Source organism: Microtus oregoni, unplaced genomic scaffold (genome assembly GCF_018167655.1).
Source record: "Microtus oregoni isolate MIOR12 unplaced genomic scaffold, Mior012 000004F_ref0000308, whole genome shotgun sequence".
Lineage (NCBI taxonomy): Eukaryota > Metazoa > Chordata > Mammalia > Rodentia > Cricetidae > Microtus > Microtus oregoni.
The window spans coordinates 14,214,728-14,340,836 of NW_024543063.1; the positions used below are offsets into that span (position 1 = coordinate 14,214,728).

A 126,109-nucleotide genomic window follows, 5' to 3' on the forward strand; every position below is an offset into this window, starting at 1 on the left:
GACTAATCAGAATTTTTTTTAATACATGACTTTCGATATGGGATGAAAGTTTGCACTGGGGCTTGGGAGATGGCTCAGGAGGTCAAGTGCTTGTTCTGTTTTAGTTTTGTTTCATGGTAAGACCATGACCAAACCAACTGGGGAGAAGGGGGCTTACTTCCCCTTACACATTATAGTCTATCATCAAGGAAAGGAACCTTGAGTCAGGAACTGAAGCAAAAGTCGTGGAAGAACACTAATTGGCTTGCCTGGTGTGTGTGTGTGTGTGTGTGTGTGTGTGTGTGTGTGTGTGTGTAATACACATACCCAGCCAACACTACACAAACCTAGGTGCACATAAAAACTTTTGACAGTGTGTATGTGTAACTCTAGCACTGAGTGTGAGACAGGTGGATTCTGGGGACTTCCTGGTCAGCTAGTTTAGCCGAAATACTGAACTCCAGGTTCAGTGGTAGAACCTCAAAAAGTAAGCTGGAGCTAGTGAGATGGCTCAAGTTTGATCCCCAGAATCCATGTAGAAGAAAACACAGATTTGTCCTGTAGGCTTCACAAACAGATCATGGTATATGTACCCACACACATACAGTATTTTTAAAAGGAGAGAGAAAAAGTTCCCCAATGTCAGCCTACACATGACCGGTTCATATCTTAGAATTGCCAATGGGGTAAATCTTACAAAGGGATAGATGGATCTCAATTCATTTTGAAGCAGCAGCACCCATCCACCAAAGTCTGTCAAGGACATTCCAGGAAGTGCTAGGGACCAACTGCCATGAATAGAGACGTAAAATTCAAAGGATCACATGGAGCTCAGTCTAGTCCTCAATTTGTGATTCTCCTGCCCCAGCTTCCCAAAGTCTGGGATGATAGGCATGTGCTAACTCAATGGTGAGGACCAGTGTCTTAAAATGAAAATAAGAAGCCAGGCGGTGGTGGCGCACGCCTTTAATCCCAGCACTCGGGAGGCAGAGGCAGGCGGATCTCTGTGAGTTCGAGGCCAGCCTGGTCTACAAGAGCTAGTGCCAGGACAGGCTCCAAAGCTACAGAGAAACCCTGTCTCGAAAAACTAAAAAAAAGGGAGCTGGAGAGATGGCTCAGAGGTTAAGAGCATTGCCTGCTCTTCCAAAGGTCCTGAGTTCAATTCCCAGCAACCACATGGTGGCTCACAACCATCTGGAATGAGATCTGGTGCCCTCTTCTGGCCTGCAGTCATACACACAGACAGAATATTGTATACAAAATAAATAAATACTTTAAAAAAAAAAAGAAAAAAGAAAAACTAAAAAAAAAAAACTTAAAAAAAATGAAAATAAGAAACTGGGTGAGGTGTCTCATACCTGTAATGCCAGCTGGGAGCTGAGACGACTGTTGGGAGGTCAAGCAGCCATGTCTTGATAGGCTCTACATTGTATTGGCTACAGACAGAGCAGGAGCTCCAAGAGTTCAAGGTCCTCCTCTATTACATGAGACCCTGTCTAAAAAGAAAGTCATTTTCCCTGAGGTGAAGAAAGCCAGGATGTCCAGTCTCATACCTCCATTATTCCTAACCAGTGTGGTTTAAAGGGGTGGGGGGGCGTGTAGGAGAACCTCCATATACGCTGACGAAACAGTGGATAGAAATAAACTAAAAGGAACTCCACAAATGCTTACAATCATGCGAATTTAGCAGATCATAGAAGGCAAGGTCAATAAAAAATTGTGTTTTTTCATAATACAGACAAAATGAAACTTTAAAAATATATGTTTAATCCCAGCTCTTGGGAGACAGAGGCAGGTGGATCTCTGTGAGTTCGAGGTCAGCCTGGTCTACAAAGCACGTTCCAAGACAGCCCAGAGCTGTTACACAGAGAAACCCTGTCTGGAAAAAAAAACAAAATATTATATTTTTGGTTTGGAGAGATGACTCAGTAGTTAAGATCCCTGACTACTCTTCCAGAGGACATGGGTTCAGTTCCTAGCACCTACATGGTGGCTCACAAGTGCTCATAACTCCATTCCAGGATATAGAATGCCCTCTTCTGACCTCCTAGGGCACAGGCATGCACATGGTAGACATACGTGCAGACAGAACATTCATGTGCTTAAAATAAGTGTGGCTACAAGAATTATACGTACAATAAGCGGGATGTGGTGGCACATACCTGTAAACTTAGCTTACAAGGAATAGGCAGGATAATCAGTTCCAAGTCACCCTCAAATATGAGCAACTGTATCTCAAAAGTTAGTAAATGGCATTAGAAAGTTGGCTCAGCAGTTAAGTGTAGGTGCTGCAGGCTGGAGAGAAGACTTGGTTGACAAGATCAGATTGTCCTTCCAAAGGACCTGGCTTTGACCCCTAGCACCCATGCATGTGGTGTCCCACAACCATCTATAACTACAGTTCCAGGAAAACTGACATCCTGAGGCACCAATAAAATTAAAATTTGTGTGTAGTGTGTGTGTGTGTGTGTGTGTGTGTGTGTGTGTGTGTGTGTGTGTGGTTTTCCGAGACAAAGTTTCTCTGTGTAGCCCTGGATATCCTGGAACTTGATTTGTAGACCACACTGGCCTCAAATTCAGAAATCCGCTTGCCTTTGTCTCTGGAGTGCTAGGATTAAAGGCATGAGCTACCATGCCCAGCTAAAATAATATATTTTTTTAAGAAAAAAGAGGGGTCTGGAGAGATGGCTCTGAGGTTAAGAGCACTGATTGTTCTTCCAAATGGACCCAGGTTCAATTCCCAGCACCCACATGGCAGCTCACAACTGTCTGCAACTCCAGTTCCATGAGACCCGACACCCTCAGACAAACAAATGCAAGTGAAGAACTATATTCGGAAAATAAAAATATAATTTTCAAAAAAATATGACAAAGAAAGAGAATAGTCATTACTCTTGCAGAGGACCTGAGTTTGACTGTCACACGCACAGGGCAGCTCACAACCCTGCAAGCTCTAGGGGTTCAAATGCTCCACATAATTAAACTTCTATTCATAATTTAATCTTTAAAATTTTTAAAAAATAATTAGGAAAGGGCTGGAGAGATGGCTCAGAGGTTAAGAGCATTGCTTGCTCTTCCAAAGGTCCTGAGTTCAATTCCCAGCAACCACATGGTGTCTCACAACCATCTGTAATGAGATCTGATGCCCTCTTCTGGCTTGCAGGCATACACACAGGACACTGTATACATAATAAGTAAATAAATAAATATTTTTAAAAAATAATAATTAGGAAAGAAATAAGACTTACAAGGACACCAAATGATGCAGAGAGCTTTTACACTAATAGTGAACATTCTTTGAGATGACTGACTGGGGTGCTGGAGAGATGGATCAGCAGACTAAGACTCCTCTTCTAGAGGACCAGGGTTCAATTCCCAGCACCCACATGGCAGCTCTCAATGGTCTGTAACTCCAGTTCCAGGGGATCTGACATCCTCATACAGACATACACATACAAGCAAAACACCGATGCACATAAAATAAAAATAAATTATTTTAAAATAAGAAAGACAAATGGGAGAAAACACATCACCCCCGGGTTGGAGAACAACAGAGTAAGGATGTCAATTATCTCAAGTGGACCTGCTTGCTGCTTCCACTCAGATCTGAGGGAAATCACACCAGGCTTATTATTGTGAAAACTGACAAGCTGGTTCTGAAAATTTACCCAAACAGCCAAGGTAATCTTGAATAAAAATGAAATTAGCCTTTTTACTTGTAGGTCTCTTTAACCTTTTGGAAACGGGACTCTCATAAAAATAGCACCTACATATCTTATTTTAATGGTCTTCTGTGAAGTTTTGGATCAGTTTGGAATCTTATACCACATACTGTTTATTTTACTAGCTACCATCTGGGGCCCTGGGATTTTTATCTTTCATACCTCCTGCAGCTTCCCACCCTCCACGTAATAAAATGATAGTGCCGAGACAGTTTTGCTAGAGTAGAGGAGCAGTTGTAAACTCTTTGGTCTTCTGAATTATGTATACTGGTTTTTACAGGTAGGTAGTCTTCACAGCGATTTCTCAGATGGAATCTCAGTCTCCCCCCCCCCCCCCAATGTGTGGCACTCAGGTACACACACCCATTTGTACATCAGGTTTGCAGATGGGAGTCAGAGGTCAATATTGCATGCCTTCCTCAAGCTCTCTCCACCACAGTTTTTAAAAAATGACGCATGTGTGTCTGTGAGGATGTATATGGACACATGCGGCAATGGTGGACATTGATTCTCTCCTTCTGCTGTGTAGGTTTCTAGGTGACTCCAGAGCCATTTGGCCAGTCCCACCTTGTCCTTTGAGACAGCCTCTCACTAAACCAAGAATCTGCTGTCTTCTGCTTCCACGGCTGTAGGCTTACAAGGTGGGCTAGCATGTCTGCTTTCCCATGGGCTCTAGGGGATGTGGATGCAGGTCCTCATTAACAGCACTTTACCGATGGTACCGATGGTACCGCTTCCCAACCCTCCCCCTGTGTGTGTGTGTATTTGTGTGTGTGTGTGTGTGCACGCATGCGCACGTGCAGAGTCATGTATGTGAGTGTAAGCACAGGTGTGAAGGGGAGAGAACGATCTCTGGTGTCCATTCTCACCAGCCAGCTTTTTAAGACACATCTTTGTTGTTGTTTGCTTCTGTGTACACCAGGCTAGCTGGGCCCATGAGCGTCTGCGGATTCTCCCTCCACCCCCATCTCACCAATGAAGCACTGGATTAAATACTCACTACTTTACCAAATTATACATGAGTTCTGGGGATTCAAACTCAGGTCGCCAGCTTTTAAGGCAAGTGCTTTATCCTAGAGCCCTTGCCCAGACTCCACCTGTTTTTTTTTTTCTTTTCTTTTTCTTTTTTTAAATTGGCTGGAGAGACAGCCGTGGGTGCTGGGAACCGAACTCTTTATATTTATGGTTGTGAGCCTAGCCTTTAACGGCTGAGCCATCTCTCCAGCCCTCCACCTGTTTTTTGTTTTGTTTTAAGATAGGTTTCTCACGGATCCTAGAGCCCACTGATTTGGATGGACTGACTAGCTGACCAGCAAGCCACAGAGATCACCGGGTCTCCCTGGCACTGAAGTTGCAGACCTGTTCCTCAGTCTGGCTTTTTTTGTGGATTCTGGCATTCTGAATTCCTCATGCTTTCCCAGTGAGCACGCTACTGACTGAGCCATCTCCCCAACCCTGCGATCTAATATCTCGAGTTATCTTTTGAGTACAAACAGATGCTTTATCTTAGAAATTGGAGTTCAGTTGAGGAGATTGGGGAAGGAGACTCAGATTCCCCAACCTGAATGTCTCAAGCAGTAGACATGTTTAGGTATGGTAGTCTTGGCCCCGAGTGCCAAGAGGGGAATTCAGGCAGACATAGATGGAAGACTAAGGGTATGATGTTTGGGTCTCCCTCTGCCACCTGCTACTTCATTTCAATTTAGGGCTTCTAGGCCTTTCCTGGGCATGGTTCCCAGAAAGTCCCTCTACAGCTGCCCCGATCAGGTTTCTGGATCTGTTAATAATAGACAAGTGTGGGGGAAGGGCCAGGATCTTTGCAGACATGGGAATTACCAAAGCAGCTGGACAGTTCCTGTGCCAAAGCCCCGTCTGCTTCCTTCTGGATCTATACAAAGTCCCATGCTCTCTCCAAGAGCTACCATCCAAGAACTCTTTCTATTTATTTTGCATTTATCCATTTAGGTGTGTGTGTGTGTGTGTGTGTGTGTGTGTGTGTGTGTGTAGGTCTGAAATCAACTTTAGAAATTAGTTCCCACCTACCACCATATGGGTCTTGGATAGCAAATACAAGTGGTTAAAGTAGGCGGTGGTGGCGCACACCTTTAAACCCAGGGCTCGGGAGGCAAAAGTAGGCAGATCTCTGTGAGTTCGAGACCAGCCTGGTCTACAAAGAGAGTTCCAGAACAGCCAGAGCTTTTACATAGAGAGACCCTGTCTTGAAAAACAACAACAGAAGAAAAGAAAAAAGTAGTCGGGCTTGGCAGAAAGTGCCTTTCTCCACTGAGCCATCTCTCACCAAGCTCCTTCCCAGCATTTTCAGGAGCTAACTGAAATCACTTACATACTCAACCCCCAAATCAAAACCCAGAGGCTGAGAAGGCTAAGAAGTAGGGCTGTGTTGACGAGAACACAGGAGGAGAATATTTGGAACCTGCTGTCTCCCAGGAAATCTAGTCGTGGTAACACCCTTTTTCCTACATCACCCAGGAGCTGGGGTAACATTGAGCTGATGAGAAAGAGGCAAAAGGTATATGGACCTGGGGTAACAGGAGGAATTATGTGGAAGAGGGGGATTGTGAAAGGAGAAGATTATAATGGCAGGCAAGTGGGACTGGGAGAGCAGGACAAGTGTGTCACACTGTGATGGAACCTCTGCTAAGTCAAATGTCAAATCTAAAATTGGTGGTTTAATTTTGATGTCCTTACTTTTCCTACTCCCCAAGAACAACTTCCCTTTTAATGTCTACCTTCCCTTTGGACTATGCTTCCGGCTACCAAAGCCTATTCTCAAACAAGGAGAGCGGTACGTGCCTACAGTCGGAGCACTTGGGGGTGGAAGCAGGAGGTTCTGGAGTTCAAAGTCATCCCCAGCTACATATTAAGTTCGAGGACAGCCTTGACTACACTACAATCAGTCCTATCTATAAAAAGATTGGGGTGGCGGTGGCGCACGCCTTTAATCCTAGCACTTTGGGAGGCAGAGGCAGGTGGCTGTCTGAGTTCAAGGCTAGCTTGGTCTACAAAGTAAGTTCCTTTCTCAAAAACAAAACAAAACAAATGGCCACAAACAAACCTGCCTGCTGTCAGTAAAATAAATAAATAAATAAATAAATAAACCAATAGTCAATCCATTATCTGGATAAATCAAGTAAAACTACTAAGGCTTCAGAGATTGCAAGGAGGCACCGATGTTCCTACGTGCCTTGTCCTAGCTTTTTTAAAGGCTGAGATGAGGGTGGGGGGGCCCACCAGAGACCACAAGTTCATTCAAGACCAGCCGGAGCAACATAAAGAGATTCCCATTTCACAAAAAAAAGAAATTAATCGCCGAAGTTTAAATTTCTTTCATGGTAAAATATAATAGAAGCAATATAGAACTACAAAAAGAAAAGAAAGGGCTGAGTGAATTATTATAATGAAGACTCCTGTTCGTACTCAGGACTAAGAATAGACCTTGCCCAGCTATGCATCCATTCTGCCACAGCTCTTTCCTAAAGTAATCGACATCCTGGCTTTCATAGTCATCACTTAGAAGGGAACATTTTGATGGAACTTAAAATTTAGCTATAAATAACCACTAATGGCAGGCTCTTAGGCAGTTGAGAGGTATTTGAGGGAACTAGGAGAGGCAGTCAGAACTCCGTACACTAAAAATCATGCCATTTCACGAAGCCAGCTCCCTCTGTGCCCGTGACTAAAATACACCACTGAAAAGGAACCTCATAGGAGTTCCATATATGTGTCCTGTGCACATAGCTGCCTTACCTGCCAACAGCTGGTCCAGAAAACCACATGTCACAGTCTTCCCAAGGCAAGGCGAAAGCGGAGCCTAGCTGCAGTGCTTGGGGATGTGCGAGGGCCAGCTTGTCTTCAGTGCGCCAACACGTCATCTAGAAACTTCCAGGACCTTAGTTTTCATCCATGAAGTATAACATCCCCACCTAATCTGGTTCCCTTTCCCCCATCTTGATTTATGTGCCAGCTAGCTATTATCTGTCTTCGGAAGGAGCTTGCTCCTTTATGAGTATCCTCCCAGCTCCACTTTACTGTTCTTTGTCTTGTTTTTAGCAAAGTTGGACTTCATAATTAAGAAATGTTTTCAACAGTGATTTTTAAGTACAAAATAGAAAGGTGCTCAGTAAGAAAGATACCTGGGCCAGGCGGTGGTGGTGCACACCTTTAATCCCAGGCAGAGTCAGGCGGATCTCTGTGAATTCGAGGCCAGCCTGATCTACAAAGTGTCTTCCAGGGCAGCCAGGGCTGTTACACAGAGCAACCCTATCTTGAAAAGCAAAAAAAAAATATATATATATAGGCACATGGGTGTGGGCTTCCTTAATACCTTGCTTCATTTTTATACCTTTGTTATGTGTGGCCAGGCATGGTGGCTCTTGCCCATAATCCTAACAGTAAGGCAGGGGGGTTGTGAGTTCAAGGCCAGCTTGGCTAAATAGCAAGACTCCCATCTCAAAAATAAATAAATACCCTGGCATTGAATAAATGATTACAAAAGGAAAGAGGGGCCTGAGGATGTCGTTCAGTCAGCACAGTGCTTGCACAGTATCTGAGAAGACCTGAGTTTCATCTTCTTTACCCCTTAAACTGGACATAGTGGTCCATGCATGAATCTCGGCACTCAAGAGGTGGGAGCAGGACGATCTAGAGTCCAAGGTCATCCCCGGCTACCCGTAGTCAAGTTCAAGTACAGATCAAGTTCAAGATTAGTCTAAGAAAAAAAAAAGCCTTCCCCAACAAAACAAAATAACCCATCATATAAATGATCTGATCCGTGTAACAAGTGCGTAGAAACTGTCTTTCAAATTGATCTCTTCCCTTCTCCCTGCCTTGCCCTGTTCCTGTATCTTTACACACTTAGACTGATTGCCCTGCAAGACAGGATGCAGAAACAGAGGAGCAAGCTGGCAGAAAGAGGCGCTGTGGAAAGCAGCCAGAGGAAATGAGGGCAAAGACAGTGGTGTTCCACACAGACGCTGGCCAAAATGAAAAGCCGTGATTCTCAAAGCTGCAATAGACGGCCTTGGGTTTCACTTGCGGGATTGGGGTCAGTCAGTAAGGGGTACCGGTAGGGAGGCAACAAGATAAAAGACAGCCAGGCTCCTTCTCCCTGGAGACGTGTTGCCTGTCAACCTCAATCCATTCCCTTAATCCTTTTCTGCCTCCCCACCCCCACAACTCCTCACTTGACCAGTGTCCTGGGCCTTTAAGAGTTAGATCGGCTGGACTGAGGAAAGCGCTCCGCTCCCACCTCTCCCCAGCCTACTCCTTCTCCTTGACTGTAACTCTGCCAGTCAGGGCAGCAAACTGCAGTTGAAGACTGCAGTCAAGTGCAAAGGAGAAGAGGAGCCGGGCTGAGCCTTCCCGTTCTCCGCGGAGAGCACTGCAGAGCTCCGGAGGCGTTGCTCGCAGACAGGATCGCTGCTATCTTACCCGCGGTAAGGGCCCTGGAGCTCTAACCAACCAACCTCTCTCCACGCCTGCCTGAGTCCTAACGCAGCGCTACAGGTGCATACCTATCTTGATTAGGTTAAACTAGGCTCCTTCTTTTACCCTGCAGCTCCACCGGGCTCTCTCCCTCCTCCTGGTTCTCTTCTATTTATCCTCTGACTCAGTTTTGTTTGTTTGCTCTGGTTTCTCGAGACAGGGTTTCTCTGGGTAGCCCTGGCTAGAACTGGCTGTCCTAGAACTCATTCTGTAGACCAGGCTGGCCTCGAACTCAGAGATCCGCCTGCCTCTACCTCCCAAGTGCTGGGATTAAAGGCGTGTGCTGCTACCACCGCCAGGCTTAAACAGTTTTGTTTCTGGCTGTATCAGTCACATTTATTATTATTTGCTTTTGTATTTGTTTTTCGAGACAAGGTTTCTCTGTAGTTTTGGAGCCTGTAGACCTGGCTGATCTTGAACTCACAGCTATCCTCCTGCCTCTGCCTCCCAAGTGCTAGGATTAAAGGCATGTACCACCACTGCCCGGCTTCAATCACCCTTTTATAGAGAAAACTCTTATCTGTCCAGGGCCATGAGTGCTGACGCTAGCCACTTCTCGGAGGTAAAACCACCGCAATAGGAGAAGAGGCAGAATAAGAGTAGCTACTCATCAATAAAGATATATTAATAGACTGTTGAGGGTTAACGAATGAGGACTGTCCAAAACCCACGAGATATCAGAACTCCTGGCAGTAGGGAGATAATTTAAGACATCTTTGGAAAGAGTCAGCATTGGAGTTCTGTGCTTTGTTCCTTGCCTGCTTAATGAGCCAGGGTGAGTTCTTGGTACGCCAGTCTGCTGTGTGCTACAGGACTTGAGACCGCAGACAGCTTCAGGATCTGTAATGGGGGAACTTAGGGCTTCCCAGACTTGCCTTTGTACCAGGAGTGCTTGTTAAGATGCCCACTAAATATCCTCACACCTCATCCTTGGAAATTTTGATCTGGCAAATTCTAAGAGACTCTTCAGGAGATAGTGATCTCAGCTCAAGTCTATGTGCTGTGAGAGCCTGTAAGTTCTAACATTCTAAGGGCTGTGACCTGTGACCAGCGCCATCCCACCTGCTTTATCTGAGCCAGGTTAGCCATAACCCCTAGGAACTAGATAAAATAGTTCTCTTCCTTCCTGCCCCTCAGAAAGACATTTGAGATACCCTGAATCTTACTGTAATGTTATTGGCATATATGTTTTCACTTCCGAACTCCATCTGTAGGTGATACAACATGGCCTGGAGGCAGAGGATCAAATCTTGCTTGCTCTGTAATACTGGGCCACTAGTACTAGGAAAGTTTATGTCTTTATTACAGAGGTTATTATCTGAATCTTCAAAGATTCCAAATAGATGTATATGTGTTACTCTCCCTCTTCTCTCTCTCTCTCTCTCTCTCTCTCTCTCTCTCTCTCTCTCTCTCCCTGAATGCAGGCTGCCCTCAAACTTCCTATGTAGCCAAGGATAACCTTGAACACCTGATTCTTCCACTTCTAACTTCCCAAGTGTTAAGATTCCCATCGTGTCTAGCTGGCCCGATCTCTCTTACTTTGAGATTTTATCCTCTGTGTCCTTACTGGTGCCCCCTCTCCCAAACCCCTTGTTTCTTCTTACCCCACTGCACCTGCATCCATTGTAACCATCCTCCCTTTCAGACACCAGCAGAAACACCAAGCCCTAGAACATTTAGGTTCTAACACATTCTTAGGGCACTTTGTTTAGTCAGTCTCCTAGGATACAGGGAAAAGTGAGACTGAGAGGAGGGGCATGTTTCTGAGTGTCCAAACCAATGTGTTCTCTCTCCTGGACTATAGATTCAAAATCTGTAAAGGAGTTGAGAATCGGAGCTATTGAGAATTAGTGGAGATAAAGGAGGGGAATGGCAGGAAAAGATGATGGGGAAAAGGATGAGGAGAAGGACAAGAAGAGAACACAAAAAGCATGACTTGAGTGCACAGAGAGGATTGTGAGAGAGAAAAGAGTGAGCTAGGAAGAAAGGAAAAGAAAGAGGTCAGGCATGAAATGGGAAAGTCAAGAAAACGGGAAGAAAAGGAACTTGTTTGGTGGGATGTAGGGGACCCAGACGATGATGGAGAGGAGAGAGAGATCACCAGTGTCCCCCACTGATTCCTGGCCTTCCTTCAACCTGCCTTCTGGAGGAGGCTCTTTCTAAGGGAGGCGTTGGTGAGCTCTGCACTGGTCGTAGGTAGATCTGCTTTCTACTGCAGTTTTACTGACTCTGGCAGGACAGCCAGTCTTCCTGGCCTCCAGTCTCCTCCATGAAGCTCAGGTCTCACGTGCTGTGGCTGAGGTGCTACTGGCATTCTCTTGACCATACATCCCATAGCTACAAGTTAAAACCATCGCTCTGGAATGGTTGGATGGGGGAAAAGGCAAAGTGGTTTTCCAAGGCTGGTTTGGGAAACTGTTCTGGCTCCTGGGCTCTGTTCTCAGGCTTCCCATGTTCCAGGACATGTAAGGCTCCTGGACACAGGAACAGAGAAGGTAATTCTGTCTTCTTCAAAGCCCAAGGCCCACAAGGTGGAAGCTGACATTTAGAGGAAGGACTGACTGTCTTTTAGGTGATGCTGGGCATGGTGATTCCCATCTGTGACCCCAGCACTCCATGGGTGGGAACAAAATGATTAGGAGTTCAAGACCTGTCTTTGGCTACATGAGACTCTGCTCAAAGAAAGAACAAATAAAAGATTTGCCCTAGATTTTTAGAAATTTGACACAATATAGATGAGAATGTAGACAGGGCTCCAGGAAGGAAAAAACTGGGATAATCCTACCTGAAGGAGAGACAGCTAGGGTGTGGACAGATTCAAGGTTCTCATAACTGTTGGTTACAAGATGGTGGACCCTAATAATGAGAACACGGGGAATGAGCTAGGTGTGGAGTAACGTTACCTATTGAGTGTAGGTAGCTAGAAAGTGGTTTGGAACAGGTCCTGCTTTAGCCCTCCCTGGAGATAGCCATGGGAACTAGCTAACAAAGATAGCTCTGTGTATCTTAAATTCTAATCTGTGCATGAATTGAGACAGGCTTCTCTTCACCTAGCTAAACCTCAGAGTTAGCAAATGCAGAAGTACAGATAGCTGCAGATTAGATGAAGTACCTAATACGTGCCATTAAGGAAACCCTGAGTTCCTTCTTTTGTTCTTTTAATCTCTAGGACTCACCCAAAGCCCTTGGCTCCTCCTTGTTCCTTTAAGTGACTCTGGCACCAGCTGGTGGAGCAGTGGGTGATGGCATCTCAGATTCAAGACCGTGAGTACCCCTGCAGGAGGATAGGTCTTGAGGGCAAGCCTGGGGAATGAAGGAGGTTAGATGCTGCTTACAGAGCTCCTGAGCCCTCCAGCCTCTCGGCTGGCTAAGTGAGCTTTTCCTGGCTCAGGACTGACCACTGATCAGGACCTGCTGCTGATGCAAGAAGGCATGATGATGCGCAAGGTGAGGACCAGATTCTGGAAGAAGCTAAGATTCTTCAGACTTCAGAATGACGGCATGACAGTCTGGCACGCACAGCAAGCCGATGACATAGCCAAGCTCACTTGTGAGTGACCTTAATAGCTGTGTGTGGGTATATGGGTGGAAAAGTCTCTGAGGAATCCAGAAGTTTGAGGGCAGGGGGAGGACCAGGATCCTGTGATGGTGGTCTCTTGTGCAGGCCCTCTTGTGTGGCTCTATACAAGACAACAAACCAGCCTGTAATGAGGATTAAATTAGTTATTACACATAGGAGGCTTAGAAGAGCCTTGGCGTGTGATAAGTCTCTATAAATAATAGGTTATTTATTATGGTCATGACTGTGATCACACTGTCTAGATTAAGACCCTGGCTCTGCCACTCTCTTGGTGAGTAGCTCTGGACAAATTGAACTCAGGTTTCTCATCTACAAAATGAGAGTTAACCTGCACCTACCTGTAAATTATAGAGACTCGATGAGCTAACGTATGAAACACCCAGCATGAGATCTGAAACCTGGGCAAAGTTCATAAATGTTAGCCATTGCATTATTTCAGGGTGAAGTTCATAAATGTTAGCCATTGCAGTATTTCAGAGCATAAAACACATCCCAATAGGCCAGCTCTTATACCCGAAAACACTTGATCGCAGAATAAACAGTCTGCTTAGAGACATATTAATAGTCACAAACCACATCACCCCGAGCTGAGGTAAGGAATGGAGGAATTTCTCCTGCTCCCTTCTATGCACCTTGAAAGAAGAAACCTTCAAACCTGAAACATAGGCATCCGCTATACTCTACAGATATATTTGTCCTCCTCACTAGTTCTCCTGTGGGAACCACTGTGACCTGCAGTGAATGGGGACCATCCACTGTTTAAGATGTGGACACTGAGAGGTTAAGTTTGGCTCTTCACACTTCTCACTGACTGGGAGTCAGATCTTGCCAGGTCTAGCTGAACCTCTTTGCTGTGCTGATTAAAAAAAACGCTGACTCATGCCAACTCCTGAATCACTGGGTCCCCGTCACCCTGTCCACATGTCCCTGGGATTCAGCCCTCAGAAGCTCAGGTTTCTCCTCTCTATGTCTCATAGAGAAAGGAGTCCTGGTCACCATCCCTCATCCCCTCTCCTCAGGGCTCCCACCTGTTTCTTCTCTGACAGTTTCAATCTCTGATGTGGAGACAATACGTAAGGGCCATGATTCTGAGTTGTTGCGCGATCTAGTGGAAGAGTTCCCCCTGGAGCAAGGCTTCACCATTGTCTTTCATGGTCGCCGCCCCAACCTGGACCTAGTAGCCAGCAGCGTTGAAGAGGCTCAGATTTGGATGCGAGGACTCCAGCTGTTGGTGGATCTTGTTGCCAGCATGGACCACCAGGAGCAACTAGACCAGTATCAACCAGATGATGTTAGGGTGTGGGCAGGGGTTCCTGAAGGGGCCAGATGCTACAGACCCAGGGAAGATGGGGAGGGGTGCAGAGACAGGAAAGCCAGAGGATCCAGGTGGAGTAGAGCTGATGATTCTGAAAGAGAAATGAGCGGCTGCCAGTCAGAGCCTGAGAATAAGAGTTCGAGTCCAGTCTAGGAGGGAGGGCCAGCAAAAGGAGGAGAAGGAGCAAGCAAGGTGCTGCTCCTATGAGCTGAACAGACACACCCCATTGGCGTTCACTACCCAGGCACAGGAAGCAACTCCTAGAGAGTGCCATGGTGCAGGCTCCCTAAGATTCCTAGACTGAAGCCAGTGAGGTGACTCAGCCAGTGAAGGTGCTTGTCCCCAACCCTGACAGCTTGAATCCAATCCCTGGAGCCCATGGAGTGGAAGGACTGAGTTCCAGTCCTCTGATACCCCTGACCTCAACACACAGTGGCTTATGGACCTACCCTTCAATAAATGGAAAAGCAGTTCCTAGATTGTCCATTACTTCATGTAAACATTCACTCGGTACCAATTAGCCAGACTAGCCACCATTATGCTTAGTTTTAGGAACATCAAGATTAATGAGACCACATTTATTACTTTACTTAGTTGAGAGAATCAATTCGTGTAAATAATTTAAGTACCAAATTAGAGGACTACTTGACTCTACATAAGAGCGTTCTGAGAAAGTGCCAGGGGAGCAGTAGCATGGGAGTTGAGTCCTTACAATTTTGGACTGGACATGCAGCTCTGTTGGCAGAGTGCTTGCAGAGCATGCAAGAAGTTCTGGGATTCTCTCAGAATTGTGTGAGTGATTCATGAATAAAAATTGGTTTCTATATCCTTTCTTTAAAAAAAAAAAAAGAAGAAGAAGAAGTGCTGGGATCAATCCCAACCCCGAATACCCTGGGCATGGGAACTGGTGCAGGTAATTCCAATACCCAGGAGGTAGAAGCAGAAGAATCAGAAGGTCAAAGTCATCCTTGACTATATGTGACCCTGTCAGAGAAAGAAAGAAAAGTGGCATAATTCAAACCTGAAGAAAGAGGAAGGGAAAGGCACTCCTGTCTGAGAGGAGGGCGTAGATGAAGGTTCGGAGAGAGCAGACTGAAGGAAGCAGGTAGGGGATGGTGTTGCTGAGACTGGCAGAAGTACAAAGGCAGACACACAGAGAAGGCTGGGCTGGACTGGGCTGGGCCAGATCAGGTCACAAGGGTCAGGGCATCTTCGCTTCTATGTCAGAATTTAGGTTTCTTTCTGTAGACCACGGGGAGGTGAGTCCCTGCAGGCGCCTGAGCCATACAATGACAAGACAGATTTATGCTGGGAGGGGTTATTCTAGCAGCCACGTAGAAAATGGATTGGCTTGGGAGGGAGACTGGCAGCAAAGACAGGAGAGGTGTCAGTGGATGAACACCCGGACTTTTGCCTTGACTCGGAGCTGGATGGGTGAGTGAGTGGTTCCAGCGAGGGGACAGGAACCAGGACGGCAGGATGAGTTTCGGAGAAGCCCAGCGGCTGCTGCTTCTGATGAACGTGGAAATGGATCAAGACTATGCCCTCCATCTTTTTCAGGTACATTGCTGGGGGGGATTTGCAGGAGACAGCCAGACCATGTTTTCATTGGTCAGAAAGCCCCTGACCCTGCTCAGCCGCCAGCACTCATTTGTTGAATCCTTGCTGTGTCTCTATTACCATAATCAGCTCAGTGGGACTGGTGTGGGAAATGATGCTGGCCCCCCTGTCTTGTTGGGAGGATGAATCATAATCGTGTTGGGCACTGGTGGCACATGCCTTTAATCCCAGAACTCTCGGGCAGCCTGATCTACAGAGCAAGTTCCAGGGCAAACAGAACTATTATACAGAGAAACCCTGTCTTAAAAAACCAAAAACCAAAACAACAAAAAACAAACAACCAAAAACCACAAAATAAAACAACAAAACCAGTATGTTAATGTATTGGAGCCGAGTGGTGGCGCACGCCTTTAAACCTACCACTTGGGAGACAGAGGTAGGTAGAGCTCTAAATTCAAAACCAGCCTGGTCTACTGAGAGTTCCAGGACAGCCAGGGCTACATAGAGAGACCCTGTCTCAACAAAACAAAACAAAAACCCCAATATATTACTATTGGACTTCCTATTCATAAGCAGAGTGTCACAGGTGCCCACTACAAAATTCCATCTGCAAACCAGGAAGTGGTGGCTCACCCCTTTAATCCCAGCACTTGGGAAGCAGAGGCAGACAGATTTCTGTGAGTTCAAGGCCAGCCTGGTCTAGGAGAGCTTCCTGGAACTTTGACTCCTTAGCTACTGGGAAACCGTGTCTTGAAAAACAAACAAAGCAAAACAAAAAATTCCATCTGCAATGTGACTAAAGAGGAGGTGACAGATTCTGACTAGTTGTTGCTGTTTGCTTGTTTTGAGTCAGGGTCAAATATAGCCCAACTGACCTCAAACTCACTGTCAAACTCCTGATCCTAAACTGGGATTAAAGGCATGTATCATTGCTCCCAGTTCTTGTCTAACCATTAGAGGACCTTTGAGAGATATAACCTTTCAGTTAAAAATTTTCCCTCCAGCAAATTAAAGGGCTAAAACTTTGTCTTTTATTTCCTGGAGTGACTTGTATGAAATGTCAGGAGTTTGTGAGATTTTTATAAACACATGCTAAGATGCCCCTTTTACAGGCCTGGTAGTAAAGTGCTTGCCATGTAAGAATAGGAGAATAGGACTCACGTTCTACCCTGGCATCTGTGTAAAAGGTCAGGCATGGTGTGTGTGTCAGGGAGTACCCCCGAGAGAGAGAGAGAGAGAGAGAGAGAGAGAGAGAGAGAGAGAGATTGAGATTGAGTCCTGAAGCTTGCTGGCCATAACCAGGACAAAGGAGCGTACCATTTCCCAGTGTTTATCCATTCCCTGTTAAATCTTCTCTTGCAGACAGCAGATGTGTCCCAGTCTGATACTCTAGAAGGGGAAGAATTTGTACATTTCTATAAGGCACTGACTAAGCGTACTGAGGTTGAGCAACTATTCGAGCACTTTTCATCAGATGGACAGAAGTTGACCCTGCTGGAGTTTGCGGATTTCCTTAGAGAGGATCAGAAAGAAAAAGAAAACGCCCACGACCTTGCTCTGGAATTCATTGACCTCTATGAACCTTCAGAGAATGGTAAGGATACCTGGGTGCATACATGCTGAATACAGAGAATGGGGCGGGGGGGGGGAGTTAAAAAAGAAAGACCCAGAGACACAGTCTTCTAATATAGGGAAGGCTGAGTCTACCCTTCTCCTGACCTCCTTTCTAATCATCTCACTGGACCACTCTCCTGAAGTAGAGCAGCCATTCCCTGTCAGGTAAGACACAAACAGTTTTTCATCTCCAAAGAGGAAGTGAGTCTGAGTCTCCTTTCCTTCCCCGTGCTCCCATTCCACGTCCCCTTGCATTTGGAGAATTCCTCACCACACTAACTTTGCCCTCAGTGGAGGAAGGAAACAGGGCTCTCACTCTCACCTCCTCTCCCGCAGTGATTCTTTTGCCCCATGCCCCACGGCTGCTGGGCTTTTAAGTGTTAGTTTCCTGATTATTCCAGGAAGTTCTCTACTTAAATCCTTAAGCTCCTGAATCAGGAATCTAGTCAGCCTAGGCCTGGGGCAGGGATGAGGCCAAGAATCTGGCTTGTGGCAGGTACAGCTAAAACGTGCCTTCTCTATCATTAAGCTTTCCCCTCCTTTGCCCTTAGAGAACTCACTTCTCCGCCCCGCTCTCACGGGCCTGTGAGAAGTTGATATCAATAGTAAAGCATCCACAAAGCACATTGACACTCTACCTAGTTCATTCCTCACCGCAGCTTTGTAAAATGGAAAATGACCCATCCATTGGGATTTCACTGAGCCGCCCGCAATATGCCAGCATCTCTGCACTCTGGGCTTGTCCTAGCCTTCTGATAAAATAGGCTCTATTATTATTATTATTATTATTATTATTATTTTGGTTTTTCGAGACAGGGTTTCTCTGTAGCTTTGGAGCCTGTCCTGGAACTAGCTCTTGTAGACCAGGCTGGTCTCGAACTCACAGAGATCCACCTGCCTCTGCCTCCCAAGTGCTGGGATTAAAGGCGTGCGCCACCACCGCCCGGCAATAGGCTCTATTATTAAGTCAGTTTTAGAAATAGTAAAACAGAGATTTTTTAAAGAATCAAACGGGGAGCTGGAGAGGTGGCTCCACGGGTGAGAGAGCAGGCTGTGCAGGCCTGAGGACCTGCGTTCAGACCCAGCACCGGGTGAAAGGCCAGCATGGTGATGGGTGTATCTGTAACCTCGGAGCAGCGGGCGGAGGGCAGAGATGCAGTCACCAGGGTTTGCTAGCTCTCAGCCTAGTTTCAGGTTCAGTGAGAAAGCCTATCTCAATGGTAAAGGGACACTGGACCTCCTCTCTGGACACCACACACACACTTGTACACATACACACTTATACCACACTCATACACAAACACAATAAAACACAAATAAAAGAGATTAAACAACTTTCTGGAAGCTAGCAGCTAATGAGAATGGAACTGGAATCCAGACCAGATCATCCTCCAAGCAGTGTCTCTCATGAAAATACAGAGTAGGATGATTGGGGTGGCCAAGTGACCCAGGATTTATGGGCCTCAACTTTTACTCCCACTGGTTCATTCATTCACCATTTTAGCGAATTCTTTTATTTATTTATTTTGAGACAGGGTTTCTCTGTGTAGCCCTGGCTGTCTTGGGACTGTAGACCAGGCTAGCCTTGAACTCAGAGATCCACCTGCCTCTGCCTCTCTGAGTGCTGGGATTAAAGCCATGCGCCACCACCACCCAGTGAGAAATTCTTATTGAGTATAATGTGCCAGGCCTAGGCCAAGCACCATAGAGACAATGATGCCTAGACCAGACAGGAACACTGCCCTCCTGGAACTCAGAGTCCAACAATGTGTTAGAGTATTGGTGATTTATGGGTGTACTCAGAGAAGAATAGGAACTCTAAGGCAAAATCTTTTGATCTAAACAAAAATAATTTTGTCTCCCCCCCAAAAAAAACTCTAAACAAAATCTTTTCGTAAGTTTGAAATAGGATTTCAAGCTGGGTGTGATGGCGCACGCCTTTAATCTCAGCACTTTGGAGGCAGAGGCTGGTGGATCTCTGAGTTCAAGGCCAGCCTGTTCTACCGAGTAAATTGGAGGACAGCCAGGGCTACACAGTGAAACCCTGTCTTCTTTAAAAACAAAATAAACAAAAGCAAGTGTGTACAACCGTGCTAGCCAGGAAATAAGACTGAAGACGTCTGAAGAAAAGCCTGGTCTACAAGAGCTAGTTCCAGGACTACAAAGAAACCCTGTCTCGAAAAAATAAAAAAAAAATAGTGCTTCTATTTCAGAGCAGGATCAACGGCACCAATTACATCTGTCATGGCTTGAGTGTGCCCCTAACACACACATGCTAAGAACTGAATTCTCACCAGTGCATCATGTTGAGAAGTGGGGCCTTCAGCTGAAACTTCCTACCCAAATTCCTGCGATTCTTTTTCTTTTTTTTTTTTTTTTTTATTTTCGAGACAGGGTTTCTCCATAGCTTTTTGGTTCCTGTCCTGGAACTAACTCTTGTAGACCAGGCTGACCTCGAACTCACAGAGATCCGCCTGCCTCTGCCTCCCAAATGCTGGGATTAAAGGTGTGCGCCACCACTGCCCGGCCTCCTGCCATTCTTCGACTCTATAATTTGTCAAACCTAGATCTAGGAAGCTGGTCATGAACACTAGGGCTCCTGCCAACCAAGCCTCTCTGAAGCTAAGATATACTCAGTGAGCTTCACAGCCCAGCAGTGCAAGGCATCTGGTTCAGATTTCAGATCCTTCACTTAAAATAGCCGTGTGACGTAGGGCAAGCTATCTAACTTGCCGTAGTAGCTGTACTGCAATACTGACCTCACTGTGTTAGTTAGCTGCCATACAAAATGTCCTTGTGTAGATCAAGTGCCCGTTAACTGCTGGTCACTGTTGGTACTGTTTGAAGTCCATACTAAGAAAAGTGAGGTGCACTGAAAGAATCAAAGGGCCATTTCCTCAGCAAGAGTATAGCCTAAGGAGAAGTTGACATGCCCCGCTAAATACTACAGGTCATAGCACTGGGCATATAGCTGCATAGCTCAAGGAAGAAAGCATATAGACACTTTGGCCAGGTTGCTAATAACTTTTCTAGGTATATCCTTAGGCTTTAGAATGGGATTCTGTGCTACCTTTTATGAAAACTGTGAACTCCGAAGACTATGTACATTTAAATGGGTCAAAATCAACTAAAATTATAAAATTACTGCCTCAGGCACAAAAGCCATATTTCAAATGTTCATAGATACATGTATCTAGGGCCACTGTGTCCAACAACACAGAGTAGAACATTCTCATGGTTGTGGACCCTGTGTCTAGGGCCGCTGTGTCCAACAATGCAGAGTAGAACATTCTCATGGTTGTGGACCGTGTATCTAGGGCCGCTGTGTCCAACAATGCAGAGTAGAGCTTTCTCATGTGGACCATTCTGTTGGATAACACTGAACTAGAATGTTTGGTCTGTTAGGTTTTTTATTTTTAATTTTTTTAGTTTTTCGAGACAGGGTTTCTCTGTAGCTTTGGAGCCTGTCCTGGAACTAGCTCTTGTAGACCAGGCTGGCCTTGAACTCAAAGATCTGCCTGCCTCTGTCTTCCAAGTGCTGAGATTAAAGGTATGCACCACCACCACCTGGCGGTCTGTTAGTTTTTTAAGACATGACTTCATGATGTGGCAAAGGCTTCAAACTCAAAGTCAATAGCCCATGGCCTCTTCCTCATAAGTGATGTGATTATAGGTGTACAACACCAGGTCCTGACAAAATATTTTTTATTTATATAAATAGAGACAATTTATTTAGAAAAGAAAATCGGGGGCTGGAGAGATGGCTCAGAGGTTAAGAGCATTGCCTGCTCTTCCAGAGGTCCTAAGTTCAATTCCCAGCAACCACATGGTGGCTCACAACCATCTGTAATGAGGTCTGGTGCCCTCTTCTGGCCTGCAGACATACACACAGACAGAATATTGTATACATAATAAAAAAAAAAAAAGAAAATCACTCAGAAAAATTAAGGTGGAGACTGACAAGATGACTCAGTGGGCAAGATGCTTGCTGCTTAGCTTGATGACCTGAGTTAGAGCCCAGGGACCCATATGGTGGAAGAAGAGAATCGATGCTTGCTGGTTGTCCTCTGACTTTCACAACTGTGCCATAGCAATGCACCCTTATACACATCATAGCAGTGCACCCTTACACACACACATCATAGAAATGCACCCTTACACACACATCATACCAGTGCACCCTTACACACACATCATAGCAATGCACCCTTACACACACATCATAGCAATGCACCCTTACACACACATCATAGCAGTGCACCCTTACACACACATCATAGCAGTGCACCCTTACACACACATCATAGCAATGCACCCTTACACACACACATCATAGCAGTGCACCCTTACACACACACATCATAGCAGTGCACCCTTACACACACACATCATAGCAGTGCACCCTTACACACACATCATAGCAATGCACCCTTACACACACATCATACCAGTGCACCCTTACACACACATCATAGCAATGCACCCTTACACACACATCATAGCAGTGCACCCTTACACACACATCATACCAGTGCACCCTTACACACACATCATAGCAATGCACCCTTACACACACATCATAGCAGTGCACCCTTAACACACACATCATAGCAGTGCACCCTTACACACACATCATAGCAGTGCACCCTTACACACACATCATAGCAATGCACCCTTACACACACACATCATAGCAATGCACCCTTACACACACACATCATAGCAATGCACCCTTACACACACACATCATAGCAGTGCACCCTTACACACACATCATACCAGTGCACCCTTACACACACATCATAGCAGTGCACCCTTACACACACATCATAGCAGTGCACCCTTACACACACACATCATAGCAGTGCACCCTTACACACACATCATAGCAATGCACCCTTACACACACATCATAGCAATGCACCCTTACACACACACATCATAGCAGTGCACCCTTACACACACATCATAGCAATGCACCCTTACACATACACATCATAGCAATGCACCCTTACACATACACATCATAGCAATGCACCCTTACACACACACATCATAGCAATGCACCCTTACACACACATCATAGCAGTGTACCCCTTACACACACATCATAGCAATGCATCCCTTACACACACATCATAGTAATGCATCCTTACACACACGTCATAGCAATGCACCCTTACACACACACATCATAGCAATGCACCCTTACACACACACATCATAGCAATGCACCCTTACACACACACATCATAGCAATGCACCCTTACACACACACATCATAGAAATGCATCCCTTACACACACATCATAGCAGTGTACCCCTTACACACACATCATAGCAATGCATCCCTTACACACACATCATAGCAATGCATCCTTACACACACATCATAGCAATGCACCCTTACACACACATCATAGCAATGCACCCTTACACACACATCATAGCAATGCACCCTTACACACACACATCATAGAAATGCATCCCTTACACACACATCATAGCAGTGTACCCCTTACACACATCATAGCAATGCATCCCTTACACACACATCATAGCAATGCATCCTTACACACACGTCATAGCAATGCATCCTTACACACACGTCATAGCAATGCACCCTTACACACACATCATAGCAATGCACCCTTACACACACATCATAGCAATGCACCCTTACACACACACATCATAGCAATGCACCCTTACACACACGTCATAGCAATGCATCCTTACACACACGTCATAGCAATGCACCCTTACACACACACATCATAGCAGTGCATCCCTTACACACACACATCGTAGCAGTGCATCCCTTCCACACACACATCATAGCAATGCACCCTTACACACACATCATAGCAGTGCACCCTTACACACACATTGTCACACACATACACAAAGTAATAAATGTAAAGAGAGAAAGAGAGAACATGCATGCAAATGGGGGCAGGAGAGCATGTTCCAGGCATTGTGGCACACGCCTTTAAGCCAAAGCACGTAAGAGAGGCAGAAGGATCTCTATGTGGTCGTTTTTAGTTTTCTTCATTTCCAAGACTGGATCTCACTATGTAACTCTGACTGTCCTGAAACTCATTATGTAGACCAGGCTGGTCTAAAACTCAGAGATCCCCTGCCTCTGCCTCCCCAGTGCCAAAATGAAAAGTGTGTGCCATCACAACTGGATCTATGTGTGTTTGAAGCTAGCCTAGTCTACATAGAGAGTTCTAAGCCAGCTAGGGCTACATAGTGAGAACCTGTTTTTAGAAAAGAAAGAAAGAAGAAAGAAAGAAAGAAAGAAAGAAAGGCTAGATAGCTGGGAAATGTCTGTTTAAGGTACAACATGTGGCAAATTTGGGATCTGCAGACTGGGAATCAGCATCTGAGGGGTAGGACCCCACGGAGGGGGACCAGGGAAGAGGCTTATGGGTGTCTCCCTGGTGTGGCTTGCACTCCACACTCTAGGCAGATTGCGGCACGTACTGAGCAAGGACGGCTTCCTCAGATATCTCTGCTCGAAGGACGGGAACATCTTCAACCCAGACTGCCTCCCTGTCTACCAGGATATGACTCAGCCTCTGAACCACTACTACATCAACTCCTCTCACAACACCTACCTACTGAGGGACCAGCTTTGTGGCCAGAGCAGCGTGGAAGGATACATTCGGTACAGTGGCAGTATCATGAGGTGGACTATCTATGGGGAACTAAGGGGATAACAGGGACTGAGATAGAGAGAGCTTAGGGACCTCAGTTCCCTGGGTACCTGAGAGACTTGGAGAACATCTTGGCTATTAGCATAAAGGTAATGAAATCCTACAGATAAACAGAATTCTTCTCTGTTGCAAGCTAGGATATTCTGAGAATTCAGGGGTCCTAGTGTTTTTTTTTGTTTTTGTTTTTTTTTGGGGGGGCTAGTAAATAGAATAAAGCAGTGGTTCTCAACCTCCCTAACGCTGCAATCCTTTAATACAGCTCCTCATGCCGTGCTGACTCCAACCATAAAATTATTTTCATTGCCAGGTGGTAGCAGCGTACGCTTTTAATCCCAGCACTTGGGAAGCAGAGGCAGGCGGATCTCTGTGAGTTTGAGGCTAGTCTGGCCTACAAAGCAAGTTCCAGAACATGCCCCAAAGCTACAAAGAAACCCTGTCTTGAAAAAGCCCAAAAAAAAATTATTTTCATTGTTACTTCATAACTGTAATTTTGCTACTGTTATGAATCATAGTATAAATATTTTTGGAGACAGAGGTTTGCCAAAGGGGCCAAGGCCCACAAGTTGAGAACCACTGCTTTAAAGGAAAGGCAGTGGGATGTAGAGTTAAAAAACATAAGCTCGGGGCTGGAGAGATGGCTCAGAGGTTTAGAGCACTGGCTGCTCTTCCAGAGGTCCAGAGTTCAATTCCCAGCAACCACATGGTGGCTCACAACCATCCGTAATGAGATCTGGAGCCCTCTTCTGGAGTGCAAGCATACTATACATAATAAATAAAACTTTTTTTTTAAAAAAAAAAAACTCATATAAAAAAACCAAACCAAAAAACCCATAAGCTCCAGAATTAGTTCACTTTAGGTCAAATTCTAGCTCGCTTGGTGTTCTGGGAGCTAACAAACCTTTCTCTGTTTCTCTACGAAATAGAGATGATAACTGCCCATCTGTCAGGGTTCCTCAGTCTGTGAGCCAGTAGTTTGTAAGTGGTTGTTGCCGTTGTTGTGACTAATCAAGACAAGACTGAAGTCAAGGCAACTGAGTGACCGGGTGGCTTGAAGGATACAAGGACTTGTAGCTCAGCAAAGCATCTATGAGGCCCTGTGTTTAATCCTATTGGAGAGAGAGGTGCCTACAATCCCAGCAGAAGTGAAGGTTGTAAATTCCAGGCTGATTGCTAAAAGACCCCATTTCAAACATCAGTGGGGGGTGGATTTCCTAGGTGTTTGAATGATCCAGGTGCTATATTGGGACACATCCAGAACAGTGGAAATATTGGGAGGTAATGTGTAATGACTTGCTAGGGAGGATTATGAACTGGGACTAGGTGGAGCTGCAGCCATGGCGGCCTGAGGTCTCCGTGGAGATGTTACATAAAGTGGTCTGGATGGGCAAATCTAGTAAGCGCCCCTCTTTCCAGAGCAGCGAGAGGTGGCTCCCTAGCTAGACCGCACCTTGACCTTTTCCTGCCTCTGGGGGTTTGGGGTTCTTGCAGGGCCTTGAAGCGGGGGTGCCGCTGTGTGGAGGTGGATGTATGGGATGGACCTGGAGGGGAGCCCATTGTTTACCATGGACATACCTTGACCTCTCGCATCCTGTTCAAAGATGTCGTGGCGACACTGGCACAGTATGCCTTCCAGGTAGTAGCCCCAGGCTGGGAACAACACAACAAAACAAAACAAAACAAAACAAAAAACAAAAACAAACCCGCAAGAAGGTCTGAGGGAAATGTGACTGACTCGATCTGGTGAGGGTGGAGGGGCAGGGAGACACTGCAGTAGCAGTGTGATAGAGACAAAAGAAGGTTCTTTGTTTGTTTCTTTTTTTATTATTTTATTTTTTCAAGACACAGTTTTACTGTGTAGACTTGGCTGTCCTTGAACTCACTCTGTGGACTAGGCTGGCCTCGAATTCATAGAGATCTGCCTGCCTCTGCCTCCAGACTGCTGAGATTAAAGGTATGCGCCACCACTACCCAGCTAATAAAAGAAGTTTAAAAAAAAAACGCGGCTGGAGAGATGGCTCAGAGGTTAAGAGCATTGCCTGATCTTCCAAAGGTCCTGAGTTCAATTCCCAGCAACCACATGGTGGCTCACAACCATCTGTAATGAGGTCTGGTGCCCTCTTCTGGCCTGCAGGCATACAAGCAGACAGAATACTGTATACATACATACATACATAAATAAATAAATATTTTTTAAAAATGCTAAAGCATGAGACAAATATTAAAGGATTACTATGACTCAGTGTTGGATATGTTACTAGTAATTAGTATTCATACAGGTAATCACTAGTTCCTAGTAACTACTTTAAAATTTTTCTGTTATCTATATAGGGGAGGATGGGTAGGGGAACAAAGAGTGGTGAGTTGGGTTGGGGAACAATAGGAATCTAAGGATGAGAGGGTAATGTGAGCTCATAACTAGGGGAATAGCCTGTCATTCACACTGAGACTGAAAACTCAAAAGGCCTCAGAAGGACTTGGATCAGATTGGTATGGTTACAAGATTTGAGGTCTCATGAGTGACCCTTAGGTGTGGGTATGTCCCAAGCAGTGGACCTGAGATCTATCAAGTTCTCACAGAGCCCTGTAATGGGGTTGGAGTAGTTTAGCAATCAGTATACTCATAAATGGGGGCCTAGAAACACAAGATTTGGAGTGTGGGGGCTTATAGGATCTTATAATTCTGAAGGCACCATGCCCTTCTCTCTGCCAGTTCTCAGACTACCCCCTCATCCTGTCTCTGGAGAACCACTGTACCTGGGATCAGCAGCATACCTTGGCACAACATCTGACTGAGATACTGGGAGAGCAGCTGCTGAGTACCACCATAGATGGAGTGCTGATGGATAAGCTGCCCTCTCCAGAGGTAGGGACCCTGTGGCCAGCCAGGCGCTACTGTGGCTTTCACAGTCCCTCACTATGGCTCCTACATTCCTCTTGTGCCCTTCTATCTTCACAAGGTCTATCTTGCTTTTTAAGATACCTATAGATAAGTTTTGTTTTGAAACAAGAATTCATGTAGCCAAGGCTGACTTTCAACTCCTGATCCTCCTTTCTTCACCTCCCAAGTACTGGGATTATAGGCATGCACTGCCATGCCTAGTTTCTGTGGTTCTGGGGATCAAGCCCAGGGCACTGTGCATGCTAGGCAATCACTGTGCTAAGCTCCATCCCTAGTTATTTGATAGTTTTTGATAATTTATAATTTGTACAGACTATAAGCAATATTGAGAATGGAAATTCTCCCCCATTATGATCCCAAACACATTCTTTTTTTAAAAAAAATGTTATTTATTTATTTATTTACTTATTTTTATTTATTTACTATGTTTACAATGTTCTGTCTGTCTGTATGCCTGCAGGCCAGAAGAGGGCACCAGACCTCATTACAGATGGTTGTGAGCAAACATGTGGTTGCTGGGAATTGAACTCAGGACCTTTGGAAGATCAGGCGATGCTCTTAACCGCTGAGCCATCTCTCCAGCCCTAAGTTATTTATTTTTATATACATTGGCATGCTTCCTGCAAGTATGTCTGTATGAGGAAATCAGGTGCCCTGGAACAGGAGTTCCAGACAGCAGTGAGCTGCCATGTGGATGTAGGAATTGAACCCAGGTCCTCTGGAAGAGCAGCCATTGCTCTTAACCACTGAGCCACCTCTCCAGCCCCCAAACACTTTCATGGCAGTATATATCAATAGATTTTTTTCAAGTATTACATTTATTTATTTGTTTGTTTGTTTGTTTTGAGGCAGGAGGTAGTGATGGTGCATGTGCTATGGCAAAACACAAGTGTGGAGGCCAATAGGAGTCAGTTCTCTCCGTCTACCACACAGGCCTCGGAGATCAAACTCGCATCACCAGGCTTTTGGCAAGTGCTCTACTCGCTGAGCTGTCTTGCTGGCCCCAGTGGAATTATTCTTACTATTCCCTAAACTTCCCTCATGCTAAACACAAGTCATACTACTGAGCTTCTTCCAGCCACAGCCACTTCCTCCTCTTCCTTATCTTTCTCTTCCTCCTTTCCCTCCTTGAGATGGGTTTTCAGAAGCCCTGGCTGATCTCAGACTTGTTCTGTGTAGCTGAGGATGCCCTTTCCTGCCTCCACCTCCCGAGTACTACTATTGTAGGCACGTGCCACACACCCCATTTATGATATGCTGGAGCTCAAACCCAGAGCTTTGTCTATGACAAGGAAGCACTCTGCCAACCAAATCACATTTTCAGCACCATCAAGAGTTTTTTTAAGCTTAATAAACATATATATGTACATTAGAGAAACTATGAATGAGATTACTGCCCATATTTTCTTTCTTTTCTTTAACTTTATTTCATGCGCATTGGTATAATGATGTCAGATTCTCTTGAATTGGAGCTACAGACAGCTGTGAGCTGCCATGTGGATGCTGGGAATTGAACCCCGGTCCTCTGGAGAAGCAGTCAGTGCTCTTAACCACTGAGCCATTTCACCAGCCCCCTGCCCATATTTTCTTATTTCATATCATAAGTATATTTTCATGAATATCTTTTCCTCTTTTTTTTTTTTGAAACAGGGTTTCTTAGTATAACCTGGCTATCTTGGAGCTCACTCTACAGATCAGGATGGCCTCAAACTCAGAGATCTGCCTACTTCTTCCTCCCAAGTTCTGGGATTAAAAGTACGAGTGACCACTTCCCAGCTTTTTTTTTTTTTTTAGTTTTTCGAGACAGGGTTTCTCTGTGGTTTTGGAGCCTGTCCTGGAACTAGCTCTTGTAGACCAGGCTGGTCTCGAACTCACAAAGATCCACCTGCCTCTGCCTCCCAAGTGCTGGGATTAAAGGCGTGCGCCACCACCGCCCGGCCCAGCTTTTTCTTTTTTATTTTCTTTTTTCTTTTTTAGAGACAGGGTCTTATGTAGCTGAGGCTGCTTTTGAACCCTTGATCCTCCTGCCTCTACCTCCTGAGTGCTGGGATGATGATGGATGTGTACCAGCTCACCAGATTTAGACACTATTTGAACCCAGAGCCTTGTGCATACTAGGAAAGCACTCTACGCACTAAATTACATCCCCAGCCCCTTATCTTTTCCTCTTTTTCCTTTTCCTTTTTTAAATTTTAATTTAAGTTTTTATGTTTTTTCAAGGCAGGGTTTCTCTGTGTATCTTTGACTGTCCTCAAACTCACAGAGATCTGTCCTCCTTTGCCTCAATTGTGCACTACCTTCCTTTGCCCTGGAACAAGCTCTGTAGACCAGGCTAGCCTTGATAGAGACCTGCCAGCCTCAACTTCCCGTCTGCTCTTCCAGAGAGGTCCTGAGTTCAATTCCCAGTAACCACATGGCGGCTCACAACCATCTGTAGTGGATCTGGTGCCCTCTTGTGGTGGGCATGTGTACATGCAGGCAGAACGCTGCTGTATATATACTTAATAATTATACACCACTACTGCCCAAGTGGTATAAGAACTTTTTTCTTTTCTTTTTAATAGTTCTTCATTGTGCTGTTCTATGCCAGTGCCATGTAGGACTGTAATTTATTCAGTTACACATTTAGGAGACACTTAGATTGTTAATTTTCATCCTGTCCATACATTTTGTCTATTTCTTCTTCTTCTTCTTCTTCTTCTTCTTCTTCTTCTTCTTCTTTTTTTCGTTTTTCGAGACAGGGTTTCTCTGTGGTTTTGGAGCCTGTCCTAGAACTAGCTCTTGTAGACCAGGCTGGCCTCGAACTCGCAGAGATCCACCTGCCTCTGCCTCCCAAGTGCTGGGATTAAAGACATGCACCACCACTGCCTGGCTCTTCTTTTGAATTTCTGGGTTAAAGCATTTGTATTTTAGGTACATTGGTGGTGGTATTGTGATGTGCACAACTGCCAACTGCCAACTGCCAGCCAAAGAGTTTACATTCTAGCCAGAGGTGGTAATTCCAGCACTCAGGAGATGGAAGCAGGGGTATCAGGAGTTCAAAGCCAGTCTCTAGTCAGCCTGTGCTACATGAGACCCTTTCTCAACACACACACACACACACACACACACACACACACACACACACACACGACAGATTGCATTTTGACAATTTTGATAATTATTGTTGAGTTTTTCTCCAGAAAAAATACCCAATTATACTCTGACCAACAGGACAGACAAACCACAAACTACTCCATAGTGAGATGGTTCATAATGGAAAATGGTGAAAAGAAGGGCTTCTTGTTGTTGCTCTGAGTTTTTTGAGTGCTGGGATTACAGCATACACTAGCATGCTTGACATGTTTTAGCATAGAGTCCTGGGTGCCTCCTTCAGAGTGCTGGAACTGCAGGCTTGAGGGACTACCTCCTGATTCTATGCTTTCTAAAGGCTCTTCCGTGATAAGACTATTCAGAAAACATTCTCTCTTTCCACACTCCTCTATGCTTTGTATAGGTATTAACCTCAGGGAATTTTCAGTGTGTGAAATGTGAGGACCTAGTGATTGTTTTTATAAGTTTGTTTGAGAATAATTGTCTTTCTACCATATGTATGGAGGAATCAAACTCTCTGGGAAACTTCTGACAGCTCACTCCCTTCGGCGTTTGAGATGGTAAGACCTCCACAATCTTCAGGAGGGGCTTGAGCAGACAAGTAGACAGGTCTCTTTATTTTTGTTTCCTAGCAGCTTCGAGGGAAGGTCTTGCTGAAAGGAAGGAAGTTAAGCACAATTGAGGCGGATATTGAGGATATTGATGAAGAGGAAGAACTGGAGGACGATCAGGAGTCAGAGCTGGATGCAGACCCCTACCCTGAGTTGGATGCTCTGCTTCAGCCTGAGTCCCAGGAGTTGACCTCTGGGAAAAAGCACATTAAGAAGGTGAATCAGGACTAGTTCTTTGTAATGGCATTTAGTCTGCATGCATCCCAAACCAAGGGCCAGTTTCTGAAGAGTCTGGAGCCAGGCAGGGTGGAAACCCAAAGAGAACAATGGTCTTTCCTCTCAATGAAAGCGTCCTAAAAGTACATCTGCAGCATCATTGTGTATCATATCATCGACAGCATCATTGTGTATTATATCATCTACACATCACTATGCATTATACATCACCATCATCTGCTATTACTATGGCTCTCCAACTTCTTGGATCATGAAATCTTAGACAAAACAGATAAATGTAGAACCATTCTAGTTGAAGCCCTCACTTGGCTCTCTCTGGGGTCCAAGTGTCATGAGGTGGTTCAAGCCTGACGGGTAGGTAGGTGAGTTCAAGAAAGAAGACAAGGAAGGCAGGGAGAGATGAAGGACCTAAGTGACTCTGGACACAACTCTGTTCTTCACAAAATCTTAAAATCTGAAGGCCACTGGTCAGTCTCTCCCGCTCTGTCTCTGTCTCTTTCTCTGTGTGTATGTAGCTATTTTATTGGCTGAATAAGAAGTTACTGGACCATTGATAGCTGGGACCTCAGTCTCAGCTATAATGGGATAAGTTAGAGAACATGTTTTGAAAAGGATACAGTTTGAGGAGGAGCTGGAAGTATCCAGATATAGGGAGGCCAAGTGAGGAAAGGTTCCCATTGGTGGGACCTCCGAGACCCAGGTGTGAAGGCCACATTTCTTTCTCTTGTGCAATTGCATGGCTTTCTCAGCTGACTTACCCTGTGCTGAGGCTGTGCTGTTTAAACCTGTTGTCAAGTGTAGGGATGATAATGGGAATTAGGAGATAAATCCAAAGATAATGCTCTGGGGTCCTCACCTTACAGGTGTGGATTGTGGGACCACCTGCATACTTTCATATAATCTGACTGGATTCATGTACTTTTTTTTTTTGAGGCAGTCTTGATGTGTATCTCTGGGTGACCTGAAACTCATTATCTAGACCAAGCTAGGCTCAAACTCATAGAGACCCACCTGCCTCTGTTTCTTGAGTGCTGGGATTAAAGGCGTGCACCATCATGCAAGGATCATGCATACATTTTGACCAAAGGTTATTGTTCATTTATTTTTTTTTTTAAAGATTTATTTATTAAGTATACAGTGTTCTGTCTGTATGCATTCCTGCAGGCCAGAAGAGGGCACCAGATCTCATTACAGATGGCTGTGAGCCACCATGTGGTTGCTGGGAATTGAACTCAGGACCTTTGGAAGAGCAGGCAGTGCTCTTAACCACTGAGCCATCTCTCCAGCCCTGTTCATTTATTTTTAAGAGAGGTAGGGTGACTGATGCCTCTCTGTTTAAAAATAATAAAGACTGGTTACCCAAGTAGCACAGAGAAGACCTTCCAAACCCAGAGCTGAAACTGATCCGAGCAGTATATGCAGACTGCCTTTATTCCCATCCTCATCCCCAGGTTATGGCGTGTCCGGTGTCTTGTCTGCTTATCTGTGGTAACGTTTTGGCCCAGACTCCTAGTTATGTTCCTGGGTCCTCTTTCTTGCCCAACCAGGTGAGGCAGGAGGGAGAATACAGTGGGAGGCGCTGGGCAGAGGCTTAGGTTGGATGGCCACCAGCTTCGTCTCTCCAGATCACTCCAGGCTCAATACCATCTTCCTGCCCACTTTCTTTTCCAGGATTCCGCGACCATCTTGTGCCCAGACCTGTCTGCCCTGGTTGTCTACTTAAGGACTGTCCCCTTCTGCAGCTTCACTCATTCCAAAGAAAATTATTATATCTGTGATATTTCATCCTTCTCTGAGAGCAAGGCCAGGCACCTTGTCAAGGAGGCAGGTCAGGAGAAGTGGGATAGGTAGCTAGCTTCAGGTCTGGCAGGCAGGTAGGTAAGTCCCAAGAAACAGAAAAAGGAACCAATAGAGAGCTAAAGGAACTTTTCAGATTAGGTAATGAGAAAAGTGGTTTTGTTTTTGAGATAGTCTCCCGTAACCTAGTCTGACCTCAAACTTGTTCTTTCATTGGACTTCTGATCCTCTTGTCTCTACTGCTCAAATATTTTAGGATTACCCTGTATACCATCATTTCCAGTTTGTGCAGTGCTGGGATACAAACCCAGGGCTTTATGCCTGCTAGGCAAGCGCTTGACTAAGTTACATCCCTAACTCATGAAGGAAAAGATTTGTGAATAGTAGACACAAAGCTCTCGGGAGGGGAAAATCTGGGGGAGGTTGTCAGCTTCCTAGAGCCAGACTCAGATTTCAACAAGAGCAAAGTAAGCTGAAAGGGTTCTTGGGGCCAGGGAAGGGGAAGACCTACCTCAGAGGCAGAACTTCCATCCTCTTCCCTGTACCTTTTTACAGGCAACGAGTTTGTACAGCACAATGCCAGGCAGTTATGCCGTGTGTACCCCAGTGCTTTGAGGACGGATTCATCAAATTTTCACCCCCAGGAACTCTGGAATGCAGGCTGCCATATGGGTGAGGAGGTAGCAGGGACTGGGAGGAAGGGAGTGGAGGATCAGCTGATGGGAAGTAAATTCTCTAGTGGAAACAGGGCTGGGGGATGTTTTAAAGGAGCGCTGGGGTAAGAAAGGTTGAGAAAAATGGTGCTATCTATCGGAGTGTTTCCAGCAGGCACTGACTGAGAATCATACTCTGCTCTATAGCCTAAGCTGGTTTCAAACCTTGTCCTCCTTCCTCAGCTCCAGCCGGCATCCTTACCTACTGTCCTCTTATTTCCCTGAAAGAGGGGCTAGAAGGCCAAGGAGGATATATATGCACACATGCACACATGTAATACACATGCACCTTGGTGTGTGCATGTGTATGGGGTGGGGAGGGAGTGGGGAAGGGGAGAAACTGGGTCTGTAGCCCTGGCTGGCCTAGACCTTGCTGTGTAAATTAGGATGGTGTTATGGGAGTCCTCTTGCCCCTGCCTCCCGAGTTTACCTGTATCATCACACCCAGGCCCCAGAGTGACTTTTTCTTTTTTTTTCTTGGGATTCTCAGTGGCAATGAATATGCAGACTCCAGGGAGTGCCATGGATATCTGTGATGGGTTCTTCCGCCAGAATGGTGGCTCTGGCTACGTGCTGAAGCCAGAATTCCTGTGTGATATCCAGAGTTCCTTTGATCCTGAGAGGCCCATTAGTCTTTATAAGGCCAAGCTCCTCTTAGTCCAGGTATGACAGAAACTGTTGGGAAGAACCTGTAATAGTTGGAATAGGAGCATGTGTGCCTATGACAGGGAGTTGTGCTGGCTCAAGTTGACAGGCATGTAATTGGTTAAAAATTCTTTGCTAGGAGTGATAGCACACACCTTTAATCCTAGGCCTGAGCTACACAGTGAGACAGACTCAAATAGATGAATAAATAGCCATATAAAATAATTTTTTTTCAGAAGAGGGAGGCTAGCCTGATTCAGTTGCAGACGTCAGAGTCAACTGCCTAGTTTCAAATCACTTTTTAGTCATGCAACTTTAGGCAAGTTCTTTGTCACCTAAGTAAACTCACCTGCATCACAGGGTTGTGAGGACTACCTGTTGAAAGTGTTACAACCCCTGGTGCACACTCATGCTATAGAAGAGGCTGTTGTCATCAGTGTGCCTACTTTCAAGCCTCTTGACTCACTTAAAATCTCAGGGCAGAAACTAGAATATGCCATCTCTGCGGGATTAGTTTTGCAAACTATGAAGCTATAGTGCCGTTCCTGTTTTCCCAAGGGTGAGGCTGGGAGAGGGAAGGCTGGGCTGAGCAGGGTCTCATGAAGTTCCAGTGCCCTGGTTGCAGGTCATCAGCGGCCAACAGCTCCCCAAAGTGGACAGCACCAAAGAGAAGTCCGTGGTGGATCCACTGGTGAAGGTTGAGCTCTTTGGTGTCCCTGAAGACAATAGGCAGCAAGAAACCAGCTATGTGGAGAACAACGGTGAGACTGGGCATGGGAAGTGTGGGACCAGAATGCCAATTCCTCTCCAGCCTGTCCTTCATTTGGTGCAGTCTGTGTGAGCCTGCACTCTCGTTGAAGACAGTCTGGGAAATCCTGGCTCTCCCTTATAGGTTTGTGAATTGGGAAAAGTCCTTATGCTTTTAAAAAGATTTTTATTTATGTGTGTGCGTGTGCCACCTGTGTGTGTCCACAGAGGCCAAGAGGGTATCAGATTCCCTGTACTGGGTTATAGGCAGCTGTGATCCATCAGATGTAGGTTCTGGGAACTGAACTCAGGTCCACTGGAAAAGGATCAAGTGCTATTAACTACTGAGCCATTTTGTCTAGCCCCTGCTTCTGCGTGTTACACCTGAGTCACTTGCAAAATACTGACTAGCAATCTAGATTAAATGAGAATTCTGGGAAAGCAACTAAGTATGGTCTAATTCCTATCTCCACTTCAGGTTTTAATCCATACTGGGGGCAGACATTCTGTTTCCGGGTCCAGGTGCCTGAACTTGCTATACTGCGTTTTGTGGTAAAGGATTATAACTGGACATCCCGGAATAAGTTTATTGGTCAATACACCCTGCCCTGGACCTGCATGAAACAAGGTGAGGCAGTCCTTGGACTCTTGGCCAATATCCCAACTCTGGCTCCTAACACAGTCCTTCTGCCCATTTCCAGGTTACCGACACATATCCTTGCTCTCCAGGGATGGCACTAGCCTCCACCCAGCTTCCATCTTTGTGTATATCTGCATGCGGGAAGCCTTGGAGGAGGATGAATCCTGAGGTGGGTATTCCACAGCAAGAGTAGACAGACATCAAGGCACGAAATTGCCTCACCCCCTTCCCCACTTTTCCCCTAAGACAGGGTCTCACTATGTAGCTCTGGCTGGCCTCAAACTCAAGAGATCCATCTACCTCTGCCTCCAGAATGCTGAGATTAAAGGCATGAGCTACTATCCCCAGTATACTTTGCCCTTCTTAAGCAAATCTAGGACTTTTTTATGTGCACTGGTGTTTCTGATAGGTGTCTGGTCCCCTGAGTTACAGACAGTTGTAAGCTGCCGTTTGGGTTCTGGGATTTGAACCTAGGTCCTCTGAAAGAGCAGTCAGTGCTTTTAACCATTGAGCCATCTCCCCAGCCGCCTAGGACCTGATCTTTCATCTAGTCTTTCCTGCCATTTACTGTTGTGCACTCTGTACTGGAATTCCCTCCTTATTCTTGCCCTAGGCAAGACCCATCCTCAGATCTTCTGTTAATTTTTCCCATTATCTCTGACTAGAAACACGAGGAGGGACTCAAAGCAGAAAAATCTATAGAAGCATTATCCCCTCCAACCTACAAGTCTCTCAAAATCCAGAGCCAACAAAAGGATCAATCAAGGATCAAGGCTCCCAAAGGTTGGGGAAGGATGCCTGACCCCAGAACTATGAGAACAATACACAGCCCTGAGACCCCACTGGACTGCTGCTCCTTAGCTGGTCTAAATAGAGCTGTTCTGCCTAATCTGGCTCCTGTATGGTCTGTCATTGTTAGGCAAGAATGGGATGTATGGGTGGGGGTGGGGCAGCATTTGGGTAATCAGGTGGATGTATGGGCTGTCACTGTGTGTGTGTGTGTGTGTGTGGCGGGGGCGGGGGAGCATGCGGAGAAACAAGGTTCCCAAGGGCTCTCCTCCATGTGCTGCATAGGAAGGGCACAGGAGAGGCCTGGGAGAAGACAGGGCAAACCCTGATGACAACCTAGGAATGACAGAACAGGGATCCAGACACGTCTGTTAACTGATAATCATCTGTTTCACATGCTTACAGAGCAGCAGACACAGGGACACATGCAATTAGGTACAAATGTTCAGAAATGCTGGAAGAAAATCAGACTTGAAACTGTAAGAAGGAAGAGATGATGGAGTGAATAAAACAGAGCCCTTATAGCCAGGGGCTCTGGTGCAACAATGGTAGACTGGAGATCTAGGCACAGGCTAAAACCATAGTGCTACTTAAGAAATCGTTTTAGTCCAAGCCTATCTTTTTTATAGTTGTTAATTTTAAAGGCCAGAGTCCCAAGCGGGGGGAGTGTGTTCCAGCCACACTAACATCCCAAAGCCAGCCCTCCCTCAGGCCCTAAACTCAGGTTAGCTACAGTCCCAGTTTGCATATCTTGGACTATATGTTCTTCCTAAGCCAGAGGTGGGGTAGGGGTTCAGCCTTCAGGTCCAGTTGGAAGAGCAGGAGGAGCAGGAGGGCTAGGATCTTCCAGCTTCACATCATGTAGGTGCACTGTGGGAGTAGTGGGGTCCTTGCCCACGCCCTGGCTGGGGTCGGCCTGGTCAGGGTGGTGCCTGCGCACGTGCTTGACCACCTGGAACTTTTGCTTGGCTTTGTAGCTGCAGAGGCGGCAGAAGAATGGGTGGCGGTCGGTATGGGTAAGGGCATGATGTCGCAGGCCAGCAGCCCAGCGGAAAGCACGATGGCAAACATTGCAAACATAGGGTTTGGCCTCACTGTGCTTGCGTAGATGGGTGCGCAGCAGGAAGCGCGTCTTGAATGCCTTGCCACACTGCTCACACATGAAAGCCCGTGCCTCTCGGTGTCGTGTCTCCCGGTGTACACGTAGCGCATCAGCCCGGTTGGTGCAATACTCACACTCGGGACACTGGTATGGCTTCAGTCCTATAGGACAAACACACACAACCACAAAGAGGGAAGAACAAGGATCAGAGGCTCATAAAGTCAGTATGACACCTGGAAATAAAGAACACAGCACAAGCTAATGACCGTCCTTTTCTGACATTTCAGTGCCCTTCTCCACTGAGTCCACTGGGATACACAGGTCCCAGTGGATGCTGATGACCAACTGAACTTCTAGCCAACTAGTCTTCCTTATAGTAAAGAATACTCAATTATGACAGGGTTATTAAATGGGAAATTCCAACACTTCTTGGTCATGTGACACTATAGAACTTAGAGACTCCGTTGGGACACTTTTTTTTTAAATTTAAAACTTTTTTTTTTTTAATTTTTTAACTTTCTTTTATTTGCATTAGTGTGAGATGTCAGATGCCCTGGAACTGGAGTGACAGGAAGCTGTGAGAGGCCCTGTGGGTGCTGGGTATTGAACTCGGGTCCTCTGGAGTACCAGCCAGTGCTCTTAATAATGCTTGACCCATCTCTCCAGTCCCCTAGATACACTTTTTTTTCTTTTTCTCTTTTTCTTTTTTCTTTCTTTTTTTTTTTTTTTTAGTTCTTTTTGGTTTTTTCAAGACAAGGTTTCTCTATAATAGCTTTGGTGCCTGTCCTGGAACTAGACCAGGCTGCCCTTGAACTCACAGAGATCTGCCTGCTGAGTGCTGGGATTAAAGGCGTGCGCTACCACTGCCTGGCTCAGTAATTACACTTTCTTATCAAACTAAAAAAATATAAGAGAAACTAACCAGTGGTGGTGGCACATGATTTTAATCCTAGCACTTGTGAGGCAGAGGCAGGCTGATTATGTAAGTTTGAGGACAGCCAGGGTCATACACAGAACGCCTGTCTCAAAAAACAAAACAAAACAAAAACAAAAAAACAAAGAAAAAATGTTCAAAAAAAAAAAAGATAAAGATACTCCATATATAGTGGAAGCATATGCCACAATCAAAGGTACCCCATCATTAATCTTCTACAGAGAACCCATGATTTGTGAATTCCACACACTAGAGAGGAAAGACAAATTAAAAATACAGAACTTAGGGCTGGAAAGATGGCCCAGTAGTTAAGAGCATTGACTGATCTTCCATAGGTTCAGGGTTTCATTCCCAGCACCCACATGGCAGCTCACAAGCATCCGTAACTCCAGTTCCAGAGTATCTGGCATCCTCACAGACAGACATGTAGACAATGCACATTTTAAAAAAAAGTGTGTGGGGGGAGGGAGCTCTCACCTTTCTCCTCACTTATAATCATTCTACCACATTCACACAGAAACCAAGTATCTCTCAGTAGTCAAACTGAGTTGGAGAGTCTCTGTGTGGGTGAACTTGTATCATAATCACCAGGAAAGCTTTTGCAAATACACTTGCCCAGGCCTTCAGGTTTACCCTTTCTTTGGTGTCTAACACATTTCATTGGGCTGGCGAACCAGAAGTATGTCTTCTTCCTGTGTGGTCCCTATTCCCAGGGTGAAAACTGATGTAGGCTCTGAGTGAGGACACCCAACATCTCATGGAGGTTAAGTTTGTCAGAGAAGAGGGAAACCATTTAAGCAAGACAGTGAATCGACACACACACTTACCTGTGTGCTTGGTCATGTGGTATTTGAGTTGGTTGACCCACTTGCACTTGTACCCACACTCAGGGCACAGGTACTTCCGTTCCTCCTTATGGATCCGCATGTGGTACTGGAAGGAAGAGCAAATGCAAATGTTTCCTCCCCATGACAGGAAGCTTCCCCCAGGGCTCAGTTGTTTCTTACTAGCTATGCTGTGGGGTAAGCTAACCCCTAATTCTGTTTAATAATCTGTAACACAGGTACAAGTATCTATCTCTTTGTGTGTATGTATGTGATTGGGAGACTATTAATACTTAATATATGCATATTAAGTATTCTTATTACTGAGTTCCCTAGCCAGTGACCCATGTTGTATTTTCAAATGATTAAAATTGGAGTACTAGGCATAAAAATAAGTGGTCAATAAATGTTAACTGTTAATACCCAGATTATTCTCAAAGTATTAAATACTCTTATCACATTGCAAACAGTTATGGAATTTATCTTTACGAAAGTGCATAGAGCCGGGCAGTGGTGGTACATGCCTTTAATCCCAGTACTCGGGAGGCAGAGGCAGGCGGATCTCTGGGAGTTCGAGGCCAGCCTGGTCTACAAGAGCTAGTTCCAGGACAGGAACCAAAAGCTACGGAGAAACCCTGTCTCGAAAAATCAAAAAAAAAAAACAAAACAAAACAAAAAAACGAAAGTGCATAGAGTTGTATTATTTCCCCCCTCTTTTTTAAAGATTTATTTATCTATTATGTATACAGTGTTCATGCCTGCAGGTAAGAAGAGGGTGTCAGATCTCATTACAGATGGTTGTGAGCCACCATGTGGCTGCTGGGAACTGATCTCAAAACCTCTGGAAGAAGTCAGTGTTCTTAACCACTGAGCCATTTCTTCAGCCCCTGTGTTATCCCTTTTACAGATAAGGAATCTCTTAAGTTTTGAGAAGTTAAGGGACCTATCCAGAGTCACAAGTGAGTATGTGTAATTGTTAAGGTTACAGAATCCAGGATACTTGATAACTGACTTAGCAATTAAGGGCACTGGTTGTTCTTCCAGAGAACCAGGGTTTAGTTTCCAGCACCCACATAGCAGCTCACAAATGTCCTTAATTCTAGTTCTAGAGGATCCAACACCTCTTCTGGCTCTACAGGCACCAGGCTCACATGTGATACACATACATACACATATACACACACACACCAAAAAAAAAAAAAAGTTACAGAACCCAGAGCCTACCTTGAGGCGAGAAGGGTCAGCACAGGCATAGGAGCAGAGGTGACAGCGGTAAGGCTTTTCCCCCGTGTGAATACGGCTGTGCCAAGTGATCTTCTGCCGATTTTTGGTGCTGTAGGCACAGTCAGTACACTTGTAGAGCCGGGTGCCTCCATGTCCCTTTACATGGTGATCCAGTACCAATTGATGGCGACATGAAAAGTCACAGAAAGGGCAACAGAGAGAGGGCTGGCCAGCATCCCCATCCCCACCTGAGGCGGCCGCTGAAGTCTCCTCATGCTGGTCCAGATAGTGCTTCACCAGGCCTACTCGCTCCCGGGCAGCAAAGTTGCAGAGCTGGCAGCGGTGACTGAAATGGTGCTGCCTCCGATGCTCATCCAGCGCTGGCCGGCTAGGGAAGGCCTCCTGGCAGGCTCCACACTCCAGCCTTGGGTGCTGTTTGCGGGTGTGTCCTCGTAGGCTGGCAGGACTGGGGCAGAGCAGGCCACAGTGGGAACAGTGCAAGGGGCCCTCAGTGGCCTCTACAGGACAGCCAGGGGATGGGTGTGCAGGTTCGGGGTGGCGGCGCAGAGCGTGCTGCTTCAGTGCTGTTTCTGAGCTAAACTGGGCCTCACACTGAGAGCAGGAAAAGGATGGGGTGCCTTGGTGGCAGCTGTTGACATGGCGAGTGATGTCATGACGAAGATATCCACTATAGTCACAGAGTGGACAGAAGTGGGTGGGTGTTTTGTCATGTACTCGCAGTTGGTGCAAACGCAGTTTTGAGTTGGTGCCAAATGTCTGTGGGCAGGAGCTGCAAGGGATGCGGCCGACACCCGTGTGTCGAGACTGGTGGGCCTCTAACCGGTACCGTCTAGTAGTAGAAAAATCACAGAAAGGGCACTGATGTGGCTTCACACCCTCATGTTTGAGTCGCCGGTGCTGCTGGAGGCACCGGCTTTGCTTGCAAGTAAAGCCACAGTCCCCACACTGCAGAAGGGGCCGGGGGCCAGAGGCTGGGGCTGCACTGGGGTGCCTCCGCTTCTGATGGAGCCTCAGAGCAGCAGCAGCAGGAGCAACAAATGGGCAGAGACCACAGCGCAGATCTCCAGAATCAAGGGGGCAGCCCTGGGTCTGGTGAGTCCTCAGGGTCCGTTCCTGCTGACAGCTAAAAGGACACGTGGGGCAGGAGAAGAGGGGACCCTTCTGTTTCTGAACCACAACAGTGTCCCTATCCCCAGGGCTGGACTCTGTACCCATACTGTTCAAGAGAGCTGAGTCCCCATTGTTTAGGGTCTGGGGGCGCCCACGCTTTCTTCCCTGGCTGCGCTCCCCTCGGCAGCCTTCAGTCACATGAGAGGTGATAGAGGAGAGCCGAGAACAAAGGAATGTGCACGAACTGCAGTGGAACTTGCCTTGCTCAAAGTGGAACTTCTCAGAGGTCCCTGTGGGTAAGGACTTTCCTGTAAGACAGGCTGGGAAGTCAGAGGGTGTGGGATGAGGTTCCTCTATTTCTGTCTCCCCAGGGAGCTCAGAAGGAACATCTTTTGGAAGCAGAAGCTCTACCTTTGATGGTAAAGGTGGGGGTTTCCCGCTTTCAGCATCCTGTGAGGCTTGGCTACCTGGAAGCTGAGGATGCAGCGTGGGAGAGACAGGGCTGGGCAAAGCCTTGCTCTTCCTAAGAAGAACAGGGCATTTTTTCATCATATGGGTGCTGAGGCCACGTTGTTGCTTAAAGCTAGCTCCACACTCAGGGCATAGCAGGGGTTCTCGGCGGCTTTGGCAACCTGATTTGGAGTGCAAAGTCAGGGCTTTCTCCCGGCGAGTGATAAAAGGGCAGTGTGGGCAGCGGAAGGCTCTTCCTTCTCCCTGGATCACCACCATCTGGACCCGGCCCTCCAGCACCAGGGCTTCTGCTTGTTCTTTGTCCTGTCTCCTCAGGGCCTTAAGTAGTGACTCTGACTCAGGAAACTGAGGCAGCGGTACAGTCTCAGCAGACAGAGTTGCTTTGAAAGTACTAGGGGTCTCCTCAGAGATTAGAGGATTTCTGGGGGGCTCAGAGACTAGCTTCTCCAGAATAGGCTCTTCTTCAGCAATCAAGCCAGGAGTTCCAACACTTTCAAAGCTGGACAGTTCTGGCTCTTCCAGCCCATCTGGTCTTTCCATTCCAAGTGGTCCTGAGGGATCTAGAGGCCTGAACTCCACAGGTGCTGTTTCAGTGAGCTCCTCAAGGGCTGGTGGCTCTGCCACAGGTTCTAGCTCTACCCTCAGGGCCTCCAAGTGTAGTGTGCAGCTACCCTCCTCTGCCTCCCCTGGGCTGGGGCTGCCAGCCAGGTTATCCCCTTGGGGAGCCTCAATACCATCCTGTTTTTTGGTGCTGACCTCATCAGTTGTCTCTGGCAGGGCCTGATCCACACTGGAATCTGCCACAATCCCATGTTCATGGTCTTGTCTCTCAGGCTGGGCTGACAGCTGGCTTGAAGGCCCTAAGTCTGATGGAGGTGTCAGGCACTGTCTGGCCCCCTCTGACTCTTGGCTGGCATTGCACAACTGCCATACCTGGTCCCCTGGCATGTAGCCATGGACCTTACGCTTGTGGAAGAAGAGTGTGGTGTTGCTGAAGGTACGGTAATCACAAAGGGCACAATGAAACTCACGGAGATGGGTGTGTTTGCAGTTCTCATGGCTCAGCAGGGCCTGCTTGTGGCGGCTCTGATAGCTGCAGTAGCGGCAGGGGTAGAGTGGGGCAGGTGTGCCAGGGTGGTGCTGGGAAGCCATGTGCTTCTGGAGCTCATACTTCCGCTTGCACGCAAAGGCACACACCTCACACATGAGGGACTTGCCTTGGTGCCGCAGTTTGTGGCTGCTCAGCTGATCAGCCCGATGGCAGCGGTAAGAGCACTGGTTGCACTGGTATCTGGGGATAAAGACAAAGAGGAGTCAATCACAATAAATTCCAACAGTTAACAGTCATTGATTAAATACTGTAGGCCTGTTTGTGCTCTGCTGCGTGTGAACCATCTGATTTAACCTGCCTTCCACCATCCTGTGATGAGTCCAAGGCACTGAAGAGTCTGCCTGAAGGTGTTCCCAAAGGAAGTGACGGGCAGAGACAGCTTAGCTTCAGGGCTGGGGCTCTCTATTCTATACTGCATGTGTGTGTCATGTTGTGAGCCCCTACCCCGAGTGGGGCAGGTGTGCCAGGGTGGCAATACCCACTTGACTTCTAAGTAACTGAAAGCCCCATGGAACAGGTTTCTGTACTTTGTTCTATTCCCCAGTGGAGGCATAAAAGCTACAGACCAAAGCAAGCCCCTGGGCAGATGTGCCTATAGGTTAGCGAATTTGCCCAGCTATTCCTGGATCTTAAAGTGACTACTTGGTGCCATTAAGTATAGATCCATTTTCCTGAGACCAAATTCTGAGAACTCAAGTAATACTTTAAACGTGGGCTCTAAGGATTGAACTCATCAGACCTTCATGATTGCAGGCAAACACTTTACTGACTGAGCTATTTCCTCAGTCCCTCAAGTGACATTTTGATCTCTTTTCCTTCTCCTGGCCCAGAATGCTCTCACCATGCAGAATGGGCCACAGACACAGGGCTCAACTGTAGGTGATAGAGCTAAGATGGTATTAGAATAGAGAAAGCAATGGGGTCAGAGATGGAAACGTGTGCTCGTACCTGAGATCCCCTGCATGTTTCCGCATGTGCACATTTAGGTAGTGCTTCCACTTGGTGACATAGCCACATTCAGTACACATGTAATCCTTGGTGTTAGAGTGGGTCAGCATGTGCTTGGATAGGTAGCTCACATCTCGGCAGGTGAAGTCACACAGCTCACACTTGTGAGGTTTCTCTCCTTATATTATGTGGAGGGGAAAGAACACAGGTCAGATACAAATTTGAGTGAGTGGCCATAACATCTCTTGCAGCAAGTTTGCTATGATGCCACACAGGAGCAAAAGCTGTATGTGCCACCAGATACATAGCAAGCTTCACAAGAAAGAAGGCTACATTACAGCTGCCACAGACAGTTCTTCCAACTCCTATACCAGTGAAGAGGAGGGAAAAGCAAAGAAAATTAAAAGTCTACCTTGGATTTTTTTTTTTTTTTGAGACAGGGTTTCTCTGTGTAACCCTGGCTGTCCTGGAATTCGTTCTGTAGACCAGACTGGCCTTGACTCAAGAGATCCACCTACCTCTGTCTCCCAGTGCTGGGATTAAAGGTGTGAGCCAAGTTTATCTCTGATTTTTAGAAAAAGGTAGTTGGCACCTGTAACTCAATCCCTTCTCATTTCCTAAGTAGAGATTAGAACAAGAGAAGAAATAGATTGGAACTCAAGATTCCAATACAGTAAGGCCAGAACAGCCAGCATTTATACAATGCTCACTATGTGCCTGATCATTGCATAAACTGCCTCCTATCAATGAGTCTTCATAACAACACTATAAGATGCTATTATCTCTGTTTTAGAGATGGGAAAATCAAGGCACAGAGAAATCACAAAGCCATTTTATTAAAAGGTGGACCACATGGCCCTGGGCAGCCTGTTTCTTTGTTTCCAGAAAGGGAACAGCAAAATACAGACCTCACAAGGTTGGTGTAAGTATTAAATAAAACATAACACAGCTGTCAGTGGTGCACAGTAAGAACTCAAGGATAAGTTGTCCTAGTACTTGCTCAATATCTGGCACTAAGAGGCTGGTGGCCATGTTCCTTCAAGACCCCCCTCCCACTGCAACCACCTCTGTATGGCAAAGGGCATACAACAGCTCTCTATCTAAATTAAATTTTTGTCTCTTATCTTTACCTGCCTTGTTTATAAGATTGTTAAGGATAAAATAGGCTAATACATGCAAAAGAACATTTATTTTATTTTATTTTATTAATTTATTGTGCATATAGTATTCTGCCTACATGCCAGACGAGAGCACCAGATCTCATTACAGATGGTTGTGAGCCACCATGTGGTTGCTGGGAATTGAACCCAGGATCTTTAGAAAAGTAGACAGTGCTCTTAACCACTGAGCCATCTCTCCAGCCCCCAAAAGAACATTTTAAAACTATGTTAATACTACACAGAGCGGGGAGGAGGCAGAAATCCTTAATAAATAAATAAATTAAAAAAAAAATACTACACAGATACAGGTTTTAGGAAAAGGCCTTAGAAACTACACTCTGTGACAAAACTGTGCAGAAATGAACTGTTATTTATACAGGAACAACAATAGCTTTGACCAAACTATCTAAAAATTATTTTTCTAACCAGAGTTTTTTGTGGAACTGGCTTTATGGTTCATCAATGCATAGATGTTTGCAGAGCTCAGAGATGATACTGCAGCAGGAAGCCTGACTTAGCTGTCATCTAAGGCTTCAGTAATGCTAGCAACCAATTACAAGACCAAGATAAAACAAGTCAATCTTCAGGTCACTAGATGTGACCATGTTCAGTTCTAAGGAAAGCCACATGCATATGGAAGGCTGATTACCCTCCCTTCTCCTGCTCCAACACTCTCAAAATTTGAATTATAAAGGAAGTTATCTGACCTGGTCTGGAAGTTTTCACTCTATAAAAGGCTGGATATTCACCCATCTGCACTTGACTAGGGGTGGGGAGAACTGGACAAATACTTAAGGGTAAGGAATGATAGTCTGGTATCAGAAAACAGGTTCTTAAATCAGAGTGCATGGATTCACTGACCTGTCTACTTTATTTGTTTAATGATATTCAACTTTTGCCTTACATCCTTGCAAACTTGGAATAGTCGAGTTGTGCCCATAAACCTGAGGTCAAGTGAAACAATGTATGCAAAGCCCTTTGTGTGCTGCTTGCAGCACAAGCTCATGCCAGCCATCACCTTCACCACCATTATTCTATCATCATAAGGATAGAAGCCATCTCACCGGTATGCAGCAGCATGTGTCGGATAAGCACCCTCTTGTGGGCAGTAGCAAAGCTGCACTCAGAGCACTGGTGGATCTTCTCATGAGCATGCATCTTGCCAACGTGGTCCTGGTAAGCTACTGGGTTGAAGGTGGCAAAAGGGCAGAAGGTGCACCGTAGCTCTTCACTGCCTGGGTGGCCTTGCTTCTTATGTTTGCGGAACAAATGCTTATTGGAGCAGGCAAAGTCACAGTGGGGACAGTGGAAAGCATAATGGCTCTTGTGGTGGGCTTCCATGGCTTCAGCTGTGGCAAAGAGCATGGGACATGAGTGATGGCGGCATTCTACAGCTCGTACTCCATGGGTCTCCTTCAGGTGCTTTACAAAGGCCTTCCGGTCGGAGGCTACATAAGTGCAGCCCTCCTGAAAGCAGTGGAGGGGTAACGGCTCTGCTGCAGCTGCTGCTGTGTGGCTCTTGAGGTGCTCTTTGAGCGCTTGGCTGAGGCGGAATTCCTCACGGCAGACAGGACAGGCGTAGGTGTCTGAGTAGAAGTTGGAAATATCTTCGTGCATGCTGGCCATGTGGCGGTTAAGTGCATTCCTCTCGACGGCACTGTAGTGGCACAGAGGACATCGGTGGGCCTTCTCACCCAGCTCCCGCAGCAGATGGGTTTTGAGTTTGCTTTTGCTGGTAAAGAACTTCTGGCAGTTAGGACACTGGAGGCTTGGGTCTGGAAAATGGAGATGCAGGTGCTCTACCAAATGGGTCCGCTTCTTAAAGCAGCGTTTGCATTCTGGACACATGTGTGTCTTGAAGAGGGACTCAGTACTGGAAGCCACATGCCCTTGTCGTCCCTGATCTATAGAGACAAGCAGAAAGATCAGCAGGGCTGTTGTGAAAGAAAGATCCTCAAAATGAGTGAGCAGAAAGAAAGGTAAAGTACCCTAACCTTCCAAGTACTGGCTCACTAAGCTCAGAATAATTGAGAGCTGGTAAGAAATACAATCATATTTAAAAAAAAAAATTATTCACCAGACAGAAGTATATACGCTGTGGGATGAATTTCAAGTGTTTCTATTGAGTTTGAAACTGGAAACAAATATTCAGAAAAAAAGTTTTAGGAAGCTAGACAAAACAGATTGGTCATCAATAACCTGTGATATCTATACTATAAAAGAATCCTTTTCTCCTGTTAAAGAGGTCTATAACTGTACTGGATAGTTTTATGTCAACTTGACACAAACTAAAGTCATCAGAGAGGAAAGAACCTCAACTGGAAAATACCTCCATAAGATTGGGCTGTGGATAAGCCTGTAAGGTGTTTTCTTAATTAGTGATTGATGGATGGTCCAGCCCATTATGGGTGGAGCCAACCCCAGGTTGGGTTCTATAAGAAAGCAGGCTGAGCAAGTCATGGGAAGAAACCAGCAAAGAACACCCCTCAAAGACCTCTGCATCAGCTCCTGCCTCCAGGTGCCCTGTTTTGAGTTCCTGTCCTGACTTCGTCCAACGGTAAACAGTAACACGGAAGTGTAAGCCCAGTAAATCCTTTCCTCTCCAACTTGCTTTATTATAGTCATGATGTTTCATTGACATCAGAAGGCCTAGCTAAGACACTGGCTGAAGAAACCCTGCCTACAAGAACAAATTGTATTGTACCACTGCCCTGTGTTACTAGATTACTTGATCTATTTATCGCTGCATATTAGACTTTGCTGTTGCTTTTAAGTCCTTGAGATTAAACCCAAGGACTCACAAATGTTAAGAGCATACTCTCTTGTTATTTCCCTAGCCCTAGATCTTGACTTTTGAGTCTAAGTCTAACAGAAAGACTACATGGATATGAACTAAAGCTTGAAAAACCTAATCCAAAGGCCTAAATGTCAGGCTCTCCACTATCCACTCCTGTCTACCATAAAGAGCTTCAACCTCAGTGATGTTATTACCGTCCAACTGCTGAGTTCCTTGGCTTTTATCTGAGACTTTCCGGGAGTCCTTTTGGGTGCCACTCTCCTCTTCCTCTATATCCTCCTCGGCTGACTCCTGCCCAGGCAAAGGTGTACCCGCTTCCTCAGAAGGCTCTCCCTCTCCTGGAGACAGCTTGGGAACTGGGGACACACAAAACTTGAAGTTCACAAGGGCCAATGACAGAACTGAATGCTGGTATTATACTTACTGGCAAGCAGAATTATCCTTCTCTCCTCTTAGCAGAATCTTGGATGCTAAGTAAATATATGTATTCTTATTCAAGGCAGAGATCTGAAGACCAAGAGTAAAAACCTATCTTAAAAACCTACAATAATACAGACTCAGATCCACTGAAGCTCAGAAGTTTGAAGTCACTAGGAAGGGGACAGGGCCTATGAGGTAGACAAGAGTAGAATGTACTTCCTTTGTCCAGGTCTCCAAAGCCAAAGGCTGGATGTTCAAGGCAGAGACAATACCCTGACTGTTCACTGTTTACTGAGGGGCCTAATTTGTACTTCAGGCTTATACCTTGCCCCTGAAAAGTCTTCTCTTTAGACATAAGAACAAGAAAGAGGCTCAGCAAGTCAAGTTCTCAGCCTGTCCTCTCCTGGACTATGTTCTCTGTTCCCTGCTCCTACACTCACCTCATGCTGGTTTTATTTGTGAGACTAAAAGAAGAAACTGATGAAGTATCATCTTTCCTGAGATTTCTTTCTTTTGTTTTTTCAAGACAGAATTTATCTGTGTAGCTCTGACTATCCTGAAACTCACTATGTAGACCAGGCTGGCTTTGAACTCACAGAGATTTGCTTGCCTCTGCCTCCTAAGTACTGGGATTAAAGGTGTGAGCTACCACCACCCAGCAAGATTTTTTACACAATCCTATTCCTTTCTGTCCACTCTCACGATTTATTTATGTTTTTTTGACACATGATTTCATATAGTCTAGGTTGGCCTGGAACTTGCTATATAGCTAAAGATGACCTTGAATTTCCAACCGTCTCAAGTGCTAGGATTACAGGCACATACCATTTGGTCTAGCTCCCATCTCATTCATTCTACAGGCAATCTATAAAGATTCTGCTGGTAGCAAGTCACTAACAGGCACTTTCACTCTTAGCATGGTCTGAAATGGATCAATAGAGGATATTGTTAAAATAATTTCAGATTACATGTTGCATAAATCAAATTTTACTCAGTGTTATAGACAAAGGCTTCCTTTTGTTTCAAATTGATTCAAGTTTTCTAGAGCCTTTCCCTTATCACCTAGTATTTCCATCTTCTTTTTAATTTTATTATTTATTTATTTATTTTGTTTTACAAGACAGGGTTTCTCTGTGTGGCCCTGGCCATCTTGGAACTTGCTCTGTAGACCAGACTGGCCTCTAATTCACAGTGATCTGCCTGCTCCTGCTTCCTAAGTGCTGAGACTAAAGGCCTGTGCCCCACAGCCCACCTGCAATTTCATCTTCTTAAGCAATGGTCTACATTCTGTCATACTCATGGAACAGACATACTGGAAACAAATGGGGTCTCTTATAAAAGAACAACTGTGGATACATTCTAGGCACGAGACTAGTGGGTCCCTGGTCCCCTACCTGGCAGCAGCTCCTGGGATGGAAGGCCCTGAGCAGCAGAAAGTTCTCCCCGTGTACTGGCTCCATGGCTCCGCTGATGCTGCCGGAAGAGTTTGACGTTGGAGCCCATGAAGCTGCAGTGGCTGCAGTGGAAAGGGTAATGGGCTTGCCGATGCAGCTCCATTCCCTGCTGGCTCCCAAAAACCAGGGAGCAGCCCCGGAATGAACAGGGTACAGGAACTGCCTTGTGGGTCTGTCTCAGGTGATGCTGCAGACCCTTGCGATCTTCAGCAGAGAACACACAGCCAGACTCTGGGCAGGAGAATGTGTTGGGAGTGACCCGGTGAATCTTGAAGTGGCTCTTCAAGGCCTGGGGCTGGACAAACTCTTGTCTACATACAGGACATGGCAGGGGGCTATCTGGCAGGCTGGGGTCCTGCAGAGGGCCATGGAGGGTGAGGTTGCTGGGGGGCAGCTCTACAGAACACGGGGGGCTAGAGAGGTCCTGCACAGCCTGAATATGGGTCTCAGTGCACTGGTGCAGGGACAGCAGAGTAGGCTCTGCAAAGCTCTGTTCACAGCGCTCACAGAAGTAAACCTCCACCACCTTTACCAGGACACCTGCAGGCAGAGGACCGACAGAGAGAGGCACAGAATCAGATGGAACAAGACTTGAAAGAGTAAGTCACTAGTAGAAATGTAGGTAAATCTTTTTATAGTCATGGAGTACAGATAGATTTCAAGTTTGGCTTTGTACCTGGACTATAAGGTCAGGGAGAGCCTGTCTGGAATGTGTCTGGATTTCTAGTATGTAGTAAAATACTTGGCAAAAGATGTGTGCTTAGTGTGTTAATAAATCAACAAATAATAAAATCCAGAAAGCATCAAGAAAAAGTAAATTTGGGGCTAGGGAGATGGCTCAGTTAGCAAAGTGCCTGCCTTGTAAGCATGAGGACTGAGTTCAGATCCCCAGCACGAATGGTGCAAAGACAGGCAGGTTTCTGTTTCTGGAGCTTACTGGCTGGCTAGCCTAGGCAAACCAAACTCATAAGCTCCAGAGTCAATAAGAAACCCTTTTCAAAATGACTCAGTCAGTATTGGCCTTGGCCACCAAACCTGATGACCTGAGTTTAATCCCCAGAACCCACATGGTAGGAGAGAACCGAAGCCCACAGGTTATTTGCTCCCACGCACAGACACCCAGACCCACACCCACCTCAGGTAAGGTAATATGCAAAAGAAAGAAATAAAAACGTAGGGAGCAACTGAGGAAGACCCCTGACCCTGGCATCTACACACGAGCATCCATGTGCAAACATACACTGCTGTATACTAGTAAGATGTGACAATGGTGATGAAGGTGATGGCTGGCAGGAGCGTTTGCTGGGTACCAAGCATCACACAATGGGCACTGCATACATGGTTTCACTTGACCTCAAGTTTATGGGTTGATTCTCCTGCCTGCACCTCCCATGTCACAAAGGAGTATTGGGCTAGAGATCCACGTTACTGCATCTGTATGGCTTTTTGACATGGTCCCAAGGATAAAATTCAGGTTGCTAGGGTTGCATAGCAAGCACACTTTTTTTTTTAAGTTTTTGGTTTTTTTTTTTTTAAATGTATACAGTGTTCTGCCTGCATGTATGCCTGCACTGCAGGCCAGAAGAAGGTACTGGAATGCATTATACAGATGGCTATGAGCCACCACGTGGTTGCTGGGAATTGAACTCAGAACCTCTGGAAGAGCAGCCAGTGCTCTAAACCTCTGAGCCATCTCTACAGCCCTGTGGCAAGCATTTTTATCTGCCGAGTCATCTCATAAGACCATGAGACAGGGTCTTGATATGAAACCCAGGCTGACTTATGTAGCTTAGTCTAGGCTTGAATTCTAGACCATTCCGCCTCAGTTTTCTGAGTACTAAGATTAAAGGAATCCTCGGATAACAGACAGGTACCAGCATACGCACCTATCAAAGTTATATTTGTGTGCGATTATCTATTAAATATACCTTATCTTTTCAACCAATTCATGGTATTTCAGAGAACTAATAAATCAAACTGAAATTCTGCCCTGATGGACCAAGAAGATGTTTCTAGCAACAATAACAACAAAACAACAAAGCTGCCTTATCCATCTCATTCCTATATGCATACATGTCTCCTATAAGAGAGGCTTCTGGAGTGAGTTACTATGTCAGAATGTGCATGACTGTAAAGTTCACTCTGTAGCTAAACTCAGGTTGTGGATGCAGCTGGGTGATGGTACAATAATTAGCTACCATGTAGAAGAACCTGGGTTCTATACCCCAGCACAAAAAAAAAAAAAAAAGATCATTTTATATTCTTCTAAGGAAAAAAAAATGTGGTACATTTACACAATGGAGCACTACACAGCAGAAAAAAATAATGACATCTTGAAATTTCCAAATGTATGGAGCTAGAAAACATATTGAGTGAGGTAACCCAGACCCAGAAGGACAATCATCATATGTACTCACTCATAAGTGGTGTTTAAACATAGAGCAAAGGAAACCAGCCTATAAATTACAATTCCAGAGAACCTAGACAACAATGAGGACCCTAAGAGAGACATACATGGATCTAATCTACATGGGAAGTAGAAAAAGACAAGATCTCTTGAGTAAATTGGGAGCATGGGGACCACAGGAGAGGGTTGAAGGGAGGGGAGTGGAGAAAAATGTATAGCTCAATAAAATCAATCAGGGCTGGAGAGATGGCTCAGGGGATAAGAGCACTGGCTGCTCTTCCAGAGGTCCTGAGTTCAAGTCCCAGCAACCATCTGTAATGAAATCTGGTGCCCTCTTCTGGTCCACAGGGATACATGCAGGCGGAATATTATATATATAATAAATAAATAAATCTTAAAAAACTTAAAAAAAATAAAACCAATCAATCAATAAAGTTGCAAGATTGTAGTAGCTGGGCATGGTGGCATATACCTTTAATTCCCAAACTGGGGGGCAGAGGCAGGCAGGTCTCTGTTCCAGGCCAACCAGAGCTACATAGCGAGATCATATCAAAAACAAACAAAAACCCAAAGTCGCAAGATATTATGTATCCTTACATAGCCTCTTCTCAACTCTAGGAGTTTGTTTTGTTTGCTTTTTTGGTGAAGACAGGGTTTCTTCAGAGAAAGAAGTAGTTTTCGCTGTCCTGGAGCTCACTGTAGACCAGGCTGGCCTTGAACTTGTAGAGATCCACAAGTTGCTTCTTGAGTGCTGGAATGAAAGGTGTGTGCCACCAATGCCTGGCCTACTCTACAATTTTTTTTTTTCAGGACAGGCACCAAAGCTACAGAGAAACCCTGTCTCGAAAAACCAAAAAAAAAAAAAAAAAAAACAAAAAAAACAAAAACAAAAACAAAAAAAAACTTAGTTTTGGCTAAAATTGAGAAGCAAAAATAGCATTTTATGAAATTAAGCATTTTTTTCCTAGAGCTGTTGTTTATCTTTATTTCTTCTTTGTGATCTGTATGTAGAGTAATTCATATCCATTCATTTATCCCCTCTCTCCTCAAGACAACATCCTGCAGTGCAGTCCTGGCTGGCCTGGAATTCACGATGTAGACTCTGGCTTAGAATATTTAGCAATCCTCCTCACTTCTGGAAATAGAGGTATGTACAAAAACAAAAACAAAAAAAGGCCAATGAACTCTAAAATTTAAAAATATTGTTTTATTTTTTACTTCTTAAAAGCATTCAGTTATACGAGATGTGTCCATATGTGCATGCATATGTTTGGAGGTCAGAGGACAACTTGTAGGAGTTGGTTCTTTCCTTTCACCATGTGGATCCTGGGGATTGAATTCAGGTTATCAAGCTTAGTGGCAAAAGCCTTTATCCACTGAGCCATCTTGCCAGACCCCTTAACCTGACACAGGGTCTCACTATGTGGCAGTGGGTGGTTTTGAATTTACAGATATCAGCCAACCTCTGTCTCCCAAGTATTGGGATTAAAAGTGTGCACCACCACATAGTCCATTCATGCTCTCTCTTTGTTCCCCCAGAGAGAAGTTAATGATTTTTGTTTTGTTTTATTTTGTTTTTTTAAGACAGGGTTTCTTTGTGTTGCTCTGGTTGTTGGAACTCATCCTGTAGACCAGGCTGGCCTCAAACTCAGAGATCTTCCTGCTTCTGCCTCCTGAGTGCTGGTATTAAAGGCATGTACCACCAATGCCTGGCTCAGTTTATAATTTTTACACGGTCAAATTACCTATTTTTTCCCAGCATCCTTTGCTATTAGCCTACTCTGTCAGAAGACAAAGTTTACAGCTGTAACTGAAAAGTAACAGTTAAAGCATAGGACATGTCCTAAGATGGATTTTTTAGATGTAGAAAGAATGAAGGGAAACTTCCTACTCAGACAAACAACATGCCCTGGGTAAGTACAGTATGTTATACACTTGAAACTAGGGCAAGGAAACACCAGGGACTGCTGGAAAGCCCTGCAAAACTCAAGATAGTTGATCAGGTTGGGCCTCTGACCTAATGACCGGCTGGTTTAGGGTCAGTATGGAATAAAAAATCCCCAAGGACTATCAGAGCAAGGACAAGCCAGAATAGACACAGTTGTCAGAAAGGTCTTCTGTTCTGAATTACTGCCTAGCAGACACGAAGCTCTCGGAGGGAAAACTTTGCCAAAAGTTTGTTACAAGGCTGTATGCTACCTTGCCAGCCTTCCGTCAACATGCATCAGCTGCAAACCAAATTATAACATCTCCGGGTATAAAAATAGCATGCTACCTTGTGTTCTCATCACATTCAAAGAGAAGGACCAAAAATAGCACACACAAAAAACTCAGGCTGTGTCCCACTGGCCTGGTAGCAACTATGTTTGTACCTGAGGTGTCTCCAGAAGCTCCTGGGGTTTCAGCTACTGCTTCCACAATGATCTCCATGTTCCCTGAACTTTCTTCAGTAGCTGTGGCCTCTACCAGGAGGCAGCCTGGGTCAGCAGGCAAAGGTGCAGGCTCCCCAGAAGCACAGGTGTTCTGGACAGGGCCCAGGATTCCATGGTTTGAGAGAGGTGGGGGAATCAACAATAGCTCAGAGCATAGTCCATCCATCTCCCCATTGCTGTTAGCCAGCTGGGATGCCAACACAGGGTCTGTCATTATCATTGACTTCTGTGTTGTGGTCTCCTAGATGCTGACAAGTAGCCAGGAAAAAAAAAGATCATACATACATGGTTAGAATTCTCAACTTCTCCGAAGTTGGCCCACACATTTAGGCATTTCCATTCATGGCAACATGCCATACTTTATTATCGTAAATATTCTCAAAGCAACACTGAACACAGTATAAAATAAAAATGAAGTCCGTATTAGTAGAACCAACAAGTTGAGGCCAACATTAAAGACTGCAGGTTATGTTTCTTGCTAGTAAGTGATGAAGACTAAGTAGGGCTGGAGGCTCTCATTATTCTCAGTGTAGATATAAAACCACTGCTTCACTTACAGCCCTCCTCGCCAGACGATTTGCTGTATTCTGACGCTACATTCTGTTTTGCTTGCTCCCCACTTTCTTGCCTCTTCCATTCAGTGCATCTCAATCTCTTCGTCTAGCTGATCAAGCACACCTACTCCTTAAGAAAATATCATTTCTGCTGTGAATGCATTTCCTCTCTTTCGGGTCCTGACAGCCTTTGTATGTAACTCCATCAGCAACCATACTGCACTATTTTTCCCTATCCGTCTCTCTTCCTAGCTGTACAGTTCAACTAGCATCAAATATGGTACGTAGCTGAGGATGACCTTGAACACCTAGTGTCGATCTAATGAGTGCTGGGAAGTCAGGTGTACATAACATCTGTTTGTAAGATTTTATCTTTAGTTATGTGTGTTGATATTTGCACATGAGTGCAGGTGCCCGCAGAGTCCAGAAGAAGGCACTGTCAGATGCTGGAAATGGATGCTAGAAACTGAACCCAGGTCCTCAGAAAGAACAGCACTCACTCTTAACCACTGGACGATTTCTCCAACCTCACCCGCCCCTTTCTTTTTTAAATGCGGGGCTGGGGATCAAACCTAGAGCTTTGTGCATCCGAGGTGAGCATTCTACAAATGAGTTACTATATATCCCAACACAGGATGTGGTGCTTTCTCACTTTAGCGAGCACAAGGCAGACATACAAAAATTCTAGTGACCAGCTGAACTGAAGTAAACCCAGGTATTTTAAACCAAGGTGTCAAACCAGTGTTCCCTCACATACGAGGTAACTTTTGAACTCACCAACTTTCTAAGGCCTCCAGAACCTAACACAACCAAGAAGCGAATTAAACTAAAGGCCCTGTTAGTCACGGCTGAAATAAGTGAGATACATTTTAAAATTCTTAGCACTCAGGAGGCAGAGGCAGGCGGATCTCTGTGAGTTCGAGGCCGGCCTGGATTACAAAGTGAGTTCTAGGCCAGTCGAGGCTCTTACACAGAAAAACCCTGCCTCAAAAAACCAACCAACCAACCAAAATAGAACAACAATAATTACTTGATGAAATCGGATCACCAAGGTGGAATGAGACCCAGGTGAGGGCCGCTATTCCTTATTCTGCAGAATCCCTCCACTCAAACCAGTAAGAGCACACAGAAATCCCGAAGGTGGAAGAGCACTTTCGTGGTTAGCGAGGCTCTTTGGAACCTACAGCTTCCACCGACGGCTTTGAATTGCTGCTCTGCCCAATCTTCCTGCTCCATCACGCAGCCTCAGGAAGATGCAGCGCTTGAGGCAGGAGTGTGCCAGAAAGTAACGTGCTTTCTTTGGGAGCGGAGAACCAAGAGACATGAAAGCCTGGGGAACAAGGTGCCTCGGTTCCCACGCGCCTCTGGGCTTTGACTCACCGTGTGGCCTTGAAGAGAAGCACTCGCGTCGATTCTCTAGGATTCAGCTTTCCTAGCTGTAAAGTGGAGGAGGCGACAGACAAGTCACGAGATCCAGCGAAGGAGAACGGCGTTTAGGAACCTGCAAGACTTGGAATGATGCATCGTCACGATTATGGTCCTGAGGAGAGGCAGCGGATACCCGGGCGGGGCCCAGGGAGGTGACGCGAAGATGCACCCGGGTCCCTCTCGTCGGCGTGCTCCCCCTCAGCACCACCTCCCAAGGGGTCCCACCTCCCAGGCCCACTCATGCTGGGGCTGGAGAAACTTTTACCTCCAGCTTGCAGCACCCGCACTACCCCTGGTTCCCGCCGTCAGCCGCTCTCTCACCTTCTACCCCACGACCGGAGGGAGCTGCATCTCTATGGTCTGACTGGTACAGGAGAGGCTCCTTAGGGGCCTTTGGTGTGGCCGCCCTCGCCCCACACTCCTCTGGGAATCTGACGTGCGGCGGCCACTCTGTCTCTCTTTGCGGCCGGTGCTACTCTATGGTCCCCCCCCCCCCCCCCCATGTCCTTGAGTACCCTAACTCGGAGGCCCAAAGCGGAACCACCGAGAGTTGCAGGGTAGAGTAGCACAGACTTCGTGGTGGGTGTGGCGGGAAGTAGTTGTAGAACTCGGGGGCGGGGCCTAGCGGCGCTACCTCCGATTGCGGCCTGGTTTTACCATCGAGTCTGAGGGCCAGAGAGTCATTGCAGTAGGGGGCGCAGTGACAGGTTTACCCCGACCACGTTCCTGGAAGCCCGAGCTGTGTTGTGTAGCGTGTGTGGGAGACAGCTGCCGCCTGTCAGGCTCAGGAACCGGCAGCCAGAAGAACTTCGTTAGTGGCTTTCTATGGAAAGGTGTTTTGGAATCCTAGATCCCAGCTCCGAGCTTTAGTGGAGGTCACGGCTGTCAATTCACCGGTGGCCCGAGAGCCAGGCGGAGGACGAAGTGGCGGTGGTGGAGTGTCGCTGGAGAGGTGTGCAGGAAGTAATTAGTCCTTTTCCCTTGGGAATGGTCTACAGTTAGGCCTAGTCACATCTTACTGGGTTGAAATTGGAAAAGGCTCCGTGGAGGAAGTAGCCTATGAAATCTCAATAAGAATGCCGGGAATAAAGAAGGGGGCATTCGGAACCAACAGAACTGAATGGGCCAGAGGTAGGTAGTGATTTGCATATTTGTCGAACTGCTGGTAAAGATAGCTGTCCTAATGTGGAGGTTCCTGCGTATCCGGTTGTGTTTGAATCCAATGGGAGAAAGTCACCGACGGTGCTGGAGTAAAAGTGTGACAGAATTGGAGAGGGTCCCGGTATGGTGGCTGACTGACGCAAGCACTGAAGGTCCATTCAAAGGCCACTTCAAGAACTAAAATTTAACTTGCATGTAATAGTTTAGGTGGGAAGCAACAAAAGTTTGAACAATTCATTGGGAACTGGGTCTAAGAGAGGATAATTGAAGGAAATTTCTGATAGTAAGGCTTGTGGTCACTGATAGCTCAATGGAAAAAAATCATCTTTCTTGACTCCACCCAATGGGGACTCTTTCTGTCTCAGCTCTTGCCAGGGACCAAAGTCTTGCCTTTCTCGTATCCTGATGCGTGCTTTTTGGAGTTGAGAAAATCTCCAAACCTGTTCTTCTGGCAAAAAGTCTTCTATCTGAAGAGCAAAATGGGTTGGAGAGCTTGGGGTGTTTGCCCTGGCATCCCAACACCATATCTACTCCCCAAAGGATATTGCTGACCTGCCATCTTGCTTCTGTGGGAGGAAGTGGGGCACATCTGATGGGTCTGGCTTCTAAACTCGTCTTGTGCTTTCTCCCAGCTCTGCTGCTCTCCACCCCTAGGTTTTGACAGTGTCTCGGGGCCTGTAAGCATCTGTCGTTTTTGTTTTTGTTTTTGTTTTTTTCCCTTTCAAGATGCCATTCACAGACTTTATTCTGGCCCTAAAAGACAATCCCTACTTTGGGGCTGGATTTGGGCTGGTAGGTGTGGGCACAGTTCTGGCTGTGGCCCGGAAAGGAGCCCAGCTGGGTCTAGTGGCATTCCGGCGCCATTACATGATCACATTGGAAGTCCCTGCTAGAGACAGAAGCTATGCCTGGTTGCTTAGCTGGCTTACCCGACACAGCACCCGCACCCAGCACCTCAGTGTTGAAACCTCATATCTGCAGCACGAAAGTGGCCGAATCTCCACCAAGTTCGAATTTATCCCCAGCCCTGGAAACCACTTCATTTGGTAAGTCTGGAAGCTAGGAAGGGCTCTGAAGACAGGACAGATTGATGGAGGAAACTGGGTTACTTTGACAGTTTTATTCAGGTATCAGGGGAAATGGATCCGGGTACAGCGAAACCGAGACATGCAGATGGTAGACCTGCAAACGGGGACTCCTTGGGAATCCGTCACCTTCACAGCCCTGGGTACGGACCGGAAGCTTTTCTTCAACATCCTGGAAGAAGGTATGAGATGGCACAGGCAGGCGCAGGCTTTTGCTGGGGATTTCAGGAATGGGGCCGTTGGGCATCAACGGCTTGAAGAGGAGGAATAAGAATCCAAATACTTGGGAGAAGGTTACCAGGACAAAGCTCTCCTTAATTGCAGAATCAGCTGTTATCAAGAGACTTACGGTCTCATCTTCTTGCTTTCAGCTCGAGCACTGGCCCTGCAGCAGGAGGAGGGGAAGACAGTGATGTACACAGCTGTGGGTTCCGAATGGCGTACCTTTGGTTATCCACGCCGGCGCAGGCCACTGGATTCTGTAGTCCTGCAGCAGGGTCTTGCTGACCGAATTGTCAAAGACATCCGGGAATTCATTGATAATCCCAAGTGGTACATTGACAGAGGTAAGAAGCAGCTGGGATCTAGGCTAGTCTGTAGCCAGATGAGGCGACAGAAAATTCTAGCTCTGGAAAAGGGAAAAGAAACCTTGTTTCTCCAGACTAGTAGGGAATAGAGCTGAGGTGGAATATAGACACCTGGACCAGAGTACAGGATTCGCTTTAGGTTTTGTTTGTCTTGGTTATGTCCCTAGGCATTCCCTACAGACGTGGCTACCTTCTTTATGGGCCCCCTGGTTGTGGGAAGAGCAGTTTTATGTGAGTAGTCCAGTTCTCTCGACTCTGAACCACACAGTCTTTGCAGAAGAACTACCCTGATAGGGTGGGGAGAGAGACATGGGTCTGGGAACTCCGAGCGGGGTTAAACCAGATAGACACAACATCGGTGGGTGGTACTGGAGATGTAGGCCTCTGAGGCAGACCTCCTGGGAGTCCCAAAGAAGCTTCAGGTTGCCTAGGCCCTCCTTCTGTGTGTCCGTCCACAGAACCGCTCTGGCTGGAGAATTGGAGCACAGCATCTGCCTTCTCAGCCTCACAGACTCTAGCCTCTCAGATGACCGGCTTAACCATCTGCTGAGTGTCGCCCCCCAGCAGAGCTTGGTGCTCCTGGAGGATGTGGATGCTGCTTTTCTCAGTCGAGACTTGGCCCTGGAAAGTAAGTAGAAGATGCTGGGGGCGGGGACTCTTTTGTTTAGCTGATTTAGTGTATGGGCACATGCACGTGGAGACAGTTCCCACCTTATTGAAGCAGTGCCTCTCTGGGTTCTGCCATACTCCTGTCTCCACTGCCAACATGCCGCAAGACTTAGATCTGTGCCACTGCATCCAGCATTTTACCTGGATTCTGAGACCAGGCTTGATCTTCAGGCTTGCGCAGCTAGCACTTTTGATCCTAAAGCCTTCTCCCTGACCCAGGAAAGTAGTTCTTAAGATACTGAGGGTCAGAAGGAAATGAGGAAGAGCGGAAACAGGAATTTTTGGAGGCCTGAGTCAGCAACAAGAGATGCTGTGCTGATAAGTAGGTAACTGCAGAGGATACTGGAGCACGATTTTAGCTAAGACATGCCCATTCACATTCCTGTCATCCTCCAGACCCTGTAAAGTACCAAGGCCTCGGTCGTCTCACCTTCAGCGGACTGCTCAATGCTTTGGATGGTGTGGCCTCCACTGAGGCTCGCATTGTGTTCATGACCACCAACCACATTGACAGGTAAGGAGGAAGAAGGCAGAACTCCACTGCTATGTCTGGGGGGGGGGTGAGGAGGCTGTCTCTTTTGGGTGCTAGCAGGAGTATTGGCTGTGACTCTGCTTTTCCTCTTAGGCTGGATCCTGCCCTGATACGCCCTGGGCGAGTAGATCTGAAGGAGTATGTAGGCTACTGCTCACACTGGCAGCTGACCCAGATGTTCCAGAGGTTCTACCCAGGGCAAGCACCTTCCTTGGCTGAGAACTTTGCAGAACATGTCCTTAAAGCTACATCCCAGATTAGTCCTGCCCAGGTGCAAGGCTACTTCATGCTGTATAAAAATGACCCTGTGGGGGCTTTTGAGAATGTTGAATCTCTGAGGTGATTCACCAGGCCACTATCTGCTCTCAAAAAAATCCATAAACACCAATCATACTAATCTGGTCTGTGACTTTTCCTCCCTCCCTTGCTGCGTTTGTACTTGAGAATAAAACAGGGGTTGCAATAGCAGTGCTGCAAGATACACGTATACAAATGATGGGGCCATGGCCGCAAGAGAGGGAAAGGAGAGACTGACATGAATGGAGAAAATATATACGTTCACAAAAGGCCACCCAAGTAAGAGGCATTGTGGCCCGATGTTGTGGGACACTTTTTTGTTTGAGGCAGGGTTCTGTGTAGCCGTAGCTGTCCTGGAACTCTCTTTGTAGAGCAGGCTGGCCTTGAAGTCTGAAATCTACCTGCCTCTGCCTCCCAAATGTTGGTATTAAAGGTGTGCCATTTGGCACATACTTTTATTTTTTTTTTTTTTTTTTTTTTTTTTTTTTTTTTTTTAAATATTTATTTATTATTCATACAATAGTCTATCTGTGTGTATGCCTGCAGGCCAGAAGAGGGCACCAGACCCCATTACAGATGGTTGTGAGCCACCATGTGGTTGCTGGGAATTGAACTCAGGACCTTTGGAAGAGCAGGCAATGCTCTTAACCTCTGAGCCATCTCTCCAGCCCTGGCACATACTTTTAATTCCAGAGCTAAAGTAGTTAAGATTGCAAAAAGCTCACGACTAACCTGAACTACACAGTAAGACCTTTTTCCCCTTCAAAACAACCAAGGGGATTAGGATGTAGCTCAGGTGGCAGAATGCTTGCTTAGCATTCGTAGACTGGCCGTGATGGCAATGGCTGTGACCCGAGCACTCATGAGGTAGAGGCAGGAAGATCAGGGATTCTTCAGCTGCATAAATCTTGAAGCTAGTCTGGGCCACATGGAACCTTATCTCCAAACAGCCAACAGGTCAACAGTGCACCCCTGTAAATGTGGGTATGGACAGGGAATTATACACTGTAGTACTGCCCAAATGTCAACCGCAACCTCCTCAAAACTGACCACACTGGCAGGGAAGTAAGACCCTTCTCACCTTGGCATTTTTGGAGAACAGACTTAGAGCAAAGGTGAGAGCCCTCTGCCATACTCAAATCTTTTATTTTTTTACTTTATTTATTATGTATATAGTGTTCTATCTGCATGTTTGCCTGCATGCCAGGAAAGGGCACCAGATCTCATAGATGGCTGTGAGCCACCATGTGGTGACTGGTAATTTAACTCAGGACTTCAGGGAGCTATCTCTCCAGCCCCCATACCCAAATCTTATAGCAATTTAGGAAGAGCCATACCCAGCTTGCAACTGTCAGTAACTCCAGCTCTAGGTGATCCGATACCCTCAAACAGACATACATGCAGGCAAAACACCAGTGCACATAAAAGAAAAATAAGTTAAAAAAAAAAAAAGCCATTTCACACAAGCTAGGTGCTGTTAAGCAAAGAAGGCCAAATCTCTTTATTGCCTCCCTCCCACCCCCAATTCCCTGTCCCCCCACAGTACTGCTAGGAACCTTCCTCGGATTCCAAGCCCAGGGGCTCCCTGCGAGTCCCAGACCGGTATGCTCCCTGGCCCCGAGGTAGGTGGGAGTAGGAAGAACCTGGTGTACGGCTTTTGGAGCGTTCCCAGCGAGCACAGTCCCGAGTCCTGCGAGCTGTGGAGCCCTGCCAGCTACCAGGCCCCTTCTCCTGAGGAAGACCTGTAAGCCCTTTGTTACGGGGTTCTGGTTTTAAGTCCGCAGGCTCTTTGAGAGGCTTCTCAGGAGGTGGCAGTTCTTGGATATCACTGGTACCTTTTGCGGTACAGCACTCCCCTCCTTTCGGGTGCCTCCGATCATACCGTCGCCAGGATCCACGGCCAGATCGTGGAGGATCTAGCATGGATTTCTTGGTCTCACCCAGCCTTTGTTGATTTGGGCCAGCCCCTGGAATCTTCTCATACACACACTGAGTAGCCATGGGTAGAGGAGTTGGCACGGCTGACTGGGTAGCTAGGGAAGTAGATTGTTCTGCAGAAAGGGCAGTAGGTGGTTGGGGTTCTCTGGAGACATCTACAACTGACTCAGGCTCCACAGCAGCAGGAGGCTGGGGAGAAGAGAGGCAATGCATCACGGGAGACCTCTCTCCACTACCAGCCAACCATTACCAATCTTAACCTCCCCAGGCAGAATGAAGCACACCCTAGGGCTGTGCGTGGTGTTCACAAGAACACTGGAGGCATTGAGGCCAAGAGGGGAGCCTTTTCCTTTCCTCACCTGCTGAAGGCTAATAAAGTACCGGTTCCGTTCAGCCTCAAGGTCAATGATGCCACCCTTCTCCTGTTGCCTCTGATACAGCCTCTTGAGCTCTTCCTGTTGGCGCAAGCTCTCTGCACTGGGTTGGTAAAGCTCCTAAAAGGAAAGGAAGCAGAATGGCAGGAGAAAAAAACAAAATGAGAAAGCAGACGACTTGAACCGTAACTCTTCTAGGATTGTCCTAGGAGAGCTGCACAAGGTTCCTGGTTTTTTGTTTGGTTTTAGACAAGAGTTTCATATAGCCCAGATTGGCCTCAAACTCACCACGTGACCAAGCATGACTTGAACTGCTTACCCTCCTGCCTCCACTTCCTGAATGCCAGGATTACATGAGTGTACCACTGTACCAGGTTTTTTAATGTAGTTAAATTAAATTAAATTTAAGTTGGGCTTCTGAAGTCTTAGGCTCCTGGTGGGGGCTGAGGCTTTGCAGAGTAGCCTTAAGCAAGTCAAACCCAACTCCAGAGAATTCAGCACAGACAAGATGCCATTTCTTTCTAGAATGCCACTATGCCTGGCTTTGACGAAAAGGAAATCCCTTACCATGGGTTGTTGGGGTTCAGGGGCTGCTTTCAGCGAGGCAAGATCATACACAAGGGGCTCCCTGCACACAGGACACTGCACACCGACTGCCTTCTAAAACAAGAGGAGAAATCACATCCTGCTTCTTGTCAGCCAGCCCAGTCTCGGGTGGGCTGGGACTGAAGGGCACAAGTGTTAGCTGCTCAGCAATGAGGTGGGAAGGAGGAAAGGGCAGCCTAAGGAGAGGTCTGGAGATGCTGCAAAGCTGCATGCAATGTGTCAGTGTACTCAAGGATGCCTTTCTGGATAGGGGTGAGATTTAGTCTCAAAGGTATCTGTTACTAAATAATGAAAAGCCACTAGAATGAAGGGATGGAGACAGATGTAAAGTATATGGGTACCAAGCAAGAAAGCGGGTCTGTCTACCTGTTTGGTGACAACATGCTGTCGCTCCTGTTCCTGTCCTTGTGTCTTCAGCTCTTGTTCCATGTGCTGGATGTACCGAGCAAGGCAGTGGCAGTGGAAGTAGTGATAACAGGGTGTTTTGGTAAAGGCCTCCTTTTCCTGTAGGGAGACAGATGCAGAGTCCTGTATCAGTGCCCACTTGCTAGCCCTTCCCTGTCTACCCAAGCTCACTGCAGCTCCAGCTGAGAAACCCACCTGGAAACCATAGAGGCAGATGACACACTGACCATGGGGGATGTTGTTGTCTGTGAGAATTTCCTTCCCTTTCTGAAAGGAGAGAAGATTGTGAACACATTCCATGTACTTCTTCCAGGAGTGACTGGTTGGCTGTGACATCCACCAAGCAGCTTGTTACCTACCATTTATGTACTCCTATCCTGGTAACCTTCTACTTGCAAGAATCCCTCTCTATGCATCCCCCACCCCTGCCCATTTGACCTTCCTGGTTTCAAAATCTAAGTAAATTATTTCTCTTCTTACTAAGTCACTTTTAATATACTTGGAGATAAAAATAATATTTCTAGCTTGGCATTGTGGCACACACAAATCCCAGCACTAGGGAGGCAGAGGCAGGTAGATCTCTGGGTTCAAGGCCAGCCTGGTCTACAGATCAAATACCAGGACAACCACGGATATACAGGGGAACTCTGTCTTGAAAATCAAAACAAACAAACAGAGATGAGTTTTGAAATTTTTTTCTCGAAGGTGTATATGTGTGTGTACGTTTGTTTGGTTTGCTTTTGATTTTGAGACAGGGTCTGGAACGCCATCTGCAGAACTCAAGAGATCCACCTGCCTCTGCCTCAGTAGTGCTAGGACTAAAGGCCTGCACCTATACACCCGGCTCTCAAAACTCTAGCCACACGTGGTAGCTTTAATTCCAGCACTCAGGAACCTGAGGTAGGAGGATTGCTTTGAGTCTGAGACTGGCCTGGACTACACAGTAAGACTGTCTCAAAAAGCACAAAACAAAACAAACAAACCCACCCCATTTTCATTTTCTGAGATGCCTTTGGGTTTTTTTGTTTTTGTTTTTTAATCTGTTTGAACCAGGAGTCTTGCTTTGTTGCCTTGGCCCAAGTTCTTTGGCTCAAAAGATCTTTTTTCTTCAGACTCTGGTGGGCTAGAATTATTAGCACACACCACTGTGCTGAGCTGCACAGACTTTTCTTAGCAGTTTTCAAGTATAATTCCCCCATGGGGCAAGGCATTTATTCAGACAACCAAATGGACAGAAATCAAAAGGCATCAAGTTGGTCTATGAAATGTATATTTGCACAGCTAACACTATGGAATTTCAGAAGCTGCCCTAGAGTCTGACCCAAGAGTGCTACAGTGCTAAATGCCCACTCACTAATTCTATGCCACCCACCTTCACTATACTCTGAACATTTTCCCTAAAAACCCCAAGGAGGAAACAAGCAAGGCTGACCTTGTTTGTGTGCTTTTAACCTCAAACAAGAAAAGTTATCCACGTATTTTGTTTCTCTGCCTTTGTTTCTCGTGGGCTGTTTACTTAACCATAAAGAATGTACAATTGTCTCTCTCTCTCTCTTTTTTTTGGGGGGGTGTAGGGGGGACTCAAGACAGGGTTTCTCTGTGTAACAGCACTCCCTGGCTGGCCTTGAACCACCTGCCTCTGCCTCCTGATTGCTGGGATTTAAAGGTGTGTGCACCACCACAGCCCAGCTTCTCTCCCTGGTTTTTCGAGACAGGGTTTCTCTATAGCTTTGGTGCACCACCACCACCTTGCACTCTCCAGCCCTGCCTGCTCCCCCTCCCCCCCCACAAGACAGGGTTTGATGTAGCCCAAGCCATCCCTGAACTTGCTATGTAGTTAAGGATGCTTTCAATTGATGGGTTTTCTTGCCTTCCCCTCCCAGTGCTAGATCACACGTGTGCACCACTATGCCTGGCTGAGTATAAACTCAGAGAAAAGGCACCATGGCTTTTCTAGTCAGTTCTAACAGCAGGCTAGCCTTCAAGTGTTCATCCCTCATACTCAGCCCCTAGGCAAAAGTCCTGTCATTTTCTACTTTCAGTTGCTAGTGCCAAGAAAACGAGAACTGCCGGGCGATGGTGGCGCACGCCTTTAATCCCAGCACTCGGGAGGCAGAGGATGGCGGATCTCTGTGAGTTCGAGACAAGCCTGGTCTACAGAGCTAGTTCCAGGACAGGCTCCAAAGCCACAGAGAAACCCTGTCTCGAGGAAAAAAAAAAAAAAAAGAAAAGAAAACGATTACTGCCTGAAACCAGTCCTGGTGGCACAGGCCTGTAATACCAACTTCTTTGGAGACAGAGACAGGAGGACCACAAGTTCAAGGCCTGTTAGTTCATTTGATGAGACTCATTCTCAGAATTAAAATTTTAAAGATGGGGCTGGAGAGATGGCTCAGAGGTTAAGAGCGTTGCCTGCTTTTCCAAAGGTCCTGAGTTCAATTCCCAGCAACCACATGGTGGCTCACAACCATCTGTAATGGAGTCTTCTGGCTTGCAGGCATACACACAGAGAGAGTATTGTATACATAATAAATAATAAAATATTTGGAAAAAAAAGTTTAAAAAAAAATAAATAAAATTTTAAAGATGTTATGGATGTAGCCCAGGAGTAGAGCACTTGTCTAATATGTGCAAAGCCTTAGGTTTGAACCTCAGTACAGAAAAAAAGAAAAAGTTCTGAAACTGGAACAACAGAAAATGCAGAGTATGGGAATGCACGCCTTTAATCCCAGCACTGGATAAGTGGGACAGATGGATCTCTGGGTTTCAGAACAGCCAGACCTGCACAATGAGACCCACCATGGTTAACTAGAATCAAGTAAGAAGGAATCCCAGCTGAGAAGATACCTCCATAAATCTGGTTTAAAGGCAAGCCTGTGGGGGCATTTTCTTAATTAGTGATTGGGATGGAGGAGGGTCCAACCCATTGTGGGTTGTGCCCTCCCTGGGCTAGTGGTCCTGGGTGCTGTAAGAAAGCAGGCTCAGCAATCAGGAGGAACAAGCCAGTAAGCAGCACCTCTTCATGGCTTCTTCCTGCCTACAGGTTCCTGCTCTGACTTCCCTTAGTCATGGAATGTTCCTGAAAGTGTAAGATGACATAAACCCTTTCCTTCCCAAGTTACTTTTGGCCATGGTGTTTTATCACAGTAACAGAAACCTTAACTAAGACCAACAATAAGTAATTAAGTAAACAAAAGGAGAAAGAAAAGAAAGAACAGAACAGAAAAATAAATGTAAGCCGAAGAGGAAAAGTGCTAGGTGTGGGGGCACACGCCTAGAATTCCAGTATGTAGGAGGCTAAGGCAGGAGAATGGCTGCCAGATTCCAAGTCAGACTCATAGCAGGATCCCTGTCTCAAAACAAAATAAATGAATGACAAAAACCTCACAACAAAGAGGAAAAGTACTTTTTCATCAAGATGCTGGAACTGACAACTTGGGGAAGCTGGGAAGCTATTCAACTATAGTTTGGAGGGTTTTTTTCTCTTTTTTGAAACACTGAGTTCTTTCTCTAAGTGAGGCCTTAAGCAAACAAGGACTGAATGTACTGACTACAGAAATGCTCTACGCTAAAGGAAGGACATTTTCCCAGACCATCACATTTTACCTCAATGAGTTCATAGAGCATGGCTGTGCCTAGCCCCTCCTTGGCCACATGGCCCAGTGCCTGTGAGATCCTGCGGGGGTAGAAATGAAGCCAATATTAAAACTTCTTTCCTTCAACAGGTAGAGCTGAATTCTGAGTTTTCCCTGCCCCAACTATCCCGACTTACTTGTGAATCTGCTCATCTGAAAGCCCTCGGGGGTTACGGATGGAGATCTGTGGCACTTCATGGGGGTACTAGTGCAGAAAAACAACACAGTCATTACAGCGACCGCTCAAGGGACCCTCCCCTTCCTCCCTTTACAGTCATGCAGCGGCCTCACCTGCACTGGGACCTGAAGCACCAGAGTAAAGCAGACAAACTGAGAATCTTGGACCTCTGCGGTGGCAGGGTGCAGAGTGATAAAGATCTCCCATGGTGAAGATCTGCAGGTGGATGAAGTGGAGACGCAGGATGTGACTGGGCAGGGGCTTGAGAGCTAGGGAGGAGGGGGTGAGATAGTAAAGCAGGCAGAGGAATGCACACAGGACTCGCTTCTTTGCAGGGGGAGGAGTAAGGGACTGGTGTCTGTATGACAAGCATCACCCCGGAGTCAAGGCTCAAAGCACCCTAAGCCCAGATTCTGTGCAGAATCATCTCATCACTAAGACTCCTGCCCACCCGTAACTGAATACGCACCTGCCATTTCCTTTCATCACCTGTAGTTCATCCAGATAGATAGACTCTAATACTTCAACTTCAGAAGGAAGGACCCTGGAGAGTAAGGGGGACACTGAGTCACCACTACAGCTCGGCCTGCTGAAGCCTACCAAGGCTGATGAAGACTGACTTAAACAAACAAAACAATAACAACAAAAGGGATCTGTCTCAATACATTCTCTTGTCAAATTATCCTGTAAAATAGGGAGATGTTTAAGTTGTCAACCGGCCAGGTAGAAAGAATGGGAATTAGATTTTAGAGTTCACCTCTGCCAATCCGAGAAAACAGATTCCCATAGAGTTGAAACAACGAACCGAGGCTTAACACAGGAGGAGGAAAGGGAGCAGTCAGAGCCAGGCCCTGACTTCCTGCTCAAGCTTGTACAGCTGCTCCTCTCTGACCTACATACATGGCGTCCATCATTACTAACAAGGTTACCAGTGCTTACTACTCCTGCCTGCCTACACAGTCCAGTCAGTTCAGCACAGTCCCCTGTGCCCCAGGTACTGCCAATAACCTTGCCAGCACTAGTCAGCCTAAGTATTTCTAAAAGCTATACCAAGACGAACAGGTTTAAGTAATCTAAAAGCGAAACTGCAGTAGAAGAGCCATAGGCCTTGTAGCTAATAGAGGGCAGAAATGACTTACCAGCTATGTGGTCAGCTCACTTAGAAGTCTGAGTTACACTCCAACATACTCACGAGGACTACTGGGAGACTTAACAATGATTTGTTCATATAAAGTGCCCAAGTGTCTGAGACATAGTATGTAGTCTAAGTGATCTTTCTCCCCCTTTAAGAGGAAAGAGAAGAGCATAATCCAAGCACACATGACACCATTAACCCCATCATCACGTCTAGTACAGGGTTCATGGTCCTGACACAGATCAGAGGGCAAACATTTAAACACGCAACAACTGTTGGAATGGCACCGAAGATGAGCGATTGAGTCCACGGCTCTACCCAGGTGATATACAGAAACCTGTATCAAGAGGGAAGGCACCCAGGATGGCCTTTACCAATGGTGGTTATTATACTACATTTAGCATTCTTTTTAAGCCTTACGCAGAAACCTTAAAATACAAAGCTTATTGTCTCACAAATAAAAAGGACATTCTAGCTGACATAGACTGTTGCAACCACTGCTACTCTCTCCTAGCTCAGGTGTTCCCTCCATAATCTTAGACATTCTTCCCAATAGTAAAGAGCACTAGTCTCCATGGCGTTATAAAGGAAATTACTGGGTGGCCTCCCTGAAGCAACTTAACACCAAAGTACAGGCTCAGTTAGGACAACTTTCAGTATTTTAAGCACCTTAGGTGACCTGGGTCTTGGATGTAAGATACAGACTGGGACAGTAATAAGGTCATAAGTGACAGAAGGGGGGTGTGTGGGTAGTGGGCTATCCTAAAACTTAAGAGTATAAGGCCTTAGGTCAGACAGACGTCCTTCGGTTTATCTAGTCTCTTGAGGGCTTATACTTCAACAATTAATGAAAAGCAGGCTTTTATGAACGTTACAAATTCACAGTGACCCTCCCAACTACTCTGAAGTAATGCCACGCCCACTTTTTTTTTTTTTTCAGCTGTCACCGACTCACAGGAACTAGCTGGTCTGGTCAGCGTCACAACCAGCTAATTAAATGTGAAGCGAACACATCTTTATCTTCCAAACTCAAAGTCCTTAAAGGCCTTTGGCCTCTTTTTAAGAATGCTCGAGAGAGGAGGAGGGCTTGCTTATGTGGGGAGTAAGGCTCTTCTGACAATGGTTCTTAGTGCTGTCGGGGATACGGAAGGTTGAGGAAAGCTTAGGCAGAAATGGTCTGGGCCAAAGGGCAGAATCCTAGGGTCTCGAGGGACAGGACGAGGAGGAGGACGTCCGTCCCGAGAGGCGGGAGGTGTGATGAGCCATCCTCCAGACCCCAGAAAGTCACATCAGGGAGAAGCGGGAGGGACAGGGCCATAGGAAAGGGCAACTGGGTCGATAAGGCGTGAGCCCAACTGGCCAACCCGGCGCAGACCCAGTCCCTTCTCGGGTCAGCGTCCCTCCACCTTCCGCTCCCGGTCCAGTAGCTCGCCTAGGAAAGGATGTCAGGGTTTCGGCCACCTCTCGCCCCTTGATTCACCCCTCATGCTCGCGGTTCGGACGATTTGAAGCTGTTGCTAGTTCCCAGCACCAGATCCAGGCAGCCAGCCAAAACCCATGACCCAAAGTTACCAGTCCTCTTCCCCAGCAGCTGCCGACGCAGACGCCGCCATGTCTTCTCCGGCTCTTAGCCGGAACCGGAAATACTTTTTGGGAAGTTAGAGGCGGAAAACTAGGGCGGGGCGGGGTAAAGAAAGCTGGCGCCGTTTCTAGGCAACTGAAGACTCTAGGTCCTTTGTGGGGCCTGATAGTCAAGCGACCGATGTGCCCTAGAAAGTGCGAATGGGCGGTTCGTGTCTGTCACACATCTCTGAGAGTTTTAAAGTCCTTTAAACTTCTGACCAGCTGGTAAGAGTGGGAAACTAACGAGAGCAGCATTGAGGAATGGAGAAAAGTAACGCAGGCAGCTGGGAGGGACTCGGTTAGAGGCCCGGGGCCCCCAGCCCACGGCCTGGGAATCTTGGAGTATCTAGGTTGGGGGAGTGTTGGGGAACCTCGGCTCACGACGGGAGTCAAGAGCAGCGGTGCTGGGGGAGCTGAGGATGTTAGGAACTCGGGAGCTAGAGAAGGAGCAAGTGAGCGACGCTGGTGGAGAGGGGAAAGGGGACACGGTGGGCTGTGGGCACCTAGCTTGAGTGGAAGGCTCGAGAAGTTCCGTTTTCAAGATCTGATCATCTTTCCATCCTGATCATGTTTTTGAGGACTGTATTATTGTGAAAAGTTGGAAAAGGCATGACTGATAGCGTCTATCTTTCTCCCATGTTCCAAGTCAGGCCTCACAGATGTGTGGAACTGCCCCTGGAGCTACAGTTTATCGCCACCGTCTACTTTCTGCCTTCTGAGAGACCCTGAAATCCTTGCCATGGAAAAGTACCACGTTTTGGAGATGATTGGAGAAGGCTCTTTTGGCAGAGTATATAAGGGCCGAAAAAGATATAGTGCTCAGGTAGTGAACAAAGTTACCTTCTGAGTGGGTGCTCCTACTCCAGCAGAAACCTGGGACAGAAGGGTTTCTCAGTGTACATTTCTCCGCCCCGACTCCAGCATATTTCCTAGGATATTTAGACTCTGAAATTTGATTTCTTGGAGTCAGATCTCAGCCTTAGAACTAGGGACAAACTACCTAACCATTCCATGCTTCTGTTTTCCCCAAACTGTACCATGGGGTACATAGATGGGGTCTGAGCATTAACTGTGTTTCACACTTAATTACTTAGCCCAATGCCTGACACCTGCTAAACGACACAAACTGTCAGTGTTCTTTTTATTCCCTAAGATAGACCACTTGCACTTGCTCCCTCCACTCACATTTCCTCCTCTTTTCCCTAAATCTCACCTTGAGTCCTTTGCTTAGGTCAGAACACCTGTCCCAGAATCCATCAGAGGGATCTACTTGGTAGTAACTGTTTCCCCCTGGTGATGGGTAGACAAAGACAGAGTAAATCCATAGTACCCTGGGGGAAAGTCAAGGTGGGAGGTTAGCATGTGTTAGTATTATTACTAAGAGTTGGTCAAGCAGTATAAAAATCTTGCATTGTGGAACTCTGAGATAAAGCTTGGAATATTTGCATTGTGTGTTTCTTAAAATCTTGCATTGTGGAACTCTGAGATAAAGCTTGGAATATTTGCATTGTGTGTTTCTGTTTGAGAGAGAGAGGAGAATCAGTTTTTCAGTTTTATTGGGGTTACTTAAAGGAGTGTAAGTGGGACGTTACAGGAGCAGAAGTGACTCAGAGACGACAGTATCACAGAGCCCACCCCAGCATGTGCGATAGCTCATGAAAACTGAAAACCTGGAGCACACCGCACTCCTCACAGGCAGCTTGACAGGATGGAGAATGTCTCTTTCGGGCAGCTCACTGGGTCTGTTTCTTTGCGCTTCTCCATGGTGTGGTTATGCCTTGGTTCTTTGCTTTACTGCTGACAGGTGGTGGCCTTGAAGTTCATCCCCAAACTGGGGCGCTCAGAGAAAGAGCTGAGGAATCTGCAGCGAGAGATTGAAATCATGCGAGGTCTGTGGCACCCCAACATTGTGCATATGCTCGACAGCTTTGAGACTGACAAAGAGGTGTGTTTGGAGGATGTCGGGTGGCCTCTCTCCAAGCCCAAGGGCCCCAGATGTTTGTTGACCGCAGAGTGCATGACCGTCTCACTGGTAATGTACTTGCCTTCTCCTCACAGGTGGTGGTGGTGACAGACTATGCCGAGGGAGAACTCTTTCAGATTCTGGAAGATGATGGAAAACTTCCTGAAGATCAGGTATGTTTCCTGGCTCAACATTCCTATGCTTTGAATCTCTTTCTGGGTGAAGAGCTAGGAGTACAAGCTGAGGGTGTCAAGGTTCATGTGTGTGTGTCTGTATGTCTGTGTAATATATATGAGGGCATAGTTATGTATGTGCAAATATGTGTAGGCTCTTGTGCCCATACATGTGCATACATGCAAAGTCCAGAGGTTAGGGTCAATGTCGTCTTCAACTGTTTTCCACCTTTATTTTTGATGTTAGAGCTCTCATTGACCTTCAGACTATGGATTGGATCTCTGGCCAATAGGCTCTAGGGATATGCCTATCTTAGTTCCTCCCCCAACACCAGGGCTACAGATGTGTGACGCCATACCCAGCTTTTTTTCTCTAGAATTTTTATTTTTATTGCACTATACATTTTTCTCTACCCCGCTCCCTTCCCCCCACTTCTACCCTGTCCTGTGACCCTCATGCTTCCAATTTGCGCAGGAGATCATCTGTTCTCCTTCCTAAGTAGATCCATGCATGTCTCTCTTAGGGTCCTCTTTGTTGTCTAGGTTATCTGGGGTTGTGAACTGTAGGCTGGTTTTTCTTTGCTTTATGTCTAAAAGCCACTTATGAGTGAGTACATATGATATTTGTCTTTCTGGGTCTGGGTTACCTCACTCAATATGATGTTTTCTGGATCCATCCATTTGGTGCAAATTTCAAGATATTTTTTCTTGTTGAGCAGTAGTACTCCATTGTGTAAATGTGCCACATTTTCTTTATTCATCCGTCAGTAGAGGAGCATCTAGGTTGTTTCCAGGTTCTGGTTATTACAAATAATGCTTCTATGAACATAGTTGAGCACATACATGTCCTTGTGGTACGATTGAGCCTCCTTTGGATATATACACAAAAATGGTCTTGAGGTAGATTGTTTCCTAATTTTCTGAGAAATTGCCATACTGATTTCTAAAGTGGGTGTACCATTTGCACTCCCACCAGCAGTGGAGGAGTGTTCCCCTTACTCCACATCCTCTCCAGCATAAGCTGTCATCAGTGTTTTTTTATCTTGGCCATTCTGGCAGGTGTAAGGTGGAATCTCAGAGTTGTTTTTGTTTGCACTTCTCTGATGTCTAAGAATCATACCCAGCTTTTTTTTTTAAATATTTATTTATTTATTATGTATACAATATTCTGTCTGTGTGTATGTCTGCAGGCCAGAAGAGGGCACCAGACCTCATTACAGACGGTTGTGAGCCACCATGTGGTTGCTGGGAATTGAACTCAGGACCTTTGGAAGAGCAGGCAATGCTCTTAACCACTGAGCCATCTCTCCAGCCCCATACCCAGCTTTTAACACAGATGCTGAGAATCCAAATTCCCAAAGTCCTAATGTGTATGCAATGGGCACTTCACCAGTTGAACCGTCTCCTCAGCCCTGTATTTTGTGTGTGTGTGGTATGTGCATATACATGCAGACCAGAGCACATGTGGAGTGAGAGGAAAACTTGCAGGAGTCAGAGTCAATTCTCTTCTTTCACCATGGGTGTCCCAGGCATTGAACTCAGGTCATTAGAGTTGGCATCAGGGCCCTTTACCCACTGAGTCATCTCACCAGCCATTTTTGAAGACCCTTGAAAAGAGTACAGGATTCCAGATATCTGTAGAGGCAGTAAAGTGTGAGAGTTAAATGTTGGAACTGGAACCACAGTATCTGAGTACAAAGCTTGCCCCTCACTAGCTGGATCTCCATGGTCAAATAACTCTTACGTCTTTGTATTTAGTTTCTTCTTCAGTAAAATGAAGTTAGTAATAATATTTACCTTGTAAAAGCTATTTGAGGATTAATGATTTCATTCATCAAAATGATAAATAACTGTTATTAATGTTGTGGGTATTAGTCATTGTTATTATTCCTTTAAGGAAGAAAGGCCAGTACTAGGGAGGGCAGTAAGAGAAGCATTGTGGTTATACAGGATTCACCATTAGGGCAAAGAGGCTGGCCATGGGATTTGGTTGAGGAGGATCCAACTACACTCACTCTAGGAGTTTCTTTTTAGTCTCAACAAGCAGGTCCTCTCCAACCCCAGAAGTGCCATCGCTGTTCTAAGTAGTCGACTGGGACTGTATAGCTCGGTAGAATACTTGCCTTCCATGAAACCCTGGGCTGGATTCCCAGTACCACAGAAAACTGGACTTGGTGGCCCATACAGTAATCTCAGCTCTGGTGAGGTAGTGGCAGGACAAGGTCATCCTCAGCTGTAGGCAAATTCAAGGCCAGCCTGGGATACACGAGACTCTTGTCTCAAACAAACAAAAAAGTAATCATCTTACTGTTTTGTCTGCCTTGTTTAAGTGACTGTGTACCTTAAGAAAAGGGGTTTTACCCTATTTCAAACACCTAATGTGCACACGCACTTTCCTTCATGCCAGGTATCATCCTGAGCATTTCTTCACATGCTTTAATTCCATTAATCTATACAATAGTCGTGGGACGTAGATGCTATATTATTGTCACCTTATATATGATGACTCTGGGAAACACAGAATAATTTGTTCATGGTGATGAGGCCAATAAGAGAGATAGAATAGATTTTCCTTGAGCAAATGAAAGGATGAATTAAGAGGAACAAGAACCAAGGAGGGTATAGTGTAATGGAGACGCTAGAAGGGAAGAACAGAAAGTCTAATTAGCCTCAGTACTGGAAGCCCTTGGTGTGGCAGCTTCTTCCTCTGGCCTTTCTTTCACTTCTCGGACCCTAGGTTCAGGCCATCGCTGCCCAGTTGGTGTCTGCCCTCTACTATCTGCATTCCCACCGCATCCTACACCGGGACATGAAACCTCAGAACATTCTTCTCGCCAAGGGTGGTGGCATCAAGCTTTGTGACTTTGGGTAGGGTTTTCTGAGCTTCCATCTGTGCTTCTCCTTCAGGGAGCCCTAGACTACCCAAAGCCTCATGTTAGAACCAGAGCTGGAGATTGGCCAAAGGTACTGTGTCTGCTTTGGTTCAGGTTATCCCATATGCTAACAGGTAATAAATGGTCAGGTTTCATTTTCTTTTAAAAAATGTTCTTATGATGTTTATTTATTGTGCATGTGGAGGTGTGGGCACACATATGTCATGGCATGGTTGTAGATATCAGAGGACAACTTGCAGGAATCAGTTCCCTCCTCCCACCATATGAATCCTGGGGATGGAACTCAGGTCATCAGGCATAATGGCAGGTCCCTTTACCACTGAGCCATCAATCACATCAGCCCCTGTCCCTAGATGTAATTTTCTAGTTATAACTAGGTCAAGAAGATCTTTCTCATTTCAATCCTGTCACCTCCACAGGTTTGCCCGAGCCATGAGCACTAACACCATGGTGCTGACGTCCATCAAAGGCACACCTCTCTATATGTCTCCAGAGCTGGTGGAGGAGCGACCCTACGACCACACAGCAGACCTCTGGTCTGTAGGCTGCATCCTGTATGAGCTGGCTGTAGGCATGCCTCCCTTCTACACCACCAGCATCTTTCAGCTGGTTAACCTCATTCTCAAGGACCCTGTGCGCTGGCCCTCTTCTATCAGTTCCTGCTTCAAGGTAATAGGAGATAAGGGGGGTGACTTTTATATCAGAAATCTCTGTCCCTTTCCCAAAATCTATGCAGGCAGGCTATGCTCTATCATAGTAGGAAGTAATGTTGAGGCACTGGAAAGGAAGAGCTGCTGGGCTTTATGTGCCCCCAGTCCCGCTGGTCCACTGTCCGAGGCAGTGTTGGGTGCAATCTAGCTGCTCCCCACGCTGTTGTCAGTCCTCTTCAGCTATTAGAGGGGCTGGTGGTTAGGGATGGGCGACAGGAAGTGGCACCTCCTCATTGTACCTATGTCCCAGCAGGTTGGTGGGGAAAGAAGAGGAGTTTGTTGTACTCATTTCTTATCTAGGGCAAGGATATGGGCCTCAGTGGAATTCGAATACTGTCTTCTCCCAGAATAAAATCTCATTGCAGGTTCCCTTTGGCTTATTGAAAGTGGAAGGGAGACACAGTTTCCCCTAACTTACATGGTTGGGGATGCTCAAATAATTCTCAAAAAAGTTAAAGGAGCTTTAAATGAGGGTTGTATCCCTAGAATCTTCCTTCTTCCTTAGGTAGATTTCAGGAATCTTTAGCAACGGCTGTAGTTATACAATCATCACATTTTAGAACAGTGCTCATAGCTTATTAGTAGCTTCTTAAGATCATTCTTTCTTAAAATATTTATTTTTATTTAAGTGTGTATGTGTTAGTGTATGTTACCTCAGAAGCTAGACGCGTCAGATCTCCTGGAGCCAGAGTTACAGGCAGTTGTGAGCTCTAGATATGGCTGCTCAGAACCAAACTCATGTCGCTTGGAAGTGCTTTTACCCACTGAGCTGTCTCTCCAGTGCCTACCTTCTGTTCTTGTTGCAGGCCTAATTAAGGGTTTTTTCTTAACAGACATACCCTTTCTGTCCCTCCCCCATCTGAAAATTCACTGAGTGTTCCCAAACACATCCTTGAACCTTGCTTATTTGTGTATGTGTTTAATCATGGCTGCCTCAATTCATCTCCATCCACAAACAACCTGTGACCACGAATGTTTGCTTTCTGAAGATGATTATGGAACTGATATTTCTCTTCCAGAATTTCCTCCCTACTCCTCAAAGTTGGTGGCATGGAGATTTGTTTGTAGTCAGAGGCCACTTGTTTGTTTCCTGGCCACCCAGACCCAAAATAACCACACAGAAACTGTATTATTACAATAGTACTTGGCCTATTAGCCTATGAATATTTCTAGCTAGTCCTTATATCTCAAATCAACTTATCTCTGTTAACCAGTGCATTGCCACGTGATTGTAGCCTGCTGTAGCCATCCAGCGTCTGGCGTCTGTCTCCTGTGGTGGCTACATGGCTTCTTCTTGACTTTGCCTTCTTTTTCCCAGCATTCAGTTTAGTTGTGTCCCATCCAGTGTTCCCCCACCCCCAGATGAAGGCAGTGGTCTGGCTTGAATTCTAAGGGATGAGTTGTTAAGAGTGTGTTTGAGCTGCTGTAAGAACAGACGCAGGAGTCGGCTTGCCAGCACCACTGAGTGTTTAGGGAGAGCCTGGAAGGGAGGGCAGGGAGGGCTGATGAAGTTTTATTTCTCTTCATAGAACTTCCTGCAAGGGCTGCTCACCAAAGACCCCCGGCAGCGTCTGTCGTGGCCAGACCTCTTGCATCACCCCTTTATTGCTGGCCGTGTCACCAGTGAGTCACCAGGGTTCCCAGGGCTCTGGCCTTTCATAGCATTTTCTCCAGTCTTCCTCCGTCCTCACTGTCTGGATGCCACACACCTTCCTCCCCAACCTTGGACTTCTTCCTCCTGTAGCCTAGCTTTTACCACTCCTGCTGTTTGTCAAAATGGCCTCTTTCCACAGGGACCTAGAGATACTGACGTTGTCCCTGGTCAAGAGGACATGGTGGCCACAGCCCTAGAATAATCATGTCCTCCCCTCTTCCCCCTCTGCAGTAATAACTGAACCAGCAGGTGCAGATTTGGGCACTCCATTTACTAGTCGTCTGCCTCCAGAACTTCAGGTCCTAAAGGACGAACAGGCCCATCGACTGGCACCCAAGGGTAGCCAGTCTCGCATCCTGCACCAGGCCTGTAGGCGTGCAGCCGAAGAAACCAAGCAGAAGGTGTGTGAGTCAGAGGCAAAGATGACACAGACAGGCTAGTGACTTGGGGGAGCCGGAGGAAGAGGTGACTTTCAGAGAATTGGCAAAAGACCATGAATAGGATCCACACTGCACAAATTGTTCTCTTGTCTCCTACCCACCTCTCACAGAAAGAACAGGATGCAGGACCTGCCCTTGAACAAGAGGATAGGCCCAGCAAGGTGACAGCGAGCACAGCCCCTGTGCCCGGACTAAAGGCTCCTCCTCAGGAACCAAGCCTCTTGGCTAATATATTGGACTCAGAAATGAAGAGCAACTGGGAAGACCGGGGGGCTGGAGAAGCCACCCCTGCGCCTCGGCGAGAAGGGTAAAGCGGTTTGTGTGTGTCCGGGAGGGAGACAGTTATTAAAGCAAACATAAAATGGCTCTGTCACTAGCCATTGCCCAAACATAGATAGGGCTCTAGGAGTGAGAGTCCTAGGTTCTTGGGTTCTAATTCTTTGTAGTTTACTTTTTTTATTTTCTTTTTATTTTATATGTGTGGGTGTTTTGCCTGTATGTATGTCTGTGTATCATATGTGTACAGCGGCTTCAAAGGCCAAAAGAGGGCATTGGATCTCCTGGGAATGGAGTTATAGACAACTGTGAGCTATTGTGTGGGTGCTGAGACTCAAACCTGGACCCTCTGGAAGAGTTGCCAGTGCTCTTAACCACTGAACCATCTCACCAGCCCTCTAATTCTTTCTTAGTTCATCAGAAAACTTGAGGATTTTGTCTTCCTGTCTCAGTTGTGCTTTGAAATGACAAGGGCCATTTCTATCTGAGAGGGAAAATATTTGGAGTGGAAGGTCATGGGTGAAAAATCAAAGTCTACTTGAGAGTAAGAGCTAGCTGGGAGGGCGGTCGAGAACCTGTGTGTGGATGTTAACACTTACTGAACTGACCACATCCCATAATCTACTTGTCTGACTGGTTCTCCTAGGCTTTTTTCTGAGCTCAGAGGGCTATACAGGGCAATGGCAATGAACCTCAAGCCTCACAGGTCTGGAAGTCATCTTACTCCCAGCTTTGCTTTGGCAGGGAAAGCCATATCACCTTGGAGTGTGAGCAAGCATTCCCAGAGCTGAGGCCAGAGACGATGGGTGGGCAGAGCACTGATGTAACGGATCTAGAAAATGAGGTGAGACGTTAGATGAGTGCTTTTCTACAACAGTATAGGCTATAAACACAAGCTCCCTTTGTGTTAAAAATGGTTTTGTTATAGATTTATAGATTTTAGTTACATATTATGTGAACATATAATTCTCAAAAATCAGAATACAGAGATAAAATTGAAGGTTCTAAGGTCTATCTATGTTTGGGCAATAAATTGAAGGTTAGCACATTCCCTATTTCCAGTATTTTGGGAGGTTGAGGGGAGAGAATCTCTTGAGCCCAGGAGTATCTAGCTAGCCTGGGCTACATAATGGAACTTTATCTAAACAAACAAACAAAACCAAAACAACAACAAAAATCATAAATAAAAATGAAGGTCTCTGTTGAACCTTACCTCACTTCCAGAGATGGCTATCATTACTAATTTGTCTCCTTTCAGACTTTCTGAACTTCACATATAATTATATGTGCAGTTTGGCTGTTTCTGCATTATTGGATTTATCTTGTTTATTGCCTTGCATTGTGCTTCTTTTACCATATGATCTAGGGTAGGATTTGTTTCTACATCAGAGCATGTATTTCTTCCTTAACCTTTGTGTCAGTTTTAGGGTTCTAATTTTTAAATTTTGAAATAATTTCAACTTGAATAATCACGGGGCTGGAAAGGTGAACTCAGCAGTTATGAACGCTTGTTCTGGGAGGCAGAGGCAGGGCAGACCTCTGTAAGCTCAAGGCTACAGAGCGACCTACACACACACACACACACACACACAGCACTAGTTCTTGCAGAAGCCCTCGGTTCGGTTTATACTACCCATGTGGTGACTTACAAGCACCCACAATTCCTGTTCCCAGAGATCCAGTATTCTCTTCCGACATCCTCAGACGTCAGGCATGCACATCGTGCAAATTGCCAGAATATGTACAATTCCTTATTCCCTTAACCTTATCTCTGTCTGCTTTGTGCTGCCTAAACAGATACCAGAGATTGGGTCATTTGTAATGAACAGAAATTTATTTCTCAAAGTTCTGAGGCTGGGAAGTCTTACGTGAACATGTTGGTAGGCAGAAGAATGTTATGCTTCCATGTTGCAGAAACTCGAGAGTCAGGGTCTCACTGTGTAGTCCAGGCTGGCCTTGAACTCACAGTCCTCGTTCTTCAGCCTCCAGAATGCTGGGTTATGGGTGTGAGCCTCAAGGCCTAGCTCTAGAAACCATTAAAAAGTTTAGTGTATCTTATGCCCATGCTTTGCCTGCCTGTCTGTCTGTGCATCAGGTACATGCTTGGCCCCTATAGAGGCCACAAGAGGGCATTATTGGATCCCTGGAATGGGAGTTACAGAGTTCTGAAGCACCATGCTGGAATCAAACCCAGGTCTTCTGGAAAGTATCCAGTACTCTTAACCATTGAGCCATCAACCCAGTCCCTGAAATCATTTTTATGGCAGCCTTAATCAGTTTGTGGTATTGGAGCTCATGGCCTAAAACAAAACAAAGCTCTCCCGTTAGGCTCCACCCCCCAGCCCTGTTTCTGTGAAAATTAAGTCACCAGTGCAAAACAGTTCAGAGAAGACAAAAACACTCAAACTGTGGTCTTCCCTGCACCCAGATTCACCTGTCACAATTTTGCTACATTTGCTGTATGAGTCTCCATGAATAGATGGACATACTGTCTTTTTGAATCAGTTTGAGGTAATTTGCATACATGTCCTTCTACCTCAAAATACTTGGTGAATATTTCCTACGAATAAAGTCATTCCCTTGCGCTATCATAGTCAGAAATTTCAGGTTGAATCAGGTATGGCACACACCTTTAATCTCAGAATTTGGGCAACGGAGGCAGTCAGGTCTCTGTGAGTTCCAGGCTCGTTTAATCTACATAGAGAATTCCAGACCAGCCTGGACTATATAGAGAAACCCTATATCAAAAACAAAAATATTGAAACTAAAAAAAAGAAAGAAAAGAACTTTCAAACCAATACTGTATTGTGATTATAACAAAGGTAAATACATTCACATTCTGCCAATTGCTCCAGGGATGTACTTTATTTAAGTCCCCTTTGGCTGGGGGAGGGGCCAGGGTTGATCGGCAATTAAGAGCAGTGACTGCTCTTTCAAGAGAACTGGCATTTGGTTCCCAGAACCCACATGTTGACTTAGAACCATTTGTAATTCCAGTTTCAGGGAATCCTCTACCTTCTTCTTGCTTCTGCTGGCATGAGGAGTGTACAGTGGTGTACATACATACACCTATAGAATAAAATAAATACTAAAATTATTTTCCTTAGACTAATAAACTCACAGTTTTAGGGATTCAATAACAAGATTCAGTTCTGGTGAGGACATCATTGCCAATAGCATCCCACAGCAGGGAACTATGGGAAGAAGGATTATGGGAGAGGCCAGCTCCAAGGTTTTATAATCTTTTTGAAGCCTGGCATAGTGGTCTTTAATCCCAGCACTTGGGAGGCAGAGGCAGGCAGATCTCTGTGAGTTCCAGGACAGCCTGGTCTACACGGAGTTTCAGGGTAATCAGAGCTACATAATGAGACCCTGTCTAAAAAAAAAAATAGGCTTTTGAAACCTAACCAGGTCCCAGGAAGAACACTTTGTTCCTGTCTAGGATGTGGCTCAGTGGGGCAGTGCATGCTGCTTGCCTCTTGCCTTGGATATACAAAGCCTTTCATTCAGTCCCTACTACAGAGCAGAGGGTGCAGTCCAAGGGAGATCTTAATGCCTCCTGAAGGGTGGTATCCAGCTGTCCTAAGAGCCTCCCCCTAGGCGTCCTTTCTTAAAGGTCTCAGCATCTCTGAATGCTACCATGCTGGGGCAAGGACTTTAAAAAGAAAAACAAACGAAACTTTGGGTAAATATGCTTGAAATATACAAGCGAGTTATTATGCAGTGTTCCTCAAATTATTTTTTTATGATTAGATTTGGCCTACGCATTTTGGGTAGAAATCCTATACAGGGTACATCCTCTGTACTACATTCTACTTAATGACCTCCTGGTAGTTCCTAATAGAGACATGCCATGGTTTACCATTCCCTTCTCGACTGACTTTATGACAATTCCATGTGTTGTCATTGACAGCCATGCTGCACTGGATGCTTTTCCTAGGTACCTCTTAATGCATATCCCGCAGTGCCCCACAAGGGACTTTTCAAGACCCCGACAGTGTCTGACTATACACTCCTATGCTGAAGGAGCCACTGGCTGCTCTGTTACCCCATACGTCACTCAGTTTCTAATCTGGGGTTACTCCTCTTGACCTCTTTGACTCCAAACGCCCAGGAGCCAGACAGCGACGATGAGTGGCAGTGGTTACTGGAGACCACTGAGCCTGTGCCGGTCCAGCTGAAGTCCCCCCTCACTCTGCTGTGTAACCCTGACTTCTGCCAGCGCATCCAGAGTCAGCTGCGTGGGACTGCTGAGCAGGTAACAAGCTGAAGGTTCTCTGAAAGATGTTGGGACAGTCTTCAGAAATGACATCACCACCTTAAGGAGATAGAGAGCCTGTTTAACAGAGGTTTCTCTCATGCCTGCCAGTTCCCAAATAACCATTCATAAGCTTAATATTACTTATAAATGTTTGGCTGATGGCCCAGGCTTATTATTAGCTAGCTCTTACTTTTAAATTAACCCATTTATATTAATCTATGTATTGCCACATAGTCTGGTGTTACCTCATTTTCTACGTCTTGCTTCCTATGTGCCTGCCTTGTGTCTCCCAGATTCCACCCTTATTTATTTATTTATTTATTTACTTATTTATTTGTATTTTGTGTATAAGTGTTCGCATGTACACCTGCATGCCAGAAGAGGGCATCAGATCCTATTGCAGATGGTCTTGAGCCACCATGTGGGTGCTGGGAATTGAACTCAGAACCTCTGGAAGAGCAGCCAGTGCTCTTAACCAGTGAGCCATCTCTCCAACTTCCACCCTTCTCCTGTATCTCCGCTTTGATTTTCTGCATGGCTCTATCCTGCTTTGCCATAGGCCAAAATAGCTTTATTTTTCAATCAATGAGAACAACACATATTCACAGCATATAGAAAGACATCCCATAGCAGTCCTGGAATTCAGAGATCAGCCTGCCTGTGCGTGAGACACCATGGCCCGGCCTTGAAGATTTTTCTAGACATTATATAGTTTTAGCTTTTTTTTTCTTTTTTTTTTTTCAAGACAGGGGTTTTTCTGTAGCTTTGGAGCCTGTCCTGGAACTAGATCTTGTAAACCAGGCTGGCCTCAAACTCACAGAGATCTGCCAGCCTCTACCTCCCAAATGCTGGGATTAAAGGTATGTGTCACCACCGCCTAGGTCATAGTTTTAACTTTACATTAAGATCTCTATCTCTGGGGGAAGGGGAGGGATATGGGAGCCGGTGGCGGGGAAGAGACAGAAATCTTTAATAAATAAACAAATAATAATAAAAAAACAAAAAAACTCAAAAAAATAATAAAAAAATAAAAACATGTTTTCTAGAAAAAAAATATCTCTATCTCTGACCCATTTTGAGTTAATGTTTGTACATGAAATAAGTTCAACTCTTTGTGTGTTTTTGGAAAAAAAAATCTTTTCCCACTGAATTATATTGGTACCTTGCTCTTATTTCCTGGATCTAACAATTGTCACCCTACTATTGGACCCTGCCTTCCTTTCTTCCTTTCCTTTTTTCTTTCTTTCTTTCTTTCTTTCTATCTTTTTCTTTCTTTTCCTTCCTTCCTTTTTTTTTTTTTTGAGACAGGGCTTCCCTGTGTAAAACCCCTGACTTCCCTGGAACTATCTCTGTAGTCCAGGCTGTCCTCAGACTCACAGAGCGTCACCCACCTCTGCCTCCCGAGTGCTGGGATTAAATGCATTTCCTCCATGCCCAGCTATTGGAACATTTTTACTGTGAGAAAGCCAGCTAAAATCTGTTTCTAACCTGGGAGGCTAGGCAGATGGTTTCTTTTCTTTCTTTTCCAATCCCCCCCCCTTTTTTTTTTTTTTTGGTTTTTCGAGACAGGGTTTCTCTGTGGTTTTGGAGCCTGTCCTGGAACTAGCTCTTGTAGACCAGGCTGGTTTCGAACTCACAGAGATCCGCCTGCCTCTGCCTCCCAAGTGCTGGGATTAAAGGCGTGCGCCACCACCGCCCGGCTCCAATCCCCCTTTTTTTGAGACAGGGTATTTCTACCAGGCTAGCCTTGAATTCATAAGAGATCTCTCTGCCTCTGCCCCCATCTACTCCCCCCCCCCCCCGCCCGCCTCTACCTTGCCTTGATTAAAGGTGTGCATCGCCACACCTGGTGCAGGTTTCTTGAACCCAAAGGATTGAAACCATGAAACCAGCCTAGACAACATAATGGAACCTCTCTTAAAAAAAAATGAACCAGTTATTATGAATGAATTTGGGGGCACATGCTATGGTGCACAAAGCTCAGAGGCAGCTTTGTGGACCTGGTTCTGTATTCTGCCTTTAAGTGGGTTCTGATCAAACTCGGATCATTAGGTGTATGCAGCAAGCACCTTACCTGCTGAGCATCTCACCAGCCTAGACTCTGTCTCTCAGAAAACAAAGGTTTTGGCTTCTGAGATACTATTTCTGATTTGTGGATCAGAATTCACAAAGACCTAGCTATTGATCTTTGATAGGGCCCTGATCTATATAGATGGATCAGTTCTCTGTCTTTAAGATGAGAAGTTCTATTTACTACACACTGTGAGATGGGAGAGTAAATGCCGAATTGAGAACAGCAAACTCTGAGGCATTTGGTATCAGTGTTATTCTTTTGAAGAATAACCATGTAAACGTATGGTACTTTCCTTAGCGTGCAGGCTGCATACGGATACATGTTGGGCTAAAGTTGACACGAGAAATGTTGGCAGTCCTTGATCTAGAGCTGAATGATGTCTTGCTTCTCTGGAGTTAAATAACATCATTTCATATCTGTTGTTTTTATTTTTCAGAAAACTGTGTGTGTGTGTGTGTGTGTGTGTGTGTGTGTGTGTGTGCGTGCGTGCGTGTGGTGTTGCTGCTACTGTTGTCTTTAAGGTGAAGGGCTATCAAAGGGAGGAAATGAACAATAATGGTACTGGGCCTGGTAGACAGATCTTGAGGTCCCCTGCCCCTTGGTCACTGATGTTCTAGTCAGGTGACCTTCCATAGTTATTTCTCTGATGCAGTTCCCCTGTGTTTCTGTGCTTGCTCCCTGGCTTTTCAACTCCTCCATGTAGGAATGCAGACATTGGTCTACTCTGCTAACTCCTTGGAGCCATTCGGTATTTGTGATTCTTCTTCCTTTACCTATAATTGTGCCAATTGCTGTCTCTTTTTCTTATGTTCCTCAGATCCTGAAAGGTATCCTAAAGGGTGCTTCCCAGTTGCTTCCTGCACTCCGTGTCCTGAGCAGTCTCCTGTCCAGCTGCAGCGACTCTGTGCTTTTGTATTCCTTCTGCCAGGAGGCAGGACTGCCTGGGCTGCCCCTTAGCCTCCTCCGGCACAGCCAGCAGAGCAGCAGCATCCAGCAGGTACACAGCCCAGAAGCTCTGAAGACAAGCGCTGGGCCTTTTCTTTACTTCTTCTGGAGCTGCCATCTGTCTGACCTGACTGCCTCTTCTTTTCTAGCCTTCTTTTTCTAATTACCAGACCATCACTTGCAAATTCTGATGCCTTCTGGGTCTAAACGAGTAGTATCAGTCAGTGAAGAAGACGAGGTTGGCATACAGCTGTCTAAGGAGTAGGGAGCATATTAGCCATCCTGACCCTAAATGGGGTATCTTCTCAACTCCAGCCCATTGTTGCCGTGTGAAAGTTTAAGCCAGTGTACCTAATCTGTTTTCTAACAGAAGATAAAAATCAGAGTCTTTTTATTATTTATTTATTTTTAGTGTCTTTTTTTTTTTTTTTTAGATTTATTTAAGTATACAGTGGTCTGCCTGCATGCATGCCTACAGGCCAGAAGAGGGCACCAGATCCATTACAGGTGGTTGTGAGCCACCATGTGGTTGCTGGGAATTGAACTCAGAACCTGTGGAAGAGCAAGCAGTGCTCTTAACCACTGAACCATCTCTCCAGCCCCCTCCAGAGTTTTTTTTTTAATGGGTAATTTCTTGATATTGAGAAGAGTTGCTATAAAGGGTTGGACTTCTGCTTTGTTACCTTGTTTTCTTTTCTTTTTGGTTTTTCGAGACAGGGTTTCTCGGTAGTTTTAGAGCCTGGCCTGGAACTAGCTCTTGTAGACCAGGCTGGCCTAGAATTTACAAGATCCACCTGCTTCTGCCTCCTGAGTGCTGGGATTAAAGGCATACGCCACCACCGCCTGGCTGTTATCTTGTTTTCAGAGCAGGTCGTTGATGTTCAGAGATTGGTCCCTGCAGTCACTGCTGATGGCTACCTGATAGATAGGAGAGCTGTGATCAAGACTCAGTGTGTCTGGGGCCAAACCTCTACTTCCTGCATTGGGTCCTGACACAGTTGAGCTTGGAGAACAGCTCCCCCACTCCCCCTCCCCCAGATGATGCAGGTATGGTAGGCAGTCCTTAGGATGCTGCTTTCTGCTGCTAAGTATCGAACTCAGATAAATATAAGGAACTTAAAAGGATAGTTTTGTGGGAAGTAGCCCCTCCTCCACTCCAACATGCGGCTCCAGTCAAGTGGCATCTCCAGATGGTCTGTGACTCTTTGGCACCGCTTGACTTTCTCCTTCCCTGGGGCCCTCTCCCCCGGCCAGCTTGACTGGCGCTCTGCATGCCTCTGCTGCTGCTTTTTCTGCCTTTGGTCTTCATTCCTCACACTGCCCTTTTGCTCCTTTCTTCACAGCAACCTTGGTATGGGGCCTTCTTACGGGACCTGGTGGCTGTGGTTCAGGCCTACTTTTCATGCGCCTTCAATCTGGAGCGGAGCCAGACAGGTGACAGGTGGGGGAAAAAACACTTCTGCCCTGCTGGACAGGGTGGCAGTGTGGCTTCAGTTTCTGCTCCATTTCTTCCGCTCCCCATTAGGAGGACACCAAGTGAGGAGTGGTGCTGTGTGACAGGGTTAGAGATGAGCTGACCAGCCTTCAGAATTTAGTGGACCCTCAGAAGGACCACTTGACAGATTCTTTTTGTTTTTTTGAGACAGGGTTTCTCTGTGTAGCTTTGGAACTGTCCTGAAACTCTCTGTGTAGACCAGGGTGGCCTCAAACTCACAGAGATCCGCCTGCCTCGGCCTCCCGAGTGCTGGGATTAAAGGCGTGCGCCACCCCCGCCCGGCGACAGTCAGATTCTAAGAGTCAGCAACCACCCAGCACAGTTGGGCCTTAATGGAAGGACAAATGTGAAAACAGCTGAGAAGGGTCTTGAACAGTGTTTGTGAGATCTCCCCTTCCCTCCCATCCCCTCCTCTTCCTTCCTCTTTCTTCCTCTTCCCTCCCCTTCCCTCCCCTTCCCTCCCCTTCCCTCCCCTTCCCCCTGATTCTCTGTGTGTCTGTTAGCAGAGTTGGAAGGAGGAACATTCTGATGTGTTCCTTGGCAAAGATCTCCTAGGTTTCCAGAACTGACCCATTTGCCATGCCTTATCCAGGCTTTTAGTGGGAGGATTGAAAGGTAGTGTGGATTCATTCTTCCCCAGCCTGCAGGTGTTTCAGGAGGCTGCCAATCTCTTTTTGGACATGTTGGGGAAGCTGCTGGCCCAATCAGATGACTCTGAGCAGGCATTTCGAAGGGACAGCCTTATGGTAATCTCCTCCCACTTCCAAATTTCTGTCCTCACTATCTTTTCCTGTGTTTCTCCCAGCGCCTTTCTAATGATTGTGTCAACTCAACAAATGTTGAGTTCTCATTGTGTGCCACATGGATAACAGAGTCTCCACCTTGAAGAGACTAAAGGCAATCAAATAGGACCTGTTATAGTGGCACATGCCTTTGGTTAGTCCTAGCACTCAGGAGGCAGAAGCAGGTGGATTATTGAGTTTGAGGCTAGCTACATAGTGAGTTCCAGGACAGCCAGAGCTACATTGAGAAACCCTGAGTCAAAAAAAAAAAAAAAAAAAAGAGCCAAGTAGGGAGAGTGAAGTCCATTAGAACTCTGTACATGGTGCAGAGGAACCACTAAAGAAGATGCCATTAGCTCTGCATGCAGAGTCCTCAAAGAAATTGTGAAGACTGAAGTCATGTGTGCTTTTCAAGAACACATAGCAACAGCCAGGTAGAAGTAGTTGTTTGCCTTTAATCCCTGCACTTGGAGGCAGAGGCAGGAGGATCTCTGTGAGTTTGAGGTCAGCCTGGTCTACAGAGTGAGATCCAGGGCAGACAGGGCTACACAACACAGTGAAACCCTGTCCAAAAAAAAAAAACCACAAAATTATAAATAAATAAGAAATGCATAGCGGCTTGCCAGCTTGGGCGAAGCAGGGAAGGTGATAGGCCCCTTTAGATAGAAAGAACACTATATCTAAAATGCGGAGGCATTGAGTATTTTGACATATATCAGAGGCCATAAATATAAGCATCTTAAATAGATAGATAGATATAAATAAATAATTGAAAATTCAGGCATAGTGGCACATACCTTTAATCTCAGCACAAGGGGAGGCAGAGATAGCTGTCTGAGTTCAGGGCCAGCCTGGTCTACATATAGACATCCAGGGCTACATAGTGAGACCCTGTTTTGAAAACAGAACAAACAAAAAGCAACAAAAAAAGATGAAGCATCTTGCAGACCAGCTAGTATTCTCCAGCCTTGTTTATGAAAAAGACTCATGAGCTCCTCTAATCGTCTTCCCTAGACCCTGATGGAGGATGGAGTGAGAGACAGCTGTGTTGTCACTGGGTTGTCAGGGAGGACACAGACACTTATGTCCAGAGAAAACGATTGTATGGTTGTTGTTGAAACTAGCCCTTGGGAACATAGCTGTGGGATAATTTCCCGCCTCCAGTTAGCAGCCCATTCACATGTCTGTTGCTTGAGAGTCTAGTTTCATCTTCTTCCTTTCAGGTCAGAAAGCTTTGGATGGCTAGACTAAATTCTGGCCAGCAGTTAGTCGCCAGAATTACCGGCCAGCACCTGCCATGTTATTGAGTACTGAACAATTATTGGAATAATTGTTCCTCCTCCTGAATTTCTGAATTATTATACTTTTCTTTCACATTTTCAGAAACGTCATCTAGGGAGATGCTGACGAGAAAATAGAAGGGTTGATTGGACAGATGTAAGAGTGTGTGCAAGGGAGCAGGGTGGTGGTGGCACCCGCCTTTAATCCCACTTGGGAGGCAGAGGCAGGCAGATCTCTGTGAGTTCGAGGCCAACCTGGTCTACAAAAGCTAGTTTCAGGACAGGCTTCAAAGCTACAGAGAAACCCTGTCTCAAAAAAAAAAAAAAGTGTGTGCAAAGGGGTTGAATTTCAGTACACAGAGAAAACACAGAGAAAAAGAGAGAGAAAGGGAGAGAGTGATGGTGGGAGGGGAAAGAGAAAGGGAAGAATTCACCCCCAAATCCTCATGTATCAACCAGGAAGACTGTGGGTGCATTTTCTTTTCCCTGGGAAGAATTCTTACTATCTCCTGGGCTCTTAACCCCTTTCCCGGGTTCCAGGGGTATTTCCTGGTTCTCACTAAAGCCCATTTAGGTTTCTGATACCCTGAAATGCTTCTTCTCCCTTTCAGTGCTTTGCTGTCCTGTGTGAAACTGTGGACGGGAACAGCCGGGCCATCTCCAATGCCTTTTACTCCAGTCTGTTGACCACACAGCGCACTGTATTGGATGGGCTCCTTCATGGCCTAACAGTTCCACAGCTTCCTTTCCACATACCGCCAGGTGATCCGACCTTCTTGTTCCATGCCTAGGTCAGCCTATGTCCTTCCTACTTCCACCACTTGAATGGTGCCTGCCTGGAACTTGGCAGGTGCTCAAAAGTGTAAATGGGCTTGGGGATGTAGCTCATTTGGTAGAGCGCTTGCCTAGCATGAAGCCCTGGCCTTGACAGCACATGCATGTAATTCCAGCACTCTGGAGGCAAAGGCAGGAGGATCAAGTTCAAAGTATCTTCAGCTTCATAGTTTAAGGCTTGACTGCTGCTGCATGAGGAGGGTGGTCCTTCGTTCCCTCCTGGCCGCCCGGCTAGCTTACACCAAAATAATCACACAGAAATTGTTATTCATTTAAACACAGCCTGGCCCATTAGCTCTAACTTCTTATTGGCTAACTCTTACATATTAAGTTTAACCCATCGACTGTGGCTTACCGGCAAGATTCTAACTAGCGTCCGTCCCAGGCAGGAGATCCATGACTTCTGCCACTCTGCCCTTCTTTCCAGCATTCAGTTTTGTCTTCTCCACCTACCTAAGTTCTGCCCTGTCAGGCCAAGCAGTTCTGTATTGATTCCAATGAAAGCAACACATAAACAGAAGGACCTCCTACACCAGACTTGGACATAATGAGATCCTGTCTCAAAAATGCAAAAAACCAAAGCAAGACAAAACAAAAAAATCCTAAAAGGTTGACTTGGGGAGCCTGTAAGAAACAACCAGACCTTACCAGTATGCCTTTCCATTCTCCATAGGAGCCCCCCAAGAGAGCCAGCCACTGCGGGAGCAGTGTGAAGATATACCCGGAGCCATCTCTTCTGCCCTGGCAGCCATGTGTACCGCTCCTGTGGGGCTGCCGAGCTGTTGGGATGCCAAGGAGCAGGTCTGAGATCCAAATTCTTGCTTTCTTCTCTGCTACTTGGGAACCAGGGAGTCTGGCCATACTTGCTGCTGAGAAACAGAAAAAATAAGCCTTGGGCTTCTCCTTGCTCAGGATTTCCAAAGACAGACTCTCTCCTGCTGGTCTGGGCCACTTATTTGCCGTGGATGACTAGAATTCGAGAGAGGTGACCCAGACCCAGAAAGACAAATATCGTATGTATTCACTCATAAGTGGCTTCAAGACACAAAGCAGAGAAAAACCAGCCTACAATTCACAATCCCAGAGAACCTAGACAACAAAAAAGACCCTAAGAGAGACATACATGGATCTAATCTACATGAGAAGTAGAAAAAGACAAGCTCTCCTGAGTAAATTGGGAGCATGGGGGCCATGGGAGGGAGAGAGGAAGGGAGGGGAGCAGAGAAAAAGATACAGCTCAATAAAAACAATAAAATAATAATAATAATAAAATGACTAGAATTCCATACATTGGCTACCTAGCTCAGCAGTAACTGCCCAGGTGATAGGGCAGCCGATTGAAAGTCATTACATTTCTTCAGGGTCAGAGGTCACACAGACTGAGCTTTCCTACCTTGTTACTTATTAGTACTTCCCTGTAGACCTGCCTACATTACGGCCGAACTCAGGTAGGATTCAGTTCTCCACTGGCCATGGAGACTGGACATAGAATGGGGCCTGAGGGTTCTAGTGAACCTAAGAGGGGCCAGCAAGAGTCTGAGATTTCTGGCCAATTGAAGATGTGCAAAGAATGGAGGTAGAGTAAGGGAGATGGGATAGAGCCAAGTTTGTTCCATAGGTCTCGTGGCATTTGGCCAATCAGCTGACTGAGGACAGCAGCCAACTGAGGCCAGCCCTTGTCTCTGGTCTGCAGCATCATATCCTATGCCTCCACCTTCTCAAGGTACTTCCTTCCCACCACTCTCAATGCCTGGGATTTCTTTTAACTCCCAGGAAAGGAAGGGAGGGGAGGAGAGAGAGAGAGAGAGAAAAGAGATTATCTGTGGCTGGGCATGGTGATGCTGGCCTTTAATCCCAGCACTCAGGAGGCAGGGGGAGGCTGATCTCTGAGTCAGCCAGAACTCTAGAGGAGAAACGTTCCATGGGGAGGGGGGTTGAGAAGAGCATCATCACATGATGGCACCCAGGAAGCAGAGAGAAAGGATAGGTATGGTGCAGCGGCGTCTGGTTTTTCTTTCCCTTTGATTCCGTCCAGGCCCCAGCCTGTGGGATGCTGCCATATGCACACTCAGGACGGGTTTTCCATGCGTTGGAAAGGCCCTCACAGAAACACCCAGGTGTGCTTCACTTAGGTCCTTCTTACTCCAGTCATACTACTGTCAAAATTGTCACAACCCCCATGTGTGGAGACCAGCTCTACTGAGAGGCTTGCCTGCTTTTCAGCCAAGCCTTCCACTGTAGGACCCAGGGCTGTTCTGTCCACTGACAGGCTCCTTCCAACTTCCCTAGGTTCTCTACTCCTGCTGCTATATCAGTGAACGTCTGTGCCATATTCTGGGGCAAGAGCCCCTGGCCTTGGAGTCGCTGTTGATGCTGGTCCAGGGCAAGGTAAGCCAGCGATACCCACATGGCTGGGTATCTCATGGTGCTCCATCTCCCCCAGAAGTTGTTCTGATAGCTCAGGTTTCCTTTGTAGGTACAAGTAGCAGATTGGGAAGAGTCCACTGAGGTGGCACTCTATCTCCTGTCCCTTCTTGTCTTTCGGCTCCAAGATCTGCCTTCTGGGTGAGTCATAAAGTCAGGTCTCCCCACTAAAGTCTTCTTCCCTCGGAGCTATCCCTGACACTAGGGAAGGGCTCCCTCTAGCTTTTTCCTTGAAGGGGCTGACACAGAGAGAACAAAGAACAGGCCTGGTTCTCATCACCTCTGGGTCTGGGGGGGGGGGTAGATGCAGCGTGGGTGGAGAGTACAGTACACGGGCGAGGGGGGACGCTGTCCAGCCCACTGTAACCCTCCATGGTCTCTCTCTATTCCAGGATGGAGAAGCTAGGCAGTGAGGTCGCCACTCTCTTTACCCGCTCACACGTCGTCTCTCTCGTGGTGAGCTTTCGCCCTTCTCCCCTCACCTTTCATCCCTTCCTCTGACCCCCTTGGGAATAAATGGCCTTTGTCCTATTTGCAGCTGTTTCTGCAAACATCTGTCATGTCCTGAACACCATTCGGATTCAGATGGCCCTCCTTTCCCTCTACCCTTCCCACAGAATGCAGCAGCCTGTCTCTTAGGACAGCTTGGTCAGCAGGGCGTGACCTTTGACCTCCAGCCCCAGGAATGGATGGCGGCAGCTGCACACGCCTTGTCTGCCCCTGCAGAGGTGAGGTACTGGGGAGGGCCAGATGTGGCTCCTCTGAGCCCAACACCAGAACAGCCCTCCTGGGGGAAAGACCAGATCCAGTAAGCCCCTCTTTAGCCGGGCGGTGGTGGTGCCCGCCTTTAATCTCAGCACTCAGGAGGCAGAGGCAGTCAAATCTCTGTGAGTTGAGGCCAGTCTGGTCTACAGAGCTAGTTTCAGGATAAGCTCCAAAGCTACAAGGAGACCTTGTCTTGAAAAAAGGAGAAGGAGAAGAAGAAAGAAGAAAGAGGAAAGAAGAAGAAAAGAAGCCTCTCTTCCTCTCCTTTGCCACCAAACAGTGAGCTGCTCTCAACCAGGGCTGATCAGGGCCTCTTCAAATATGGAGGCAGGGAGAGAAAGAAAGGAAGCTGCCCAGTTACCTGAGGCAAGAACTTCCCCTTGTCCAGTTACCTGAGGTGAGAGCTTCCCCTTGTCCAGTTACCTGAGGTGAGAGGTTTCCCCTGTCCAGTTACCTGAGGTGAGAGCTTCCCCTTGTCCAGTTACCTGAGGTGAGAGGTTTCCCTTGTCCAGTTACCTGAGGTGAGAGGTTTCCCCTGTCCAGTTATCTGAGGTGAGAGCTTCCCCTTGTCCATTTACCTGAGGTGAGAGGGTGCCCCCCCACCAGTTACCTGAGGTGAGAGGGTGCCCCCCCACCAGTTACCTGAGGTGAGAGCTTCCCCTGCCTGCTTCAGTCTTCTCCAGGAGTCTGAAGTCCTTCCTGATGCTTTGACCTTGTCCCTCCTCACTCCGCTTTTTCTGCTTTTTCTCCTGAATAAGCATGGAGAACTAGATGATACCCTGTGTGTTCTTTAGGAACCCAGGCCACTATGTGGCCTCCTGATTTGTTTTTTTTTTTTTCTTTTCCTTTTTAGGCCCTTTGGAACTCTTTTTGCTTGTTTTGTTTTCCCTGTGCAACATTCCTAGCTGTCCTGGAACTAGCTCTGGTAGACCAAGCTGGCCTTGAACTCACAGGGAATTCACCTGCTTCTGCCTCCCAAGTGCTGAGATTAAAGGCCACCACCACCCGGCATTTTTTTTTTTTTTGTAGTCATAGCTGTCCTGGAACTTGATTTGTAGACCAGACTGGCTATGAACTCACTGAGATCTACCTGCCTCTGCTTCCTGAGTACTGGGACTAAAGGTGTGCACCACCACTGCCTGGCAAAAGTAATCCCTCCCCGCCACACACATAAATTTGGAAATCTTAATTCCCTCATTTTGGAAAAAGGATAGACTTCATAGTCACATAATTGTCATTTTTAAAAAATGTTTATTTATTTATTATGTATACAATATTCTGTCTGTGTGTATGCCTGAAGGCCAGAAGAGGGCACCAGACCTCATTACAGATGGTTGTAAGCCACCATGTGGTTGCTGGGAATTGAACTCAGGACCTTTGGAAGAGCAGGCAATGCTCTTAACCTCTGAGCCATCCCTCCAGCCCCATCATTCTTATATATATAGAATTTATTGTACTTTGTAACACATCTCATCTCCCACAACACACTTGGAAGCTTAGACACAACAGACGTAGTAAAAGTCGCCCGCTTGTCCTTGAGAAAGCTGACCTTCAGAGGAATTGTTTCACTAGCTAAGACAGTAACATTCACTCAGGTCCTCTTCCCCTGATCCTGTTCAGACGGTTCCTCAGGCCCTGTATTCCACCTTAGAGGTGACTCTGTCTTGTCACTCTGTGGCGTCATCACCGACCTGCCCGGGTTTATTTGTGCCTTGTGTGTCCTGGTCTCTTGGCTACTCAAGGATTTCTCCTCTATTGTTCTCTTCACGGCCACCAGAATGAGCGTTTTGAAGGAAAATATGGCCTTCCATTCATGCAGTGCTTTTTGAACATAGAACTGTATGTTGGGTGCTTGTACTATTCTAAATTCTGATAGTAAAACAGTGAATGCGGTATTTTACAGCTAGTGCTGATGTGGAGCGTAGGTCATACTGCGTAAATCTTGATTGGCTTCCCACTGCTGATAGGAAAGAGTTCAAGCTGTAGACCAGTGCTTCTCAACCTGTGGATTGCAACCCCTTTGAGGGTCGCATGTCAGATAGTTACAGTATGATTCACAACAAGTATCAAAATTGCAGTTATGAAGTAGCAGTGAAATAATTTTGTGGTTGGGGGTCAGCACAACGTGAGGAACTGTGTTAAAGGGTCGCAGTGGTGGTGGTGGGGGGGTTGAGAACCCCTGCTCTAGACTGTCACAGCCTGTCTGAGGACAGTGGACTGTAAAGGGTTACCATTCATTTCCAGAATTGAGTAAGAACTCTTATGCCTACCAGCTTCCCTGTTTGCTGTGATCTGCACTTCTTAGGATATCCTGCCTTTCTAAAGACACCTTCCCTTTTCTGTCTTTACATTTTGATTTCCTTATTTTGCAGTGCTAGAGAGGAACCCAGGGCCTGACACAACCTGCCTTTAAAATGTCTCCTGCCTCTAGGAGGCACTGATGGCACATTCAACTGTGTAGCCAACTTCTTGTTTTGCAAACATCTTCCTAAACGGGAATTGGTTTTGGACCCAAAAGCTTCTCCTACTAGACTGTCTGTCTTTAGGAACATGATGGAAGAATAGTAAAGAGCCAAATCTCCTAAGTCCAAAACGTGCCCCAGTCTGCCAGGCCAAGGTGCTGGGAGCCTGGTCTGGGGAGCTACCTCCTCCCTCTTGACTATGTTCCTCTTGCCTCTCTTCAACAGGTCCGGCTGACTCCACCGTGCAGCTGTGGCTTCTACGACGGCCTCCTCATTCTCCTGCTTCAGCTCCTTACCCAGGTACAGGTGTGCTGTGAGCTGGGGAGAAGCAGAGAAAGGAGCTGGGCATATTTCCGAGCCACTGGCAGATGAAATAAGGAAGCGGCCCATGCTTGCCTGTCCTCACGCTTCTGTTAGCCTTACCAGCCTGTCCTCACGCTTCTGTGAGCTTTACCAGCCTGTCCTCACGTTGCTGTGAGCCTTACCAGCCTGTCCTCACGCTTCTGTGAGCCTTACCAGCCTGTCCTCACGTTGCTGTGAGCCTTACCAGCCTGTCTTCATGCTTCTGTTAGCCTTACCAGCCTGTCCTCACGCCCACCCTCAGCAGGAACCCTGAAGAGAGCTGTTCAGCTGCACTCCCCCAGGGACCCAGAGAGAAAAGAGCTTCTCTGGGGTCTGGATTTAGGGTTTGGGTTTATGGATTTTTATTATTGTTGTTTAAATGAAATTTTTCTTCACTGAAAGGTAGGAAGATGAAGGAGTTCCAGGCCAGCCTTAGCCACGTAGTGAGTTTGAAAGTAGCCTGAGGTACATAAGCTCCTGTCTCAATATTCCAATGTTTTTTTTTTTGTTTTTTTTTGTTTTGTTTTGTTTTGTTTTTTTTTGTTTTTTTTTGTTTGTTTGCTTTTTGGTTTTTTGAGACAGGGTTTCTCTGTGGCTTTGGAGCCTGTCCTGGCACTAGCTTTTGTAGACCAGGCTGGTCTCGAACTCACAGAGATCCGCCTGCCTCTGCCTCCCGAGTGCTGGGATTAAAGGCGTGCGCCACCACCGCCCGGCTCTGTCTCAATATTCCAAAATAATTTAATAAGCCTTGTACACAACTTGGCCTTGACATGAGCTGATCTGAACAGGATAATTTCCTGGTTTTCCATAGGCGCATACTGAGGTTGAGAGATTGGGTTAGATTATAATAGGAAAGGGACATAAATTGGGTGTGGTGGTGGATTTACAAGTCTAGGGTTTGAGAGCCTGAGGCAGGAGGATCACAAGTTTGAGGGTAGCCTGAATACATAATAAGATGCTATTTTCTAAAATGAAGTAAGGGAAGAAGGGAGGGAGAAAAGGAGGAAAGATAAGGGGAAATGGGAAAGGAAAGGAAGGAAAATACAGAAATATTAGCTAAGAAGACAGAAGGAATGATTTCAGTGACTTTATTTCCCTGTATGGTTAGGGACAGAAATGACAAAAGGAGTTCCTGACTTGTGCATACCCTCCTCTCTAACAGGGAAAGCCTGGCCTGATCAGGGATGTGGCTGCTTCCGAGGTGTGGACCATTCTGTGGCACCGCTTTTCCATGGCCCTGAGGCTACCTGAGGAGGTGACTGTACAGGAAGACGATCTGTCACTGTCAAGTCCACCCAGCCTGGAGCCCGACTGGACACTGATTTCACCCCAAGGTGTCTTTCTCTGTTTGTAGAGGTCCCATTTCAGAAGGAGGCAGCTTAGAACTGGGTTAGCCCACAGATAATTGCTCCTACTGTGTGCAGAGAGGGTGGTAGAGTCTATAATGGACTTGCTTACCAATAGGGAACAGAAAGGACCAGATAAGTTCTGGGATCCTTGGCATCTGATCAGTCATCTTGCTGGCTTCACTAGGTGTGCGTTCTCTGTTGTTTTCAGGCACGGCAGCCTTGCTGAGCCTTGCCATGGCCATCTTCACCCAGGAGCCCCAGTTATGCCTGAGGCATCTGTCCCAGCATGGAAGTATCCTCATGTTGACCCTGAAGCACCTGCTTTCTCCCAGCTTCTTGCATCACCTGAGTCAAGCGTGAGTCTGAATTAGAAACAGGAGACTCAAAGTCAGAGCCAACAGGGAGGTGGGGGGGGGGGCAGGAGAGAAGTAGCTGACAGCTTGATTTATATTAGTAGAAGTGGGGTAAGGATTAGGCTGGAAACCTAAGGAGTTGCTGAGATTGGGAGAGAAAACATGAAGTGAGGGAGGGAAGCGTCAAAGAGTAAGCCTGTTTTGCTTCCTCCCTAGGCCTCAGGGCCCCAAGTTTCTCCCTGTTGTGGTACTCTCCGTGTGCCAGCTGCTCTGCTTCCCCTTTGCCCTGGATGTGGATGCTGACCTCCTTGTAAGCATCTTGGCTGACTTCAGGGACTCAGAAGTTGCAGTCTACCTGCTTCAGGTACTTGGAGAGGTGTGGTGGTGGGAAAGGAAGATGGCCAGTGTTGTATCCTCTGACTCACATCCCAATAGCTCCAGGGCTCTCCGAGGCCCTCACAGAGGAGGGCATCAGCTTGATCAAAGTGCTGGAGTGGAGGCAGCACTCAGACCCAAACAGACATGCACCTGAAGCTGAGATAGGGTCTCCTCTGTCCACTGGTCTCTTGTCTGGTTCTATGGGAACTCACTAGGGAGGCCAGGCACTGTAGCTCAGCTCCTGGGTCAGGAATTACTGCCGTGGACTCTTGACAATATGCCCTGGCTATTTGGAGGCAGCAACTGTGGCCTTGCAGAGCCAGGTGTAAGTGTAGAAAGGATCTGCTCTTGAGCTTCACATGAGTCTCCTGCACTGTGCTATCGGGCTCTGCTCTGCCGCCAGGAATGTCTCTCTCCTTGGCTTGGCATTTCTCTTACCCAGCTTCGGAGCTTTCCCTTCCCCATTGCAATGTACCTTCCCCTCTCCTGAACCCCTTTACCTGAACTCTCCTTTCTCCCAGGTCTGCTGCCACCACCTTCCATTGTTACAAGCCGAGCTGCCCATTGGTCTCCTTACACGCCTGGCCCTCATGGATCCCACGTCTCTCAAACAGTTTGTGGACACAGTGACTACCTCCCCCAGAACCATCATCTCATTCCTCTCTGTTGTTCTACTGAGTGACCAGCCTCCTATGATCTCTGACCTTCTGTCCCTGCTGACCCACACAGCCCGGGTACTGTCCCCCAGCCACTTGTCCTTTATCCAAGAGCTCCTGTCTGGCTTTGATGAATCCTATCGGCCATTGCGGAGCCTCCTGGGCCACTCAGAGAACACTGTGCGGGTCCGTGCTTACGGGCTTCTGGGACACTTACTACAACACAGCATGGCCTTACGTGGGGCACTACAGAGCCAGGCTGGCCTGCTCAGCCTTCTGCTGCTGGGGCTGGTAGACAAGGACCCTGCCGTGCGGCGCAGTGCCAGCTTTGCTGTGGGCAATGCAGCCTACCAGGCTGGTCCTTTGGGACCTGCCCTGGCAGCTGCAGTGCCCAGTATGACCCAGCTGCTTGGAGATCCTCAGGATGGTATCCGGCGCAATGCCGCATCGGCTCTGGGCAATCTGGGACCTGAAGGATTGGGAGCGGAGCTATTACAGTGCCAAGTACCCCAGCGGCTCCTGGAAATGGCATGTGGAGATCCTCAGCCGGCTGTCAAGGAGGCTGCCCTCATTGCCCTTCGGAGCCTCCGACAAGAGCCCTGTATTCATCAGGTAAAACCAGGAGACTTATGAGCCCTGAGGCCCCTGCAGTTCACAGCATTTCTCTAATGTAATTTGTGAGGACCTAGGACACCTAGAAATACAAACTATGTCCCTGTCTGGGTGTAAGAAATTCAAAGACAGTTTGTTGGAGATGGTTTTCCCATTTGCCCTCTCCCGCCCTGGAGGAGGGAAGGTATCTGGAAGGCTTCACTGAGCTAGGACATACCTGAGATCTCAAGAATCATAGCTTATCTCTTCCAGACACAAAACAGGAAGGAGATGGGAAAAACCATGAAGATGCCAACTGTTTTTGGGCTGTGCTAAGCATTTTACCTTTATCACCTGGTTTAAGCTATTATCACTGTGATTTTGTAAGCGAGGAAACCGAAGCACAAATAATTTAGTGACTTGCCAAGATTACAATGCTACCCAGTGAGACTGGGCTCTTGAGCTCATAAGTCTGGGTCTAGAGCCTATACTCATCAAAGACTGTCTTATTTTGCTTCCTCTGCTTGATACTGAGTCTCTAAAACACCCAGGGGGAGTCGCATCTGAGAGATCACAGAGCGGAGTATGTCAGTGTGGTAGCATTAGCATGATGGCATTTGACAGGGTGGTGCTGGCACTAGCTGAGTTTCCCACAGTCCATGTAGGGAAACTACGAAAGGGATGCTTGGTTGGAAATGAGAGACCCGCTGGGAAGCAAACATTCAGGCTGCCTGTCAGTTACTGCTGCTTTCCTTAACCTCTTACTGGTGACAAGTGACCGGATCACTTGGTGTGTTGATTTTATGCCCAATACCAAAGAGAGTGGAAATAAATACCTGGGTCTTATTGATTCATAGCTTGCGAGATTTCTTGTCTTGACCAGTCTATCCTGAATCCCCCAAAAGCCCATTTCTCTTTTCTTGGCTGTGCCAAGAATGTGCCAACACCACCATTTCTCACCCTTACATCATATTCTGCCATTTATTTCCTATTCCATAGGTGTTGGTGTCCCTGGGTGCCAGTGAGAAGTTAGCCTTGCTCTCTTTGGGGAATCAGTTACTGCCGAATAGCAGCGCCAGGCCTGCCTCTGCCAGACATTGCCAGAAGCTCATCCACCTCCTGAGGCCGACCCACAGCACATGACCCCAGATCCCTGGGGCCACTATCCTTGTTCTGCCAAATCTTCCTTCTCCTACCAGAGGTACTAACTCAGCCGAGAGCTGAAGAGACTGAAAGAGAATGATAAGCTGCCAACTCCCTCGCGAGCAAGAAACTAGAAGAGATTTTCATATTAAAGCTCCTTCCTTTCCCTAGATTCATGATGATTTGATTCAGTAAACTTCATCATTGTTGGTGCCAGAGAAAATTCCGTCCTTTCTCCCACAATGTGCCTTTAACCCCAGGACCCACCCAGGCCTTAGGAAAACATATCTGCCGTGCTGGATCTCTTCCTCTCTGAACCTCCTGTGATCTGCCTAGCTATTTTTGTCTCCTTTCTAGCCTGTGGAGATAAATGTCATCACCCCCGTTGTAAGGGGTTCCTTAGCCCTTAGCCCACACTCCTCCCATGGGTAGGGAGTATGTGTGTGTATAAATTATATATATGTATATATATGTGTATATATATGTATATATATATATATATTCTACTTGTAAACACTTATTGGAAAATGTGCCTCACCCTACTTGAAGCTTCCAACGTAAGGGGAGGGAGGCTCAGTCCCTCTTCTGGCTTCTCTGTGACATTGGAAGCCTTGAGACCCTGTTCATACAAAATCCTGGTTTGGAGAATTGTTTTATACCTTTCCAAGCAAGGCCAGTGGAGCTGATACAGAGAAGACTGGGACTAAAGAGGTAAATCAGGGTGCTTTGAGATGATAATACAGTCGTTTTAATATTTAGTGCAGTGTCAGTGTATATGGAATCCTAGCTGCTTTGGAAGAGCGACTCTTTATGGAGACTGTGGGATTTGCCAGAAGAGTGTTTGACAGTCCCATCAATTAAAATCAAATTTAACAGGACATTCCAATTTATCAGAAAGGGTATTTGGCAGACACATTACTTAGAATCTAACAGTATGTATATTAGGAAGCTTAACTGAGACAAGCTTCCAGAGCCCTAATTTCTCCATCCAGTAAGTGGAGAGACTCGTCTTGATATGGCTCAGTGGTGAGTGTTTTGCTGCTTATGTATGAGGTTCTGGGTTCAGTCCCCAGCAAAAAGGGGAGGGGGAAGAAAGGTGCCTTGATGTCCTTCCTTGATTAAGGTATGTAAGAAATGAAAGATAAGTGTGCTTATCTATATTTTCAAGGAGTTTTCTTACTATCTACTGTATTTAGTTACGTTTGAGCAAAAGTAAGATTTCTCTAAGGCCCTCCTTAATTTCCTGCTCTCCATGTTATTTTAATTCAGCACACACACCACACACACACATACACCACACACTCACCTTCCTGTGCACCAGATACTGTGCCTGTCACAGTTTCCATTCTGACGAGAAGAACAGGGAGCTTATTAAAATAAGTGAACTGAAGCTGGGTAGATGGCAGCTATTAAAGAGGCTGAAGCAGGAAGATCACAGTCTCGGAGGAGACCAACCTGAACAACATAACAGGAGCCAGTCTCACAAAGTAAGCTAATTAGATAAACTACATAGGAAGGTGATTTTGAAAATGCTCTGGAATTTAAAAAGTCAAGAAAAGGGCTTGAGAAGCACCAAGCTGGTCATGTTCCCATCCCCACCTGCCCTCAATCCACTCACAAAATCTCTAATTTCTCCTTCCAACAGAGATCTGGGTGTCTCCCCATGAACCCTCCTTTCTACCTAGCCTCTCTGGGGCTGTGGATTGTAGCATGGTTATCCTTATTTTACAGCTAATATCGACTCATGAGTGAGTACATGCACCATGTTTGTCTTTCTTGATCTGAGTTACCTCACTCAGGATGATGTTTTTTTTTCTAGTTCCATCCATTTGCCTCTAAATTTCCTTGTTTTTAAAAGTTGTGTAATACTCCATTGTGTAAACGTACCACATTTTCGTTATCCATTTCTCTGCTGAAGGATATCTAGGTTGTTCCAAGGTTCTGGCTATTACAAATAAAGCTGCTATGAATCAGCTGAGCAAGTGTCCTCGTGGTATGACTGAGCATCCTTTGGGTATATATCCAAGAGCAGTATAGCCGGGCCTGTGGTAGGTTAATAACCAGTTTCCTTAGAAACTGCCACACTGACTTCCAAAGTGACTGTAGAAGTTGAACAAGAGCAATCAGGTTGGCGTGGGGAGTACTGAAAGGGACTCCTGGAAAAGGGGGGGCATTTCAGGGTTTCATAAAAACCTGGTACAAGGGAATCTCCCAGGAATCTACAAGGAAGACCCCAGCTTAGACTGCTAGCAAAGGCGGATGCATAGCCTGAACTGGCCATCTCCTGTGACCAGGTTGGTGCCTAGCCCAGTTGTCATCAGAGAGAGTCACCCAGCAACTGATGCAGATGCAGACACATAGCCAAACATTAGGTGGGTTTCAGGGAATCCTGCAGAAGAGCAGAAGAGGAGAAAGAATTAGAGCCAGAGGTGTCAAGGACACAAGAAAACTCACAGAATCAACTAACCTGGGCTCATAGGGGCTCAAAGAGACTGAACCAACAATCAGGGAGCCTGCATGGGACTGACCTAGGCACTCTGCATATTTGTTACAGTGTGTAGGTTGGTCTTGTGGAACTCCAAATGGTGGGAACAGGGGCTGTCTCTGACTCTTTTACAGTCTGTTGGGACCCTACTCCTCATGCTGGGTCACCTTGCCCAGCCTTAATACATGAGGGGGTGCTTAGTCTTACTGCAACTTGATATGCCATGCTCTGTTGATACTCATAGGAGACCTGCCCTTTCCTAAACAGAAGCTAAGCAAGCAAGAGTGGATTGGGGGTTGGGAACAGAGGGAGGGTGGGAGGGGGGCAGGGACTGGGAGGAGAGGAGGGAGGGGAAAAGTGCTGCCAGGATGTAAAACAAGAAAACAAATTTATTGGAAAAAAAAAAAGTACTAAGCTGAATGGGTCAGGTGGACCCTTACCTAAAAGGGGCAACTGAGCTCACACTTGAAGGAAGCAGAGTGCGCAGTGCAGTCATCTGAGTGAAAGACCTAGGCGCCGAGGACAGTGGAATGGTCAGGAAGCCAGGTTACAAAAAAGCAAAGAAAAGGCATGGTGACTCATGGTAATTCCATCACTAGGTAGGCAGAAGCGGGACTGTAAATTTAAAGCCAAAATTCCAATACAGCAGCAAAACACTCAAAACCTAGAAAACAAAATATAAAGTCACCCAAAAAGAAAAAAACAAAACAAACACCAAATTGTAACCAAATAAAAATGCACACAAAAATCTGTAGAGCCCTTTTGTTGTTTATGTTGTTATTGACCAATCAACTGCCACTGAACGTTAGATCTGCCCTGGAGTGTTATTCTATTGAAGAAACTGATTTGCCTTCTCCCAGCAGATATAAATGACCACTCCACTGTTAACTCTAGGACCCAGCCATGATAAGGGCCACCCAAAGGAAGTTCATAACCTCCAACCATTATCACCTGCCAGTGTAGCCCTGATAAGCTTAATGGAGGCCTGAGTCTCAGCACTTTACCCAGAGGCAATACCTGGTAGCAGGAAGGACCACAAACTGAGATTACCCAGGCACCACCCAAGAACAGACCATCCAAAGGAAATTCCTTAGGTTCCAACCCTTGTAGATAGGATCACTTGCCAGCACACTTTCACCAGGACACTCCTAGACAAATGTCAGCCAATCAGGGATCCTGAACATTAGAAATCCCTCTCCCCCACATTTACTACTATGAAAACCTAACTTTAACTGTGCTCGGGGCTCTCTGATTATTCCAATATGTTGGACCCACGGAAAGACCGAGTTTGCAAACTTGTACAAAATAAAGGCTCTTTGCTTTTACATATAGGGCTTGGTCTCCTTGTTGGTTTTTGGGGGACTTTGCGGATCTGGGCATAACATTAACCATTAACCTAGTGGCTAGGTTTACATTTTAAAAAATAAAATAAGATAAAATAAAAACTATCACATCACAGCCAAACAAGAAAATCCAACAGAAAGAAAGGAACCCAAGAGAAGAAGGTACTAGAATCGGAGACCCACTCCTTCACATGTTCAGGAACCCCATAGAGTCACGAAATGGAAGCCATAATATAATGGCAGAGGACCTGGTGCAGACCCATGCACACCCTGTGCACGCTGCCTTAGTCTCTGTGAGCTCATATGAGCTTTACTCATGTTGACTTAGAAGGTCTTGTTTTACTGGTGCTCTATCCCCTCTGGCTCTTATTCTCTTTCTGCCTCCTCTTCTGCAGGGTTCCCTGAGCTCTTAGGGCAGGGATTTGATGGTGACATCCTATTTAGGACTGAGTGTTCCAAGGACTATCACTTTCTGCATAATGTCTGGCTATGGGTCTCTGTATTTGTTCCCATCTCCTGCAGGAGGAATGATGGTTGAGCCAGGCACTGTATTTTTTTTCTTTTTTAGGCCATTATTATTATTATTTATTTTATTATTATTGCCATAGGTTCCTGGGCTATCTAGTCTCAGGTTTTTGGTCACCCACGCAGTGTCCGGTATGGGTTCCTTCTCATGGAGTGGGCCTTAAGTCAGATCAGATACTGGTTGGTTGCTCCCACAGGCTGTGTGCCTCTATTGCTCTAGCATATCTTGTAGGTAGTACACCTTTGTAGGTAGAGGGTTTGGGATGCAGAGACAGGCAGATCTCTGTGAGTTCAAAGCCAACCTGGTCTACCAGAGCTAGTTCCAGGACGGGCTCCAAAGTATAGAGAAACCTTGTCTCAAAAAACAAAACAAAACAAAACAAAACAAAAAACAAAAAGAAAGATAGTTAACCAAATGCTAGCTTGAAATATCTTACCTGCTATATAAAAATTTGATGGACACTGTCATAAAGAACAATAATTGAGGGCTGGAGAGATGGCTCAGAGGTTAAGAGCACTGTCTGTTCTTCCAGAAGTCCTGAGTTCAATTCCCAGCAACCACATGGTAGCTCACAACCATCTATGATGAGATTAGGCACTCTCTTCTGGCCTGCAGGCATACATGCAGACAGAATATTGTATACATAATAAATAAAATCTTTAAAAAGAAAAGAAAAAAAGAGAACAATAATTGAATAAAAGGAAACAGTAAGAAAATGGGTCCCTCGTCTTTGGGAGCACACACACTGTCAAAGGGCAGCGATGTATCAATGTTGCAGGATGTATCCTGTTGCAGGATGTCCTGAGAGTGCTGAGCTGGAGATGGTCTGAGCAACATCTCCTGAGTAAATAGAGACAGTCATAGGTGAAGGTAGAAGGGGAGGGAGGAGGAAGGGAGGGAAGAAGAGAAAAACATATAGCTCAATTAAAAACAAATTAAAAAAACAAAACAAAATTATTTTTGTTAGGTCAAACACCGGGCTGGGCAATAAGTGACTTTCCAAAGGACTAAAGGGAACTGGTGCTGCACCTCAGTTGCTAGAGTGCTTGGCTCAGCACATACAGAACTCTGCATTTGATTCCCTAGCCTGCATAAACTGGGCATCACGGTGCGTACTGAACCCTAACACTAATGAAGGCACACTAGCCCACTCGAACATGTGGCTCTGGCAGGCCTTGCCCTTCTCCCCACTCCCTCTGCCTTGGTAAACACTTTGGATTACGTTCCTAAAGCTAGCCACCAAGGTCTGTTTCCTTATTTCACTGCTTCCTCCTGAGGCTGACTACCAAAGTCCAGCAATCAAAAGACCCCTTTGGCTCCCCTAATTATGTTAATTAAAATTAAACACCTCATCCTAACAGGGTTTTCCCTTTTACCTTTATAAACTGCCTTTTGCCTGTGTGCATGTCTGTCTCCCGTCTATCTAGAGGCAAAACTTTGTCCCTTCAGGACAAACCCCTGCCCCCTTGCCCTTCTCCCTCAGCCTCTTCTCCTCTATTACTGCATCCTAGCCCATTTTGACACAGACCTCCCCTTTTATTCCTATAAAAATTAACACCTGCAAGGTCATTTGCTGCTGTTTTCTGCCTGAGTCAGGAAGCAGCCACATTAATTTTTCCTCCCTGCATAATAAAGTGTCTCTCAGGGCTGGAGAGATGGCTTAGTGGTTAAGAGCACTGACTGCTCTTTCAAAGGTCCTGAGTTCAATTCCCAGTAACCATGTGATGGCTCACAACCATCTGTGATGAGATCTGGTGCCCTCTTCTAGCCCGCAGGCAAACATGCGAGCAGAACATTGTATACATAATAAATAAATCTTTAAAATCTTTTAAAAAAAAATAAAGGAGCCGGGCGGTGGTGGCGCACGCTTTTAATCCCAGCACTCGGGAGGCAGAGACAGACAGATCTCTGTGAGTTCGAGACCAGCCTGGTCTACAGAGCTAGTTCCAGGACAGGCTCCAAAACCACAGAGAAACCCTGTCTCAAAAATAAATAAATAAATAAAATAAAGGATCTCTCTGTGAAAACAAAACAAAAAAAGTCAAAAAATGGTGTGAGGATGTGGAATTTGGAAAATGTCTGAAAGACTGAAGGATTTGGGTCACTGTTGGTTTAATGTGAATGAGTGTTTTAATTTTGTTTAGGGGTTGAAGGAAGCTTAAGGTTTTCAACAAAACTAGAGAGAATGGCATAATAAACCCCTAACCCATGAGCTTCCAGAGTGAGCTGTCATGAGCATTTTCCTGCATTGGGTTTCTCTATGCATTTCTTTTTAAAAATTATCACTATCATAGTTAAAAAACTATTCAAAATAATCCACAAGTTATTGCATAATACAGAGAACCTCAGTCCTCCCTTTGCCCAGATTTGTTGTATGATGACTTACTCTTTTGGCTTTTGGGGGGACCCACCAACCAGTTTCCAAATAAAACACACATGGCTGAGCAGTGGTGGCACACGCCTTTAATCCCAGCACCCGGGAAGCAGAGGCAGACAGATCTTAGTGAGTTCGAGGCCAGCCTGGTCTACAAGAGAAACCCTGTCTCAGAAAACCAAAACAAACAAACAAACAAAAAATCACGCCTGTCCTTAGCTTGGCTTGTTTCTAGCTAGTTTTTCTTATTTTAAATTATCCTGTCTACCTTTTGTCTCTGCGCTTTTTCCTTTTCTTACTTCTGTAATCTGACACTCTCTTACTCTGTGGCTGGCTGGCTGGGTGGCTGGTCCCCAACATTCTTGTTCTCTTTTTCCTCCTCCTCCTGTTTCTCCTTCTAATCATACTCTCTGCCTGCCAGCCCCACCTATCCTTGCTTCTGCCTCGCTATTGGCCATTCAGTTCTTTATTAGACCACCACGTGTTTTAGACAGGCAAAGCATCACAGCTTCACAGTTAAACAGATGCAGCATAAGCAAAAGTAACACACTTTAAAATAATATTCCCCAACATTTCCCCTTTTTTCTTTTTAAACAAAAATGAAAAGTTTTAACTTTAACATACTAAGACTGTATACAATAAGAATAATTATCAAATAAAGATTACATTCACAATGTACTGAATTCCAATTCATTTGTATATAGTAAATTTAAATAAAATACTCCATAATCTATCCTATCTTAGTAAATCCAAAATTTTATACCTAATTACTTTCATATCTAAGGAAAACTGCAACTGTAACTGTCTAGTCTTTAACTCCTTCAAAGGCACCAGAGGATATAATATTAAGTACACAAAATGTGCATTGTAAATGACTTCCAAAAACTCTAGAAATGACAGAGACTTTTTTTTTTTTTTTTTGATTTTCGAGACAGGGTTTCTCCGTAGCTTTTGGTTCCTGTCCTGGAACTAGCTCTTGTAGACCAGGCTGGCCTCGAACTCACAGAGATCCGCCTGCCTCTGCCTCCCGAGTGCTGGGATTAAAGGCATGCGCCGCCACCGCCCGGCTGACAGAGACATCTGATTGCCTGGACAGTCACCCAAAGTTCCTTTGCAATGTTTGGGCATCCATCTTCAGCCTATAGGCCCATAGTGTCTGGCAGACTTTTCAATGAAGCAGGAAATTTGAAAGACTGTCCCACCTATATTGGCAATTTGTCGGTTGCTTTCCTTTGTGTCCTGCAGAATGTCTGACAGTTTCTTCTGTGAAGCAGGAGCCCCCAGTGATCATCCTGCCTTGTTTTGAAGAAGTTTGCAGCAGTCACTTTCCTGTGGGTCCTGCATGTCCAGCGAGCACAGCACACAGGCAGTCAAAGGCAAGAGCAGTTTTTTTTTTTCTCAGTGGGTAACCTTGCTACAATGAAAACAAACTCTATAAGGAGTTTCTTCAATGCCCATATCTTCCCTGAAGTAAATTGGTACTGCTAGGAGCAGATTTGTCTCATTGTTATGAAAAGTTTTAAATTTCACAAAACATTTGAAATGCCATATTCTATAGGTTTTTGAAGTATTTGAAGGCCACTTATCTATCTAAAATACATCTCTATATGATCTGGAAAACATACCTACCATATCTACAAATTTGATTGTTATAGATGACTTACTATTGACCTGTGTTTCTTTTTTTTTTTTTTTTTTTTGGTTTTTCGAGACAGGGTTTCTCTGTGGTTTTGGAGCCTGTCCTGGAACTAGCTCTTGTAGACCAGGCTGGTCTCGAACTCACAGAGATCCGCCTGCCTCTGCCTCCCGAGTGCTGGGATTAAAGGCGTGCGCCACCACCGCCCGGCTTGACCTGTGTTTCTTGATTCTCCTAAATAGTTCATAATAATAGCTTTCAAAAACTAGACTTTTGCCTTCCATTTTTAAATGAACTACATAGGTACAATACCTTATTTATTTATTTTTTTTGGTTTTTCGAGACAGGGTTTCCCTGTGGCTTTGGAGCCTGTCCTGGAACCAGCTCTGTAGACCAGGCTGGTCTCTAACTCACAGAGATCCGCCTGCCTCTGCCTCCCTAGTGCTGGGATTAAAGGCGTGCGCCACCATCGCCCGGCAGGTACAATACCTTAAACAAGAATAAAAGCATATATACAATATATTGTAACAAAAATAACCTTACATTGGTATTAATATACAAGATTCTTTAAACAAGAGTAGAAACATATATAGTGTGTTATAACAAAAATTACCGGGGCTGGAGAGACGGCTCAGAGGTTAAGAGCACTGACTGCTCTTCCAGAGGTCCTGAGTTCAAGTCCCAGCAACTACATGGTGGCTCACAACCATCTGTAATGAGATCTGGTGCCCTCTTCTGGTCTGCAGCATATATGTAGGGAAAACGCTGTATACATAATAAATAAATCTTTAAAAAAAATTACCTTAAATTTGTATCAATGCACATAAGTCCTTTAAATAAGAGTAAAAGCATACATATAGTATAACTAAATTAACTTTGAATTTGCACCCATATACCAAAATCCATGCCAATGCAAAATATCTGAGATTAGTAGTTGTTTTTTTATCCTCTATTCCTAAATTCCTCTAAATTATAACAAACATCCATAACCCACAAATAACCAAAGACCACCCACACCCCTTTTCTCTTGTGAATGTGGATATTGTATCTTCTAGACTGCTTTCTGCTGAATGTTGAAGTATTTTTAAGGTCTCAGAGAGAAATTTTGAGATAATGGCCGTGTCCTGGGAAGACCAGCTATAACCTTTATTGATAGATAAAACCTGTCACACTTCAGGAGGTCTCCCCTGATCAAACCAGATCCAAATCAGCCTGGAACAAATCCACAGCCTCTTGTTTACTATGAAAACAAAATCAAACCTCTTCTCCAAAAGCATTTTTGATTTCCATTTGACAAATACAATTTTTGACTTTTTTTTTATTATTGAAAAAATTTCCGCCTCCCATTTCCCTCCCCCTCCCTCCACTCATCTCCCCCTCCCCTCACTCTTTTCCCCCTCCCTCTCCAGTCCTAAGAGCAGTCAGGGTTCCCTGCCCTGTGGGAAGTCCAAGGTCCTCCCCCTCCATCCAGGTCTAGGAAGGTGAGCATCCAAACAGGCTAGGCTCCCACAAAGCCAGTACATGCAGTAGGATCAAAACCCAGTGCTATAGTCCTTGGCTTCTCATCAGCCCTCATTGTCTGCCATGTTCAGAGAGTCCGGTTTTATTCCATGCTTTTTCAGACCCAGTCCAGCTGGCCTTGGTGAGCTCCCAATAGATCAGCACCACTGTGTCAGTGGGTGGGTGCACCCCTCGCGGTCCTGACTTCCTTGCTCATGTTCTCCCTCCTTCTGCTCCTCATTTGGACCTTGGAAGCTCAGTTCAATGCTCCAATGTGGGTCTCTATCCCTATCTCCATCCATCGCCAGATGAAGGTTCTATGGTGATATGCAAGATATTCATCAGTATGGTTATAGGATAGGGCTTAAGGTTCCCTCTCCTCAGCTGCCCAAGGAACTAACTGGGGACATCTCCCTGGACACCTGGGAGCCCCTCTAGAGTCAAGTCTCTTGCCAACCCTAAAATGGCTCCCTTAATTAGTATATTTACTTCCCCGCTCCCACCCTTCCTTTATCCCAACCGTCCCATTCCCCCAAGATCCCCCCATCCTCCCCTTCTCACTTTTCTCTCCCCATTTCCCCTTACCCCCATCCCACCCCACCCCCAAGTTCCCAGTTTTTGCCCGGCAATCTTGTCTACTTCCAATATCCAGGAGGATAACTATATGTTTTTCTTTGGGTTCACCTTCTTATTTAGCTTCTCTCGGATCACACAATTTTTGACTTTTTAAAAGTTAAACCATTCCTAAAATATCTAGACTTTTATTTCCCCAGGCCTCTTTCAATTCCAGGTCTCTTAGCAACTTTCATTTTCTTTTCAGCAATTAAAAAAATTCAAAACCAACACAATACTATACAGGATCCAGACTCTGTGTGTTTCCCATCCTTATGTGTCTTTTTTCTTTTACGTTAGTTTTAGTTTCTTTAAAGACTTTATTATTTTTAATCTATTTCTTTCTATGACTGCCTATACCCATTTGCTTTCTTTCTTAACCCTACGCACATTGTAAAACACACTGGAACCTGCTTAGAGGTTTTTTCCATCTGCACCTCTTTTACTGAATATCTTTTAGCCTTTTTTGATCACACAAGCAAACTTTTGACTGTTAAGGCACACCTAGATCCTCCTCTACAGGCTGGCTCTGTCTACTCGCCTGTTGGTTCGAAGCCAAGCCCAAAGCTTGAGAACTGGTCAGAGGCACGTGACTGAGACCTGCACTAAACTTCCTAGCTGTGGAAGCAGGCACTTGAGTTGCCACAGGTGGCTCTTACTTAGCTTGCCATTTCTAGTTTCTAGTTAGCACTGCAGGTTGAACAGCAACACCGTGTCCTTTTTTTTTTTTTTTTTTTTTTTTTTTTTTGAGACAGGGTTTCTCTGTAGCTTTAGAACCTGTCCTGGAACTAGCTCTTGTAGACCAGACTGGCCTCGAACTCACAGAGATCTGTCTGCCTCTGCCTCCCGAGTGCTGGGATTAAAGGCATGCACCACCACCACCCGGCACTCCCCCCAGCTTTCTTAAGTCCTACATGGAAATTCAGCCCCATGTTGGGTACCAAAATGTTTGTGCTGGTTTACTCTTTTGGCTTTTTGGAGGGCCCACTACCCAGCTCCCAAATAAATCACACATGGAGGCTTATTTTTACTTATGAATTCCTGACCTTGACTTGTTTCTAGCTAGTTTTTCTAACTTAAATCAACCTGTCTACCTTTTGTTTCTGGGCTTTTTCCTTTTCTTACTTCTGTAATCTTACTTTCACTCTTATTCTGTGGCTGGCTGGGAGGTTGACCCCTGACATTACCCTCTCCTTGTTCTCTTGCTCCTCCTCTTCCTCATTTGTCCAATTTATTCTCTCTGCCTGCCAGCCCTACCTACCCTTGCTCCTGCCTTGCTAATCGCTGTTCAGTTCTTTATTAGACCATCAGGTGTTTTAGGCAGGCAAAGCATCACAGCTTCACAGAGTTAAACAAATGCAGCATAAACAAAAGTAACACACCTTAAAATAATATTCCCCAACACAATATTTTGTCACAGGGGCAGGTAGCAGATAGAGGTACTTCACATAGGTCTGATCACCTGGGTTCAATCCAGGAATCCCACAAGGTGGCAGGAGAGAACTGACTCCTGAGAGTTGTCCTCTAACCTTCTCTAGGGGTGCTGTGATGGGTGTGCACTTGTACACCCCCACACTAATAATAATTAATAATAATAATAGTTTTTCACATTTGGTTTTATAGTTTTCTGAACTATATGGGAGGTGTGAATATCAAGAGCCTTTATCTTTAGATAGTTTACTGTGCAAGCTACATGTTTTAATCAGGGTTCTCTAGAGTGACGGAACTTATAAAATGAATCTCTCTCTCTCTCTCTCTCTCTACACACACACACACACACACACACACACACACACACACTTTATTGGAATGACTTACAGGCTGAGTCCAGCAATGGTTAGCTGTGAATGGAAAGTCCAAGAATCCAGTCGTTGCTCAGTATAGGCTGGGATCCCAAGGAAGGAGAGACTTCAATGCCAGTGAAGGAACGGGTGTGCTGAGAAGTGAGAGCAAGCAGGTGAAGAAGGAATGAATGCACCCTTCTTCTTCTCTTGTTCTTATACAGACTTCCAGCAGGAATGAATGCACCCTCCTTCTTCTCTTGTTCTTATACAGACTTCCAGCAGCTGCGGCCCATATTGGAGGTTTGCCTTCCTGCCTCAAGATCCAAATCACAAGCATGCCCTTCATTTCTGGGTCATGACTGTAACATTCCAGATTTAGTCAAACTGACAACCAAGAATAACCATCACACTAGGCATAGCAGCCACTGTAATCTCAGAATATGAGACTGAACCAGGGGAAACAGCCTAGGTTACACAAAAACCCATCTCAACATCCCCCCACACACAAGATAATGTACAAATTTTTAAGAGCAAGGATATTCTGTATGTAACTATGGTATACTTAATTCAGGAAGTTAACATCTCTAAATATTGTAATCTATGTGTCATAATTAAATATTGCCTTAGTCCACAGCCATCATATGTTACCTTTGCAGTCATATCTATTCAGCCCCTAAAGCCATCCCATAACCTTGGCTATTATGGCTATTATGACATTGATTGATGCTTTCAAAGAGAACAGGTCAAGTTTGGGCTACCTTGTTTTCTCTTAGTCAGTTTTGGCAGGGACACTATGTAGGTAATGTGTTTTCCTAGTACACTGTGTCAGGTCACTTTTGCCACTTTAAAAATAGTATTTATGTTCGGTTGGAGCCTCCAGCTTGACCCTGCATGATCTCCTCTCTCTCTCTCTCTCTCTCTCCAAACCATGCCCACTCAGAGAATCTCCAAGCAAAGGGAAAAAACAAACAAACAAAAACCCCAAAACCCCGCCAGGCAGTGGTGGCGCACGCCTTTAATCCCAGCACTCAGGAGGCAGAGGCAGGCGGATCTCTGTGAGTTCTAGGCCAGCCTGGTCTACAAGAGCTAGTGCCAGGACAGGCTCCAAAGCTACAGAGAAACCCTGTCTCGAAAAACTTAAAAAAAAAAAAACCCAAAAACCAAAAAACAGTTCTGGGGCACGCCTGGGCTTTGAAAGTTGGGGCTTTTGAGGGGAAGCAGGTTTCATGGTCACAGACCCAGCAAGCATCTGTGAACTTGCTTATCTGCTGTGGCTCCTGAGGTGGGCCTCTGAGACTTGAGACCAACGTGCCCCTGGCACCTACATAAATGCTGCCTCAGACAGTGGCTCTGAGCTCTTCCTGCCAAAGATGCCCATCCCTGTGGGCATGATCTTGCTGGTCACTGTTAGCCCATGCACAGAAGGGGCCTCTGTCCATCTGCACCGTGGGAATCAAGACCAGGAACCAAGTTCTAGCTGTGCTGTGTGACTTTGGGCACATAACTGCCTTCTCTGGGCTTCAATGTCCCTTTTATCCTGGAAGTTCCATGAGGCCCCTCGGGGTCTCACACGTTTCTGGACTTCAGAAGTTTCAGAATCAAGTAGAGAGAAGTTGATTGTGGTCTGTAAGCCCTCCTTTTCCCTTCCTCAGAAACTGCCTGCCTGGGCCCTAGTGGGAGCACTTGGTGAGTGGGAGCCTGGGGCAGGACTCCAAGTGGACAGTTTGGTAGCAGCAACCCAGGTAATATCTGCCAGGTATGGACTGAGCCAGGGCTGTTGGGTTGGGCTTTCCACTCCTGCCTCCAATGAGCTCAAACCTCTTCCTCCCGTTCTTGGCCAGCTTAATGTTGCAGGGCCCTGCAGGGTGTGTGTGTGTGTGTGTGTGTGTGTGTGTGTGTGTGTGTGCTTTTCAACTTGGGCACCCCTTCCAGAACGCACACCTGAATGTTGCAGGGCCCTGCAGGGTGTGTGTGTGTGTGTGTGTGTGTGTGTGTGTGCTTTTCAACTTGGGCACCCCTTCCAGAACGCACACCTGATCCCACATGTGGACTTGGCCTCTATGCCCAGGCTTGTTCCACTGGGGGTGGGCATGCCAGTTTTCTGTCCCCGAGTCACAGGGTCAGGCAGTGTATTTCCTGATTCTGAGCCCTGGCCAGACACCTCCTGAGGGATGGGGCTCCTCCTCATCCCTGGATCTTCTGGGGCACTCTGATCCCCCACGTGAAGCTGCCCGGCATCTGAGTCAGCCCCTCCCACTCACCCTCAGAGGACAGGTGGCTGGAAACGGGTGCAAGGGTGTGAACAGGGCTCTGTCCCTGGATTCCATTATGCTGGGGGGTGGCTCCAGCCCCACCCATTCATTCTGTAAACAACCTGTGAAGAGCCTTTAGCATTCCTCTTGTAATGAGACTTTTATTAAATAAATTATTTTCCTGGGGGAAAAAAAAACAAACCAAAACTCAAAAAACCCAGTTCGGCATTCTTGGGGCCTCAGGAGCTCCTCCCCTGAAATTGCCGGCATTCCAAGTCCCTGCCTAAAGCGGCCAGCTTTTGACCACGCTTGGGCATAAACCCAACTTGCAGCAGACACATAATCACCTCTAACCTACAACCTATATACACTCCCTGCTTTAGTTCCAGCATGCGACTTCTCCAGCCTCAACCTCTGGACCACCGGCAACATCAGAGACCACACCCCCAAAGAAAGTGACTCTCCCTCAGCAGCCAGCAGCTGCCTAGAGCTCCTCAGGTGGGGCCTCAGCAGACCATCAGCAATCATGCTGGAATTCTGACTGACTTGATGATGTGCAGGTAAGGGCATCTGATGTGAGTTCACATGTCATTCCCAGCTCTTCTGCCGATCCTCAGGCTCTCCTTTCTCCCGTTTTCTCTCTCTCTCCTTTTTCTTGTTTCTCCCACCCCGACTCACTCTGAGACAGTCTCACTAGGTACCCCTGACAAGCCTGGAACTCCATATTGTAGACCAGGCTGGCTTCAGACCTATAGAGATCTATTTGTTCCTGCATCTGCCTCCTGGGGCCTGGTATTAAAGTCACACACCACTTGGCACAGCTCGTACATCCTTCCTACCCTAACTTCTGCAAAGTTCCCTGCAGCTGGGACAGGGATGGAATTGCTACAGATACCTCATCCACGGCTTTGTGCTCAGAAGTCCCTTATTCTCAGCACGTTGACAAGCTGTGGGTATCTGCATGAACCAACACCCACAGCAAAAAGAAACTTAACGGAGTGAGACTGAAAGCACTAAAAATCCTGGGTCGGCTCCAACCGCTCGATTTTTGCCATTATTGATGAAGTTACTACTGATCACTCGGTTAATATATAGTCAGACTTTGTTGGTGGATTTTTTTAAAAAATGGATACTTTATTTTTAGAATAGATTTCAATTTGTAGAAAGATTGGGTGGATTTATAATGTCCCCCATTTCCTCTATTATTCAGGATATTGCATTTTACATATTATATCTTGTTAATACTTAACGAAGTATTATGCAGCATTGGCATACTATTAGACTTTTTGTTGCTTGTTTTTTGGGACGGGGTTTCTCTTTGTAACAGCCTTGGAACTCACTTTGTAGACCAGGCTGGCCTGGAACTCATAGAGATCCTCCTGCCTCTGCCTTTCAAGTGCTGGGATTAAAGGCATGTTCCACTACATCTGGCTTTTTTTTTTAAATAAAGGTATTTTGGGGGCTAGAGAGATGGTTCAGAGGTTAAGAGCAGTGACTGCTCTTCCAGAGGTCCTGAGTTCAATTTCCAGCAACCACACGGTGACTCACAACCATTTGTAATGAGATCTGGTGCCCTCTTCTGGCATGCAAGCATACATGGAAGGAATGTTGTATACATAATAAATAAATAAATCTTAAAAAAAAATCTTTCTACTTAATTACATTTTAAAAAAATAAAGGTATTTTTTTAAAGATTTTAGCCAGGCAGTGGTGGCACACGCCTTTAATCCCAGCACTCAGGAGGCAGAGGCAGGCAGATCTCTGTGAGTTCGAGGCCAGCCTGGTCTACAGAAGGAGTTCCAGGACAGGCTCCAAAGCTACAGAGAAACCCTGTCTCGGAAAAAAGAAAAACAAGGCCCCAGGGGGATTTATTACATTGGCTTACACTATATGGCCTGGGTAGCTTAATAATGGCTGCCTCACACTAGAGAACCTGAAATCCTATAGTTGCTCAAGTCATGAGGTTGAATTTCTCAGCAACCCCATCTGGCGTTGAAGGTCTAGAATATTCCTGGCGAGCTGTTGGTTTTCAGTCTACACGGGAAGCCCAAAGAAGCAGGCTTCAATATCAGTGAAAGAGTGCTGTTAATGACAGGACACACAAACTCTCCAGCAAGAGTGAAGATGAACAGGGAAAAGGCAAAAGCTTCCTTCTTCCATGGCCTTGATCTGGCTTGCCCCCATCCAGGGGGTCTTCATGATTGAAGACTTGTGGTCAAGGAAGTCCCTCACAGGACTGCACAAGGACTTCAGTTGATTCCAGTTAAGTTGATAACCAAGATCCATCACATCCCCTTTCTAATTTCATCACTGATGCTTCCTTTCACTTCTGTATAAACACACACATATACAAAGCAGAAGCCAGTGTCACATATGACAGCAAGCACAAAATGCCCACATATCCAAAGTAACTCTATGAACATGATTCATGTCTTGATGCTGACCTTGGCCAACCAGCTAAAGTGTTTGGCATGATTTAATTTTAAGACATGGTCTTGATATGGGATTCCCCCTCTCTGTATACTGTGAATACTTCTGGTTAATAAAGAAACTGTTTTAGGCCTGTGATAGGGCAAAAGAATAGAGCTAGGTGAAGAAAACTAAACTGAATGCTGGAAGAAAGGAGGTGGAGTCAGGGAGAAGCCATGGATCCACTGCTGGAGACAGATACACCAGAATCTTGCTAGCAGGCCATGAGCCTCATGATAAAATATAAAATAAAGGAAATGTGTTAAATTAAGATGTAAAAGCTAGCCAATAAGAAATTAGAGCTAATAGGTCAAGCAGTGATTTAATTAATACAGTTTCTGTGTGGTTATTTCAGGAGTTTGGGCAGCCGGGAACGAACAAGCAGAGGGTGGCTGGGAACACAGAAGTGGCCCTCTTGCAACATGGTCTCATATGTGGCTCTGGCTAGTATAGAACTCACCATGAAGTCCAGGCAGGCCTTAAATAATCCTTCCACCTCAGTATGCCGTGTGCTGAGGTAATAGGCATACAGCTCCACATCGTATTCTGTTTGTAGGATTTCTCCATTGTAAAGTATCTCTTTGCCCCACACAGGCATAACCCATAACTAAGGAGAGGAGTACTCCTCCCTCCTTCAAGATAGAGTGTCTACATCCTTAAGATTTCTTCTCTTCAGCTTTGTCCTTTCTGTCAAGGTGCCAAATGATTCCAAGGACACATGTCTATTTGGGTTAGGAAGTAGAATTTCTTTACTTTGTTTTTAATTTGTTTTAGCCTTGTCTGTTGGGAGCTCTTTCAATTAATTCAGTGACACACTTCTTTCCTACCATTGTGGGAGGTTATGTGTGCATGTGACTATGTGCTGTGCAAGGCTTCCTTCGCCGATGATAAGATATTCCAGGCTCATATATTTTCTGCTGGAGCCGAGAACAATCTCTTTTCCAAAGATGCTTGGTTCCCTTTCATGGAAAAAAGTATTAGAAACTAAACCCTGACTGGGTTGGATGATGGTGGCACTTGGGAGGCAGAGGCAGATGATCTCTAAGTTTAAGGCAAGCTGGGTCAACAGAGTGAGTTCCAGGAAAGTCAAGGCTATACAAAAAAACAAACAAACCCAGTTTCAAAAACCAAACCAAACCAAACAGAAGAGAGAGAGAGAGAGAGAGAGAGAGAGAGAGAGAGAGGATAAGAAAATACCTAGATGATGTAATGGTAAAAGAAAATGCTGCAGGTTCCCGGAGGGGCAGCAGGCAACAGGTCCTGAGACCACGGCAGGCCACAAAGGTAGCCATGTCCCAGGCAGGGAGCCCCTGAATGGCTTGTGGGCCACGAGGGGCAGCGAGTCCCAGGAAGGGAGCTGCATGGTGGGTGAAAGGCTGAGACAGATAGACAGGTCCCACACAGGGAGCCACGCAGTAGGTGAGAGACAGAGACATGGATAGGCACACCATGCAGAGTGAAGTTGGATATTTATTTAGTGGGTTATGGAAGGGAAGGAGAGAATGGGGAAGAGCAGAGAGAAAGAGAGAGAAAAATGGGGGGAAAGAGGAGAAGTGAGGAGAAAAGAGAGACAGAAGTTGCCTCTTCCAGAGATGGAAAAGGAAGGGACTCAGGCTAGAAGCTGAAGATCAACTTGCCTTGGCACACAAGGAAGGGAGTGGGCATGGCTTGTCTCTTAAAGGGACAGAGCAAACCACTACAGATGATAATTGTATTCCTTACTACTAAGGTGTGTTTTCTGTAGGTCTTGGGGTTTCTCTTTTTTCCTTTTTCTTTCTAAAAATTTAATTATTTGGTGACTGGAGAGACAGCTGTAGGTGCTGGAAACTGAACTCTTATATTTTTGGTTGTGAACCTAGCCTTTAATGGCTGAGCCATCCCTCCAGCATGGTATTGGGGTTTCTTACTGTTGTTGCTTTGGTTAGTTATCTATTAACTTACTTATTGAGGCCGAGTCTCACTATGTAGTTCTGGCTGGCTGGCCTGGTGTGGAGGCCCAAAATTATGACCAAAGGTCAGAGAGTAGGAATTTACAAGGTTATTGTGCTTCTACCTCAAACAAAGGCCCCACCTAGATGATGATCCAAGAGTTCTGCTCTCTGAAGGTTATTGTCTAACAGGTGTGAGTAATTGTCAGACCCTTTGTCCCAGGAATAGAGAAGCAGATCTGTTCCTACCTCAAGCAAAAGTCCAAGGATCCAACTAAGTTCCAATTCCGTTAATGGAGATAACTTGGGATTCTACCCAGGGAGTGTTTTGGTTGCTGGCATGAATGTGACTTGGTAACTTGTTAAGTTCTAGCAACAGATTTTTATTTTTTATTTTTTTGGTTTTTCAAGACAGGGTTTCTCTGTAGTTTTGGAGCCTGTCCTGGAACTAGCTCTCGTAGATCAGGCTGGCCTCGAACTCTCAGTGATCCGCCTGCCTCTGTCTCCCGAGTGCTAGAATTAAAGGTGTGTGCCACCACCGTTCAGCTGCAACAGAATGTTTAACTATGGACATAGCCTGTGACTTTCAATTGGTATGTTCATTTCCTTGTATCATGTTTGAAATGAATTTGCTGCAAGCTCCCAGCAGCTTGCTGTGGAAAACAGCCAGTCCCAAGCAGGGATGGCACACGAGACCACGTGGCAGGTCTCCATGTGATGGCGGGAGGCAGGTGAGAGAGACAGATACATGGATAGGCACACCATGAAGAGTGAGGTTGGATATTTATTCATGGGGTTATGGAGGGGGAAAGGAGAAGAGGAGAAGAGGAGAGAGAGAGAGAGAGAGAGGAGAGAGAAAAGAGAGACAGAAGCAGGGGAAGGGGAGAATTGGGGAGAGAGGCAGAAGCTGCCTCTCCAAGAGGAAGACGGAAAAGAGAGAGAGCTCAGGCCAGAAGCTGAAGATCAGCCTGCCTCAGCGGATGGGGGAGGGAGTAGGCATGGCTTGTCTCTTAAAGAGACAGATCATTGCATTCCCATCTCTTTTTTATAATAAAAAGGGGGAGGTTAGGCTCCACAGGTCAAAGGAATTGGGGCTGTGGATTCTTAAGACTTCTTCCTGCTTATTTGTGGGTATCGTTTTTGGGGGCAACCTGAGAAGGCTCGGTGCTGATCACATTCTGGCATAGCTGGTCTCTTTGCTCCTATCCGGTGTTTGTGACATGGAAATGTCTGGGGTCTCTTACATCAGGCATTAAGGTATTGGCAGAACAAAGAACAAAGTTAAATTAAGAAAAAAAAATTTAGGACCATGGAAACAAGGAGAAGTGTATCTGACCTGTTTAAGGTGGATCCTTCAATTTGGCTCCCTGGAACTCACAAGAATTTTTTGGTTTTGTGAAAACAGAAGTTTTAGACACATACATTGTATAATGACTGTGACATATTTTTTTTTTTTTTGGTTTTTCGAGACAGGGTTTCTCTGTGGTTTTGGAGCCTGTCCTGGAACTAGCTCTTGTAGACCAGGCTGGTCTCGAACTCACAGAGATCCGCCTACCTCTGCCTCCCGAGTGCTGGGATTAAAGGTGTGCGCCACCACCGTCTGGCCTGTGACATATTTTTGTACAATGAAAAGTATTTTTAAGACTATGGAAGGCAGTATGTGAGAGAAATTTGATAACTTCTATTTGTCCTCACACCTTTATAACTTACAGATCTTGTATTTGTATTTTACTGAAATTTGGTGAGTTTGTCCCTTTAAACTGACAAAATCTCTCAGCTGTCAAACTGCATCAGAGATCTTTGAAAAGGACAAATTTTACTTGAGTTACTGATTAAAAAATGACAGAGAACTTACTTGGTTGGCACCCAGAGCTACTCTTCAGGGTCCTCGAGGGTCGCTGAAGGTTGCATTTGTCTTTTGCTGTTTAGCGCAGGGCCTGCCAGGCTCCAGAAGATCCTGTGGGCTAAGAAATCTGTAGGAAGACAAGCCTACCTTGACCTGAGCATCTAGGCTGTTGATACCAGCAATTCTGTCCACATCTGGAGATCTTTAGTTTAGATGAAAGACAGTTTTGCCCAGTGCTCAGCCCTTGGCAATTGAAGGAAACTGAAGATGGACGTTGTTCTGTGCCTATTTGTCTTCTGTCTTCTTTGGAGGAAATAGAGTGCGGCTGCTTGGAGCCAACCAGTCTCTCTTTTTTTTTAAAAAAAATATTTATTTATTTATTTATTTATTATGTATACAGTGTTCTGCCTGCATGTATCCCTGCAGGCCAGAAGAAGTTACCAGATCTGATTATAGATGGTTGTGAGTCACCATGTGGTTGCTGGGAATTGAACTCAGGACCTTTGGAAGAGCAGCGAGTGCTCTTAACCTCTAAGCCATCTCTCCAGCCCCAACCAGTCTCTTTTTGTTATGAAAAGTTATTTAATAATTAAATATTTAAATGCCATATTCCCCAGATATCTGAGCCGTTGAGGGCTGTTTATTAGCTATAACTATCATATAGAATCTGCCTGGAGAGCTGGATCTGTGCTTGACTGTACTGGCTTTTAACAGGTAAGATTTACACTCGTAAAAAGACAGAAAGAAGCCGGGCGATGGTGGCGCACGCCTTTAATCCCAGCACTCGGGAGGCAGAGGCAGGCGGATCTCTGTGAGTTCGAGACCAGCCTGGGTCTACAGAGCTAGTTCCAGGACAGGCTCCAAAGCCACAGAGAAACCCTGTCTCGAAAAACCAAAAAAAAAAAAAAAAAAAAAAAAAAAAAGAAAGAAAAAGAAAAAAGAAATACTATCTAATAAAAAAAATAAAAAAAAAAGACAGAAAGAAGAAAAAACTGCTTGCAATATAAGGTTAATGGCAGAACTGACAATAGTACAGAACAGCTTAATATACTTTAAATGAGGGTTGGATTAAATATAAAGTATTTTTGTAAGAGACTTAAAAGTACAAACCAGTTTAAAACATGAGACTTATTGCTTTTGTAGTCTGAAATGAGATGTAATGAACAATTATAACATTAAGCATAGGTGCATTTAAGTTACATGTATGATCACACACAGAGAGAGTGAACAGGAATTGGGCAAAGTGGATGCTCTTGGTGGGCCCTACCAAAGGCATGGCACTGCTCAAAACACATACAACAGAGTCAACAAGAGGAATTTAGGGAAAAAAGAAAACCCATAAGTAAACCGGGGGACAAGGCAGGGTATACTTCAGTAAAGATGGGAGAGCTTGGTCATCTGACCTGACTCTCAGTTACGATGGCAGTAAGGTCACCCATGCTACAGAGTTAACACTGGGGAACCAGGCAGGGAATACCTCACTAAGATGGTGGAACTTGGTCACCTGACCTGGCTCTCAGCCAAGATGGCGGCAAAGTCACCTGACCCCAGTCAAAATGGCATCAGTAACATGTTGTATAGAAAAGCAACTCAGTTGGGCTGGAGAGATTGCTCAGTGGTTAAGAGCATTGCCTGCTCTTCCAAAGGTCCTGAGTTCAATTCCCGGCAACCACATGGTGGCTTACAACCATCTGTAATGAGGTCTGGTGCCCTCTTGTGGCCTGCAGACATACACACAGACAGAATATTGTATACATAATAAATAAATATTTAAAGAAAGAAAAGCAACTCAGTTAAGATGGTGGTGAGGTCACTTGACCTCAGTCAAATTGGCAGCAGTCACAAAATTTCAGCTGTAGGGGTTTTAAGCTCAATAAGAGATGGAAAAGCCATAATTTTGGGCTGCAGGGATTTTAAGCTTAGTAATAAGAGAGACCAAGAGGCATGATCTGCCCTGTCATTGAGTCTCCATACCACATGCCACCATGCCACAAGCTGCAACAGGGAGCAAAAGGCTGGGATTGAAAAAGGCTGCACCAGGGGCTGGAGAGATGGCTCAGTGGTTAAGAGCACTGTCTGCTCTTCCAGAGGTCCCGAATTCAATTCCCAGCAACCACATGGTGGCTCCAAACCATCTGTAATGAAATCTGGTGCCCTCCTTTGGTGTGTGGGTATACATGGAGGCAGAAAGTTGTATACATAATAAATAAATCTTAAAAAAAAAAAAGAAAGAAAAAGGTTGCACCTCGCCACAGCTGGAATTGAAAAAAGCTGGGGGACAGACATGGATGGCTCGCTATCCACAGCTAAAATTTTGAAAATCCACAAACCATCCATATAGGCGGGGTGCAAATCGGCGCAAACACCACAAGGACCCATGGCTGGGCATTTCCTGACCCCAGGTGGGGTGCTACAGCCTGGCTGGATCTGGTCAGGGTGACTCAGAAGCCAGAGAGGTCAGAGGCCGCTCTGAGCGGCCTTGTACGGCAAGGGGAAAAAGGAAAGAAAAGAAATGGAAAAAAAGAGAAAGAAGGATCTGAGGGACCCTGGGCCCCCAGTCGAATGCACTGCACAGACTGTGCAGTGCTAGCATGGGCGGATTGACCCCAGGTCAGTCCAAACACAATCTTAGCTAAGGGAGGTGGCCATAGTAGAATGGGGGAAACTCACCAATCGAAGGCATATGGAACATGTGGTTGTTGTGGAGAAAATACCTGGTTTTGGATCCCGACCCTTCGAACAGTGGCAAGAGAGCCCCTTTAGTCTCGGCACCAATGTAATGGAAAAATTGTTCCAGTCATTCTGACATATGTCTAAAACTTCTGTTTTCACAAACCCAAAGAATTCTTGTGCATTCCAGAGAGCTGAATTGAAGGATCCTCCTTAAACAGGTCAGATACACCCTCCTTGTTTCCCTGGTCCAAAACATTTTTTTTCTTAAACTTAACTTTGTCCTCTGTTCTGCCAATACCTTAACCAGGTGTAAGAGACACCAGACATTTCCATGCCACAAACACCAGACATGAGCAAAGAGACCAGCTATGCCAGGATGTTATCAGCACCAAGCCTTCTCAGGTTTCCCCCAAAAACGACACCCACAAATAAGCAGGAAGCAGTCTTGAGAATCCACAGCCCCAATTCCTTTGACCTGTGGTGCCTAACCCCCGCTTTTTTTATTATAAAAAAGAGATGGAAATGTAATGATCTGTCTCTTTAAGAGACAAGCCACGCCTACTCCCTCCCCCATTCACTGAGGCAGGCTGATCTTCAGCTTCTGGCCTGAGCTCTCTCTCTTTTCCGTCTTCCTCTTGGAGAGGCAGCTTCTATCTCTCTCCCCACTTCTCCCCTTCCTTCTCTCTCTCTCTCTCTCTCTCTCTCTCTCTCTTCTCTCTCTTTCTCCCTTCCCCCTTTATAACCCCCTGAATAAATATCCAACCTCACTCTGCATGGCATGTCTATCCATGTCTCTGTCTCTTGTCCACCCACCATGTGTCTCCCTGCCTGGGACTAGCCACCACTCAGCAGCCATCTCTGCCTGGGAGTGGCTGGTCTCAGGGCCTGCTGCCTGCCATCCCATGGCCCACTACCCCCTTTTGGGGACCTACAGCATTTCTGCTGCCTGCTGCCGCAGGGGATCCTGCAGCATTTTAAATTTTTCCATTACAATGTTAATGCAGTCTTTGTCTTACTCCTACCTTTTGGGGTAAGGGGTATTTTAAGCAGTTGGAAATTAAATGCGGTGTATTTTCAGTAGTCATGGAAATTCCCTCCCAACACTATCCTATATGTTTCTCGGTTTTATTGTTTTCATTCGCGTCTTCATATTCATTACTATATTTCTAAATTCCCACGGCCTTACCCTGGCGAGAAGTATTTTTGTCGAGGCTGGTCCCTGACAGCCTAGAATTCTCTATTTCTACCAGGCTGGCCTTCAACTGGCAGAGACTACCTACCTTTGATTCTGGAGTGCTGGGATTAAAAGTGTATTCTACCATGCCTAGTTGCTTGTTTTTTGTCGGGGGAACTGAATCCATAACCTTGTACATACTCTCTAGGTAAGCATTCTACCCTTGACCATTTTATTTGGTTACTTACATTTAATTCATGTGCATTTTCATGTACAGAGGGAGTTAATGTGAAGTGGCTTCCAATCACTCCCAATCTTAATTTTTGAGATATAGTTTGTCATTGAACTTGGAGCCCACCAAAAAGCTAGATAAACTGTCCAGCAAGTTGATGTGATCCTCCTGTCTCTACCTTCCAAGCAGTGGAATTACAGGCTTGCACAGCTGTGCCCAGCTTTTTTTGTGGGTGCTAGGG

General features: G+C 46.0%; 5 protein-coding genes across 22 annotated transcripts; 3 read left to right on the forward strand and 2 right to left on the reverse strand.

Moving 5' to 3' along the window:
• The first annotated feature begins 8,778 nt into the window (after positions 1-8,778).
• On the forward strand, positions 8,779-36,180 carry Plcd4 (phospholipase C delta 4). 5 transcript variants are annotated; one of them, XM_041649511.1, is made up of 18 exons: positions 8,781-9,157; positions 12,376-12,470; positions 12,598-12,756; positions 13,833-14,061; positions 15,532-15,661; positions 17,024-17,255; positions 23,747-23,948; positions 25,486-25,630; positions 26,708-26,860; positions 30,625-30,816; positions 32,289-32,384; positions 32,509-32,665; positions 33,190-33,306; positions 33,838-34,010; positions 34,618-34,753; positions 35,218-35,367; positions 35,441-35,548; positions 36,045-36,180. In XM_041649511.1, the coding sequence occupies exons 2-17, from the start codon at positions 12,449-12,451 to the stop codon at positions 35,545-35,547; spliced, it is 2,400 nt and encodes a 799-aa protein (XP_041505445.1). In that variant the 5' UTR covers positions 8,781-9,157; positions 12,376-12,448; the 3' UTR covers position 35,548; positions 36,045-36,180. The 5 variants fall into 5 exon arrangements, 4 of the variants coding, with proteins under 4 accessions (XP_041505445.1, XP_041505442.1, XP_041505444.1 ...); XM_041649508.1 differs by having other exon boundaries at positions 8,782-9,157; positions 13,806-14,061; positions 30,622-30,816; XM_041649510.1 differs by having other exon boundaries at positions 8,783-9,157; positions 30,622-30,816.
• Positions 36,181-36,542: 362 nt separating this feature from the next.
• Znf142 (zinc finger protein 142) lies at positions 36,543-57,076 on the reverse strand. Of its 8 annotated transcripts, none has more exons than XM_041650432.1 (10): positions 56,887-57,076; positions 56,518-56,638; positions 54,524-54,831; positions 49,685-50,284; positions 48,065-48,226; positions 46,138-46,977; positions 43,914-44,091; positions 40,253-43,145; positions 39,032-39,137; positions 36,543-37,431 (listed from the first exon to the last, which is right to left on the reverse strand). In XM_041650432.1, exons 3-10 carry the CDS (start codon positions 54,801-54,803, stop codon positions 36,962-36,964), a joined length of 5,529 nt encoding a protein of 1,842 aa, XP_041506366.1. In that variant the 5' UTR covers positions 54,804-54,831; positions 56,518-56,638; positions 56,887-57,076; the 3' UTR covers positions 36,543-36,961. The 8 variants fall into 8 exon arrangements, with proteins under 8 accessions (XP_041506366.1, XP_041506368.1, XP_041506364.1 ...); XM_041650434.1 differs by having other exon boundaries at positions 54,524-54,824; positions 56,518-56,646; XM_041650430.1 differs by having other exon boundaries at positions 56,518-56,646.
• A 125-nt stretch (positions 57,077-57,201) lies between these two features.
• LOC121447630 (mitochondrial chaperone BCS1) lies at positions 57,202-60,996 on the forward strand. Of its 4 annotated transcripts, none has more exons than XM_041650990.1 (8): positions 57,202-57,517; positions 58,359-58,772; positions 58,854-58,993; positions 59,183-59,377; positions 59,566-59,629; positions 59,857-60,026; positions 60,464-60,581; positions 60,693-60,996. In XM_041650990.1, exons 2-8 carry the CDS (start codon positions 58,453-58,455, stop codon positions 60,940-60,942), a joined length of 1,257 nt encoding a protein of 418 aa, XP_041506924.1. In that variant the 5' UTR covers positions 57,202-57,517; positions 58,359-58,452; the 3' UTR covers positions 60,943-60,996. The 4 variants fall into 4 exon arrangements, with proteins under 4 accessions (XP_041506924.1, XP_041506925.1, XP_041506922.1 ...); XM_041650991.1 differs by having other exon boundaries at positions 58,453-58,772; XM_041650988.1 differs by having other exon boundaries at positions 57,203-57,696.
• A 1,428-nt stretch (positions 60,997-62,424) lies between these two features.
• Positions 62,425-70,791, reverse strand: Rnf25 (ring finger protein 25). 4 transcript variants are annotated; one of them, XM_041650177.1, is made up of 10 exons: positions 70,740-70,791; positions 68,502-68,576; positions 68,146-68,248; positions 67,992-68,059; positions 67,826-67,895; positions 64,415-64,486; positions 64,181-64,318; positions 63,776-63,865; positions 63,194-63,328; positions 62,425-63,023 (listed from the first exon to the last, which is right to left on the reverse strand). In XM_041650177.1, exons 1-10 carry the CDS (start codon positions 70,778-70,780, stop codon positions 62,445-62,447), a joined length of 1,371 nt encoding a protein of 456 aa, XP_041506111.1. In that variant the 5' UTR covers positions 70,781-70,791; the 3' UTR covers positions 62,425-62,444. The 4 variants fall into 4 exon arrangements, with proteins under 4 accessions (XP_041506111.1, XP_041506110.1, XP_041506112.1 ...); XM_041650176.1 differs by having other exon boundaries at positions 63,776-63,868; XM_041650178.1 differs by lacking the exon at positions 70,740-70,791 and adding an exon at positions 70,600-70,697 and having other exon boundaries at positions 63,776-63,868.
• A 114-nt stretch (positions 70,792-70,905) lies between these two features.
• Positions 70,906-101,436, forward strand: Stk36 (serine/threonine kinase 36). The gene is made up of 27 exons (XM_041650169.1): positions 70,906-71,015; positions 71,441-71,613; positions 72,595-72,735; positions 72,849-72,926; positions 75,664-75,794; positions 76,240-76,489; positions 78,060-78,153; positions 78,416-78,585; positions 78,735-78,931; positions 79,645-79,744; positions 83,015-83,158; positions 86,053-86,232; positions 87,524-87,621; positions 88,316-88,421; positions 90,349-90,499; positions 91,245-91,372; positions 92,190-92,294; positions 92,861-92,959; positions 93,048-93,136; positions 93,388-93,451; positions 93,613-93,723; positions 96,448-96,522; positions 97,727-97,898; positions 98,122-98,269; positions 98,483-98,630; positions 99,166-99,912; positions 100,891-101,436. The coding sequence occupies exons 2-27, from the start codon at positions 71,530-71,532 to the stop codon at positions 101,032-101,034; spliced, it is 3,954 nt and encodes a 1,317-aa protein (XP_041506103.1). The 5' UTR covers positions 70,906-71,015; positions 71,441-71,529; the 3' UTR covers positions 101,035-101,436.
• The last annotated feature ends 24,673 nt before the right edge of the window (positions 101,437-126,109 follow it).

Coding starts and splice junctions, on each gene's coding strand:
- Stk36 (XM_041650169.1), top strand. CDS start 71,530: ATGGAAAAGTACCACGTTTTGGAGATGATTGGAGAAGGCTCTTTTGGC. Junction 88,422..90,348: donor TTCGAAGGGACAGCCTTATG/GTAATCTCCTCC, acceptor TCTCCCTTTCAG/TGCTTTGCTGTCCTGTGTGA. Junction 92,295..92,860: donor TATGCCTCCACCTTCTCAAG/GTACTTCCTTCC, acceptor CAACTTCCCTAG/GTTCTCTACTCCTGCTGCTA.
- LOC121447630 (XM_041650990.1), top strand. CDS start 58,453: ATGCCATTCACAGACTTTATTCTGGCCCTAAAAGACAATCCCTACTTT. Junction 59,630..59,856: donor TGTGGGAAGAGCAGTTTTAT/GTGAGTAGTCCA, acceptor GTCCGTCCACAG/AACCGCTCTGGCTGGAGAAT. Junction 60,027..60,463: donor TCGAGACTTGGCCCTGGAAA/GTAAGTAGAAGA, acceptor GTCATCCTCCAG/ACCCTGTAAAGTACCAAGGC.
- Znf142 (XM_041650432.1), bottom strand. CDS start 54,803: ATGATAATGACAGACCCTGTGTTGGCATCCCAGCTGGCTAACAGCAAT. Junction 50,285..54,523: donor AGCTTCTGGAGACACCTCAG/GTACAAACATAG, acceptor CTCTGCCTGCAG/GTGTCCTGGTAAAGGTGGTG. Junction 37,432..39,031: donor CCACATGACCAAGCACACAG/GTAAGTGTGTGT, acceptor TTTGTCCTATAG/GACTGAAGCCATACCAGTGT.
- Plcd4 (XM_041649508.1), top strand. CDS start 12,449: ATGGCATCTCAGATTCAAGACC. Junction 17,256..23,746: donor CTATGAACCTTCAGAGAATG/GTAAGGATACCT, acceptor TCCACACTCTAG/GCAGATTGCGGCACGTACTG. Junction 32,385..32,508: donor CCTCTTTCTTGCCCAACCAG/GTGAGGCAGGAG, acceptor TTTCTTTTCCAG/GATTCCGCGACCATCTTGTG.
- Rnf25 (XM_041650176.1), bottom strand. CDS start 70,780: ATGGCGGCGTCTGCGTCGGCAGCTGCTGGGGAAGAGGACTG. Junction 68,249..68,501: donor GTGATGAAAGGAAATGGCAG/GTGCGTATTCAG, acceptor ATCCACCTGCAG/ATCTTCACCATGGGAGATCT. Junction 63,024..63,193: donor ACTTTATTAGCCTTCAGCAG/GTGAGGAAAGGA, acceptor TCTTCTCCCCAG/CCTCCTGCTGCTGTGGAGCC.